We start from the raw sequence: 121,896 nt of genomic DNA, 5'->3' as shown, positions 1-121,896 counted from the left end.
AGTAATCCTACTTTCAGCAGGATTTATCTCCCATTATCACTATATATTGTATTCCTTTAAACTGATAATGAAAAAAGGCAATCTGAAAATTATAGTGAAAAGATAACTCTGTTGCAATAAATTTTTTTGATCTGTCTGTCGTCTTTTTAAAATAGCATCCTTTATGTCATGCAAAAGGGATAATTGCATTGTCATGGGAGAATGTGTAAATGATTTCTGATTCGCTCTGAGAGAAGATCATGAATAAAAGTAGTATAATGGGCACGGTTCTTACAGAAATATCATATCGAAATGAATGTTTTTGCTTTTTATGTTCATATTCACATGTATGTGTAGACAGATATTATAGTCTAAGGGGACATTTTTCTATATACAAATGGTCTGATTCCTAATAAGTGATTTTCTTCTTCGTCGTCACAGTTGAGAACGTTATGTACATTCACGAAAACTGCACAGGATGAGTAATAAAACAATTTAATTACGAACTGTGATAAATAAAAAAAAAACTTTTTAATCCAAAATGGCACAAAGTGGATATCGGAAAACCGCTAAAAATGTACATGACTAACTTTGTACTAATCGTGCCCAATTTCATAAATTGGAATCGGCTTAATTTTAACAATGTAGTCTTCTCCGTACAATTGTAGTGTGCAGTATAGGCCCAGTATCATCATATCCATCAGACTTACCTGGGAGAAAGAGCTCCCAAGGGGGTATCCTCCTACCTCATCATTATTGGTAGGAGGTACTGATACCATCTGATAGATCTGATAAGGGGTAATAAAGAGAAATATGAATATAGGTCCAGGCGGAAGGAAGATGCGTGTGGCTTTACATATCATCGGATCATAGGGATAATTTGAAAGTGATATACATGTACAGAAGTATTAATACGACGGTTAGTAATAATATGAAGAACATTTTAGGATGCTCCTGGTTAAAATATTGCACAGTCATCCAATGCATGCCATGGCTCCATTTCCATTATATGGTGGAATGAATACCTGTAAATTAATACTGAAAAATAATTTGTTTCTACATTTGACGCTGACGCCAAGGCAGAACTCTTTGAATACACATCTTTACAATGAAGTGAACAAATGTTATATTCCTAAATAAATTAAGATTTTTCAATAAATTACAATAGGCATTCCAATAAGTAACATGCATGCTTATGAATTATAATCACCTGGTGTAAACCTTCCCTTGTTTATGATAGACTTTGTTGCTATACTTGAATTTCTGACATTTTAACTTCTATATTTGTTTGTTAAAGCCAATGTAATTTGATCAGGTTAGGGTGGCGAAAAGGATATTCTTCTAATATTGAATTATTGATAAAAATAATATTAACAACCAGGTCGAGCTCCTGAAAAGTGGTGGTGTTGTGGGTAATTGGTTTCGATTCGAATAAATCGCAAACTTTTTTTCCTTGATTTCCTACTTTTAAGCAAAACAACGTTTCTGTTTCTCTTCAATTTGGGGGATTCATTTCTGTAACTATTGCATATTCCACCTTCATGTGATGACATAATTTAAAGCAGTGATTTGAAAAACCAAGTGAAGAAGCAAAACGACGAATCGGACCCTTACTCATGCTTAGTTGGGTTCTATAATGAGATGTATGGATATCACAAGTAGGTCTTTTAAAATATGAATTTAGTCACATTCATTTGGCATAATTACATGTGACTGAACTGACACCCTTTCTCAAAGCTAAGGTTTACTTATTATAAGTACAGATGTCATTCCCGTATTTCCTTGAAATAAATTTATACACGGTCCCTGGCCGATACGTCAAGTTGTCCAAAATAGATATATTGTTGAAGGTGTGCTTAATCATGAACTATTCCGATTTTCTTTTATCTTTCAGATATCCTTTCATCATGTCATCTCTGATAGACTGAAACGGTTTGTGTGAAAAGGTCCATCCCTCAAAGTAACTTAACATCCTTTACATTAAGTGCGTAAGTTGAATCCCTACTTCATCTGGCGGACACGCGTCCGCCCCACCTAATAACATGGGCTGCTGTCATTCTAAGCCCGTGCGCAACGGATCGCATCAATCCCTCCATCAGCAAATACCAGTTCCTCCTGATGTGAATGGAACATCATCCGCATCATTCGCTCCCTCACCGGACGAGGTTAAGTTTCGAGGAGGTGCATCAGATGAGAAACGTAGTGATGGGCTAGTGGTGGAGAATAATAACCTAGCTGCTCCTGGATTAGGTCCATCCGTGGGCGTGGATGCCTTTGACGGAATTAAGCAACCAACTCCAGTATCAACAATTGGTATCCAGACAGAGAATAATTGGTACCCTCCAGATTCATCAGGGGTATGTTGTCTACTTGATTTCTACACCTGTTGTTGCATATCTTTACTTACAAACATGAACGTTCTTGGCATTATCATTCAGAATATTAATGGATTTTTAGGGTGTTGGTATCACACTCCAGTCTACTATGTATCATCAACCAAAGGTTTTGGTAACCCCTCTGACTCTGGACCCCCCCCCCCCCTAGAATAATAAATCACTAGAGTCTGTAAATTGGCGTAGGGGTGGGGGTTGAGGCTAGAGTCACGCTTAAAAATAAACTAGAAAATGTCATCCTTTTAAAAATATCCTATTGTGTTGCACTTTTCAAACGCATCATATTCATTTAGTTTCCCTGAATATCCATCCGATTGACTACTGTTACATGCCAAATGTATTAGATAGAATCAATTTCATTCAGCATATCATGACTCTGTGACTAAAATAAAGAAAATAAACGACTTTGTAGGCATCTTTAGATGCTTAAATATACATAAAACGTCTTTTGGGGCTTCCAATTTGAAATCGTTAGACTAAGATTTTACTCAACATATTTTTTCAATCAACTGCCTTAACTGTGTTTAATATCGTGGTCTCCAAGAATAAAATATTTCAGATTGTTATGAAATGATTAATCAATACTTAAGTGTGCAACTGCCATTCTGAACTGAAATTGGATGAAATTAAAAATAGAAGTATCTTGATGTGAGGTGATCATTTTGCCGATTACAGTATCTATCTCGAATTCCAAACTATCTTATTAACCTTGAGGCTTATATCCAGTATATTAAATTGATCACAAGAAAGAGAGGATCCCTAATAATGTACAGTATTTGACCTAGATCGCCTTTCAGCGTTCAGTTTGTCCTCCTGCCAATCATCAAGGATAGTTTCCTTAATCATGAATATCTTTTTATTTCTCTCTTAATTAATTTTTGGGTTATACTATATTGGTGCTCACGGCAAGAGCTTGCATTATGGAATGAGCTTTTAGCATCCCTGGATTATTCATCCCAGCTTATTTCCCTCCCATTTCCTTTTCGCCTCCCCCTCCCCCTCTCTTGTTTTTCCTCACTTTCTCATCCTGTATCTATTCTCTCTCTCTCCCTCTCTCTCTCTGTCACGCACATTATATCAATCTCCCATGTTCTTGTAAGTGTTCTTCTCTTATCACACTCCCCTTTTCGCTTTTCTATTCATTTTGCTATTAGCATTCACTAATATATTTCGAACATTATGGATCTATTAATAGGTCCTCTCTCTCCTCCATCCTCCGTCGTCCACACTCTCTCCCCTCTCTTGATCCTCCATCTTCCACACATAAAAACACAGTATCCCCCTCTCTCATTCCTATTCTCTCCTCCATCATCCATTCTCGCCTCCACCTTTTGCCTCCACTCCACCCCCCCTCTCTCTCTCTCCTCTCTATCTCATTTTTTTCGTCACATTATAAGCTTGCTTATATCTCATTTTCCCAAAAAGCTTATTGTTGTACTCAATACAACATTACATGTGGTATTATACTTTCTTCATTTTCCTATTCAACAACCCTTGAGCTATTCCAGCCATTCGTCTCTAACAATGTCCTTAAAACGAGAAGGCTCTAAACAGTGTCACGTCCAAGGGAATAGGTGGAAAAGATGATGGTAAATAATAACTCCCATTATGGGTCCTAAATTGATTTGGTTTCCTCTCAACCTTAAGACAGAAACACTCCCCTTAGCCGAGCACGCAAATCATGTTCAACTATTCTCTCTTAAATACCGGAACCTGGCTTCTGAGATTGACCTGCATTTTACAGAAGGGAAGAACAAAAAATCGAACTAAAATGGCGCCAAGCGTGCGAAATGTACTTTCCAAAAATTGTTATGGTTCACTCCGAGGTTCAATTTTCTCCATTTGTATTAATGCATCAGGGTGTTCTTCATGGATGCACTTTTGAAATGTGTTTAACATTTTAAAGTTCGATCATAATATCACTATAGTATCTTTATGAGTTTTCTTGGTAAATGGTTAGCGACTAAAATACTGTGTATGCATTTATGTATGGTTTCTTGGATAATACATGTATAGTAAGCGTGTAATTACTGTTGGCGAATGTAGTGGGACAAACAATTTGGATCCCAAGGCATTCAAAACCTAGGAAAGAGATCTACCTTCATATCGCTTTAGATACGAAGTGGTAGTTTATCCCATTCACTGGTCAAAAGGGTGATTATTTGTTTTATGTTTTTAGACCTAAATTGCACATTAACGCAAAGCTAAGGGGATTGAGCATTCTTTGTTGCGTGTCTTTGATTGTTTTAATTCCTGTCGATGCTTGTTTTATTAAACTTGAGTTTATGTGTGTATAGTACACAGTACAAATGACTTTTTAAGATCCTACACAGTGCAATTGACTTTTAACAAAGATAATATACACAATGTATCCTCCATATAACAATAACGCCCGATATGAGTATAGATAAAAGCTCGAAAGATCAGCGAAACGCAGAAATCCACCTTGTGTATGATGGACAAATACAATTTGTCACGTGATTTTTTTTCACTCGGTACCTGAAATATAACAACAAATGTAATATAACAAATGAAATATAACAACAATTCGCAAGTAGCCTTCATATATGATATCCGCCTGTTTGTGAACGTGCATGATTACAAAAGGCCCCTTTTCTGGTATTCCCTGTTTGCAAAGGGGTGCATATTTGCGGTGATTTGTTGCATTGTGACTGATACTTGAATCTTTATTCATTTGAATCCTTCTTTTTATACAGTTCTATGTCGATTATGTCAAACGACCCATTAGCACGCAATCTAAATAAGACATCGACAACGATAACAGTAACGTCATCATTTTACCCAAATGAGAACGGAAATCCAATGAGAGGCATCTTATAAAGTTGTTCTGATCAAAGATGATTATTTTTTTTGCAGCACATTATTTATTTGCTTTTATTTCCATATAATAAAATACATGAAAATCAATAAATATTTGCATCGGAGGAAAGCCTATTTCAGTGGCATTTACAAAATGACACTGCTCTTCGATGGGATCCTAATCAAAACAAATAATTTGAAATTCAAAATAATTATGACCACCATCGAAGTTTCCTCGTATTAATTTGTCATCTTATTCATGTTATTTTATTTTATTTTTTTGTATTAAGCATTCTCTGAAACGTGAAACGTTCCCGTTTTATATCGTTAGCTCTCTTTTTCCGGTCAATAGAGATTTTTCGCACCGCATCGTTGAACGTCTTCACGAACACAGTAAGTGTATTGTAATAGCAAGTCAAATCACAATGGACGGCTAGTAGGGCTTTGTCGATAATTGGTGAACCGGAAGAACAGTTTTGTTCGAAGATTCGAAGCTGACGAAAAAAAATGTAATATGTCATTTGTCCAGAGTCCAAGACAAAACCGCTGCTTTGATTCACCAATTTTCGACAAAGACTTCTTGGTTGCTCTTTATGATGAAGGGCATTTGACAATTCATTTTCTTTTTTCTTTAAAGTGTTCTGTATGGCGGTGCGCAAACTCCCTATTAACGATACTCGATCACAATTTGAGAGCACCTTAAAGTAAGGGAGGAGCCTTAAAGTGGTAGATCGCGTGACGCCAACACATCAGCATTCATGAAGCACCCGTTCAACCTGTATTGTTATTTTTTTCCTGACACCTATACTATGGTGATCATAAGTCTTGTTGACATAACAGATTAACTCTACATCAATATTTCCAGTGTAAATGGCGGCGAAATGCCCCCTGGAGAATTGTAGAGTAGCTGGCGGAAACAAAATGTATGTTTTGACACTTTACGTGTGGATTTGCAAGTGAATGGAGTCGATTTAAGAAATTCTTGTGATTGTATATCTGTCAATTAGTGGTAAAATATATTAATTCGTAAGTTTACCCATTTTGTGATAAAAGATTTGTAGAGAGGGCATTATACTTTGGGGAAAAAGATTGTAAACTCCAATGACTTTACGACGGGATCACAGAACATTTCAAAAGTAAGACGAACTTTGTATTGAAATTGCGAATTTCAGACACGAGGGGATATATACGTTTTTGAGTAATGGTTAAGAGCACTTTAGTTTTATCTTTATTCTAAGAAATGTGACATTTGATTTATAGACCAAATGTCAGCCAAATGTTGAGATATACCAACTGTATCTAGGAGCATAATTCCTAAGGACCTTTTGAAAGTTTCCGCCCCCATTAATTAACAAATTAAAATATTCGTCCCGTAATAAAGCTACTCGGTTGAATTTCAATTCAATGCCAATATAATGCATCACCGATTCATGCGAAATGTGATTTTGGCTTTTAGGTATAATTGGAAAGACGTAAACAAATCGATGGGAGATTGCCTGTCATTTCAAAAGGTGTTCGAAAGGTCGGAAAAGGTCGTGAACATGAAGAATTACTTTCACAAATTAATGAACTTTCCCAAGTGAGAAATCATCTCAAATAACCAAGAGTTAGTTTAGACAGTAAGGCTGGTCTCCTAAAAAAATCGTCTTAAGATGAATTAACATATATAACGAGAGATGTGAGGAAATTGATATGACTTTATTTATAGAGAAAGTGATTCTTCATCAGATATTAATCTTACATTCAAGGTATCTTCTTGACAATAACAGGAAAACAGAACATTGATGTGAGAGCATTTTAGAGCCTGAAGGGAGGGAAGAAAACGGTAGATTGGGATAAGAATCTGCGCATGCACATTCCTTTGGGCATTTCCTTGGGCATTTTGATTTGATTTTTATTTTATTTTATTCATATATATACATCATTGTCAACATTTGTCATAAGTATAATCACAGGGATAATATACACACATGAAAGGGTCATCATAATCTCTAAGAGCTTGGGAGCGATGTCCAAAATGTATACATAAATTACCAGTATACAATAGCTAAAAGAATACAATCAATGATGCAAGCATCAAATTAAAGAATAGAATAAGAATTACGGGGTGAGGGTGGTGAAAAAACAGAGGGGAGGGAGAGAACTGAATAGAGAGGGCAACATGAAGAGAGGAGTAACACTGCATAGAATATAGAAGACATCCTGCCTGAAAACCCAGTGGCGTAATTACGGGGGGGGGGGGGGGCATGGGGGGCACGTGCCCCCCCAATCGGCTGACCAAAAAAAACAACAACAAAAAACAAAACAAAAAAACGGGGAAAAGGAGGAAACGAGGGAGAAAGGAAGAGAAACGAAGTGGGAAAGAAGAACTTATTATTCATTATAATTTTATATTATAATTATGTTATGTTACATTACATAATAAACATTTTTATCATAACTTTATGAAACATAATTTTCGAGGGCCTATGTCTTCACTGTTCTTGGTGCTTTCATTGTCTGTTTAATGAGATATATAATCCTGTTGTACTAAAACCTCCCGTTTTCAAGTCAATATACACCAAATATATTTCCTCGCACTTCGAGTTATTATTGGTTTATGTAGTGACATATGCTTCTTTTTCATGTCTACTTAAAGTAATTGCCCCATGTTAAGGTCTTAATATAAAACATTTCCTGTCCGTGATTACGTTCGCATTAGTGGATTGGTGAGATATGTCTGCTCTCCATGAATACGGATCAGTCCTTGAAATGTCCCTTTTTTCTGATGTGAATATCAAAAATTTCCAGCTCGCGCTTCGCGCTCGAATCACTTGATTAGTGAAATACGTATGGTCTTCGTGAATTCCTACAAACAAGCCTTAAAATGCCCCTCTTCAGGTCTGAATTATCTAAATTTTCAGCTCGCGCTTCTCGCTCGCAATGTTTGATTAGTAAGATGCGTATGATATTCATGATTACAATGACTACAAGTGCTTCATGTGTTTAGATGTAATTCTAACAAAATCAGCAAGCGCTTGGCACTCGCATTAGATGACTATGGTTAGATATGTATACTCTTAATGGATTCCTAAAATATAGTCCTTAAAATCTCCTTGTTTGGGGTCAATATATATACAAAAATTTCAGCTCGAGCTTCGTGCTCGCATTGTTTAGCGAGACAGGTACGTATCATGATTACAAAAAATTGATTATAATGTCCCTTTTTAAGTCTGTATATCAACATTTTCAGCTCGCGCTTCGCGCTTGCATAATTTGATTAGTGAGGTACATATCCGTTTAATGGCATTGTCTTTAAAATGTCTCTATTAGGTCAGTATACCTGGCAACTGAGCGCGCTTCGTGCGCTCACGAAGTGACTCAACATTTTTGCTGGTGCCCCCCCCCCCCAATGCCGTGACCCACGGTACGCCACTGTGAAAACCTATGACTCGTTGCTTTATATACATATAATATACATATAGGTAGTGTGTTTGCATAATAATACTCACAAACAAAAGATACATTATTTGTGGCGGTACATTATGGAACCATGCAATGAAAAAATAGAACATAATTATATGATACATATCAACCTTTCGTTTCATATTTAGTAGAAAAAATGGATTTTCGTTGGTTGGGCACGTTCGAATATAAGGAGAAAGATAGTTCCTCATGTCGGGGTCTGTATGTCTAATAGATCTTCGGGCAAGAGCTGTTCTTGGATTCTCTAAAAAGGATATTTGAAGAGGTTCGGGTTGGGTAACTATAAATAGATGTATTGAAACGGAACATTTTTACGGAGCCTTTAAATTGCCATCGACTTGACGACTTGGCGAGATATTTTATCTTGTCATGTTGACATAATAACCTTATTATGTCGACATGGCGAGATACGTTATCTCGGCAAGTCGACGAATAAAAAGTTATATGTCGACATGGCGAGATACGTTTTCTCGCCGATTCGACTTATAAGAAGTTATATGTCGACATGGCGAGATACGGTATATTGCCAAGTTGACTTATAAAACGTTATATGTCAACATAGCGAGATATTTTATCTTGCCAAGTCGACTTAAAAACATTAATTGTTTTTAAGTCAAGATATGAAGTGTCCAAGGCCCGGCGAGAGTCCAAATATCTCGCCATGTTGATGTAATAACATATCCTCGTTGAATATGATTTCCCTCATGGGTTAATGATATTAAGATTTCACAATATTTCGGAAAACAGTAGGTATATATCAATTTCAGTTGATTTGCGTCACTATTAGGCACCAGTTATTAAAGGTCAAGTCCACCCCAGCAAAATGTTGATTTGAATAAATAGAGAAAAATCAAACTAGTATTACACCGAAAATTTCATCAAAATCGGATGTAAAATAAGAAAGTAATGGCATTTTAAAGTTTCGCTTATTTTTCACAAAACAGTGATATGCACAACTCAGTGACATGCAAATGAGTCAGTCGATGATGTCCATCACTCACTATTTCTTTTGTTTTTTATTGTTTGAATTATACAATATTTCAATTTTTACAGATTTGACCATAGGGACCGACTTGACTGAACCATATAGTATTAAACAATGCTCATTGCACATGTACAGAGAGGAATTAATCACTGTTTTACTTGACAATAAGGAGAAAATTTGAATATTTCATATGTCATATAATAAAATACAAAAGAAATAGTGAGTGGATGAAGTCATCAGTCTCCTCATTTGCATACCGACCAGGGTGTGCATATAACTGTTTTGTGAAATTAAGCGAATCTTCAAAATGTCATAACTTTCTTATTTTACATCCGATTTTGATGAAATTTTCAGTGTTATTCTTGTTGGATTTTTCTCTTTTTATTCAAATAATTTGTTTGTTGGGGTGGACTTGTCCTTTAAACTAATAAATGTACACCAAACAAGGCTGAAAAATGCGTTTGCATAATTTATGTCTTTCTTTTACAGAGAGAAAGAATAGATCGTTAATTTTTCACAAGAAAATTTCAAAAATGTTTAACATTGGCCTTCAGCAATGCCACATTGCGATCACTTTTATACAGGTTCAGTGTTTCCACCTTTATGGTCTCAAATGGGTTCCATGACACTTGCTCCAGCGATAATTGCTCCTCTGCAAATTCCACATATTAATGGAATGACTACCTTCAATGCAGAATTGATGAATGATGATGAAAAATAATATGAAATCAAATTTAGTTGAAGGGATTCATTCTCAAAAGCTAAAACCTTTCATTATACTTCAATTTGAATAGAATAAAAAAACAGATAAAGGGTGGTTGTTTGCAGGATTGTTTTCTTCTCCTCTGACAGACCGGTCCTATCAATATTCCATATCATGTGTATTGCCTTCTGGGGCCTGTTGCATAAATCTTTTACTGTAAAAAAACCTGTGGCAAATAAACAAAAACTCTGTCAAACGAAATCATGCCATTGACAATAACACATTGAAAAAACTCTGGCCAAAAAATTCCAGAGATTTCTTTTATGCAACGTTTTCTGATGCATTGATATAATGAAATGATCCTAACTGCGTACCAATATTCATCGATGGATTTTTTTTTTTCGCATTTACGATTTAACATAAACAACAATGAATAAGGTACTTCAAATATAATCTAATGATAATTCATCGATATGAATTTATCACAGATTTCCGCTGAAGCAAAGATTGCATTGGTCCTGGTTGCCCGTCTAGGTTGAGATATATGTAATGAATCTGCCTAGACTGCCTTCGAATTATATTCAATTAAATTCAATTCAAATTCAATTTATTCTTGATAACAATTAAAATATCATCGAATTGTACATTCGTAAATGGAAATATCATTACAAGAAAAGGAGGGCAAAAAAATTTACACTTGAAAATAAGAACCCTCCAAAAATACAGTAATTATTATATGTACACTTTAATATAGACAACACAGTTTCGTATGTTTTTTACAGAAATCTTGACAGGAACCTACTAATGTTTTTTCTCCATACCACAATGCTCACTCTCACCCCTTTTCTAGCCTTCTCTTTTTCGTTGCCCTCGATTCCTGAATTATTCTCACTAAATTTTCAATATTAATGTTAATATTCAATTTAAAAAATATGATATTAAAAATACACTCACTAATTGTAACAAAAAATTATGAAGTTGCGATTGCTCATGTGTTGTGTTTCCCCCTCTTAATGGAAAGTGGGGTTCAAAGGTGTTTTCTTTACCATGTTTAGTATCCTCAGAAATAATACGCTGGATGCTACACACTGATTTTGCGGGCCGGACTTTTAACATCAAATGTAATATGTAGACGCTGTTGTTGACAAACCACGCTAATGAAGTGTTGTTGGTGATTTCAATATGGAAAATCGCTGCTAGGGTTTACTTGTCTTTTTTGCGAATGTATTGGCGAGAAAGGAAATAGTTGTAGGTTCGGTGAATGAGAAAGAAGATAATTAGGAATAAGATGGAGTTGAAGGGATTCACCCTAGAATGCCAGACAGAACCTTTATTTTTACTCTTTGAATAGAAATGATAGATAATGCATGGTTGACTGCAGGACATTTATTTGCTTTCCCTTATTGTTATATAACTTGTATATAACCCCTGTATTAACGGAATAATATACATACTTCATCGGGGAATGGAAAGGAGTGTGATATCTTCATGTTTCATTTCAACCTTTAGTTTTACGTTTTAGGGCAGACTGACCCTTATTTAAAACTAGAGTTGATTTTGAACGGGTTATCTGACCATTTTACTTTCTCATCAACCGGCTAATTATTTTGTCGTCGATCATGCAGGTAGGAGTTTCCATGGAACAAAAGACAGATAGCATTTGCATAATCACACACATGGTAGCAACGATTTTCTTAGATTAACACGAATCGTAATCATATAGGTACGAGGTTGAAAATGTTTATGATGGTCTTCTTTTTGGAATAATAATGAGAATATAGGGTAATTGTATAGCGCATATATCCAACCTCTTAGGTGCTCTAGATGCTTTTATATTACCCCGGCTAAGTTAGGCTACGGATTCCGGAGCTCACAGCTTTGTGAGGAATGACTTCATGCCGGTACCCATTTACCTCACCTGTGTTGAGTGCAACATATTGTGGATCAATTTCTTGACAAAGGCAATCAAGCCATGGCTAGGATTCGAGTCCCTCTGTTTTAAGGTCCGGAGACTAATCCACTGGGCCACACTGCTCCACGAGTATCGTTAACATGGAATATTAAAACAGTGAAGTTTAGCATTGATGTGAGTTTATTTAGTCTCTACTTCTTTTCTATATCATGGAATATACATGTAGAACGGACTCACCGGCTTTATCAATAAGTTTTAACCTTTTGTTCTTTAGAAAATGCCCCTCCTGAACAGCTCTTCTCGACCAGCGGTGGTTGGAATGGAGGATGATAGGGGGTTGGAGAACCTTGGATTCCAGGGTTCTAGCACCTCCTTGATTCATGAACCAATCACATCTAGCCTGGATGAGAGACAAAAGACCCTGGTGAGGAATACATGGAAGACACTGGAAAAGAAGGCAGAACTACATGGTTCCATGATGTTTGCTAAGTAAGTTATTATGGAAAGGACCCCCTCCTCTCTCTCTCTCTCTCTCTCTCTATATATATATATATATACACGCACTCACACACCCTCACACACACATACACAGAGTGGTGCTAAAAAATCAGTGAAACAGTGAACCAATCTTATCATGACTATAGAAAAAATAAGTGAACCACATAGTTAAATAAATATATATATATATATCTGTATATTAAGAACCCAATTTAAGTTTCTAGGAGAATGGACAATGATCTGAGCATTGCGTTGATCTCTTTTTACGATGAATTTTATAGCTAATGGCGCAGTCACATTTCACCTACGGCGGCCATTCGGCGAGTCAAAACAAGCCGTTTTAACATTTATTGTACCAGATACATGTAGGAGGTTCGAATAAATATGAATAAAATTGCTGTTTTCGACTCGCCATACGGCCGTCGTAGGGACAATGTGACTGCACCATTCAGCACCATAAAACCCATTTGAATATCTGCATCTCAAGTAATAATAATGGTATACAATGTAATATATTTTCGTTTCGACATGAATAACAAGAGAAATGAACAGCAAATAGAGTAAAAAAAAGAAGATTTATTGAGTCGTATTCTTTCTGACTAACTAAGTAGGAATTTATTTCAGTTGACCAGATCTAGGATTAAGAATTGAGAGGGGCACAAACAATATTAAAGAAAAAAGGATCATCACTCCATATTCCAAAAGATAAAAAAAGATAAACTAAAAAAGCTTGCCATTAAAAAAAACTTTTCTATCGAAAGAAAGAAAGAATGGTCTCTTCATTTATCAAAGGCATAACATATATCACAAACTATTTTTTGTAAAGATTTGGGTGGTAGGAGGCATGTGTCCCTGGACCCATGCCTGCTTTTGCGAAATCGAAGTTCCTTCTTGATTTACACTTCTTCTCCGCTCTTTGTAACACTGAACAAAATGAAAGATACTCTTTATTTTCAACGAAGTACCGCGTAATTTTTACACGATGTGTTTCAGTTGAAAGAATGATTTAATGTATCTTATTAGAATTGCAAGTCCAATTCTTTTATATTCATTATATTTAATTTCTAGTTGAAACGCAACTTAGTTTGACGATCCTAAATCGCCAATATAAGCAACAGGAAATGTCAGTAGAGTTCATACGATCACATGATTAAACATTTATTGTTAGATTATGAATACCATTATTAGACTAAATAACTTAAAAATGATTATAATCAATATTTATTTTCCGACGGCCACACATTATTCTTCATTATTTGTAGTAAAAATATATTCATCTTCGATTGAATCGAAACTCAGTCAAAAGGAAGAGAGATATTCGTCTTACATTGACAATGAGCTGAGTGAACTGAAGTGGAATAGATGCCTGAATAAGGGAAAAACGCACTAAAAATAATCATGCTCAGTGAAAGGAATGACCATGGAATTAAAAGGGGCAATTCTAAATGTATACCCATAATAATCAAATTTTGTACTCATGAAAGCAAAGCTTCATTTAAATTTTCAAATATAACCTTTCCCCCATTTGAGACGGGTGGTTCCTCCTCTTCCGAAATCTTAAAACAAACAAGAAAGGAGAAAAAAACCATTAAAAAGAAGTCATCAAAGAAGAAAGTCAGAATCACTACACACACGAAGAAGCAAGTTGTAGAATTCCGCTTTTTCGAAATACCAACAATACATCTTTACAAAAATAATAAAATAGATAAACTGAAAACATACGAAATTAAAATGATTGTGCATGTCTACCTTGAAATATGGCAATAATGACCAAAAGACATTGTTAAAAAGCGTCGACTTGACCTGTAATTGTAGAGTGCCGGGAGTATTAAGTCTATTGGATTATATCATCAGAACTCCACGACAATTCCATGGTCTTGCGACCTTCAAAATCGATGTTGCGGTAATTCTCTTGATATGCGAGGTGGTAATCGTGTTTCACGCAATTAAGGAGGCGGTAATGGCCAAGACTCAGTGATGGAATGGACCGAATGCACTTTGATTCATTTATCCATTTTCAACCACTATTCACGATTATATTTTGCGTGATATATTACACAATGAAGGACATGGCTCGTGATATAGAGAGGAACATAATGAGGGGCAGATTTGTTTTCGTAAAATATCTTCTAAATCCTCCGCGCCCTGGTTCTAACATTTTTTGAAGAGCTTGTTTTCGATTTTGGTATTCGGGTCAATGAAAGAAAAAGAAAAAATATATATATTTTGGCTAAAGATTATCCCTTCTCTTTAGTTGGATAGTTTGAACTTATTGTTATTGATATTTATGAAGAAATTTTTAAGCAATTATAACAATATGAAATAGTTACTAATTATTCTTGTTCTATTTTCTTGGATAAATGCATCCCGTAAAAATAGATTTCCATTTTGAAGTATTTTTGTGTATTACCTGATACAAATTGGGAGAAAACTCGTTTGACCAACTTCAAATGTACAATAAATCCTCGTCTGCGGGAGTTTTATTTCAAAATTTTTCATAGGACAATCAACTTCGATGACTTCTTCTTCAAAATTAAAAGAACTGATTCTCCTCTTTGCTCCTTTTGTAACAAAGACCCCGAAACGCTTATTATAATCTATGTATATAACAAAGTCTTGCCCACTTAGAATGATGTTATTAGGATAATTAACACAAAAGATAAAAAAGAAATTCAACCCTCAGTTTTTCAGAAAATATTTGGTATGCAGGAAGATAAATTTTTCTAACATATCCTTCTTTTGTTGAAATACTATACTTCACCTGTATCCGAAGGTTTCTTGACTTTACTAAATTGTGATAAGAATTTAGAATATTTCATACCCATGTTTAAAATACCCTTGTTTTCTCTCTCTCTCTCTTCAAAATGTTTAATGCTGCTTTGTGTAAATGGTGTAAATACATCGTAATTTTTGTCTTGATTCTTGAATATATTTGTAAATGATCAATAGAAATTAAAAGAAAAAAAAAGAAGTTTGTATGGCACAATTTTTCAACGAAATGTATGAGGATAATTTCTACACAGTATGTGCAGTATGTATATGTAATAATACCCAGGGAATGTTTATCCATGGTAAATCACGACAAATCTCGATAATATCGTATCTGGTTTTCTTCAAAGAGGAAGTAAACATTATCACTGAGATAGACGAACGAAACTTGATATTGTTGTTGTTCCTTCTTGTGGGTCATAAATTTAGTTCTTTTTTGACACAGAATCCTGGCTGAAATATCAAAATCATGAGGGTAGTTTTGTGCGTTCCTTGACATATTTCATTCTCGAAAAAATGGGCGACGAGGAATTTTTAATTGACACTTTGATTAAACGGGGTGGGTTCTTGTTAAACACAATTTTACACAACCATACGCACATTCTTTTCTACAGCTGGCATTTATATGAATGTCTAATGAAATTGTTATAAACCGACTAACTTATTCAAATTGGAACCCGTTAACAATAATTGCAAGTTTTTAAATTTACATCATCTGATCGGATATTTACAGTTCTACAAACTACTCCATGAACTTTAATGGCGCCCATTCGCTATTTGGAAGGCATCCAAAAATGTAGAAAATTGGTCCGAAATAATTAAATATTTCTAGATTTGTTTATTTCATTCTCATTTTAGTTTTTTTGTTTCAAGTTAATAAAACAATCAAGATGGACATAAGCGGACAAATCATACAATATAATATATAAAACCATATACGTTAGAAATGAAAAAGAAAAAGGCTTGAGCTTGACTCCTCAGATTATATGGATTCGCAAACTATCTCGGAGACCTTGGGAAAAGTAATACAGGCCTTACCAAACCGTTTTATTATTTTAGCCTTGAACAATTATCTTTATATATATATTTTGCCTCGAATTGCCTTCGTTTTAAAAATGTTTCATAGATTGACGTCCGATCACCCGGATATTGGAAAGTTGTTTTCTTTCGGTGGAAAGAATCTGTCGTATGGAGAACTCCTTGTTGATCCCGATGTCAGAGCTCATGGTATGAGGGTCATTGATACATTAGGATCGGTGGTCGAAGACCTTGACGACATGGAACTCGTCGTCCAAATACTCGAAGACCTCGGCCAGAGGCATAATTCTTACAATGCTAAGAAGACACATATCAAGGTTAGTGAATCCACAGATTCAGATCTATACATGAATGTAGTTGCAAATTGTGCTAGACCAGTTATAATATGTCAGAGAGATAAAGCAATTGGAAAGTTTTGAAATAGTCCTCTGCATAGGTCGACATGACCCAGTTTATAAAGTCCGATCAAGTTACGTTTTATTTTTGCATTTAGGAAGTTTCCGCAAGAATTAACCAAATATAAAAAGCCTCTAATTCTCTCTCTTAAAACAATTATTTAGGCGGTTGGTGAAGCTCTTCTATTCACCCTAGAACAGGCCATAGGAGCAGGTTTCACATCTGATGTGAAAGCAGCATGGACCGCCGTCTTCAACATCGTGGCTGATACGATGTCAACGAAGCTTTCCGATGGACCGCTTACGACCAGAGAACAGGATATTGTAAGGAAGACCTGGGGAGTGCTATCTCTAGACATGGAGCAACACGGAGCAGCCATGTTCGCAAAGTACGTCAAAATAGCTTCAAGAAGAGACTAGGATTTATATATCGGGAAGTATACCGATTTGCTTCCAAGTAATCTACACTGTTAGAAAATTTATCCTTAAAATAAAAGAAGTTCCTGCAGCAGAGTCTCGAGAACACCTGTAATCTTACCAGATTGCGTAAACTACAGGAAATTGGTATTTGGTGTATGGAATCTGACAAATTTCCTTAAATAAAACACCCTTTTCCCCTTTTTGAACAGACCTGTTCTGTTAAATTGCAGAAAAATTCCTGTTTTATGAATTTACAGAATGATTCTGTTATTGCTTTCTGCAGAATCTTCTTTTTTCTTTCTGTAAAATCGCATTTTTTAAAACAGTGTACCCTATTAATATTCTTAAGAACCCACGAAATTATAGTAATAATTAAGGTCACCAAGAAGCCATAAAATGTGAAAACTCGTTAAGATAAACCTGCAAACATGTTGAAGATCTAAGTCTACCGAAATTAAGAAATTGAACAGAACGACTATTATTATGATGACCCTGTCTGGAGAAGCAGTAGTGTCCACCCAAAAAGTTAAAAGTAATACTACATCTTAACGATTGGTCTATTTGCATTTATGTTGTATATTTCAGACTCATATCTGTTCACCCAGTAGTTGCTCACCTGTTTCCGTTCGGTGAGAATCTTTCCTACAGTCAGCTCGTTGAGAACCAGACTCTGAGAGCTCATGGGAGGAAGGTGATGGAGACCATCGGCCAGGCAGTCGGGGCCCTCGATGATCTTGACATCCTGGTGCCCATTCTTCGTGATTTGGCCAGAAGACACATCGGGTACAGTGTCACCAGACAGCATTTCCAGGTAAGAGTATTAGATTCTAAATATTAATGACAAACGTTTTTTTTAATGATGACAAAGTAGTTTTAGATAGTACGAAAGAGAATTTGAAGTAGTCTACAGTTTAAGTGATGACAGAGGGTCATTTATCTGCATGTGGGCATTTATCTAAAATTTCATTTAGTAAATTAGAAGTAAAATTTAGAATGAAATCGTTTCCTTCTTTCGTCATGATAATTTTATTTCCAAACCAATCAACTTAATTTCACTAATTGCACCCGTTTAGCCAGTCGGTGAAGCATTAATGCATGCCATCCGTGAGGGACTTGGTAGGTCTTTCAGCGAAGAAGTGAAAGGGGCATGGCTGGCCGTGTTCCAACTCGTAGTTGATACAATGTCCGACATGCTTCCGGAGGGCTCAAAGGAGATCGTTTCCCCGACACAAAAGCGCCTGATACAGGAGTCATGGAAGAAGTTGTCCAGGGATCCAGAGAGACATGGGTCGGTTATGTTTGCCAAGTAAGGATAATTTCCTTTTAAACTTTTTTCATTTTAATTTCATGTTTTTCATACCTGGTCCAGAAGATAATTGTTCAATTTTAAAGGTTACGGATAATCATTATATCAGTAAATAATACATTTGTTGATTTTTTTATCGTCTTGTCATGGGGGGGGGGGGAGGGGGCGTTGTCTTTCCCTCCATGTCTTGATGCAAAACTTATTCTTCAGCAAAAAGCTATTCCCATTTGATAATGATGACATCTTATTCATTGACGTCAATGCATCTTCCGAATAGATTAGCAACTTCTTATCCTGAGGTTGGCAAAGTCTTTTCGTTTGGCGGGAAAGGGTTGACTTATGAGCAGCTGCTACAAAATCAGGACGTCAAAGCACATGGAAGACGCGTCTTCGAAACTGTTGGTCATGCAGTCAATGGCCTTGATGATTTAGACCTGCTTCTCCCAACCCTCAGAGACCTGGCGCAGAGACACATTGGATACAATGTCCAGAAGCGTTACTTCGCGGTAAGTGACATCCAATCTCTTTTACTGTAAATGAATAAAGATTTGAATGATTTGAAAACATGAACAGATGAGCGAAGGACGGGACAAGTTTTCCTTTCAACGCTTTTTCGTTGTGATGATCTTACGGTTTCATCATTCTTATTTATTAAGTGGGGGAAGGGGTATTTCCTCCATATAAAGGAGTTGAGAATATCAGTTACCCTCCAATGATCATCTTTCTTATTTTGCTCCATAAAAATACGTTTTATCTCATTTTGTTGTTCACTGGTAAGATTATATGATACCCCCTCTTATTATTCAGCCAACTGGAGATGCATTTCTACACGCGGTAAGACTTGGCGTCGGCCCGTCGTCATTTACCTCAGATGTCCGCAATGCATGGGCCGAATTATTCAAGGTTGTAACCGACACTATGGCTGAAGTAGTCCCTGATGGACCCATCACTGCAACACAGAAAAGCCTCGTGCAGACGTCTTGGAAGACAATCGGTCAAGATCCTACAAGACACGGATCGGTACTCTTTGCCAAGTAAGAGACATCTACATACTGAAAATGGCTGTAGACATTTACTGTTCTTCAAAACAAAAGTAGACTGATGATCGCTGGGATTATTTATCTGTCAATTAGTTTTGTTCTATCTTTTTTAAGTTCTCTGAGGAAGAATTATTAGGTTGCTCCTTTTTCATGTCTTTTCATTTATAACTATACGCCAAACATGGAAGGCTTTCACTTCCCATCCCGTTGTTGGTTCACTTAAAATTCGAGAGATCAATAAAACCAAGAAAGGGATGATACATAGAAATAAAAATACAAATTTAAAAAGCTTAAACTGCTATAATTGTATTCGTTGTCGGCAGAGGAAATATATTTTTGTACACCTCAAAAACACTATAACGTTGTTGCCATTGTGGTTTTTTTTTCAGATTGATTACAGACAACCCAAATGTGGGCAAACTATTTCCCTTCGGGAGCATGAACCTTAGCTATGATCAGCTACTCGCCAACAAGGATCTCAGGGCCCACGGTAAACGTATAATGGATACCGTAGGAGTGGCAGTATCTGGATTGGACGACTTGGAATTGTTAATCCCGATACTGCAAGATCTCGCCAAGCGTCACGTAGGATACAATGTGACCAAACAACATTTCAAGGTATGACAATTTTGTTTCTTTAACTTCTCAATTAATTCTTGTGTTCTTTCTTCAATTGTTTAACAATATTTTGAGTTTATGAAAAAAAAGGGAAACGTACAACTGTATACTCCCTTGCATATAATTTTTCCTCTGCTTAATGAAAATTTCCATATTTCATTGCCTTGTACCAAATTATTTTAAAACTTTTTTTCTCAAGGAAAATTTCCGCTACATCAATCATCCAATACGCTCTCTAAAATATTTAAACAATCGGAAATAGGAAATTTATGCCCTTCGAACAACGTCAAATTCATGAACAAGTATAAGGAAATTCTTACTACTTTATTATGAAAACTAGCAATATACAATATATCTCAGATTATGATTGATTTCTCAATTTAGCAGAGATGGCCTCGAGAAGAATAATGTCAAGAAATGGCTACCGGTGAAAAGTTGATATTCATGAAGCATGTCTGGGTCACAATTCGCGTTATAAACGAACGCATTTAATTCGATCGTAGACAATAATAATGGTATACTGCCATGCAGGTATAGGGTTATCGTTACTTGAGCCACCGCTCCCCCCCCCCCCCCCGCCTCTCCCCGTATCCTACCCCTGTTACCACAGGAAAGTTACATAGTACTTAAATCATTGCCTTGCATTTTCTTTACCATCACAATTTTCACCCAATTGAATTGAATATGTGGTCGATTTGACTTTAATTACTTGAAAACCATGTGGTATTTAGCTTGAAAAGTGGTTATTGTTCATGATTTAATTCAATTTAGCTCAGCACCCTCAATATTTTTCCTAATTCACCTCTGATAAGACATACTTCCTTCAAAGATATTGTGGTGACATTCAGTTAAAAAATACTTGTATGTGCGTCATACAACTTCGGAGAATTCTTTCTGATAATTCACTGAAGCTCTTTTCTTATTGGACGATCATAGTTCCAGTATTGTTTGTCAACAACGCCCACGCTGGGAATTCAGTGCGTATTAGGGATGAAAACACAAACTCTTGACAATGAAACAATAATATTTGTTATCATTCAACAACAAACCGGAGAAAGAATATAGATCTTTACAATACAATGGTGTTGTGATCGATGAATTTTAGACAAGGTACTTATTTCTTCGCATTCTTTTAATTCATAATACAAAATATTGTTCAATGCATTGAACTTTCGACATTCGATCTCCTGTCTGTTATGTCCGCGCATATATCAAGGTTAGTGACCAAACGGATCTGGTGTTGAAGTGTGAATGGCAGTACTATCTAGGCACAATTACGTTATATATTTATATAATCCAGACATATGAATTGAACGTTTCATACCCGTGTTACAGCTTCTTGGTAGCGCATTCTACTAGATTTAACTTGGGATATTTTAGGGTTGTTTTTCAATTTGAAGAAAATAAAGTTTGGGTAGTTCTCATTGATTTCAACTGGATTTTCCTTCACCTACCTTCATCAGCCTGTAGGTGAGTCTCTGATACATGCACTACGCGTGGGTCTGGGAAGCAGGTTCACATCGGAGCTGGAGGCTGCATGGTCAATTGTCTTCTCAGTTATAGCTGAGACCATGGCACCATTGCTACCAGCAGGTGGATTGACCACCGAACAGAAGAACCTCATCAAAGGTTCCTGGAGGATAGTGGCACCGGAGAAAGCCAAGTGTGGCGCCATCCTGTTTGCAAAGTGAGTACCAAAAAATTGTTTATTTGCTGTGTCGACAGTTGTTTACTGTTTGCATCGCTAATTTGTTTCTTCCTTCCATATAATTTTAAAAGAATTATCTCGTCTTTTGTCGAGAATAGACAAGTGAGATAGAGGAGGAGTGATAGAGAATTGTGCGATGGAAATCAAAGAAAACTACAATACGAACATAAAGAGACAAGAGGCAGAGGGGCAGCTAAAATTACCCAAATTAATGATCCTTGTAACAATTACGAATGAATTACGCTCTGCCTCATTTGCTCTGTGTACAACTGTTTAACGAGAAGTAAATGAGGCAGTGCCCTATTCTCTAGGAATGTAAGTGTGGATCGGTTCATAATGTTACATATTGTTAGGTATTATTATCAGGTCTATTCTTTATTAATATGTGTATTTAAATTTATATAAAACAAAATGCAAGGTGAATAAAACAACCGGAGAGAGAAAAAATAGATCAAATTTTTGCCCATAGGGCTTCATCAGGAAATGATGAATTTATTAATATTAAATATATGTATATGTATAAATGTTATTTACATATATATACATGTATAGTACAGGGTCTCTGTGTTAGTCTCAAATATGTCACTTTTAAAGTGTAATGTGTGGGGGTAAAATTGAAGGGGCGGTATAATAAAATGGCAAGAATTTCATTTTGTAATCGTTTAAGCGCATCATATGAATTGAATAATAATACGGTCAATCAACCTCTTACACGTTTGTAAATAAATAAGTTGATTTTCAGTACTTTTATACTGACTAACAGTATGAACATAACGTTGCCAGAATGTACGATGCAATGGTCTGATCATCTCTGTTCACACATGGGTGTTGATTTCATTAAACAAACTTGGGAGAGGAATTTCCCTGTTTAAGAATACTGCAAAAACGTATCCTTATCTTCACCTCATCCGAACTACGCAAACTCGTGATGGGTAAAATGGGTCCAAAGGGCATTCTGACTAAGAATGATACATCAGCTGTTGCAAGGAACTTTGACTTGATGGCGATCTCTTTCTCTAAGCCTCCACTCGCTTACATCATGGAGATATGAATACATTCAAATACAATTAAGGAATAATACTGTTAGACCATGTAGGTCCATGGTTAGACAAAACATGTGTTTAAGTTCCGCTTCATTATTTTTTTTAATAACTTATTCGACACTCTTGTGTATAAGGTCCTTAAAAATACGCGTACACGTCGATATCAATCATGCCTGCAGCACTTTCATTTAACTAATGTAATATATAATGAATATAAAATACATTCCTCAAGGGCTGTGACAGGATAATTTAACCCTGGACTTTTCGTATGTTTATAGTCAGGTGTTTGAGAACACGCGGCCAATTAAAGCTTCTCTACTTATACTTTGTATATATTTTCTAAAGATTCCTTTCTGATATTTGGCAATATTGAAACGGGAACCTTAAGATAAATATCAGATACAAAATACATAACAAATTTTGCATTTTGCAAATAGAGGTTTTCTTTAAAAATATCTTTTCTTCACTTCACATTCGTAAGCTTTGTAATCTAACAGTATATTTATGGGGGTAATGATGCTCCCCCCCCCCCCACAAAAAGGGAGATAGAGAGAGAGAGAATAGGCAAATTATTAATATCTTAATCATCCAATAACAAAGTAAACACATATCATTTCAATGCAACGAAGTTGCCGATCGGCTGATTCAATATTGATTTACTGTATTTTTCAAAACAGCCTTATGTCAACATTCAAACTGACCTTGAAAAACAGTTTCAAAATGAGGAGAAGTTGTAACTATCATTTATATCATGATAATGAACTATTTATTTTATAATGGTATAATGGTACTGATATATTATTTCTATTCTTGCTAAGTGCAAAATGCTCAAGAAGATATTCAAATCATGAATTGGAAACAAAGACAATCCAGTAAAATCTTGCTCTTCGTTGTCGTGATCATTTAGAAAAATGACACTGACATGGGGTGTGAAATTAGGAAAGAAAGCGACAGTTCTCATAAATCAAAATATGACTTTCACAAGGTAACTCTCTCGTTCCCTTTCTTTACATTAATGTAAAACATTGATATGCAGTGTATGTCGGTGCAGTGAAATCTCAATTTTATCCACCTTAGTTGACCCTTGACTTCAATGATGCTTTCAAATCATCTCAAAATCACAAACCCATGTAGTAATAATGAATAGCGCGGATTTGATATTGCCCTGTCCATATTATATATCAGCTTTATTGTTTATTTTCACTCGCCGGTCAGCACTAATGTGATATACATTCTGGCGCCTTTTTCTACATCGATCAGAGTAATATTCTTCATTATTTTAGTATTTTGATATATCATGTTAAGTATTTAGCAGATGCAAGTAAAAAATGAAACCTCTGTGTTGATTCCAGGTTAGTTACTGATCATCCAAATATAGGAAGGCTCTTCCCGTTTGGTGGTCGGAACCAGTCATACCAGAGTCTTCTCATGGACGACAAGCTCAAGGCACAAGGTCTTCTGGTTATGCAGACAATAGGTGATGCCATCCGAGTGTTAGATAACCCTGACAAACTACTTCCGGTTCTCAGTGAACTTGGGAAAAGGCACGTCTCATATGGAGTGACTAAAAGCGATTTTGCTGTAAGTTCCCAACAACCAACTTTTTATTTGTGAATTTCCTACAGTATTTGTAACTTTTGCAACACTGCCTCTCTTTGTGTTTTTTTCAAAATGTGTATTCATATCAGACCCTAAATATTACTAAAATATAAAGAGGATATGTTAAATGTTATCTAGGCTTTGTAGTTTTACAATGAACGGAAGATGATATTGGGTGTGAAAATATAAATCATTTGACTATTTACACCGGCAAGACACGTTTATTTCCACTTCCATAATTGTTTACTATCACAGCCAATAGGAACCGCTTTGATGAACACTCTCAAGGAAACACTTGGGAATTCCTTCAACGACAACACCAAGAATGCTTGGCTCATCTTCTGGCAGCTCATTGAAGAAACCATATCAGAGCAGCTCGTCGGTGCCCCTGATGATGGCATGATAACAAGCAACCAAAAAGAAATTGTGCAGAGAACGTGGAAGACGCTCGGAAAAGATCCGGGAAGACACGGCGCCGTCATGTTCGCAAGGTTCGTGAGAGTTAGAACGTCTTAGTGACAATTCTATGGTGATTGTTATGACTGAGTTAAAGGTTTGATTTTCTAATAATATTTTTTTTCGCTGTAAAATCTCAGCAGTTAGTTGTTGTATTGTTAACATCATCATCATCATCGTCATCATCATTATTAATATTATTATTATTTCTAGACTGGTCACAGATCACCCTGAAGTAGGTCGTCTCTTCCCGTTTGGAGATCGGGGTATGACCTACCACCAGTTGCTCTGGGACGACTCAGTCAAAGCACATGGTAAGAAGGTGATGCAAACCATCGGGCATGTAGTAGATGGCTTGAACAACCTGGATCTCCTTGTACCAATTCTCCAAGACCTCGCAAAGAGACACATCGAGTACAATGTGAACAAGAAACACTTGGAGGTTTGTGTGCTGTTACTGACTTGCTTCAATTTCATTGGTGATGCGCATACAAGATCACTCACTGTGCATGATTAGAACTATTATAATAGATTCTGAAGATGTTCTCTGGTTACATTTTTCTAAAACGTGATAGTTTTACAGCCTAATGTAATCTGTGCGGAATAGACGGAATGTTGAAATTAAACATGTTAAACATCTTGAAATTACATAAACAAAGTGGCTTGCAGTAAAACGTGTCGCCAACTTATTTTCATTTTTGTCTGTTAACAGGCTGTTGGTAAAGCACTGTTCTACGCAATAGAGAAGGGGTTAGGAAATGCATTTGACAGTGAGACTAAAGGTGCCTGGATGGCCGTATTCACTCTTGTTGCAAACATCATGTCTGAAATACTTCCCGATTCTGAGGATGAACAAGGACCCCTGACACGCGAACAAAGAAAACTGGTCCAAACCACTTGGAAGAAACTTGCCACGAACCACACTAAACACGGAGCCGTCATGTTTGCAAAGTAAGTGTCCATTTTCAGCAAAAAGAAGCTTTCTATATCACGCTCTGTATCCATGCAAATGCAAAAATACTTTGAATTAAACACAAATCTTGCCGAATATACATGTAAATTTAATTGATTGTTGTTTTGTTCTTCATTTCCTTCATAAAAATACACAACAATATATACATGTAAAGAGACTCAAAGAGTAACATATACCTACATAATGAAATAAATTCTAAACGTTGATAAAAAACATTATTGCTTTAAACATGCTAAGGAAGTTTAAAGATAAATGACAAAAGACCATGTACTTAAGACAAAATACGGTTGGATAACCCATATTTAGCTGCACCAATTACAATTATGTACAGCTGGTCTTTCATGGGGACCAAATAAAAGAGAGAGGGAGAGAGAGAGAGAGAGAGAGAGAGAAAGAGAGAGAGTCATAGGGAGAGGAACATGAGAACAGAAAAGAAAAGACAAAAAAGAAAGCTCATGGATATTGTATAGCAATTTTATATACCGTTTATCGAGATCGAAATAAAATAAAACGGTCTAATGAAAATCGTTGAAAAAGGAACTAATACAATTACGGTTTGAAATAGATAGGAGGAGCCGTGGTGTAGTGGTTCTGACTCTCGCCTTGTAAACAGGGAGTCGTGTGTTCGAATCCCACCTCGGTCTGGCGTTCTTCGGCAAGACCATTCCACACTTTGCCACTCTCGACCCAGGTGCTAAATGGGTACCCGGTAGGATGTAAAAGTCATTGTAGTTTGTCCAGTACTGTGTGCGCCTCACCGGCGACTGACTGGAATACTCCCCAGGGAGTGGAGGATTTGCACACATTGTGTGCGGGAATAACTGATTGAATCCGATGACCGGGGTTATAATATAATTATTTTTAAAGCGCTTAGACACGTCGTCCCGATGTATTAAGCGCTATATAAAAGCGTATTATTATTATTATTATTATTATTATTATAGGATGAAATATGTTAATGAAATGAGTTAACAAGTCTATTTTGCTATCTTACATGAATATACTCCTGTACGTTGGCATTATTACGATTACACGTTGGCAATGAATTGAATATTCTTTTGTTTAACAGTGCTATAAATCAAAAGGCTAAAGTATTGAATTTAATTTTTAGAATAGTAATTGCTGATACATAAGGAGTAAGCATTTACGCTTCAATATAGACAAATTTACTTTGGAAAATGTAAGAATATAATGTAAAATATAAAAGTAAAGACATCAACCTTGAGCCTATATGGCATTATTCAAATTTAGAGGACGAAGGTCTACATGATATTGCCTTTGTATGGTCAACAAAGGTTTAATGAACGATCGCCCAGTAAGATAATTTCCAGTCTTTATGGAAAATCTGAAAATATTGGTCTACTCTGAAGTCTATTTACCCATCAGTGTATTTTTAGGATGTTAGACATTGTGTTAAATTGCGGATCCGCTTACAGACAGAATCAACTATATATAAGGAAGATTATGACCATTGTGTGTTCTAATAAGTTACCATAACATCTATTGAATTATGTTGTTATTATCACGACTTATGTGATCGAAAATCATAATAGTCAGTGCAACTATAGAAATGTCTCCCAAATGTAAGCAAAATAAGGAAAATGGTATACAAAAGTCATGATAGACAGGGTTTTTCGGAAAAGGAACATATTGTGGAATGCAATTAATCGCTAAACGAATTTCATTCCACTATGGCTCTATGTAAATTGAAATTAGTGACAGACCAAATGTTATTCAATAACGTCTACTTTTACTAAACTACTGCTTCTCGTGTGCACAGCTATAGCCGGACACCCAAACTTCTGGCCAATCACATGTGGATATTAGTGCATACACGGAACTCCATTCTTAAATAGTCTATAACTTCAGACGGTTTGCTATATACTTTGCACTTTGAATTGGGCAAAATACGTTCTAAAAACCTTGAATATTTTTTTCCAAATAATTCCATGAGTATTTTTTGTATACCATATGAGTCCATGTCACAAAAGTAGTATCGTCATGCTTAAAACTTATTTGGAAAAAAAATAGGAGTGTACATTGAGATTTGCCTCACTTCATCATATACATTTCCTTTTCGTAAATATTACATATAAACTCAGAACTCCAAGATTTATAGCAACGGTCTTTTTGGCACGTCAATCTAAAATTCAAATAGGCTAATACCAGGTTTTATTCTGCCTAATTCGTACTCATAACGGATTATCTTATAAATTACAGACTTGTAACGGACAATCCTGATGTAGGTCATCTATTCCCATTCGGAAACAAGAATCTTTCATATCAGCAGCTACTGAGGAATCCACAAGCTCAATCACACGGTAAACGTGTTATGGAGACAGTTGGAACGGCTGTAGCAGGCTTGGACGATCTGAATCTCCTTGTTCCCATTTTGAAAGAATTGGCGACGAGACATATTGGCTACAAAGTCACAAAGCAACACTTCAAGGTACAATGGTAACCAAATTACATTTACAAGAAAACATTTCTAACCGCTCATATTTTTTAAAATCCAGATACCAATAGTTCTTGAAACATTACAATAATTCGCGCTGATATTGTAACATGCTGAATAATAATTGACGGTATATTATGGTGAATTAATAATTTGCTCACGCTGTTGCTTATTTCAACCAGTGTGTAGGAGCAGCCCTGATTCATGCCATCAAAGAAGGACTAGGTTCATCCTTCTCTCCAAGTATTCAGAGTGCCTGGGTCGCTACCTTCGACCTCATTACAAACACGATGTCTGAAATCCTCCCAGACATTGCACCCCCGACATCAGCGCAAAAGGAGATTGTGAAACGAACATGGCGAAAACTCGCTCCAAATCTAGCAAGGCATGGCGCCGTGATGTTTGCCAAGTAAGTTGAGTCACACTCACACATCTCTGTTGATGCATGATACCGTCTTCAAAGATATACTCATTATAATGGTCTTCTTTAACCCAACCTGCCTAAACACCTCCAAATTAAGTAATCCGAGGAAAAATAATGAAAAATCTTTTATACGAAAACTATATCAATTCAGCTTATTATTGCTAACGTCCTGTTCAGCATTTACATGTAGAAGTACTTGATCTGCAATCGTCAATTTATCTCTATTTTTCTACAGACTTGTAACGGACAATCCTGATGTAGGTCATCTGTTCCCATTCGGCAGCAAAAATCTTTCATATCAAGAGCTGCTGAGGGATCCACAAACTCTAGCACATGGTAAACGTGTCATGGAGACAGTTGGAACGGCTGTTGATGGTTTAGACGATTTCGACATCCTTGTACCAATTCTACGTGAGCTAGCAACTAGACATATCGGCTACAATGTCACCAAACAACACTTTAGCGTTAGTATATAAAGGCCATGATTGAGGACCTCATCTTACACTATTTCTAGATATCCCCAAAGTACATTTTAAACCAAAATTCGGAGAATTCCTCTAATCAGATTGGATAAAGCACATTAAACGGTGTGTTGTGACAGATGGTGATTTCGAAATCTAGAATTGTAATACATATCTAATAAATAATAATAATAATAATAATTATGATAATAATAATAATAATAATGAACTAATAATAATAACGGTATATTTACCCAGGGTAGCCACTTCAGTTCCGAAAACTGTTCTCCCAGTGAGCCCTGCTATTATAATTACCCGGCTAAGCTAGGCTACCTATTCAGGTGCACACAGCTTTTTGAGGAATTACTTCCTGCCGGTACCCATTTACCTCACCTGGGTCGAGTGCAGCACACTGTGGATGACTTCCTTGCTGAAGGAATATTTAGTCTTACCCAATGTAGTCACATGTAGTAATAAATATTTTAAAAAGTAATGGATAACAAGGGGACCTTGTCTACAAGCGTTCTGCTTCTAGGGTTTCATCCAAATTTCCGTTATGCACTTCATTCATGGATCGTATAGAATGGTTGCTAATTACATTTTATATTCATCATAATTTATTTAAAGGTTGTTCAGCATATTTATCTCATATCAAAGTTTTGTAACATTTCGAATCTGTGGAAATAATTTCAAAATGAAATGAAGGCGAACTACAGTATTTTAAAGTGTTCAGTTTCATCTAACCAGAAATATTGGATACTAATACCTTTTTTTTGTTCAAACAGTCTGTAGGGGCAGCCCTGATTCATGCCATCAAAGAAGGACTAGGTAAAACCTTCTCTCCAGATATCCTGAGTGCCTGGATGGCAGTCTTCCAGCTCATCACAAACACAATGTCTGAAATTCTTCCCAGTGTTGGTCCTCCAACATCAGCACAGAAAGAGCTCGTGAAACGAACATGGCGAACTCTAGCACCGAGCCCTGCACAGCATGGTTCCGTGATGTTCGCTAAGTAAGTTGTATGCTAAAAAAACTCCTCACTTGTTTTTATTTTAAATTGTGTGAGTCAACACAAACTTGTCACCTCACAAATCCCCAATCAAGGAAAAAATATTCTATGAACAAATAATTATTATATATAGCCTGAAAGAGTATCTTTTGCCAAATAATTTGATACCATGTTCAGGTGGTATGTGTTAACGCTTCGATAATCAGGATGTATTTCTTACTGTGATGTAAAGTTCGAGTTGTACCAAAGTATAGGCATGACTGCAATGAATGAATCCAGATGCCAATGATGTCATAATCCTACACGAGTTAGTGAACATATTTGCAAACCCCTTTTAAATAAAATGAACTTGAGAATTAATATCTAAAAAGTGTTCATTATAAATCATTCTAATGTTAAATAGAACTATCACTGAAGGTGATTAACACCCGCGCCCTACTCCGTTATCATGGCAACAGTTTCCAACACATGGGGAAAAAATATTGATCTTTCCCATTTTTACCCCAAGAACTATGTGTTAGCAAAATATGAGATTTGGTAACATGTAGATACTGATGAAGTTGTTCGAACCGCAAGATTTTTCGATAATTTTTTACATATTATATATCGTTACCATGGCACAAGATTTCCGACACATGCAAAAACATGCCCTAAACATCTTTACCTCGAGACCAATGTGTGAGCCAAATTTCATCAGAATTGGTTGAAAACTAATCATATAGTTCGAACCAATGGATTTTTACCTAATCTGGGGCCTATGATATTGTTACCGTGGCAATACGATTTCCGACACACACAAAAGATGTGTCTCGCACACATTTACCTCGTTTCCAAAGTGTGAGCCGAATTTCATGAGATTGGTTGAAAATTGATGAAGTAATTAAGACAAAGTTTATTACCCAATTTTTGTCATACAATATGTCGTTACCATGGCAACATGAATTCTGACACACAAAATATGTCTTGCACACCTTCACATCAATACCAATGTGTGTACAAAATTTCGTGAGAATTGGTTAAAAACTGAGGAATTAGTTTGAATTGCAGGATTTTAACCTTATTTTAGCCAAAATATTATGTTACCATGGCAACATAATTTCCGACATATGCGAAAAGTCTGTCTTGTACATCTTCACCCAAACACCAATATGTGTTCCAAGTTTCATGAAAATTGGTCAAAAACTGAGGAAGAAGTTCGATGCGCACGATTTGCAACGGACCGACTGATTCCTATATTCCTTCAAACTTCGTTTGGCGGGGGTATCATTATTATTGAAAAGATATTTTGCAATGGATTTTAATGCAACCCTTGTAGGATTATGACATCATTGAGATCTGGATTCATTCAGTGCAGTCATGCCTTACTTTGGCACATATCAAAATTTACATCACTGTAAAGAACACCTCCTGATCATCCACATACACCACATAAATATGGTACTAAATTATTTGGGAGAATATACTTTTTTCAGGCCATGTATAATAAGTATGTGTTCAAGATATATTTTCCTCTTAAATTGGGATTCGTGAGGTGCAATTTTTTTTTACTCACACTATGTTTTTTAAATGGGAGCTTCAAAATTAACTAGCTAAAGAGGGTTCTTTAAGAATGACAAGACAAGGTCAAATCTTTCTTGTAACGTCAACAGAGAATCAAGGAAATACCATTGGGAAAGGTTGGGCCTCCGGGGTCACTTAATTACGAGATTCTTTTGCCAATCACTTTTATGTAAAGAGTTCTGGATAGGCCTATGATTAACATCTTGCATTCTTTGACTGGTTTGACAGACTCATAACGGACAATCCTGATGTAGGTCATTTGTTCCCATTTGGAAACAAGAATCTTTCATATCAGCAGCTACTGAGAGATCCACAAGCTCAAGCACATGGTAAACGTGTCATGGAGACAGTTGGAACGGCTGTAGATGGTTTAGACGATCTCGACATCCTTGTACCTATTCTACGTGAGCTGGCAACTAGACACATTGGATACAATGTCGCCAAACAACACTTTAGTGTAAGTTTTATAAAACTATATCTCATGCTGTTTTTACAAGAGCATGCAAGTTAATTCTTAACCGCACCGGGGAATCCTTCTGACCCGATTGGATAATGAGCGTTGAATGACGACGGAAAAATATCTAATGTAATATATATTTGTAATCGTATGGTTCCTCTCTTATAATTGTTCAGATTCTTCATACCAGGGATCTTGGATATAATTTCGTTATTTTCAATCCATGTAGCTCGTAGGTGAAGCCCTGATTCATGCCATTAAAGAAGGACTAGGTTCATCCTTCTCTCCAGATATCCAGGGTGCCTGGATGGCCGTCTTCCAACTCATCACAAACACAATGTCTGAAATCCTTCCAAGTGCTGGTCCTCCGACATCAGCGCAGAAGGAGATTGTGAAAAGAACATGGCGAAGTCTTGCTTCGAACCCAGCAAAACATGGCGCCGTCATGTTTGCGAAGTAAGTGGAATCACCCAACTATGTCGGTGGGGATTTGTAAAGAATTGTTCGTTCATAAGTGCATGGTTAACATGGACTAAACTGCTTAAAACCATTCCCAATTCCACTCCCAGAACAACAGATTGAAAGGATAGGCGTATCTTAATCAACTGATACTCAACAAAATGATTTCTTTCAATATAGTACATGTCATCTTCAGCATATACCCTGAAGACAGCTTGACCAACAAATCTGAAAAATTACCCTTTAATTCACAGATTTTTCCTCTCTCTAAACCTACAGACTTGTAACGGATAATCCTGATGTAGGTCATCTATTCCCATTCGGGAGCAAGAATCTATCATACCAACAGTTACTGAGAGATCCACAAGCTCAAGCACACGGTAAACGTGTCATGGAGACAGTTGGAACAGCTGTTGATGGCTTAGACGATCTCGACATCCTTGTACCTATTCTACGTGAGCTGGCAACTAGACACATTGGATACAATGTCACCAAACAACACTTTAGTGTAAGTTTTATAAAACTATATCTCATGCTGTTTTTACAAGAGCATGTAAGTTAATTCGTAACCGCACCGGGGAATCCTTCTGACCCGATTGGATAATGAGCATTGAATGACGAAGAAAAAAGTATATGATGTAATATATATTTGTAATCGTATGGTTCCTCTCTTACAATAATATTGTTCAGATTCTTAATACCAGGGATCTTGGATATAATTTCGTTATTTTCAATCCATGTAGCTCGTAGGTGCAGCCCTGATTCATGCCATTAAAGAAGGACTAGGTTCATCCTTCTCTCCAGATATCCAGGGTGCCTGGATGGCCGTCTTCCAGCTCATCACAAACACAATGTCTGAAATCCTTCCAAGTGTTGGTCCTCCGACATCAGCGCAAAAAGACATCGTGAAAAGAACATGGCGAAAACTGGCTTCGAACCCAGCACAGCACGGTGCCGTGATGTTTGCAAAGTAAGGAGGGCAAGGTATACTTTTGTAGAGAGATAAATATACCGTTATTCCAAAGAAGAGAAAAGTTTTAGAAAAATGTGATACTTCATCACTAATTGCTATAAGACTGTAAATCGCAACATTTCTATTTGTTGGGCTATGTCCCTGTATATTATAGTCATGTATGTGTTTCAATTAGTTTTATGTTGAGTTGCCTTCATCGAGTTACCACACAACTGACGATCTAGTTGTGACAATTAGTGATGATGTCTAATTAGTGAAATGTGATGTAATTAATTTACCCAACCTATTTCTGTTCATTAAATAATTTATTTATGTAGTACATATTGAATTTTGTTGTAGCGGCACGATTATTTCATTGAATCACTGATATCACAGACTTGTAACGGACAATCCAGATGTAGGTCATCTCTTCCCATTCGGAAACAAGAATCTTTCATATCAGCAGCTACTGGGAGATCCACAAGCTCTAGCACATGGTAAACGTGTCATGGAGACAGTTGGAACGGCTGTAGATGGTTTAGATGATCTAGACATTCTCGTACCAATTCTACGGGAACTAGCAACTAGACATATTGGCTACAATGTTACCAAGAAACATTTCAAGGTATAATGGCATAAACAAAATCTGAACTGAAAGTGTACTAGTATTTTATATCAACTATTCAGTTGTGTAAAAATAAACAGTAGTAACTGCACAGTATCAAGTAGGAGTACACTAATATTTACCTGTCTATATCCTATGATTGCAGTATATGAGTTGGTATTTGATTCGTAAACGAAGAGGGTTAACTATTAGTACTTCTCAATTGGTGTTATTCATTCATACAGTCTGTCGGAGCAGCACTAATTCATGCCATCAAAGAAGGTCTAGGTTCAAAGTTCTCTCCAGATATCCAGAGTGCCTGGGTGGCTGTCTTCCAGCTCATCACAAACACAATGTCTGAAATCCTTCCAAGTGTTGGTCCTCCGACATCAGCGCAGAAGGAGATTGTGAAAAGAACATGGCGAAGTCTTGCTTCGAACCCAGCAAAACATGGCGCTGTCATGTTTGCGAAGTAAGTGGAGTCACCCAACTATGTTGGTGGGGATTTGTAAAGATATTTTCATTTATAAGTGCATGGTTAACATGGACTAAACTGCTTAAAACCATTCCCAATTCCACCCCCAGAGCAACAGATTGAAGTAGTAGATGTAGGGGGGGGGGGGGTGAGGAAGAGAGAGGATGACAGAGAAAAAGTCTTGACGCCATAATACTATGTGAACTCTTGCGGCTCCAGAGTTATATGGCACAAACGTCTCGTAATTATTTGCGTCCTCCCCTTTCATTTATAAGTGCATGGTTAACATGGACTAAACTGCTCAAAACAACTCCCAATTCCACTCCCAGAGCAACAGATTGAAAAATAGGCCTATCTTAATCAACTTATACTTAACAAAATGATTTCTTTCAATATACTACATGCCATCTTCAGCATATACCTTGAAGACAGCTTGACCAACAGGTCTGAAAAATTACCATTTAATTCAATGATTTTCCTCTCTCTAAACCTACAGACTTGTAACTGATAATCCTGATGTAGGTCATCTATTCCCATTCGGTAGCAAGAATCTATCATACCAACAGCTACTGAGAGATCCACAAGCTCTAGCACATGGTAAACGTGTCATGGAGACAGTTGGAACAGCTGTAGATGGTTTAGATGATCTAGGCTTTCTCGTACCAATTCTACGTGAGCTGGCAACACGGCACATTGGCTACAATGTCACCAAGAAACATTTCAAGGTATAATGGCAACGGCATAAACCCTTGACCGAATGATTTGTCTTATATCCACCCATTTCGATTCAGTATTTTGAAGATATAACCGTATATCAACAGTACAGAATCTAGTAGGCCTAACTAATATTTATCTATCTACATCATTTGCAATAATCCGAGTTGATATTCGCTTCTTAATCTAAGGGGGTAAAATATTATTTCTGTCGTTTCTGTTGTTAATTCAACCAGTCTGTAGGGGCAGCCCTGATTCATGCCATCAAAGAAGGACTAGGTTCATCCTTCTCTCCAGATATCCAGAGTGCCTGGATGGCCGTCTTCCAACTCATCACAAACACAATGTCTGAAATCCTACAAGACGCTGCTCCACCAACATCAGAGCAGAAGGAGTTAGTTAAAAGAACATGGCAAATACTCGCTCCGAATCCAGCAAAACACGGAGCAGTGATGTTTGCAAAGTAAGTTTTCACTACATGGTAAAGTAGTATCATAATCATCGATTGATATTTTACTATCGATTAGTAGTTTTGGACAATATTTATGGGATCACTTGTAAATCTACTAGGAAACAATTATGAGCCTCTCCTCTGACATGGATTGATTTATTTATTAAGGTCATTGATAGTTCAATATTTGTATACAAAATAGTTCTTACTATAATTTCCTTCCAAAGATGTAAAAACAAAAGCAATCAAAAGAAAAAGACAACTGAAAATTGTAATCCTACAACAAAATGAATACAAATGGATTAGCATTCAACTTATCTTTTCAAGCCTTGATCAATGTGTTACACGCAAGTTTTGTGAATATAATCACGATAGAACAATGTGTAAGTAAAAGCTGGTTGTTGACGAGTGATAATCATATTTCTTGTAAAAAGCCTAATCGTAATTGAATTCTTGAATGTAAATTCTCAATTTTCAACTCATACAAATCTCTTAAAACATGTTCACAGGCTACTCACCCGACATCCTACCGTTGGCAAGCTCTTTCCATTTGGTAAAGAGAACCTGTCTTACGCCCAGCTTTTGAAACACTCCAAGGTTCTGGCCCATGGTAAGAAAGTGATGGAGACCGTAGGTGTTGCAGTAGATGGACTAAATGACCTGGATCTCTTGGTTCCAATCTTGAGGGATCTTGGAGGGAGACATGTGGGGTACGGTGTTAACAAGGAACTTTTTGAGGTATTATTAGGATTAGCTGACCTTACTAACCCGTTAAAGCAATGATAGCATGATGAATAATTCATTACGTTTGTCATTGTATAGAAGTTTTGCCCGAATAAGGAACAGTTAGAGATATACTATCAAATACCAATTCTTAATGGTCTCTCCATTAGGGCAAGGGTAGCAACTAGAAAACCGTTCTCATTACAGTCCTTAAACTAGTTTATTGGAAATCAGTTTAATGTGCAATGGGACGCTAAAAGCGATCTTGGAAGCGAATTCAAATGTCAAGTTCACCCCAGATTGCCCAGAACAATGTTCATTTGAATCAATCGAGAAAAATCAAACAAGCCCAATGCTGAAAATTTCATCGAAATCGGATGTAAAATAAGAAAGCTATGACATTTGAAAGTTTTGCTTATTTTTCACACAACAGTTATATGCAAAACTAAATGATCTGTAAATGTGAGAGTCGATGATATCACTCATTTACTTTTTTTTTTCAATGTCTGAAGAATATAATATTTCAGCTTTTATATACAGAATCGACATGAATGACCAACGTGACTGAACCATAAACTCTCTAAACGTTGGTCATTCCACATATTTATGAAGAAATAAAACTTTGTTTCGCGAGACAATGAGAAAATTAGAATATTTCATATAATAAAGTTCAAGTCCCTTTTTGAACTTTTGCAGTGACCCATTTCCATTTGATTTTTTTCTATATATGTGAAATCAATACCATTTCTGTGTTTGTATAAATTGTATTGTATCCAAATGTAAATCTTGTAAATTTGTATGTAAATCTTGTAAATTTGTAAATTTGTATGTATGAATTGTATCTTTTTATCGAATGGAATGAATAAATCTTGAATCTTGAATCTTGAATCTTAAAGTCCAAAACGAATAGAGAGTGGGTGATGTCATCGGTCTCCTCATTTGCATACCGACCAGGATGTGCATATAACTGTTTGTGAAGTTGAGCAAAACCTTAAAATTTCATAATTCCTTATTTTACATCCTATTTTGAGGACATATTCAGTGTTATTTTTCTCTTTTTATTCAAATCATTTTTTTTTTGGGGGGGGGGTTGGACTTGTCCTTTAAGTGGTCTTCCAAACTGGTTCAGAAAACCACCTCGCAATGTTGTTTTCAAAATCGCTTAGCCCCGTCAAAGTAGCTTAAGCGTAGGTGAGCACACGACCATTCTTCAGGAAGTGATATTCGCACATGTTGGGCGCGCTACTCCACACACTGTAGAATGCCAACACTGCGAATTCATATTTCATGCGAAACACTGACCCAAATGAGAGTGCTCCTGTAGGACACTAGCAAAGCGATCTTCTAAACTAATTAAAGGGAAATAAGCTCAAGAAAGTATACTAAGAACGTGGTCTAAAACGACCATTAAAGCGTTAACAAGGAACACTTTACACATTGCCACATATGTCTGATGGTTTCTCCATTAATACAAAGGTTGCAGGATCAATAATTCACTATGCATATAAATGAACTGACGCCTTTCTAGCCTTGACAATGTGTGCACAAGGTATTGTTGAGTTATGACCCAACTACCTAACCTTGTTTGTCCCTCCATTAATTTAAGGGTTCTGCATGGCAGAAGATCATAATCCACATTATATGTAACTTTAATGAAGAATTATAGGTTTGAGCACGTGAATGTCAAGGAAATGTTTGAGGTATTGCTAATATTTCCTGAATTTCTTGGTCTCTCCATTCATGTACGGGTACATTAACCATTTAGCATTGTCCTATATTCTTTTTATTGAATTGAACACTTTGCAGTTTTTAATTAGGTGTGAACAAGGAACTGTTTAGAAAATACCACCAATACCAACCATTAATGGTCTCTCTATTAGTGCAAGGTAATACAGTAAAATAATCATGGTGTTTTCAGTAGTATTATAGTTTTGAATGACATATGAGCAAGGTATTGTTTGAGGCATTATCTCCACAACCTAACCTTGTCTAATAATATTTGACAAGTATTGCCATCAGCAGTAATATAGAGAGGAAAGGTTCATACATAGGGTTAATGGTTTTTGTCTATGGCACGATAGAAGATCGTTTCCTTTGCTTATTGAAATATACAATTACAAATCATATTTATTCCAGCCTGTTGGAGAAGTGCTTCTTGAAACTATCAAAGAAGCACTAGGAAGTGATTTCACTGATGAAGTGAGACAGGCTTGGGTTGCCGTTTTCAAGATTGTATCCGATACAATGTCTGAGGCCTTGAGTAAAGGATCTATCACTACTGAAAACAAACGGCTGGTACAGGAGACTTGGAGAAAACTAGCAACTGATCCAGCTAAACATGGAGCAACAATGTTTGCCAAGTAAGTATTTTACAGTGATTGCAAATTAAATATACATCTTATCTTAAGGAATTCAATTATATATTGTGCATTGAGTAATTAATTTGGAAATTGAAAGAAACAAAATGAAATGAAATGAGATGGAAGTAGCATAAACCTTCTCAACACAATGTAATGATATAATGACCATCTTTAACCACCCCCTCGCCAACTTAGCTTGGTTATTAATTCAGAGATACTTGCACACCATTTATATCGATTTGATGCTTTATTTTTGCATTTCATTTTTTTTTTATCTTGTGGTTTTGTTATTATATCTTGAAACACTTCATTGTAGCATTTGATCACAACAAGCACGGGCAATGACAACTTATCCCGTAGGCTATCTTGCACAATGCCAGCCTAATACCTGAAAATAACTAGCAAATTATTGCATTGGTGAAAGTGATGAGACAAATAAACTTTGGATCTTTCCAAAGTGAAGCTGAGGATACAAAGCATCAACATTTTTATTTCGAAGGAAGTGGTAGATTTTATCAACAATTAAATAAAAAGTGTGATTATTGCTTTATATTCCCCATCGGCAATGTTTGCCAAGTAAGTATTTTACAGTGATTGCACATTAAATATACATCTTATCTTAAGGAATTCAATTATATATTGTGCATTGAGTAATTAATTTGGAAATGGAAAGAAACAAAATTAAATGAATTGAGATGGAAGTAGCATAAACCTTCTCAACACAATGTAATGATATAATGACCATCTTTAACCACCCCCTCGCCCACTTAGCTTGGTTATTAATTCAGAGATACTTGCACACCATTTATATCGATTTGATGTTTTGTTTTTGCATTTCATTTTTCTTTTATCTTGTGGTTTTGTTATTATATCTTAAAACACTTCATTGTAGCATTTGATCACAACAAGCACGGGCAATGACAACTTATTCCGTAGGCTATCTTGCACAATGTCAGCCTAATACCTGAAAATAACTAGCAAATTATTGCATTGGTGAAAGTGATGAGACAAATAAACTTTGGATCTTTCCAAAGTGAAGCTGAGGATACAAAGCATCTACATTTTTATTTCGAAGGAAGTGGTAGATTGTATCAACAATTAAATAAAAAGTGTGATTATTACTTTATATTCCCCATCGGCAGCGATTGAATTACAAAAAGGACCACATAAAAATTATACCTACACTGAAAATGATATAATTGAATGCAGGCAAAGCTGAAAAATTGTTTCTTTCGCGGAGGATGTGCGTCAATGTCTACTTCCGAAACGTGTCTGTGTTTGCTTTAATTACACGCATGGGTAATGGGCTTCTGATGACATAGTACACAGTGCATCGCACTGATATCAAAGATAGTATTTTGTGCAATGCACCATCATTTTACGAATACTTCAAAATAATTATCATCTTCATTGAGGGTGTAAAGATCAAAGCTTAATACCTTGGGAGTTCATCGAAAAGCAGAACACCATAGGCCTTTTGTGATTGATTAATTTTTTTTATAACTTTCACCAATTGATATGCAATATTACATGTCTGTGGAGTATAATACAACACATCATGATTGTTCATTGCTATTTGTGGTGGTATATAAACAATAGGTTACCATCTTTGTTTCCAGACTTGTTACAGATTATCCTGCAGTAGGCCCTCTGCTACCATTTGGTGATGAAGGCCTTTCATATGATCAACTCCTAGTTGATCCAAGGGTCCGAGCCCATGGCACCAGAGTCATGCAGACGGTTGGAGGCGCAGTCGATGGACTCAATGATATAAGCTCGGTGGTGCTGATGTTACAAGAACTTGCAACAAGACATATAGCCTATGGCGTCACCAAGCAACACTTTTCGGTAGGTATGGCAAAGACTAATGAGTTCTTGTCCCTTTAATTATGTTACAAATTTATTTCAAACTGCAAGGTCTCTATTTTGACGAATAGATCCCTTACTCATTTTCCAAATTAACAAAATACAGACGATCATTAGTCATGTAACATGCATATGTGCATCAACCTTAGACTACAATCACAATTCTAATTACTATCAAGAAAAGCAATGGGAAATAATGATAAGAACATTTTCCAAGCAATCCTTTTCTATATTATCATAATTTAAAAACCCTGTCATTGCATACATCGGTTACCTTTTAATAAACAACTCTTTTTTTTAATTTCTTCCTTTTCTATGAACTATGAAATTAATCTATCTACTTTTATCTCATTTGCATCTATTATGTCTACTCATTGACTTCTGTGACTGTTTTTGTTTCACTACAAATCTAAGCCCCAATCATTTTACTGTTTTAAAATATGTCAGATGCCTCTTTACTAAGAGGAGATTAAATTTCAAATCAAGCTTTTCAAAAAGTATCATCTTTTTCATGGGTCACATAGCTTTGCTTTCAGTTCATAATTCAATGTTTCAGAGGATGAATTCTTAAAATTTTAATTGATTTACACCAGTATTTTCATTTCTTATAGTACCTTCTGTTCTTTATATTAATAATTTTTTTTTCTGTTCAATGTATTCCACATGTAGCATACATGGATTTACATTAATTCAAACTCAAGTAAAATTCATTTCACAATAAATGTAATTTCTGGCGATACATTCAAGTAAATTGTCAGTAAATCATTTTCATTGCTTTGACGATTCCCACTTGTATAATAGCCGGCAGTGTCATCATTGATGTACGCCATCCGACAGGGGCTTGGGCGCGACTACAACAGTGATGTCGAAAAGGCTTGGCTTGCAGTTCTCCAGATTGTTGTCGATACGATGTCCGCTGAACTACCGGATGGTACCCTCGACGATGCAAAGAAGGATCTTGTTCGAGCGACCTGGACGATCTTGTCTAGAAATCCAGAACAACATGGGGCTGTAATGTTTGCGAAGTATGTACTTACTCACATGTCCTGTACTTTGTTCATACAAGAATAATATTAGTTTTGATTGGGCTTTTCTCATATTTCCTGTTTCATTTAATCATTCCAATAAAAACCAATTGAGCATGTTTTTATATTTTTATGAAACCATTATTAGGTTATTTTCATAGTAACTGAACGCTCAACTCCATTTTGTTATCACAATAGGCTTGTAACAGACAACCCTGCGATTGGCAGGCTGTTTCCTTTTGGAAAGAAGAATCTTTCTTATGACCAACTTCTTGCCGACTCCCAGGCGAAATCACATGGGAGGAAAGTGATGGAGACTGTGGGTCATGCTGTGTCGGGTTTGGATGATCTTGATCTTTTGGTTCCAGTCCTAGAGGAATTGGCACAGAGACACCATCAGTATGGCGTAACCAAGAAGTACTTCAAAGTGAGTCAGGGGTGATTGTGTATTGATTAATTGATGTCTGCTTTAAAGATCAGTTTTCAAATTCATAATCAAGGTATCAAGAGTCAATACATCCTACAGTTGATATGAGGTATTTGGTGTCTGGCTTGCACTATATTTAACGTTCATGTAGTACTCTAGATAGAATTGTTTCATTTAAGCCAAATTAAGGATTTCAAGATAATTGAAAAAAACCAACACTCGTTTAAAGTGCAATTATCCAAACATTTATTTCAAAATTGTATTTAAAAAAGTCAGTTTTAATACTAATTGCACACTTAATGTATATATATATCTATATCAATCTTCCTGGTATGCAATAAGTCTGTAACATATACTGATATTGTTACCTATGGCTGTACAGAATTTTATTTCATTTGTCAAAAACTTACTCTCTTAAATTTTCACTAAATATCTTGACAACTTTGGTGTAGAGTTCAATTTATATGCGACAAACTCATCTTAATGGCAGTAGAAATACGAAGAAGATGATTTCAATTATATAAAAATTTACTAAACAGAGATTTTCACATCAGTCCTTAAGGCTTTTTTGGTGATTTGGTTATTCTCATTCTTGTCGATGTTTGAAATCCTCTTTTGTACAGCCTGTTGGAAAAGCATTAATGCACGCCATCGAGGAGGGATTGGGTCAGCAATTTTCTTCAGAAGTTGGAGAAGCCTGGAGGGCTGTATTCACAGTGATCACCAATACCATGTCAAGAATCTTGCCAGACCATATCATACTAACAGATGAGACCAAAAGGCTTGTGAAAGAATCATGGAGGATTCTATCTACAGATCCCGGTAAACACGGTGCTGTCATGTTTGCAAGGTAAATGCATCCATTGCAATCGTCTCAGGACGACTTATGATGCATCTTTTGGTCACTAGGTATGAAGGATGACATTATTTAGGAAGTAAATCAGTGCTAAGTATTCAGGGAGCTAAACGAAGACAAGATGACTACCAGTATGGATTAAGTGATCAAATGAAAAGGAGAAAAAAGGAAGAAGAGGGTATAGTAGAGCGGATAAGCTCAAAAAACACAACAATTGTGCAAATTTTGACTAAAGCATGAAACTTTCACAAGTATAAGTATATGCCGTATGATTTATTTTAAAGATGGGAGGTAAATTTTTAAATGCCATTTTCGGCCGTTGCCATGGCAACGGATTAATTTCTCCAACGGCTTGTTTTTCCCCAGAAAAATAAAAATTTTGATTAAAAAAACGTTGTAGAATATGATTTATCTTTAATTTCCCCTAATTTTACAGTGCTAAACAAAGATATTTTGGTTGCTAAATGTGTAAATTACATCTCAAGCCATTGCCATGGCAACCAAATAACATCTAATTTACAAAAATAACATGGTTGACAAGACAATGGACAGGTGGAAAATACAATTAGAATCGACTTAATCTGTATGCTTAAGTTTTGACCCCCTCATTTGAACGAAAAATACAGAAAGTGTTCTGCAGGAGTTCTTTATAAAGATGAAAAATTATGTTGCCTTGGTAATGCTTGAATTAAGTTTTAAAAGAAACGATTTTTCACAAGGCCTGTTGCCATGGCAACAGCTTATTTCCCTCTAGAAAGGTGAAAATATTGATAAAAATGTATAATACATGTATGATCATCATTCCATTTTCCTCAATTTTAAGGTACTAATCGAGATATGTTTGTGACTAAATTTATAAATATAACATCTTAAGCCATTGCCATGGCAACCAGATAACATCTAATTTTAAAAAACAACAACATGGATGACAAGGTTATGGACAGGTGAAAAATACAATGAAAATGAACTTAATGTACATGCCTAAGGTTTGACCTACTCAATTAATTTAGGGGAAAATAATATAGTGAGTGTTCTGCATGAGCTAATTAGAATGATAAACATTGATGTTGCCTTGGTAATACTTGAATTCAACGATAAATATTTCAATGTTCCAAATGGCATGTTGTCATAGCAACGGATCATTTAGTACCAGTTTTGATTAAAAAGGGGACTATAGAATCTGATTTTTCTTGCATTTCCCCTAATCTTAGTGTGCTAAACATAGATATGTTAGATGCAAAATGTATAAATAATATCTGAAGCTATTGCCATGGCAACCAAATAATATCTTATTTACAAAAAAAATAATAATTTGGATAACAAGATTATGGACAGGTGGAAAATACAATTATAAATAACTCAATATGCGAAAGGTTTGGCCAGTCATTTAATTTTGAACAAAAATTTAAGTAAGTGTTCTGCATGAGTTCATTAGAATAATAAAATTATGTTGCCTTGGTAATACTTGAATTTAATGAAAAATATTACTAAAAATATAATACAAGTTACAACGACAGTCAGGTATGTCCGAAAATCCAATATGGCTTCCAAAAATGATTCTAAAATGGCTGCTGATACTTAAAAGTGGAATAGCTCATTTTATATTCACCTTTGAAATATGATTTTGGTGTCTAAACTACGATTTCAAAGGCCAATAATACATTAGGACAAGCTACACGGAAGTCAGTGGTCTAGTATGTCCAAAATTCCAAGATGGCTTCAAAAAAGGTGTAAAACAATGTCTAATGTTGCTTACAAATAAACATAGTTTGTTCAATATCTGTCTGGGGAATATGATTTGGTGTCTAAACCATAGTTTAAATGGTCAAGTGATGCATTAGGACAAGTAACAAGGACAGTCAGTGGTCTGGTATGTTAAAAAAGGCAAGATGGCTTACAAAAATGGGGTCTAAAATTGACTGTTGTTACTTAAAAATTGACATAGCTCATTCTATATCCGCCTGTGAGATGTGATTCTGGTGTCTAAACCATCGTTTCAAGAGTCAAGTAATAAACTAGGACATAGTTTGTTCAATATCTGTCTGGAGAATATGATTTTAATGTCTAAACCATAATCATAAAACCATGCTTTAATGCATTAGAACAAGTTACAATCAGTGGTCTGGTATGTTAAAAAATCCAAGATGGCCTCCAAAATGGGGTCTAAATTGACTGTTGTTACTTCAATATGGACATATACTTCATTAATGATATACACTGGGGATATGGTTTTGGTGTCTACACTAGTATTTAAAGGGTCAAGTAATACTGTACATTTCGTTAAGTTGAAAGGACAGTCAGGTGTCATTATTGTGTCCAAAAATTCAAAGATGGCTTGAAAAATGGGGGTTTTAATGTTACTTAAAAGTGGACATAGTACATTAAAAATACACCTGGGGATGTTATTTTTGTGTCTACACTAGGGTTTTAAGGATCAAATGATACGTTGGGACTGGTTACAATTGTCCATTTTGCCTGAGAATCCAAGATTGCTTCCATAAATGGGTTCTAAAATGACGATTGTTTCTTTGAAGTGGATGTAATATCCAGTTGTGAGAAGTAATTTTGGTGCCTACATTCAAAATGCAAGCAGATAAGAGTTGGTAACAGCACCCATTCTTATGTAATTTTAGAATCTACCTTGGATTTTGGACAAAATTGAAAACTAACCATCCTTGTTACTTGTCCTAATGTAATAATGGACCCTTCATACCACAGTGTAGACACCAAAAATGTTTCTCAAAGGTGGATGTTGTATGAACTCTGATAATTTTTGAGTGATAGAAGTCATTTTAGATGCCATTTTGAAAACCCTCTTGATTTTTTTAGGTAAAATGGGACAACTGGATATAATTGTAACCAGTCTAAAGGTATTTTTTAAACCTTGAAACCAAAGTGTGAACACCAAAATAATTTTTCCTTGGTGGATTTTAAATGAACTATGTCAATTTTTAAGTAACAGACTGCGATTAGACTCCAATTGTTGGAAGCCATCTTGGATGTTTAGACATACTGGATTACTGACTGTCCTTGTAACTTGTTCCAATGTACATGGTGTATTTACTTACTTTTAAAACCATGGTTTATTACACGAAATATGTCCATTTGTTAGTAACAAAGACTATTTTATATTCCATATGTGGAAGCCACCTTGGATTTTTGGACATACTTGACCACTGACTGTCCTTGTATATTGTCCTAATGTATTATTTGACCCATTTAACCATGGCATAAACATATTCCAGGATATTAAACAAACTACGTTTTTTAATGCAGCAACAACAATTTTAGACCCCATTTTTGGAAGCCATCTTGGATTTTTTGATATACTGGACAACTGACTGTCCGTTTAACTTGTCATAGTGTATTATTTGACCATTGAAACCATGGTCTAGACACCAAAATCATATATCCCAGACGGATATGAAATGAGCTATGTCCATTTATATATCAACAGCCATTTCAAACTCCATTTTTGGAAGCCGTCTTAGGGTTTTGGACACATCAGACCACTGGCTGTCCTTGTAACTAGTCCCAATGTACTACTTCACCCTTAAAACCATTGCATAGAAACCAAATTAAGCCACTGAAATTAGATGTTATTTGGTAGTCATGACAATGGTTTAAGTTATTTGTCTATCAACAGCAAACATAATTATCCATGCTTTGCACCCTAAAATTAGGGGAAATTTTATATGACAAAATGCAGTTTCTACACTGTTTTTCGATCAATTTTTGTACTTTTGTTGTGGGAAAAAAGGAGTCGTTGCCATGGCAACGGGCCATATGCAGCATTGATATTTATAATTAAATCCAAGCATTACCAAGGCAACCTCAAATTTCATCATTCTAATGAACTTATGCGAAACACTGTAATCTTTGTTCTAAATTAAATGACTGGGTCAAACCTTGAGTTAATTGTTATAAATTGCATTTGCCATCTGTCCATTATCATGTCAACCATGTTATTTTTTTCAAATCAGATGTTATTTGGTTGCCATGACAATGGCTTTAGATGTAATTTACACATTTAACAACCAAAATATCTTTGTTTAGCACTGTAAAATTAGGGGAAATTAAAGATAAATCATGTTATACAGTCCTTTTTTAAATCAAAACTGGTACTTTTCTTGGGTAAATGATCCGTTGCTATGGCAACAGGCCATTTGGAACATTGATATTTATCGTTAAATTCAAGTATTACCAAGGCAACATCAATGTTTATCATATCAGTTTCATGCTTTAGTCATAATTTGCACAATTGTTTGGCTTATCCGCTTTACTATATAGTAGGGAAGTGTGTGGCGAAAAATGAAAAGAAATGGCTCAGCCTTACAATCATCAAAATATGGAATACCCATTTCTTATTTCAACTTTCAAAATGCCATGATGGCGAATTTAGATATGATTGAAACATAAACATGTATATTAAGTTAATAATAAATGTAGTGTATATTATCAAATTTACTTCAATAATGTTAATAAATTTGCCCAAATACATTTTGAAGGGTCACAACTGGCAAAATTTCTATCGAATTCATTCCTTATTCATAATATCTAAGGACCAAAATAAGTTGTTTGAAATTGTACTCAATTTATTTGTTCTCAGGCAGGTATGATACTTTAAGATTTCTATGTGGTAGCTATAATTGTTCTTTCTGCTCCCATTGGTAATATTGTTGAATTATTTTTAAAATTCATAATGCTAAATGCAAAGATCTATATTTTTCCAAATTAACCACAGACTAACAACACAAAATCCAATCGTTGGTCGATTGTTTCCATACGGAGATCAAAACTTGAGCTATAGTCAGCTGCTGTCCAACAAGAAAGTCCGAGCTCATGGGACGAAGGTAATGGAAACCATCGGCCTCGCCGTAGAAAATCTTGACAACGTAGACGATCTTGCAACAGTCTTGAAGGAACTAGCACTCAGACATATTCAGTACAACGTCACCAAAATGCATTTTGAGGTTTGTTTCTTTTTCACACTCTCAAGTGAACAATCTTGCATGAATTCAAAATCAATAGGGTGATAAGTACGTAGATTAGCTATTTTAGTGTTAGACGTGTCATATGGTTCAGACTCATTACTTATGTTTATCAAAGATTTGCTAGTTGTAATGAAAACTAATATGATCCTACTACCCTATCACATAATACATTAAAAACATTAATAATATTTTAGGTTGAGTTTTGACCATTCCCGAATCATCGATCTTGTATATAACCGTAGCTATTGAAAAAAAAACAGCCACTACACTGCTCTTCTCCACCTTTCTCCTCTTCTATCATTTTCCATACAGAGAGAATTTTGCTTCCTTTCCCCTTTTCTAAATATTATGAACTACGTGCCTCAGCAAACATTAACAAAATGTTATCATTTTCTGTGAGTTTACTCTGAAAACTATTTTCTTTTCTTTTTTGGTAAATTACAGCCGGCCGGACAAGCTTTGATGTACGCCATTAAAGAAGGTCTCGGAAGTTCGTTCACCAGTAAAGTGAAAGATGCTTGGTCGGTGGTCTTCCAACTCATTTCTGACATGATGTCAGAAGTTCTTCCTGAAGGACCCATATCGTTTGACCATATTGAAGTCCTGAAACGAACATGGAAGGTGTTAGGTCAGAATCCTGAACAACACGGCACTGTCGTCTTTGCCAAGTAATGGAAAAGAATATTTGTCTCATTAAAATGGATCCAAGTTGCTAGATCATTAAAGTTGTAAGCACTGATCACAGGTTGTCCTTATCGGACAGTTACCATAGTAACAGTCAGACACCTGCACTTCTCAGCCAATGAAAACTGAAGAAAGTAGTCCAACACCAATTGTTGATTAACGAATCATTTATATTGGTTAAAATTATAAATTGGATGAAATTTTGATAGTATTTTGTAGAATTGATTCTAATTTGAATTTTATTGATATACACCGTAACTCTTGTCCACAAGGTTGAAAATTGACCTACAATTTCTAAAGCAATCCAAATACTGTCCTCAGGATATAGTTAAGTGAAAACTAGTTCTAAATCTTTTTTCAAAATGTTTTGAATACAGGCTAGCATCAGATCACTCTCTGGTCAGCTCCCTCTTTCCATTTGGAGGGAAAGGCCTAACCTATGAGCAACTCCTGGAAAACGATGATGTCAGGAAACATGGCCGTCAGTTCATGGCTACGGTTGGCAGTGCCATCGATAATCTTGAGAATCATGAGATTCTCATTCCGCTGTTGGACGAACTTGCTAAGAGGCATAATGGATTAGGTGTCACAAGGCAACATCTACCGGTGAGTGGATGCTTATATCTAGTGGTTGACCAATGAGGTTCTGGATTGCACCCCACCTTTCCTTAGCACCTTTCATACAAGACTTTGTCCCTCCTCCGCTCCTCAAATTATTTATTTCCATCTTTTTGAATGAGTGAATTGCATCTGAAAACAACTGTATTGGAGAGGAATGTTTTCTATCTTTTTATTTGTTTCTTTTCTTTCTTGCTTCTTTTCTTTACTTTTCCTATCAAATTATCATACTGCATGTATTCTGATTCTTTCAAAACTATGCAGTCTGTAAATACCAACAACAGATTTGGGCAAGAATAAGAATTATACTCATTAATTGTGCTTTTGTTTTGTTTTGTGTTAACCAGTATGCGGGAGAAGCGCTGTTATTCGCTATCAGCGATGCACTTGGCCATGGTTTCACGGAAGAAGTTCGTCAGGCTTGGGAGGTCCTTTTCCAGTTGATAGTGGATGTCATGTCTTTAAAGCTACTAGATGGAAGAAAGACAACGGGCACAGAGATGATGAAAAGTAAACAGCGAGAACTTGTTAGGAGTACATGGGAGTTAATGGCTTCTGCTCCTGACAAGCATGGTGCGGTCATGTTCGCAAAGTAAGTCCTTATAAATGACAAATTGAAAAGGTAGCGCCCTTTCCTATATGATGGGGTGTAACAGTAGGATATTACAGGATAGATAGTGCAATGGAATCTCAGGTATTTTTGTTTCAGTTTCTTTTTCTTGCTATCTGTTATAAACATACCCCCTCACTCCTACCATAAATACACTCATCCACGCAATCTAAAAACACACCAACACATATCCTCCAAACACAATCTAAATTTCTATTCTCAAGCTAAGCATGATTGGATGTAGAATAGAAACAGAAATGAGAGTTTTGTATATCAATTAGAATCATAGTAAAGGCTATATAATTATGTAAATGTAATCATCAATATCACAAATAAGTTAGATTGCTGGAGATCTTGTTTAGATATGAAACAACTGCTTGATGACAATGTTATGATGATAAGAATGTGATTTCTGAGGGCCAAATGCATAAGGATAAGAAATTTTCGTTTTAAAATGGCAAACCAGATGATGTAATTCTATCAATTTGTTCTATATTATTTTTGTCGTTGAATTTGTGGGAAAGATATACCCTGAACCAATTCCATGTTCATTGATTTAAGATTGGTCAGCGACAATCCTAAAGCTGGAAAGCTCTTCTCTTTTGGCAAGAAGAAGTATCCCTACAACAAGCTCTTAAATGAAAATGAAGTGATCAGTCATGGTGAGAGATTTATGAGCACCATGGGTCAAGTGGTTGGTGGCCTAGAGGATCCAGAGTTCTTGGTTCCGATGCTTCATCAGCTCGCAACAAGACACTCAGGCTACGGGGTCACGAAAGACCTTTTTGTGGTGAGTTAACTTGACAAATTTCATAAGATCGTTCTTGAGTTTAATTGGTTTACACTTTAAAATGAGTGAAGAAACATCAATAATAGTAAGATATTGAAAATTATCATGGTAAGATAATAATAATTCATACATTACTGACAAGGCATCTGACCCCATAAAACTTAATGTTGCACTGATTATATTACTTTTGAAGTTTCTACTGATTTGCCTAAGTCTTGACTGCATATTTGATATTATCAAAGCCTCAATGAAAGTAAAAACAAATCGAAATTTGAATCATATCAAAAGGGCATATGTTAACAGTAAAATCAATGTTGCAATGAGAATATTGCTTTTGGTAAAGTTAAGTTGTCTTGACAGCAAGTGACTAGGGTGACAAATCAATATTTGCATCAATTTTAAAAAAGAGCAGGAAGATCATAGTCAATATACATGAATTTTAAACAACATGAAATATTTCCCCATGTGGATGAATACCTAAACATATCAACATTAATTTGGTTTCTTGGGGTTAATTGTATCCCTCAACGGAGTCTAAAATTTCTGTCATTTATATTTTCAACAGCACAAATACAGTTTGCCGTGTGTATGGATACAATTAACTTTCATTTTCAATTGGTATTCTAAGTATAATAAATTCCTTCTTCCATATACCTTTTTTGCCAGGCTGCCAAGAGTGCCCTGATGTTCACGCTGAAGCAAGGCCTTGGGAAGTCAGTCTTTAGCAGTGAGGTCCAGGATGCATGGACTGCAGCATATCAGTACATTGAAGACACCATGTTTGAGAAGCTTTAGAACAAACATCTTAATTCATTGGGAGCTACAACCAGGTAGCAAATACTACATCAGAGAGTAAAAAGGAAAACAATATGTCATATCCTGAAGAAATTTACAGTAACTGAAGAAGTTTCAAACCGCTTTCCAATTTACAGGAAATAATAACTATGACATGGAGATCAGTGTCCATCATGCAAACAATTTTTAGTTGCTTTTTATTTTAATGAGAAGAATCTCCAAAAACAAAAATGAACATCTGTAGAGAACAAACCAGCTGCTGGGAAGTGAAAGAAATTCATCAAAGCAGCAACATATTTGATGTAGGTATGCATATTTTCAATATTGCTAGTTTCTTCCACATTTTCACCATTTTTCTTTACTTGATTTAATGTGCATCGTTCAGTAAACAAGTAGGCACATTATGTGAACATAAAAATAACATGAAGCTAAGTTGGCCAATTTGTGTTCATTTATTGAAGTGCCAGTGAGATTAACTAGCGTTATAAAATAGGTGTATTATTTCAAGCATCGCGATTGGCCAATACGCGTCACATGACATCCAACTTTTTTTGTGCGTGCACGGCAGTGCAAAAGGTGCGCAACGAAAATTGACATTGCATGCTCAAGCAGACAGTGCGGTAGAAGTCCAACAAAAGTGTACTTTAACTTTTTAAGAATGTGTTTCTGTGTTGCTATTTTATAAAACAAATAATGCACTTGCTCTGTCGTGTGTAAAAGTAAATGCAGAGAAAGCTTGGTTTCTTCAGATGGTGCACACTGGGCACTCGCCGCCAGCGGCTCATGCACAGTGCGGCACCTATCTAAAGAAACGTCGCGTGCTCTGCATTTTCACTTACGCACTCGGCTGCATGCATTATTTGTATATTATTAAATGTCACCTCAAATAGTAAACCTCCCCCTTCTGTCTCTCTCTCTCCCTGTTCCTTTCTTTCTTTCTCTGATTGACCATTACTCCTCCTTAAGGTTAATCACATCCTGATTACATATTGTACATAAACATTATATTAAATTAGAGATGAATAGATTTTATATATGGGAGAAAATTTTGGCTGTTGATAATAGTGCGCCTTGGAATGGATTTTTAGCTAGACAGATGACACTTCATATCTATATAAATTCCTTATTTTTATCATCATTAATATTGTTGTGTACATGCTCTGACATTCATGGAGTACAAAGAAGTATTTTTTATTGTGTAGTTCAGTTAAATATCATGTCATGATATATGTCAATGTGTGTATATTGAAAAGAAGTGTACTTTTTCTTATAGCACCTATTATTTAAACAGTTCCGTATTCTCGTATTATTTTGTTCTTTAGTTGATCAGTAATATTAATTAATATGGGCCAAAGTATTTCCACTCTATGAATACAATGTAAAACACAGAAAGCATATCTTTGACATGTCTGTGTTTATCTTCATGTTTGTAAATAGAAATTTAAGAAATATTTTACGTGCAAAAAAAAATAGATATTAGCCTATACATAGATGCATATTTGTATTATATACAACTCGGGAGTCGAATGGTAATCTACTTTATTTCTTTCTTTTGGTATTGTGGTCATTGTTCTTGCCTTTTTATATACTTGTCTTTGCTGCCTATAAGTTTATATTTTACTTTCATTCTACAGGTAAAGGTTATATATATGATTACATCATAGATCTCTCTAGTTTTCTAATTTTACACTTGTTAACTATCTAAAAAAGAAAAGGGTATTTCTTGTAAATATGATAAATATTAGCATGGTTATACATGTATGTATTTTAAGAATTTCCAGGACATGTATCTCAATAGTTTTTATTGTAGGAAGATGAGTTATTTCCAAATATCATAGTAAACATTGAGAAAACTCCAATAATTTCAGCTATTCCAGGGATAGATGAAGCTGTGTTATATGAAAGTAAAGCATGAAATATTGCATAATCATTATGTCAAAATAAGAAATAGAAAATGCTCACTCAAATAAAAAATTCCCAGAACTAACAAGGCATTCATTCTCAATCATTTGAACATGATTTACTTCACTCCTGTAATCGTACGTACACTCTTAAATAAAATGGTCCAGGTCACACCTTTTTTCCTCTCTCAAAGGCTACTTTAATGAGTTCTAGTACTTTTTAAATGAAATATTCACAAAAACAAGCTAGGCAAGATTGTAAATATTCTCAAACAAAGTTTGAATGATATTTCAAACTATTTAACTGCAATTGATACATTGTAAATGACTAAATGTTAATAAACATAAGCCTTAGAAGACGATCCATTTTCAATACTTTAGCAATAATCCTTTGAAATCTAGGAATGCATAGTCATGTACGTTTTTAGCATATATACTTGAAACAATATAACAATTTAATTTGATTCTGACCAAATTGAAATTATCGAACCTGATGAGGGAAAAAAAATTGCTATTGGATGTGCCAAACAATTGTCATATTCATTAGAATGAATGTACAGTAAGGAGTATGTTACAAATTAAACTTTATTTTTCAATTCATATTTCTAGTTTTCTGTATATTTGGTCCATGAGACATATTTTATTCATTGCCATTATCCGATTTAAAAAGAAGCTATACTGAAATATTTTTATTTCTGTTTGATGTGCCATTAACAATCAGATCTTGAACCCATCATAAACAAATATTAGAAAAAATATGAATTAAAAACTAGATTCCTTCTATTCTATACATGCAAAAATGAAATATAATACTGCTTGCTCTAATAAATACAACTCTCATTTTTAGCCTTGATTTAAAGAAGCATTAAATCAATATCCATATTTGTTGAGCTTTTAAATCTTAACTGATATTTTCACAAGAAAATGTAATTTCTTTTATAATTAAACAACTGGAATGGTTACTTGATATTATATTACATACACTGTACACTAGTATTATAATGACTTATTGAGTTAAAAAAAGGCTAATAATATTTTTTTGTAAACTTGCTTTGTTCATACAACAAGTTAAGCAAGATTATAAAGAAAAGTTAATGTCTAATAATGTACATTTTATGTATCTGATAAATATAAATTGTACAATTCGACCATTTACAAATATGAAGGCAAACTGGCACAGATCAATGTGAGAAACATTATTACATTATAAAAAAATATAAATTTTCTACAAAATGTATTATGTTGTACAGCCAACAATTACCTCATCTTAAGAAATGAAATCCTATAGCTTCATGAACTTAACATCCTTACATTTAATGGTTGTAGAAAATTAGATACTATATATTTTTGGCTATTGTAAGGTTGAATTCAGATTTTATATTGTAAACTTTTAACTGATATATTGAAGTATTTTGAATGGTGTAAACTACACATTGGTAATTGCAATGTACTCTTATACATGAAATTAGTTGGAAATAAATTATTGTGGTGAAAAGGGTAAATAATTTGAGAATGTTGTTTTCTTGTCTTCAAACATCTCATTACTCTTTTTAAGCCCCCCCCCCCTTCCCCACCGCCATGATATTCTGGTGCCAAACAAATCGTAATGGAAGAATTTCAGAAAGCTTTATAGAATACTTTTTCACATTTATTGTCATCATATATTAATTCCTATATCTTCATTATCATTATTTCAAACATTGATATAATCATTATCATCATAATCATTAGTATATTTTCACTGGTAAACTATCATTTCGCCAATACCCTAGATGATGTCCATTGTGACCTTATATTAACTTAATTTAAAGATCAGTTAACAAGCAGAACATCCCCTTTGCTTTTGATGGGCAAACCATTCACCTCAACCAATAGGACAGCAACATATTAAGCATGTGGAAAACATTCTTATGTATACTGACAGAATTGATTGACATTACATGTATAATAAATAGTTCACAGTAGCAAATCACGGCACATGATTCTTATGACATCTGAACCTGAATCATTTGTTTATGACTAACTTTACTCATATATTGAAAATACATTCTTCAATAACATGGTCAAAATCACACTAAGGGGGTGTTGCAAGAAAATATTTAACGTGCAGAAGGTTTACGGTTCACCATGTGTAATGTGAAGAAGGGAAAGGAAATACAGGCAGAAAGATTGAAATGGAAAGATAAGAAAGGATGAAAAGAGGAAATGAGTGGTACTCTTTTCTTGAAAGTGGGTGAAGTCCTGAAAAGGACTGTAAACCAGATGAGATGAGCTGAATATGGCTTGAGTAGATATGGTTTGAGTAGTAGCAGGTTGAAGTGAAGAGAGGTTACTCGGCGTTTCGGGCAGGTTGACTGTCTTCAGGATACATCATATAGCTTATGGTGATACCCACTCCTGAAGACGGACAATCAACCTGCCCGAAGCGTCGAGTAACCTCTCTTCATTTCAACCTGCTACTACTCAAACCATCGCTACTCAAGCCATATTCAGCTCATCTCATCTGGTTTACAGTCCTTCAGGACTTCACTCACTATCAAGAAAAGAATACCTCTAATTTCCTCTTCATCCTTTCTAGTCTTTCCATTTCAATTTTCTGCCTGTAATTCCTTTCCCCTCTTCACATTACACATAGTGAAACGTGAACGTTCTCCATGTTTTAAAATCCACCATGCAAACCTACAAAGATCACAAGAAAATGTTTGTAATCAATTGAAAATTTATGCTGCTAATCCATAATTAATATATCAATTGTAACTACATCAAAGTCATTTTTACAACTAGTGGTGGAGAAGCAGACCAGTAATCAAGTGTGGATTTGCAATTAATTGCCAGATTTGTGACTGATTTTGTGACCTGAACTTCACTTGCAATTGATTGCAACTTTCTTGCAATTCCCCATTAGTCTGTCTCAAGGCTACTTTGAGTTTTAAGCCAAACATTTTTGTTTAATAAATAATTAACATAAGTCAAGGAGCTAGGCATGATCATGAATTGTCTATAATGAATAAATACTAAATGAACTGAATACATACTATTATTCGACAAACTGTCATTTCCAACAAAAATATATACATATTCCATTCTCCCTAATGAATAATCACAATTGTTTACATACTCCATGAGTTGCTGCTATCATTAATTTATTACAGGCTGTAGAAAACTCACGCTGCTCCATTTCAGTACCGAGACAATACAAATCACTAAATTATTAAATAGATGAAATGACAAGAGACTAGAAAGACGCAGACAAATGGACTGAATTATACTTAAAATACAAACCATAATGGAAGCTGAGAGCATTGGCAAATACATAGAACTAGCACCAATTAACTATGCAATGATCTAACCAAAGAGCATCATTAAATACTTCCTTCATGATATAATGTAGGCCTACAAAGTTATTGGTTGTGTTTTCAAGACAATCACTGTGCATTATTTCTATTACATGTACTTTATCTCCAACTCGGTAACTCATCTTTGTATATTGCATCCGAGGTGCATTCCACAAAGCATCTTACAATATCAGTTACTTTTCCCTGACAAATCTGCTCTCAGTCAATCAAATGCAAGGATTTCAGTAGTTTTTAACAGTGAAAATCACTGACCATGCCCTTCATGAAATACCCCACCCTCTCCGTCATGCGATGAAAAAGACTAGTTCAATATACCCATTTTGTATTAAAATCCTTGTAGAAAGACTATAAAAATTACAGAATTTTGGAGTCAATATTTCAACCTATTTATAGAGACTTGCTGATTATGCTATAACATGCATTTTCCATAGACCCCAGCCCAAGTATGCAGGCTGGTGCGATAAAACTTGGACGTTGATGGTAAATTGGTATTTGACTAATCTAAAAGTAGAGAAGCCCTTCCCCCACCAAATGTGGAATTATGCCTATCCTTTTTTAAGCTTCAATTTATCAAATGGTTAACTTTTTTTTATTTGTGGCATGTTTAGATATTTTTTTTGGCGGGGGGTGTTAGCAAATGCTTCCTCTTTTAAGCAAGTTGTTTTACTTGTAAAACCATCCCACTCAGTCCCATCATGATGAAATCCAGGATACGTCCAACCTGATACAATGGAATACTGTATGAAAGAGGATTTCCATAAATAACAAAGCAAGCTGTATAAAGGGCACTGAAACTTGAATACATGCACCCCTTTTAAAAAGAAACACACACAAAACGAAAAGATTATCCCCAGGAGTAAAAACGCTGCATTGAAGGTCAACAAATAAAACAATCTTTTAAACAGACTTAAAGTCTGGTACAAACATGAGATACATATAGACTGTTACAGCAAAGCAAAAAAAAAAATAAATATAAAAACAAGAATCAAAGCAGGCCAAAAAAGAACACCCATAAGCACCGGTAAAATAAACTGTTTTAACTAAAAAGAATAGCAATATAATAGCATTGAAAAAAATGTAATTCAAAGACTTCAACACTGGAGATGCATAAGGACACACCCATACCCAGTCACCCACACACCCTTATGTGCAAACACATCCTTACACATACACCCACTCACACACAAATCTACTTCATGTAATGTAATGCATACAAATGAATGTGTCAATAAATATATGAAAGACTCAGAGTTGTACCCAAATGAGCTTCAATACAGGCTTCCGTACCTAACTAATAAATAAGATTCTCTTGAAAATTTACCCCCTTCTTGCTAATAAACATATACTGTTAAATATAAACTTTAGTGGCTATCTGTTTTGTAGAAAATTCAATAATAACCTGTCCAAACTTACTAATCTCTGTCAACCACACTTCTTCCATGTATCAATCACACTTCATTTGTCAACAACAGAGGCAAGCAATAATGTATTCATTTTACATCTACTCCTAAAATTATATCAATTATAAGTAAAAAAAAAAACCCTCTCTAAACAAAAACAAAGGGGAAAAGGAAAATGCACACAGATGCACACATTTGCATAAAATTGGCATAAGTAAATTAGCACAATAAACATTAGGGCCACAACACATTAACTGAAAGTTCAAAAATCTACCAAGTCTACCAAAGTAAATAAATCCTTGTTGATAAAAGCAGTCTTGATTTACAATCAAATAATAGATTATGATGGCAAAGTATCACATCTAAAACACAGATTTGTTATCATTAACATGATCAAATAACATCACAATCATCTAGCACCACCCCCGACCATCTCCCTCTCAGAGTGTTTTTCCAAGTACATCATTTGCATATTCCTTCCAGTTAGTATTTGTATCAATACATGCCTTGAGTAAGACACAATAAAGATTTACTCTAAATGATGCAAGCTTGGCACTACTCCATAAATATTCAACAAGAATTGCGTAATAACAAAAATATGCAGCATCATATCTTTTAGGTTACACTCTTGAACATTCTGAATCCAGTTTCACAAAACTTGGCATTTGTGTTCATGATCGATTTTAAATACACGAAATTCACTCAAAATGATTCAAGATTCACAAATATTGAAAATAAATTAATTTGAATCTGAACTAGATTTTGTTTTTACCAGCAGCAGTGTTGATTGGCTTGCATATGTTTTCTATATCAGAGTAGTGATCAGTAATAACAAATCTAGTGAAACCGGGTCCATATTCACGATACAAGAGGTCAATAGTACTGATCGAATGAAGATGAAGTAGTCACATCACAAGGCCATACCACAAAGATTCACAATCAATTGCAAATTTCAATCAATGGTTCTCATTGCAATGATCATAATCATTCACTACCATTTTGCAATTGATTGCAGATCTTTGTGTTACAGAACCCTATATTAGAACTCCCATGAAGAGAGCCAGAGGAGTCCAGACATTGGGCTTCCTGGTTTGTCTGCCACTGGTCCAATCATTCCATAGGAGAGAGGATGGAACAGGTAGAAACTGCAATGGTAAGATGGACACAAAAAACCAGTCAACCCAAAGAAAGGGATTACCGGTAAATAAAGAATTTTAATGTACTTCTTCCTAAAATGTCAAGATAGCCCTTGTATATCACAAAAGAGCTAATCATCCAATGCCCAATCTTTCTCTGGAGCAACCAATCTTCATGATATATTTAGACATAAATCTTGGAGATCTTACAATTCTTTGCTTAAACATCATGCATTGATATTTTTCAGTTTAGTACCAATGGGACAGTGTATTTCATAATAGCAGTATTCAATTTAATTTGATCCACACAGATTTGTGGATCACATTAAATTTTGTTCACAAAATTCAAAAGATAGTGTGCTAGCTTCCATTTTCATTTCATTAGAGAGAGCATTCATGTTATTTACCTGTGAATGATTATAGCCAGGATTATGACTACACCACTCTGATGAATGTGAGGAAAACGACCTCCTAGCTTCAGTTCTAGAACCTTCAGCACATGATCCACAAAGATCCCTGTACAAAAAATATCAATGATAAGTCCAAAAGTAAAGACTTAGTCCAGTGCTCAGTAACATTTTATTTTGTTCAGACATGGTAAGACCAAACATCTTACTAAATGCACACTAAATACTTCAGGGTTTAAAGAAAAACAGTCTGAAGATTCACATTAAATCATAATGATGTCATGACTCGTGTAATACGATGTTAATATGATTTTATTATTTTGTCATGATTCACGTTGAACAATGTTCATTTAGAAATTTGCAGTCATAAATTTTTATTTAAAAGAATTTGATATGGGTGCAACTTATGTCACCCTGCATTTTCAACATTCTCTTTCATCCCCTAATCCCATTTACTTAGTACCAAAAAATGGTGCCAAGCTCTTTGGTGCCATTTCTCAACAAACTTTGAATTCTTCATGGTTTTCATTTATTGTTCGCCTAGATGAATCAAAATTTACATCAAATGATTAATACTGCAAATGAAAAAAAATAATCAGAGGCTGCTACTTTAAAGTTCTGTAAGAAAGAACAATGACTTACCAGTGATCATACTACTGAAAAGCATCGCAGGGAAGTAATGATGAAAGTAAAGGACTCTACCCATTAAGTAGAATGGTAAGTAGTGAAGTGCCCAGCCAAGAAACAGCCAACCACATGATGGATAGACATTAGATGCAGAGTCTGAAAGAGAGAAAAAGGTTTGATGGAAATACAGTTAAGCCTGTACATGAAGACCACACAAGGGAGGCAAAAAAGGTGACACTTTATAAGCAGGTGGTTTTATGGACAAGTTTCTGTAATGGAAATTATATTGTAATATTGAGTTATATTATTTAAAAAAATTAGATATGAATCACTTTGGCAATAAGACGCACACACAAAATGGGAAAAATAGAACAATCTTCTGCACTCCATAACAGAAAGCATATTGATTTATTGCATGCCTTACAATTGACCAAAGTGATCACAACATATAATCAATCCCATCCAACTGTACGATAAATTGATGAGCTTTGTATTATAGTAGAGCGGATTAGCTCCAAAAATCACAACAATTGTGCAAATTTTGACTAAAGCATGAAACTTTCACAAGTATTAGTATATGCCATAAGATTTATTTTAAAGATGGGAGGTAAATTTATAAATGCCATTTTCGGCCGTTGCCATGGCAACGGATTAATTTCTCCAAAACAACATACATTCCCATATAAATGGTAAATAAACATGATATAGATGACCAAAATGATAATTTTCAGGCTCCCAATTGAATGCATATGAAATTTAGAAATATTCAAGATCATCAAGATAGTTCCAATTGGTCCGTTGCCATGGCAACGGCTTGTTTTTCCCCAGAAAAATAAACATTTTGGTTAAAAAAAAGTTGTAGAATATGATATATCTTTATTTTCCCCTAATTTTACAGTGCTTAACAAAGATATTTTGGTTGCTAAATGTGTAAATTACATCTCAAGCCATTGCCATGGCAACCAAATAACATCTAATTTACAAAAATACCATGGTTGTCAAGACAATGGATAGGTGGAAAATACAATTGGAATTGACTTAATCTGTATGCTTAAGTTTTGACCCCCTCATTTGAACAAAAAATACAAAATTGTTCTGCAGGAGTTCTTTATAAAGATAAAATATTATGTTGCTTTGGAAATGCTTGAATTGAATTTAAAAAGGAACAATTTTACAAAGGGCCCGTTGCCATGGAAACAGCTTATTTCCCTCTAGAAAGGTAAAAATATTGATAAAAATGTAGAATACATGTACGGTATGATCATCATTCCATTTTCCCCAATTTCAAGGTACTAATCGAGATATGTTTGTGACTTAATTTATAAATATAACATCTTAAGCCATTGCCATGGCAACCAAATAACATCTAATTTTTTTAAAAAGTGGATGATAAGGTTAAAAACAGGTGAAAGATACAATGAATATTAACTTAATGTGCATTCGTAAGGTCTGACCTACTCAACTAATTTAGGGGAAATAATACAGTCAGTGTTCTGCATGAACTAATTAAAATAATAAACATTGATGTTGCCTTGGTAATACTTGAATTTAACGATAAATATCAATGTTCCAAATGGCCTGTTGCCATAGCAACGGATCATTTACCCAAGAACAGTAGCAGTTTTGATTTTTTAAAAGGACTGTATAATCTGATTTTTCTTTCATTTCCCTTAACTTTAGGGTAAGAATAGATATGTTTGCTGTTAACATGCAAATAACATATAAATCCATTGTCATGGCAACCAAGTAACATCTAATTTGAAAAAAAAATTAACATGGTTGACATGATAATGGACAGGTGGAAACTGCAATTTATAACAATTAACTCAAGGTTTGACCCAGTCATTTAATTTTGAACAAAGATTACAATGTTTCGCATTAGTTCATTAGAATGGTGAAATTTGAGGTTGCCTTGGTAATGCTTGAAGTTAATGATAAATATCAATGTTGCAAATGGGCCGTTGCCATGGCAACAACTCTTTTTTCCCAAGAAAAGCACCAAATTTGATCGAAAAACAGTTTAAAATCTGCATTTTGTCATAAATTTCCCCTAATTTTAAGATGCAAAGCATAGATATGTTTGCTGTTGATGTACAAATAACTTCAGTCATTGCCATGACAACCAAATAACATCTAATTTCAGTGGCTTAATTTGGTTTCTATGTTTTAAGGGTGAAGTAGTACATTGGGACTAGTTACAAGGACAGCCAGTGGTCTGACGTGTCCAAAACCCTAAGACGGCTTCCAAAAATGGAGTTTGAAATGGCTGTTGATATATAAATGGACATATAGGTCATTTCCTATCAATCTGAGATATATGATTTTGGTGTCTAGACCATGGTTTCAATGGTCAAATAATACACTATCACAAGTTGAATGGACAGTCAGTTGTCCATTATATAAAAAAATCCAAGATGGCTTCCAAAAATGGAGTCTAAAATTGCTGTTGCTGCATTAAAAAAGTAGTTTGTTTGATATCCTGGAATATGTTTATGTCATGGTTAAATGGGTCAAATAATACATTAGGACAAGTAACAAGGACAGTCAGTGGTCAAGTTTGTCCAAAAATCCAAGGTGGCTTCCAAAAATGGAATAGCTCCTGTTACTAACAAATTGACATATTTCGTGTAATATATGTCAGTAAATACATCATGTACATTTGAACAAGTTACAAGGACAGTCCGTAATCTAGTGTGTCTAAACATCCAAGATGGCTTCCGACAATTGGAGTCTAATCGGAGTCTGTTACTTAAAATTTGACATAGTTCATTTAAAATCCACCAAGAAAAAAAATTGTTGATGTTCACACTTTGGTTTCAAGGTTTTAAAAATATGTTTAGACTGGTTACAATGATATCCAGTTGTCCATTTTTTCCTTAAAGGAGAATGAAACTCTTGGAGCAAGTTAGCTTTTGTGAAAGCAGAAAAATCAATGAATAAGATCAACAAAAATTTGAGTAAAATAGGACTAGCAATAGAAGAGTTATGAGCATTTGAATGTCGAGATCACTAATGCTATGGAGATCCTCCCATTGGCAATGCGACCAAGATCTATGATGTCACAGATGAACAACTCTCCCCTTTTGGACACTGAAAATATACCCCAAAACATATCTTTTTACTCATTCTAATCATATGACAAATGATTCATCAATGATATAATGTTGTGAAACCTCTGTACTTGTCCTCTCATAAAGAGAACACCTCACCTTGTGATAGACTTTATAAAAGTGAAAATATAAGTGAAATAAGTACTAAAGTAATGAGGGAGTTGTACGTGTGTGACATCACAGATCTTGGTCGCATTGCCAATGGGAGGATCTACATGGCATTAGTGATCTCAATATTCAAATGCTCATAACTTTCTTATTATCATTCAATCTTCCTCAAACTTTCAACAATATGTTTCTTTGATTTTTCTCTTTGATATGGATTCAGCTGGTTTCAAGGGTTTCATTCTCCTTTAAAATCCAAGAGGATTTTCAAAATGGCATCTAAAATGACTTATATCACTCAGAAATTATCTGAGTTCATACAACATCAACATGTGAGAAACATTTTTGGTGTCTACACTGTGGTATGAAGGGTCCACTATTACATTAGGACAAGTAACAAGGATGGTTAGTTATCAATTTTGTCCAAAGTCCAAGGTAGATTCTAAAATTACATCAATGGGTGCTGTTGCCAACTCTTACCTGCTTGCATTTTGAATGTAGGCACCAAAATTATTTCTCACAAGTGGATATTACATCCACTTCAAAGTAACAGTTGTCATTTTAGAACCAATTTATGGAAGCCATCTTGGATTTTCAGGCAAAATGGACAATTGTAACCAGTCCCAAAGTATAATTTGATCCTTGAAACCCTAGTGTAGACACCAAAATAATATCACCAGGTGTATTTTTGATGTACTATGTCCATTTTTTAGTAACATTATAACCCCCATTTTTCAAGCCATCTTTGAATTTTTTGACATAATAATGACACCCGACTGTCCTTTCAACTTGACCAAATGTACAGTATTACTTGACCCTTTAAATACTAGTGTAGACATCAAAATCATATCCCCATATTATATTATTAATGAACTATATTATGTCCATATTGAAGTACCAACAGTCAATTTAGACCCCATTTTGGAGGCCATCTTGGATTTGTTAACATACCAGTCCACTGACTGTCCTCGTAACTTGTTCTAATGCATTAAACCATGGTTTTATGATTATGGTTTAGACATCAAAATCATATTCCCCAGACAGATATTGAACAAACTATGTCCTAATGTATTATTTGACTCTTGAAAATATGGTTTAGACACCAGAATCACATCTCACAGGCGGATATAGAATGAGCTCTGCCAATTTTTAAGTAACAACAGTCAATTTTAGACCCCATTTTGTAAGCCATCTTGCGTTTTTTAACATACCAAACCACCGACTGTCCTTGTAACTTGTCCTAATGCATTACTTGACCCTTTAAAATATGGTTTAGACACCAAAATCATATTCCCCAGACAGATATTGAACAAACTATGTTTATTTGTCAGCAACATTAGACATTGTTTTATATCTTTTTTGGAAGCCATCTTGGAATTTTGGACATACAAGACCACCGACTGTCCGTGTAGCTTGTCCTTATGTATTATTCGCCTTTGAAATCATAGTTTAGACACCAAAATCATATCTCACAGGTGAATATAAAATGAGCTATTCCACTTTTAAGTATCAGCAGCCATTTTATAATTATTTTCGGAAGCCATATTGGATTTTCGGATATACTTGACTGTCGTTGTAACTTTTCCTAATATTATTAGACTCTTGAAACCAATGATTTAAAGTCAAAATCACTTCCCCTAGGCCAATATGAAATGAGCTACGTCCGCTTTAGGTATCAGCAACTATTTTAGATTCAATTTTTTGAAGCCAACTTATGTTTTTGGACATTCCAGACCACTGGCTGTCCCTGTAACTTGGCCCTATGTACTATTGATCCTTAATAACCAATGAATAAAAAACAAATTAAAGCCATTTTATCAAGTAATGGATGAGTTGTGGATTTTTAGCCTACGGCAGCCAGTGAGGGCACCATCTTGGATTTTCCTGTTACCCTGGAGTACTTAATTTTTCTTTTCAACCTTTCAACCAGTAAGGGTATTTTTAAAAATTTAAATATTTTAATAAGTCTACTTATCATGTAAAATTAGCAGTGAATAGATTATACTTCATGTTGATTAGATTCATAATTATGTTAATTTAAAAATTATCACAGTATTTCAAAATCTTCTTCGTCAAAATATGTGATGTAATTTTGAGGGGTCCAGATATGATGTATTGAGTAAAATTAATTTTTAAAAGTTGTCAGCTAGCCCAGCGAAAGAGTAAAACTTTCGAAATTTTTCATTTTTTTGTACAAAAATAAAATTTTGTAAAAGATTTTGGGTATAGTATTCGTAAAATAATCATATTTTATCCATCTCTCTTTCAGGTTCTCTTTATTTTTTTCTTGGTAATAATTTTTTTTGGGGGGAGTAGGGTTGCAGAATTTCCGGGAATTTTCTTGATGGAATCTTTTCATGGGAATAAACGAGAATTTGGTGGGAATTTTAGGAATTTTCGGCAATTTTCAAGAAATGATGGGAATTTTCAAAAAGTAAAAATTTTCTGATATATGCAGAAATTAAAATGCGTACTAGCAGATGATACTTGATAATTCTTTGTCATCAAATTTCGAGCCAAGTATTATGCTAAAACAGTCAGACAAAGCAAAATTTTAATGATTTCCATGTAAAAGTTGATTTACTGTATTTACATTGATTAGGAGCTCAAGACCATGTCAACTCCTCAGATAGACTTTTGATTTTGATTTATCAACGCCTATTATCCCCTTATATATTGATATGATGAACGGCCTTAAAGCACAAATCACACCAAGACGCTTTCTTCAAAATGGCAGCCTGCGAATACTTTGAACGAAATTGACCAGCCTCGAAATTTGAGTTTCGGGAATTTATTTGAGCCCAAAAAAGTCTGATAAGATTTTTGTAGGTCTTATTTCGATGCCATGTATAACGAAATAAGATGGTGCTTATCATTTAGCATATTTATGTTCAGCACCCTCAAATAAGGGACCAGGAAATAAAATAAACATATTATTTTTATCAAAATTTGTACTTTTAAGGGACCATTGGCAACATTGATATTTATCATTATGTTCAAGCATTACCAAATCAACATATCGTAAAAAATCATGCATAACACTTAATGTGATTTTAAAATTAAAAGAGTAGGTCAAACCTTACGCATATTAAGTTAATTTTATTGTATTTTCCACCTGTCCATTATCTTGTCAGCCATGTTATTTTTTGGTAAATTAAATGTTATTTTATTGCCATGGTAATGCCTTAAGATGTTATTTATACATTAAACAACAGAGATGTACGTGTATGTTTGGCACCCTAAATTTAGTAGAATTGAATGAAAAATAAGATTCTACAAGGTATTTTTTATCAAAGATGGTATTTTAGGGGGAATAAAATGACCCGTTGCCATGGGAACAGAACACACATTTGTAAACATTGATATCAATAAATTCAAGCATATTAAGTTAATTTTATTGTATTTTCCACCTGTCCATTATCTTGTCAGCCATGTTATTTTTGGGGTAAATTATATGTTATTTTATTGCCATGGTAATGCCTTAAGATGTTATTTATACATTAACCAACAGAGATGTACGTGTATGTTTGGCACCCTCAACTTAGTAGAATTGAATGAAAAATAAGATTCTACAAGGTATTTTTTATCAAAGATGGTATTTTAGGGGGAATAAAATGACCCGTTGCCATGGGAACAGAAAACACATTTGTAAACATTGATATCAATAAATTCAAGCATTACCAAGGCAACATCAGTTTTTATCATGCTAATGAACTCATGCGGAACACTTACTGTATTTTTTGTTCAAAACTTAATGACTGGTCAAAGTCAAACCTTATGTAGATTAAGTAAATCTTTACTTTACATTCCACCTGTCCATTATCATTACAACTGTGTTAGTTTGTATTAAAAATTATATCTTAATTGGTTGCCATGACAATGGCTGAAGATGTTATTTATTTATTAACAGCAAGCATATATATGCTTAGCTCCCTAAAATTGGGGCAAATGAAATAAAAATCAGATTTTACAATTTTTTTGTTTATCAAACATGATACTTTTCTGGGGGGAATGAGCTGTTGCCATGGCAACGGGACATTTGAAACACTGATATTTATCATTAAATTCAAGTATTACCAAGGCAACATAATTTTATTATTCTGATGAACTCATACAGAACTCTAACTGAAATTTTTGTTCGAAATTAAATGACCGGCCAAACCTTTCGTATATTGAGTTATTTGTATTTGTATTTTCCACCTGTCCAAAATCTTGTCATCCAAATCATTATTTTTTAGTATTAGATATTATCTGGTTGCCATGGCAATAGCTTCAGATGTTATTTATACATTTTGCATCAAACATATCGATGTTTAGCACACAAAGATTAGGGGAAATGCAAGAAAAATCAGATTCTACAGTCCCTTTTTTAATCAAAACTGATACTAAATGATCTGTTGCTATGGCAACAGGCCATTTTGAATATTGATATTTATTGTTGAATTCAAGTATTACCAAGGCAACATCAATGTTTATCATTCTAATTTAGTTCATGCAGAACACTGACTGTATTATTTTCCCCTAAATTAATTGAGTAGGTCAGACCTTACGAATGCACATTAAGTTAATATTCATTGTATCTTTCACCTGTTTTTAACCTTATCATCCACTTTTTTTTTAAATTTGATGTTATTTGGTTGCCATGGCAATGGCATAAGATGTTATATTTATAAAATTTAGTCACAAACATATCTCGATTAGTACCTTGAAATTAGGGAAAATGGAATGATGATCTTACTGTACATGTATTTTACATTTTTATCAATATTTTTACCTTTCTAGAGGGAAATAAGATGTTGCCATGGCAACGGGTCCTTTGCAAAATTGTTTATTTTTAAATTTAATTCAAGCTTTACCAAGGCAACATTAATTTTTATCTTTATAAAGAACTCCTGCAGAACACTTCCTGTATTTTTTGTTCAAATGAGGGGGTCAAATCTTAAGCATACAGATTAAGTCAATTCCAATCGTATTTTCCACCTGTCCATTGTCTTGTCAAACATGTTATTTTTGTAAATTAGATGTTATTTGGTTGCCATGGCAATGGCTTGAGATGTAATTTACACATTTAGCAACCAAAATATCTTCGATAAGCACTGTAAAGTTAGGGGAAATTAAAGATAAATCATATTCTACAACGTTTTTTAATCAAAATTTTTACTTTTTTGGGGAAAAACAAGCCGTTGCCATGGCAACGGACCAATTGGAACTATCTTGATGATCTTGAATATTTCTAAATTTCATATGCATTCAATTGGGAGCCTGAAAATTATCATTTTGGTCATCTATATCATGTTTAATTACCATTTACATGGGAATGCGTGTTATTTTGGAGAAATTAATCCGTTGCCATGGCAACGGTCGAAAATGGCATTTATAAATTTACCTCCCATCTTTAAAATAAATCTTACGGCATATACTAATACTTGTGAAAGTTTCATGCTTTAGTCAAAATTTGCACAATTGTTCGGCTAATCCGCTCTACTATTATTGGCCTGGGTGGTTTAAATAATAAACATTAAATAAATTACTTTTGGAATTCAATCATATAGTTTGGGAAATAGTTATTAGACCACACTAAATGGGAGCTTAGTAGAAAAGTGGTCTTATTATTATTTCCAAAACTATACATTTTTAAAGAATGCAGTTTCAAGGGGGCTGGGTCTTTTTTCATAATGAATGCTTTCTTTCTGGTTTTTTTTTTCAATAAAATATACAAGATATTATCTCTTAATACACTATTAACCATACCTTGCATCTGTTTAGAGAGCTCAAATCCCCTCTGCATCAAGAAGAGCCAAACCAATGCTGCCAGACAGAAGAGGGCTAGTACAACTAAGTTCCCCCACCAAATAATGGGATTGCCAAGGAGATACACTCTGTACTCAGTATCATTAGCACCAGAAAAACGCTGCCCCTGAAATTTTTGGGGAAAAAAAATAGTTGTGCCAAAAGTGACTTATGGGAGTTATCTCGTGGAAGAACACGAGCCTATGGTAAGTTTTAAATGGTTTATTTTATTATTATCAAAGCTGGTCTTATTTATTTACCCATGGCTTTAAGGTGATCAGAGTATAGGAAGTAAGCTACATTGTAGTCCAATGAACTATAAGGAACATCTGCATATTGTACTTTTTGCAGTTTCAATAATTCAGGCACACATTTGGCTTCCTTATTCCATTCATTTGAAACTTAAGGCAGGGTATAAAAACATTATGATGAAGCAAAACTTAATATGAGCACCACAAAAGAGATCGAAACACCATTCAAAGAACTTCTGTTCACTGGGTACCAATTCAACTTTATGTTTAATAATCAAATAGTAATTAAGATATTGGTAATGTGGACACTGATATACTTACATATTTTCAAATATTAACATTCAGTCTACATCCTGAGCTCTAAATCTGATGTTTCCTTGACCTTTTATTTATATGTTTGCACCTGTTCTATTATACCCACTTAAGCACATTTTATTTTAAATTGCTAGCCTGTAAATTTAACAAATAAAATCAAATCATTGTCTGTTTATTTGATATCTTTATACTAACTTTATAGATCAACATCATCATCATCATGATCATCATGATCATGATGATGATGATGATGTTCATCATCATCATCAGCAGCAGCAGCAGCAGCAGCAGCAGCAGCAGCATTATCATGATCATGATCATGATGATGATCATGATGATGATCATGATGATGATGATCATCATCATCATCATCATAGTCATCACCACCGATTTAACTTACCCTATAGTTAATGGGCCATTGCCAGGGTTGTGATGTCAGCTCACCCTCTTTAGGTTTGAGGTTGTTGTTACCCTGAAAAAAAAGGTCTAAAGTCATCACATTGAGCAATATTTCTGAGAGAAAGTCTTCAATGCAAGGTGAAGTGAAACAACAATACCATAGGATAAGGTAAGTCTGACAACAGGAATCCAAATGTTGTAAATTACAAAACAAGCTGAAAAATTATTATGCTAACCCCCCCCCCCCCAAAAAAAAAAAAAAACCCACTATATACGAATATCAGCTGCTTAGAAAAAAACCCTCTACTGGTAGAATGGCATGGTTACTTCCTCAATACTGAGTAATAACTCATTTACTCCAAGAATTATTTGGCCCATATACAAGCATCAGATACATGGTAAGGTGTATAAAAATAAATATATATTATATTTCTATACCGAAGGGACTACATCTTCCAGATGGGGGGGGGGGGGGATAATTTAATACATTTGCATGCCAATGACATATACTATAATGATACAAATAAATATTTCATGACACAAGTCAAAGACAACTTTATCAATCTATTTCTGCTCCCCCCCCCAAAAAAAAAAAAAAAATTATATAAAACTTACAGAGGCCATGACCAAGTGAGCTTCAATGAAAGTTTCCAGAAATGATGGCACAAACAGGCTTATATTCACATTGGGAACTGAAAAGAAAGAATGACACAAGTGTTGTATTTATTAGAAATTAAATTGAAAAGGTTAAATGCAGTAACTCCATTTTGTAAATAACGTAATCATTAGTCAATATGCAAAATATGCAAAACATGCTTTGCATCTGTTCAGAAGCTCCAGGTCCATTGACAAAGATGTTCCACAAAATAAATATGTCTAGTCATCTTTTATTTCTGGCAGAAAATGAACCACCATGAATGGTGTATAAAACACATATTTTGCAGTCATTGTCATGTGCTTGATTATAGAATAATTACCAAGATAATGGACATAAACAAACAGTACCTGAGGTGGTAATGTGAAACAGCTAGTGAAATGGGGGGGGGGGGGTGCAATGGTTTTTTTGGGGTGTGGCTTAGGGGGTTTAATATTTTCACCTAATAAGCTTTCTCAATTCCCATACTTTTTTTACCTTCCTTTTTTTTTGGGGGGGGGGTGAAGGGGGAGGGGGGAGGTAAGTCAGGGAGAGCAACCATTCACGACTACATATAAACAGATATCATTGGGATATTACAATTCAGTACATCTCTATTGAGAACAGAATGAATACTCTTACAGTAAACTCACGTTTCGTATTGGTGTGATCTTCTACATTCCATAAAGTTCTCACATCTCTTGTGTAAGGGTTGCATGTGACTTCCAGCTGTTCCCAACCCCTATAACATAGGTAGAAAGATGAAAAGCCTAATTATGATCAAATGACAGCAAACTTCCTATGATCAACTCTCTAACTTCAATGTATTAAATTCATTTCATAAAATGCACAAATAAGGTACCAACAAACTAGGCATAAAAATCACAATACTCACATTTGTACAAGAAAACATATATGGTAACATATAGAACTAATTTAGTACTAAGTAGGCCTGAGTCAAAGTTTTTCATTTTTCATTTGCATCATGCTTTGGAATATTGAAGCAATCATCCAATCAGGTAGATGTAAGATGTGGTCATCTCCTTAACTTTACACTCTATAACCTCGCAAAAAAATAATACAGTTTAATAGCAACAATCTGAAAGCAAGGACTCACCTGGCTCCACGGCATGAAAGAGGTAACTAGTAAGAGTCACACAGATCGAGGCTGGACACGCCGCGCTCATGCACTACTAGATCGACTTCACTACAACCAATCAGTACAGCCCGGTGGCCATTTCAGTACATCTCGCTGCCCGCATAGCCACAAAATAAAGCCACAAATTTTTTTCTTTGAATTCCTCAGTTGACCACAGAGTATTAATTTTTTTAGTCATGATACATGTAACTTAAGATTTGAACATATTAGGCCCAATTCCAGTATAGAGGAAAAGAGTAATTTTTTTTCTTCATATTGTCAAAATTTCAAGGAGAGATTTTAAGATGCCAGAGTTTCTTTGACACCATTTCTTCCAGACTGATTGAAAGTTTCCCTGAGATTGCAGTTTGCACCTCTCATGCCTGAATGAACCCCAAACTTCAAACATTGTTTTCTTCTTATTTTTGTAAACTCTTGCTGAATTTCTTATGCATTCAATCAAGTACTTGTGAGGGATATTGTTGATCCGCACTTTGACAAATTATTTATCAAGCTGAGGATATAGTTTTTCAAGCTCAATGAAAAATGGCAAATTCATTTTTGGTGACTTATTGTTGGTTTTCTGGTAGCAGTTCACAAATGCACACAACTTTTAAAATTTATATCTTTTCTGAATCATATCTTGCTCTCCGACATCTTCACCTCCGCACGTGCTGCACTAGCGTTAATGCCTGTGGAGTGAATTTAGCACTACTAGAATTTTCAGGTACCAGATTTCTGCCCATTTCCCCACCACTCAATCCCAGTTCGAGTAAAACCAGTGATGACTCAGGCCTACTACTAAGAAATGAAATAATTCGAAAATACAATGTAATGTAATCTTAAAATGATAATGAGTACAGAATACTAATGCTTTTTGTAGTTTGCAGAGCAAATCCCCATTCTATGAGGAGAGAAAAGAGAGACTGAGAAAGACCATGTAGGAAGTTCTTTGAGTGAGAGTGTGAGAATAAGGCAATTCTAATGAGAGGGAGAGAGAAAGAGACAGGAAGGAGAGAGAGTATGAGAGAGGGAGTGACAATCACGTTACTAACCATTTGGGAAGTGTCTTTGAGTGTGAAAATAAGGCACATCCAATGAGTTGATGAATCAGTTTGAGTTTGGTTTTGACAACTTTAACAAGGTCTCCTTCTTTACCTCCTACAATCTCGACTCTCCATACATCATTCACATCGCCTGTACCATTCTGTGGGATGATGACAATATTCAATGTATGTGATATATATTTGTCTTCTGAGTATAATCTTTAAAAAAAAATGATTATGATTATTCTAACATTTATATTTTCTCTTAATTTTATTCTTCCATTTGATACTGGCAGTTATTAAGCTCATCACTTTAAGAAATTACTTTTTTTCTTTATAAAATATCTCAGGGACCAGAGATGGTATCAAAAAAGGAGGAAATGAAATTCTTTTCCAATGGAACTTAACTCCTTATCAACTAAAAAGGAATGACCTTCTTAAGTGACTAGGAGAAGATCTGCATTGCTTTATCAACACAAAGTCTTTTGGCAATAACGCTGATCTTCCAACTAACTACTTGTACTTTAAACTACATGTACCTAATTTTCAACATGATTTTGATGTTTTGTGTGTAACAGTAACATGGGTATCCAATGGAGAAAAACATGGTTAAGTCATAGCTGATCTTATATTTTACAGACACAAGTTTTGGCACTCTCCGCATCTTAACTGTACTTGAGGAGACATTCTCTTAACCTTATAACATCCTCAATCATACTTCCACCAGTAAAAATGTATTAAATGTATTTGCTGAAATGTCTTGCCAGACGATGGCTCATCAGTCTCTGATAAGGTGGAAGTGATCTTCAGGCCACCATAGATTCAAAGGGATAGCACAACAACATTGATGTTTCTTCAGGACTTTGCTGTACCAGAAACTGAAGGCAATAACTCATGCCTTGGGCTCATAAGACCTCTTTCTGGGTAATTGAGAGCTTGTTTGGACTGTACAGATTGGGACGTTCTTTTGGATCCAACATCCCTGGATGAGGCGGCAGAAGTGGTAACTAGATATATAAAATTCTGTGAGGACATGATTGTTCCGGAAAAAACTTTCAAACAATATCCAAATAACAAACCTTGAGTAGATAAAAGTTGTAGGAAGTTTATACACGAGAAGACTGTAGAATTTCATAGTAATAACTTTGAAGCTGTTAAAATAATTCAAAGGGACTTTAAGAGACGCATTAATTCTAGGAAACAAAAGTTTGGTAAAAAGATGGAAAATAAATTCCGGGAAGGTAACCCCAAAGAAGCCTGGAGAGGTCTAAAATTGATAACAGGGTTTGATATTCCTAAGAGGAAAGGTAACATATTTGGTGAAGATGTACCAAAGTTTGTTTCTGACTTTAACAAGTTTTACTGTAGATTTGATAAAGATAAATGTGATCAAAGATTCTTTGATTTGTATGATTCTTATGCTCGAGAAATACAGGAATATATACCAAATAGCGACAGAATACTGGTTGATGTCACTAAGGTGAGGAAGGTAATGGAATCCATCAAAACAAGCAAATCAATGGGACCAGATGGCCTGTCAGGTAAACTTCTTAAGTTGTGTGCACAGCAGTTATGCCACATATTTTGTAGGTTATTCCAATGGTCTTTTGATGTTTCTCATGTACCCAATATTTGGAAATGTTCAAAAATCATTCCAATTCCAAAGGTTCCTAAGCCTACTATACTTAATGATTTCAGACCAGTTGCTCTTACGCCTGTTATAATGAAGTGTTTCGAAAAACTAGTTAAGGAAACTCTGGTTAAGCAGACTAGGGACTACCATGACCCACTTCAGTTTGCATATAGGAATAACAGATCTGTTGATGATGCTATTACCTACTTGTTACATACAATAATCAAACATCTAGAGTAGAGTAAGTCATATGTCAGAGTCTTGTACATGTATATCGATTTCTCTTCAGCCTTTAATACCATTGTACCACAGGTTTTAATAGAGAAGCTACACTCTGTAATGAAAGTTAACCCATATCTGTCATTGTGGATAGGTGATTTTATGACTAATCGGGTACAACTAGTTCAGCATGGAGAAGTAACCTCCGACAGTAACACTGAATGTAGGTGCATCGCAGGGTTGTGTTCTAAGTCCCATTCTATTTTCACTATTAACCAGTGATAGTCCAGTTAGCCCATCTTGCCATGTTTTGAAATATGCTGATGACACATGTATAGTAGGATTAATTCAGAATAATGAAGAAACAGCATACAGGAAGTGTGTTGATGATTTTGTCGAATGGTGTCAACAGACATCACTGATTCTGAATACCCAGAAAACCAAAGAGATGGTATTGGACTTTCGTAAAACTGGCTGAAGGGACAATGAGATTATCACCATAGGGGGAAGTGCAATAGAACAGGTGTCAGAGTACAAATATCTCGGTACATTGGTACAGGATACTCTGAGCTGGGATGAAAACACCAGAAAAATTCAGTCAAAAGGAAATCAAAGATTGTATTTTTTAAGGTTACTCAGGTCATTTAATGTAGGAGAACAGACACTTACTCTCTTTTATCAGAGTGTCATCCAGTCTGTCTTATCTTTCTCTTCAGTTGCATGGTTTAGTGGTTTGACAGAAAAGAATAGGGTTAAACTAACCAAGATTGTGTCCCAAGCTAGCAAAGTTATTGGTATACCCATGCAAGAGCTAGAAGATATTGTTGAATCAGCTCTCCAGTCTAGGCTTAATATCATAATGCATGACAAATCACATCCACTTCATGAAGTTATTCTAAACAGGTCTGGTAGAATTAGATTGCCAAAGGTGAAAACTGAGAGATACAGGCGGTCCTTTTTTATCACAGCAAGTAGAGCTTTCAATAGCAAATTGGTCAGATGATGAAGTAGGGTGTATTTTTTCCTTGTACAATGTACTTGCATCTCATTCTATCACTAGCAAACTAAATGTTTGGTGTGTATCAGATAGTATGTGCACATGCATGCACAACACATATCTTAAACTTAATAAAACTGGCAAAATATATGTAACTACATGTAAGCATTTCATTAAATGTTCTATATATTTAAATATTATGTGCACAGGCACGCATATGTATTCGAGACATACATGTGACCTACATGTACTACTTGATACATGAGCGTGTCTGTCTACGGTATGTTTTTGAGCGTTCAATTCCTCAAATTTGCAATATGATCTATTAGGGCGCTGCATGAGACTCACAATCGATTGCATGTCAATTTTAGGTCTTAACGTCAATTATTCATAAATCTTTTATTAATTGTAGGTTTGCGATTGATTGACTGTTGGCCTGCTTCTTGTGTTGACGGAAATAAATGGACTCGCCTTGGTTGAGGTTAATCTGTCACTTGTGAATTTTACAACTGAAATGTGCTTTTGGTTGCAGATATTTTCTTGCAACGCCCCCCCCCCCCCCTCCCCGGCACATAAATCAAAGTGCATTTGTGTAACTTGTACCCTTTGACATGGATCTGAATTACCTCAGTATGTTCAACCTTTAATAGATTTCATGATATTAACATAATTTCCTCTTTTTTTTTAAAACTATTTTTCAGGCATTATGCTTCTGCGGTTCCTGGCATGTACGTATGCGCCATGGGACGGAGTTCATGTGCGGGTAGGCTCGGCCGCTGAAGTGCTGTGTTTTGCTGTCTCGCTGGGCACTGTCTTAAATCGGTTCGGTGTCACCTTCCCGTCCGGCTTTGCGGGGTTCCCCATGGCAATAATTCTTTTTTGGAGTCCCGATGCTTGCCGAGGGCTGTGGGCGATGTATACCTATGGTTGTCGGTGGGGTCTGGGGTCCGGGAGTGTGTCGTTGCTTGGGGGTTCTGTACAGTCGGTTGGGGGTGCGGTGTTGGTCTGGTGGAGGCGGTGGTTGGGGTGGGCTGTTGGACGTGGTGCTTTGCAGGCCGGGGTTGCCTTAGCGCTCTGGTCTCCGTCCGGTGGTACATCGGGGCCGTGAACCGTGGAGGAATGTACTGCCCCCTGGTCTAGATTATTGCACAGTACACTGTACGTATGGCTTGGTCCACCATACTTAATCATTACCACTCTCTATATATACTTTAATGTAGATTTATTTGTATGCATGCACACTATTTATTTATTTACCTATTTATATATGTTATTTATTAGTTATTATAAAGTATAGGAAGTTACAGTGCCATAAATACCCTTTCTCTCTCTCTCACTTCCTTGCTCTCCTACCTTAGCCACGCAGCTTTTCAAATTTTTACTATTACATAGGTGTTTTTATTGCTAAACAATGGATGATTTATTGTCTCCATGTCTCCATCTAAGCATCCTCACACCAGGGTGCCCTTCATATTGACTTATGTTTGAGTTGGATGTACGGTGTGAGCCACGGTCTGAGCTGTCTGAGCGTATGATTGACATATATGTAGAGGAGCGTACATGGGGGGGGGGAGTTTGTGTGTAGAATGTGAGGAAATGTGTGTGGTTCTTTTGAACACTGGGTAGTTGTTGCATGGTGATTGCGGTCACAACGGAAGGGTACTCTTGTGTGGGGGTTGCGGGGTGGAGGTACAGTGCCAGTCATACATCTTTGATACCCGTTTGCCTGTTTCGGCCAGAGAGCAATAGATAATGTATCATTCTCTGGTAGGGACGGGTGGACGGGTGTTAGAGATATGTGACTGGTACTGTACAAGTAGGTTGCACAATTGCATTGTCCTATTTCTCTCTGACTTCTCTTCTTTTCTTATCTTCTATTTTTTCTCTTCTATCCTCTATGATCTCATTCTCCCCCTTTCCTTCTCTCTCTTTTCTTCTCGTACAGTTGTGCAATACATATTTTAACAGTTATGATTGTTTGTCAAATGTATTATTTATGCCATTGTTTATTGTATTCATGTTTGTAACTTTATGCCCGAAAGCGAATTTTTTGTATTTTTATGCATGACAATAAATTATCTTGAATCTTCTGGAAACTAACATCACCAAGTTGATTGATCAATATTAAAGAATTTTTTCAGACATTCTTGACAAGCAAACCCCTGTTAAGTGTTGTTGTATGTTGCCCCACAACCATCAAATCATTGGTATTCAGAAGAGATCACAAAGGCAAAGAAGATGGGGAAGAGGTTAGAAAGGAAGTGACAAACGATCTGACTTAAAGTGAAAGACAATTTTAGACAGTGCATCCAATTCTATGCCAGATTGTCTGGAAAATGTTAAAAGATGCACAGGCCTCTTGTTACAAGAAGCAGATCTCTTGAGTGCTGTGGTCAAATAAAAGAGTCATACACAAAATGCTTCACAATCAGGTCAAATCTTTTTGTCCGTCGCATCGCAATAACCAAGAACTTACAGATAAAGTTTGCCTATACCTTTCCAATTCCTTGTGTTATTCCTTGAAATTCTTAAACACTTTATTGGCAGATATATAAAAGAGGAGTAATAATATTCAATGCTTAACAATATTTTTATAAGCACTTTAACAATGCTGCATTTTAGTATCATTATCATCATAATTATACACAATCAATCAACATTTGTATGATCAATTGGTAGAGCCAGAATCATTTCTGAATTTGTAATGAATCTTACCTCTCCATAGCAAGTAACCTGATGGTGCCGACTGGACAATGGAGCCGGTAGCGGATGACTATGAAGATTTCTTTTAGTTCTTTGGAAAGAATTCAACAAAAACTGAAATGTAAGTTTATCTTCAAGGGTATACTTTTCATGGCATAAAATCACAATTTTCTGAGCACATTATGCATCAATGCTGCAAAAAATTTATTTTGAGCAGCAGGTTTTTCCATAGGAATGTGCATAACTATGTTGAAGAGTTTCCCCAACAAAATAAAAGTGCTAATTAAATTTGATAAGTAAACTTATTTGCTGGTGTGGGTGTCACTGAAAAAAATGACTTGGAGATCACAGCAAACAAAAAATCAGTTCAGACAATTAATACAAATGCTCTCATCATACTTCATATCTGGATCCAATCTAGGCCTTATTGCGTTAAAATTAATAAATTTGTCATCCAATGATAAATACCGTGCTAAAATACTCAACAGCCAATCTAATTTGAGGATTCTAATTAGTATACCGTTAGATGGCAGTTTTTGTAACAGACCCTGAACTCATCCTTTTCTCAATTCAGGCAGAGACATCTACAAAGGTTCCATACAGTCTCCGTCTGAGTCAAGTCCATAGTTGATCCCCTTCAACCCATCAATATGAAAGGAGTACATAGATTACTTACGCAGTATGCTCCAGTCTTACGAGATCGCCATGTTTGACATACTGTACTGATGTATCATTTGGGTCAGGGTTGACATTAAACTTTTTCACCAGCCATTCATTGTTCATATCCTTGTGAGTATATGCAGTTACCTGAGAGACAAAAGCAATGCATCAATCATATAGATAATAGTACATGTACAATAAGATAAGTGTAACCCATCTGATACAAGCTGATAACGCTATATCAAATATGTTGCATAGAACCAAGGATGCATTAGAGCAGAATCAGTATCCATTGGGTTAAAGATTGTCAAGCATTGGAGAGAATCTGATACTATTAGGATATTAACACAGTAACTGGTTTTTGTCCATTCAAAGTGGAATAGATTTTTATTACAGAGAGATTCTAAGAGACGGCTTTGCATTTTCCTGGCATTAAAGAACTCCAAAAAAAGTCCTGCACTGACTTAAGACTTTTGTTCAAGTGTAGTACAAGTAACAACAGTATTCTTATGTATCATTTACGTGGATGTTTAACACAGAGCACTGCACTACAAACATCCATTTTGTGGTCCCCTTTTACCAAAGATATCATTTGCTTACTTGTACACCAATAAAACTGTCTTATGTATGAAATAAAATACATTTCAAATTTAACTACAACATGACAAAATTATTATTTACTATCATCATAGAGTATCTACATGTATGTACTGAAAGTGGAAGCAAACCAGAGATGAGAGACAGTATGAAAAAAGTTTAACTACCTGTTGTTGCACAGCACCAAAGCCTTCAGGATAGAGATGATGATGAGAGTGAAGTAGTCCTCCTCCTGATCGATGATTCTTCAATGTGATCAAAGATCCATAGGCAATGGCTAAAGGAGAGAATCCATAGAAGGATTTTCATAGTAGATGATGTAAACCATGGCACTTTTAAAATATCAGCAGTAAATTTATTCTCAACTACTTAAAACTATGTATGTGATCTGCCACCTGAAATCCCACAATGAATTTTTACCCGAAATGAATTTTGAAATTTTCATTTCATCTCTTTTTTTTTTGCTTGAAAAAGCACACCCTAGGCTTTAAAATGACATATAACTTGTCAAGATTGGTCAACTATTACCAGTGCAACTATTTGATTGCATTTGAAAGAAATAAGGATAAAACAAGGTCAGGGTCCACTCAAGCACAGGATGCGCACGATGTGTAATCTGGGTGAAAGTTCCAAGTAGTCTAGAAAAAATGGTGCAAAAAAAACTCTTGTAACTCCCCTTTTAAATCAATAGAAGGCATTTGAAGGCCATGGCTATGGCCATGGAGATATGCTGTGCACTTTTTTAATTTTCCAATTTGTGCTGTCTTATAGAAATGTGTTTTATGGCTAAATGGCCTTGCCCTAAAAATATAGAACTTAAGGACGTTCCACAGTTAAAATGAAGTCCATGTCATTTTCACCAAATTTTGCAGAGAGTTACTTTGGTATCTATGCATTATGAAAATGCAAAAAATAATATAGGTTCATGTGCTTGTTTTTTTTCTATGGGACTTCAAAGTTGCCGTATTTGAATGATATGAAATGTTGCGCAATCATGAGAATTATGCCTCTCTTAGACCTCACGAATTCACCAAATGAGTTTAAATCATCTTTACTATCTCAATATCGCATCAAACTTCATAAAACTTTCAGGATGTGTAACTTAGTATATACCAAAGTAGGAGAAAGTATTTTAATTGGTAAAACTATGTCTATTTGGAGTCAGCAGCGCCCTCATTTGGCAAGAATGGTGCAAAAATTCGGAAAAAACAAATCTTCAAAGACGTGAATCTACTCAAAAATTTAAAAAGCATTTCATAAGCTGCACTTTTTTCAAAATCCATGTCATTTTTATCAAATTCGGCTAAACTGTAGAGGAATGTATATGGAAGATGTTGGGAAGTTAAAAATATGGGGTCCATGTGCTCGTTTTTCAACTAAAAGTGTCCAAATTGTTGCGAGTTGGCTTGAAAATCGCCTAAAATGCGCCGAAAACGTGCAAAAGTCTAATAATACCGTCTAAAATGCGAATGGTTCCCGTATTTTTGCTCCCAAACATTCAAAATCCATGTCATTTTCGTCATAATCTCTAAATTTGTAGAGGAATATATTCTAAAGCCGTTAAAATATCAAAAATATGGGGTCCATGTGCTCGTTTTTTAACTATCAGTGTTCGAAATGATGCGAGTTGGCTTGAAAATCGCCTAAATGCGCCGAAAACGTGCAAAAGTCTAATAATACCGTCTATAAGGCGAATCGTTCCCGTATTTCGCTCCCAAACATTCAAAATCCATGTCATCTTCATCATAATCTCTAGATTTGTAGAGGAATGTATTCTAAAGCCGTTAAACTATTAAAAATATGGGGTCCATGTGGTCCTTTTTTAACTATAAGTGTCCAAAGTGTTGCGAGACGGCTTGAAATCCTCCTAAATGCGACTTAAACATGCAAAAGTCTAATAATACCGTCTAAAATGCGAATGGTTCCCGTATTTTCGCTCCCAAACATTCAAAATCCATGTCATCTTCATCATTATCTCTAAATTTGTAGAGGAATATATTCTGATGACGTTAAAATATTGAAAACATGGGGTCCATGTGCTCGTTTTTAAGCTATCAGTGTCTAAACTGTTGCGAGTTGGCTTGAAACAGCCCAAAATGCGCCGAAAACAAGTAAAAGTCTGATAATACCGTCCTTTGTCTAAAAATATGAATGGTTCCGTAGTTCTGCTCCCAAACATTCAAAATCCATGTCATTTTCATCATACTCTCTAGATTTGTAAAATAATATATTCTGAAAACATTGAAATATTGAAAATATGGGGTCCATGTGCTCGTTTTTAAACTATTGGTGTCCCAAGTGTTGCAAGTTGGCTTGAAAATCGCCTAAAAAGCGCCGAAAACATGCAAAAGTCTCTTAATACCCTATAAAATGCAAATGGTTCGATAATTTGCTCCCAAACATTAAAAATCCATGTCATTTTCATCATACTCTCTAGATTTGTAGAGGAATATATTCTAAAGACATTAAAATATTAAAAATATAGGGTCCATGTGCTTGCTTTTAAACTATCAGTGTCCAAAGTGTTGCGAGTTGGCTTGAAAATATTGAAATGCACCTTATACATGTTATATGCGCCGAAAACGTGCAAAAGTCTAATAATACCGTCTAAAATTCTAATAGTTCCGTAGTTTTGCTCCTAAACATTCAAAATCCATGTCATTTTCATCATACTCTCTAGATTTACAGAGGAATATATTCTGATGACGTTAAAATATTGAAAACATGGGGTCCATGTGCTCGTTTTTAAGCTATCAGTGTCTAAGCTGTTGCGAGTTGGCTTGAAACAGCCCAAAATGCGCCGAAAACAAGTAAAAGTCTGATAATACCGTCCTTTGTCTAAAAATATGAATGGTTCCGTAGTTCTGCTCCCAAACATTCAAAATCCATGTCATTTTCATCATACTCTCTAGATTTGTAAAATAATATATTCTGAAAACATTGAAATATTAGAAATATGGGGTCCATGTGCTGGTTTTTCAACTATCAGTGTCCAAAGTGTTGCGAGTTTGCTTGAAACAGTCTATATGCGCCGGGATAATGCGCCTAAAACGGGAAAAAGTCTAATACCGTCCAAAATGTCTAAAATACGAATGGTTCCTTAGTCCTGCTCCCAAACATTCAAAATCCATGTCATTTTCTTCATACTCTCTAGATTTGTAGAGGAATATATTCTGAAGAAGTTAAGACATTTAAACTATGGGGTCCATGTGCTCATTTTCACATTATCATTGTCCAAAGTATTGCGAGTTGGCTTGAAACAGCCCAAAATGCGCCGAAAACAAGCAAAATACCGTCTAAAATGCGAATGGTTCCGTAGTCTTGCTCCCAAACATTGAAAATCTATGTCGTTTTCATCATACTTTGCACATAGATACTTTAGCACCTAAATATTCCAAATATGCAAAAATTAACATGGGTCCATGTGCGTGATTTTTTTGCTATAGAGCTTAAAAGTTGACCAAAAATGGATGATGTTCTTAAAAAGTGCGCATCCAAAAGAATTTGGCATTTTTAGACCTCACGAGATCACAACATTGAGTTTAAAGCCCTGTTATTCAGTCAAAATCCATGAAAATTTCATCAAATTTTGCAATATGATTAATAATTGTATCCGTAAGATGGGTAATCTATCTATACTGCTGTCAATTGTTCGCTCATTTAAGTCTAACAACACTCTCAGTTCTTAGAAATTGCGGGAAAGATACTCAACCTCAAAAATTTCAAATTTCAATAACAAACTTGAGAAGTAAAATAAATGCTGCACTTTATTCAAAACCCATGTCAGGTTCACCAAACTTTGCAAAGTTGTAGAGGAAGGTATACCTAAGAGGTTCAATCATTAAAAAATGTGGGTTTATGTGCTTGTTTTCAAACTGTCAGCACTCTTATTAGAGCAAATTTGCTTCTCAAAACACCCGAAAACGCGCCAAAAGCATTATCTATGAGAGGAAAAATTCCGAACCACTTTTCCATTTATTCATACTCGGGGCCATATTCATCATACTTTGCAGCACTACAGAGAAACAATTTTGAAATTGTAGAGGAATACAAAAAATGGTCCCTGGAATAATTCCAGTTTATTATAGCTTCATAAAATAACACATCAGATCTGCAGTAAGTTTAGATAAGGAGAAAAATCAGCTCACATAATTATACCTACAGCTGATTAAATCACAAGTTCATCCATTGTGACGTCAGCGCGCACAGTGTAAAATATGCGCAGATCATGATGCGCACAAACATAACTGTGGAACGTCCTTAAGGCATGAATTCCCAGACATCAAGAAGATTTGATTGATACAAATCTGGAAAATCACAATTTGAAACGCCAGCTTCTCCAGGATTGGTTATACTAGACTTAAAATGTGATGTAAAGTATATTTGAATCCATAATTTCATGAGTCTTTTGGTATTTGGTTATGCCCTTAATAGTTGTTTTCTTAGGCTTTATTTTTCTGATTGACAGATGACAAACATTAAGACTTTCTTACCTTCCGGCAAAGCTGCATTATGAAGTTTGTTTCCTATGAGCTTGGCTTGGAATGCTGAGCTGTAGAAACCATCTCCATTCCCACTGCAATTGAAACAATAGTTGGATCAAATGTTTAGCCCATCCTTAAATATGCATGCAGAACCAACATGGGGACAAATGATATCCTACATTCAATATTTCACTTGAAACCTTCTGTTTTCTGCAGCCTTTTATTCTTATATCAATTAATATTTTAGTTCTGAGCTAGCGACCAATTAATATCGCTTTATTTAAGTAGATTTGGAATAATTAAAAATTTAAATTGCATTGATCTGCACAAGTTTCTATATGGCAATATGTTACATTACTGTACCATCTTAAAAGATCTTCATTTTTTTAAATTGCATCATATTCCTGGAATGTCATCACATTCTGTGTCATATCTCACCTTTGATTTAAGACTTTGAAGTGGATTGCAAAGAACGCTGAGTAGACGATGGCTGGCAAACATATCAAACACAATACTCTCGCCAAGAGATGGTAAAACAGTGTCATCTGTGTGCATGGAAAATACCCAAATCGAACATATCTGATTTGTACACATACTGAGATTCTTGTTATTTTGTCATAAAGTCAGAGACTCATCGATTAGGCAAGAAGAGACATCTGTGGCCCGTTTCATAAAACTTGTTACAATAACAAAGTTGCAATAACAGTTAAAAGCTAGCAAAATCCTTCCATTTGATTGGCTAATGGTACATTTGTTATACATCTTTTGTATTTGTTATTATAACAAGTCTTTATGAAACGGAACCCTGGTCCAGAATACCGTTTATCTTGCTTTGTATAGTTTTGTATTAAAGAGCATTTCACTGTACTGCAAACTATTTGAAGGAGGTAAAATGACAAAACATTAATCAACGTATCTCATGATATCATTATGATGTTACGAGTTAGTCCATACAACGTAATTATTGAGGCCTGGGTCCAATCTTACAAAGAGTTACGATTGATCCAATCAACCACAACTATGGAAAGCCACCAATGTTAACATCTTAAACACATGTTTGTTCAAAATATTTTCTAGATATGATGTATATTGATACATTCATACTTTTCTTGAAAATTAAGTGTGCTTTTCTTTGTTTACAAAAAACATTGTGCAAATTTCCTGAAGAAAAATTATGACATTGATGGATTTCCATATACTTGTGGTTGATCGGATCAATCGTAACTCTTTGTAAGACGGGGCCCTGAAGCATTTAATGTGTTTTTAATAGCATACATGGGAGGATTTCCTACACCATGTCAAAAGTTCAGAACGCCATAAAAAACATTTTGCTGGACTTAGTCACACTATACAGGATTTAGGAAAAAATTCCTTTTAAATTCTATTTACCTTTGTAAGACTCAAGTCACCAAGAAGATTCCAAAGGTCCTGAGCTGTAGACACACCAGCAAGGAGGATCACAAACAATCCAACCCATTTTACACTGTCAAAAAATAAATCATTCATTTATTTCTAATTACTTCTCAATAAGTTTTCCATACATAAATGCCTGTCCCTGGCAAGAATTTTCATTCCTTGAAATACTGATACACATAGGCAACAGTTGAGCTCCAGCCAGGCTTATTAGGACAATTAACGTCTTGAGCACTCTGAAGAGTGGACATGAGAATGTTACAAATTACATTGTTATCTATCATCTGGTAGATTGGTTTAAAGCAAAATATATTTAAAATGTCTTTGTGAGGGTTATTCAAATTCACTAAGCTATTCTCATGTTTTATTTTAATAGTTGGAACATGTAAAAGTACCAACAACTTTCAGCTTATTTACAGAGCTCACAATAAACCTCCTTGATTAAACAACTTATTAGGGGCATAATTTACAATAAACAGGCAGAAAAAAATATATGTATCATGGCCAAAAAGTTGCTGCACGACAAATGTAATTCCATACCTGAAAGTACATGCCAGGAACACTCCTGTCACAGACATCCAAGCCCACCAGCTTGGGCTGAAAGGACTGGAGTGACAGGATCTGAACTTGACAAGAGAGAAGACTGAAGCACTGATAAACACCATTAAGATTGGATCCAGGAGGATGTACTGAGACAGGGTCAGGCATCCACAGTCTAGGAAACAATATTGACCAAGAAAAAAATTCTGTAAAAGTGTAAAAGACCATTCTCCACATGCATGTGTATTGATTAATCAGCCTTTATTGTTCAAACTGACAGCATCAATTAGCTGTCTTTCAATGCAATAGTTTTCCTTTAAAATTTTATGCATTACTAGAGAGATAAACTGTGGATGGCTTTAGGAATTAGAAAAAAGAGGTAGTGAGTGATTTTAGGGACCTGCATTTCTTGTCTTTACACGAAAAAACAGAGAATACAGGGAATACAGTCAATTTACATTTACTCATATTTCATCTTTAATACCGGTAGTTAACACTAAATTTCTTTTTTTTATTACTATTTTTCTTTTTTATGTCAATCTCAACTCATCTCTGTTGTAAATATAAACAGAAATACAAGTAAGATTGGCCAAAAATTACATACCTTTTATTCAATCTAGACAAGTTCATCATTCTGAACAAGCTTACCAAAAAGAATGAGTGAGGATGCAACTACTGCTGCAGGAATTGACTTGGTCATTTCTTCCACTGTGAGGTAGGTCAGAGGGATGATCAGTGATCCCAAGGTGGTACAAAACTAAATAAAGTAAAGATCAAAAGTAATTATATGTAACTGGTGCCTGTTCCATAAAGAGTTACAACTACTGCTACTTTGCCATTAAGGCAACTACCATGGTAACAGCCCTCATTAGCCGAAGACAATCAAGGTTTCCAATGCCATGAAAGTTACAATAGTTGGAACTCTTTATGAAATGGGCCTCCAATTGTACTTATATACAATAAAAATTTTGATTAAATTCAAATGATCCAAAAGCAAATGAAAGCAATCTCAACTTTGAATAACTTTATTTAATCTTAAAGTGAATTTACACTACAAGCCTAACTGAGATTTAATTCATTATTTCATCTCTGTAGATTACAACCCATTGGCTTTGCTTAACTTCCAAGATACATTATATAAAGTATAATTACTATTACCACCATACATGTATTTTCAGGCAAACACTGTAGCAGCAATATAATAACCTTTGGAAAACTATTTTTAAAAAAAATTGTGCCTTGCAGTTTTTATAGTGGATATGAAGACTTTATAAGTTGCACTATTATATGTTTATTATTATCATTCAATAAAAATAATGGTTGGAAAACTTACAGCTCTCATGCCATAGTATTCAGTGTCACCATACTTGTCTCCAGGTTTATCAAATGGGAAGGAGCCATTGTATCCAGACACATAGCCAGCAAGGCCTATCAACATCTTACCCAGCGGTGGATGCACATCAAAGAAGAATGTGCGATTGATGTAGTAGCTCCCCATCTTGCCAAAATGAGTTTCATCCCAGCTGGAATTAGATTAAACACCTACATTACTTATCTCATAGATTATTTAGTCTTTGACCACACTACGTGACATGTTGTATTGTGATAGTAGTAACACATTTTCATTGTGAGCAGCCAAGATTTCTATCACCATTGTAATACACGTAGTTGAATTCATTTGTTAGTTATAATTTGTGACATTGAATTGTTGTAAAGCACAAGATGCATGGCAGATGGAAAATGAAAGGAAATCATATGTTTTGCCATGGTTTATTCTTAAAATTATCTCTCTCTGCTCGAATACCTGATTTTAATAGGATGATTTCAGATTCACAATGGACAATAGGCTAAAATATTTCCAATACAAATTTTTCAATAGAATTGTGGTTTTTAATATACTATTTAAACTGAAGATCACCAGTACTGAGTGCTGTACATTTTGTAATACTGTAAAGGAAAAACAATTGAACACTTTCTTCGCTTTTGTATTTTCAGTAGAAATATTTGGAGTAAAGTACAGTAGAGTCATGGATATCATCTCCTATGTTTACTATCAAGTTTACTCCACAAAATATATTGTTTGAATACAAAGAAAAGCGAAATGATGCTGTTTTGAATTCTATTATTATTATTTTAGAAAACAAATTGTTTTTTTCGATGCTGAACAAGACTGTGCCCGATTTTAAACTAGCACATCAATGATGTGGAGCTCATCCGGCATCTCGCAACGAAATTTAACACAATTTTAATTTCAGCCCAGTTGACACTGTAGTGAATTATAGTGGTGACATTAATTGAGGATATAGAATTGAAATTGATGAAGAAATTACATACAAGCATTTTTTGTGATCTATGAATAAATTTCATATAAATTAAGCATAAATAATTTTCTAGTCAAAATTTCTAAACTCTGTGTAGAACCTTGGTGAACCTCATGTAGCTCTCAGATAGAACAAAAATAATCAAAATCAATCAACAAATAAATAAGTATTTTTTGTGAGTTTTGAAAATATATGAATAAATTAGCATATTTAAAGGGATGGTCCGGGCTGAAAGTATTTATAGCTTAATAAATAGAGTAGAATTCACTGAGCACAATGCTGAAAATTTCATCAAAATTGGATAACAAATAACAAAGTTATTGAATTTCAAAGTTTAGCAATATTTTGTGAAAACAGTCGCCATGAATATTCATTAGGTGAGCTGATGATGTCACATCCCCTCTTGTTCTTTTGTATTTTATTTTATGAAATTAGGTTTATTCAATTTTTTCCTCCAAGAACTAGAAAAATTGGATTGACAACTGATTTAGTGCATTAGATATCTATTGCTGCACCTTATTTCATTATAAGGGTACATATTATTCACACAACTATGAAATAATGAAAAAAATATGATTTTATGTAATAACATAAGAAAACTGAATGTGGAGATGTGACATCATCAGCCCACCTAATGAATATTCATGACGACCGTTTTCAGAAAAATATTGCTTAACTTTAAACTTCAATAACTTTATTATTTCTTATCCGATTTTGATGAAATTTTTGGCATTTTGCTCAGTGAAATCTACTCTATGTATTAAAGTAGAACTATATTGAAAATCGTAAAAATGGAGAATCATATATCAAATTAAAGGAGAAAATAAGGAGAACACGATGATGTAAATCATTTATCATGGAGACCGATGGAACTCAGTTAATTGATAGTTTAAAGTTCTCTCTCTGAATGCTTCAAACACGCAGAATTACGTCCGCGAAATTGGGGATTTTTTATGACGTCACTTTCTGTACGAGAGGCGTGATTGGCTCTCCCACGTGAAGCTCCACTTGCATGCAAAACCTGTTGCGAGGGTACGTTTTCTCTACATTGTCACTGAATACTTCGATCCCGAAATGAAAGAAAACCCAGAAGTTTAGCTAGATTTGGATTTTCAAATTGATGATTATGAAGATGAAGAGAATGATGATGAAGTTTCTAGCTCTAGAAAAAATGCAAAGTGACGTGGATAGAGGTATACATTAGGGGAATTACGCCGGTGATCATGAGTCGGATAATTCAACTTGCATGCCGATTCGCTACCAACACATGCAGCTGATAGCTGCTCCGCGGGTCAAATCCATGAAAATGAATTCCATCACGACCACATCCAGACAGAGTCTCTTTCTTCTATCAACAACATAATGAAAATGAAAATAATGATATAACTGTTCTTACAAACAAGTGAATATATCCGAACCTAGGCTGAAGGTAAATCAACTCAAGGAATAACAGCAGACGGTATGCACCGACGATGAATTTCACGTGGCTGGGAGATTGTCACTCGTTCTGTTAGATAAAATTTCTATCTCATTATTTTGACTAAATTACGAAACTCGGAGAATTAGTATTCTACATAAAAATTAAGTAACACCTGGTACTATATTTTTTGAATTACGATAAAACCTTTTTGAAGCAAAGAAAATGAGGTGAATTAAAATTAGATATAAAAGATCATCCGCCTAGCTCGCATTCGATTGTAAACAATCAGCAAGGCGAGCACATAGAGTTGGATAAAGCTACGCTTTATCCAACTCTATGGGCGAGCAAGCCACTGAACTGAAAATACGTATTTTCAGTCCAGCAAGCTGGCCATGTGCTTTTGATTGTTTGTTTACAATCGCATGCGGCTAAGTGGATGATCCTTTATATCTTATTTTAATTTACCTCAATTTCTTTGCTGCAAAAATATTTTATCGTAATTCAAAAAATAGTACCAGGTGTTACTTAATTTTTATGTAGAATACTAATTCTCCGAGTTTCGTAATTTAGTCAAAATATAATGAGATACATTTTATCTAACAGAACGAGTGACAATCTATTCCAGCCACGTGAAATTCATCGTCGGTGCATATCGTCTGCTGCTATTCCTTGAGTTGATTTACCTTCAGCCTAGGTTCGGATATATTCACTTATTTGTAAGTACAGTTATTTTATTATTTTCCTTCTCATTATGTTGTTGATAGAGGAAAGAGACTCTGTCTGGATGTGGTCATGCTGCATGGAATTCATTTTCATGGATTTGACCCGCGGTGCAGCTAGCAGCTGCATGCGTTGGTAGCGAATCGGCTTGCAAGTTGAATTGTCCTACTCATCATCACCGCCGTAATTCCCTTAATTTACCACCATCCACGTCACTTTGTTTTTCTAGAGTTAGAAACTTTATCATCATTCTCTTCATCTGCATAATCATCAATTTGAAAATCCAAATCTAGATAAACTTCTGGGTTTTCTTTCATTTCATGATCGAAGTATTCAGTGTCAGTGTGGAGAAAACGTACCCTCGCAACAGGTTTTGCATGCAAGTGGAGCTTGACGTGGGAGAGCCAATCACGCCTCTCGTACAGACAGTGACGTCATCAAATTCGAGTCAATTCAGAGACCGATGCGAGACATATTTCGGAGAGGCATTTTAGCGCTTTTTAATTGGCGATTTCCACCTTATGTATTATTTTCGTTATTTTTGAATGACCTAATGGTAATCCTCACATCATTACCTCTCCACTGATATATAATAAGGCCATATTCATAATCAATATATTTCTCCTTTAAGATATAAATATTTTCAGCCCGGACCATCCCTTTAATGAGTTTCAAAATTCTGTGTTGACATTTTGTATCACCACCTAGAGCTATCATATAAAGCAAACAAAATTGAAATTGATTTAACAAACATTTATTTGTGATTTATGAATAAATTTTGCATAAATTAGCATTAATAATTTTTTAGACAAAATTTCAAAATGTTGTGTACAAGTTTGGTTAACCTCATGCAGCTCTACCAGATGGAAGAAAAAAAATCAAAATCATTCAACAAATAAAGAAGAGGCATTTTCTGTGATTTATGAATAAATCTCGCATAAATTAGCACAAATAATTTTCTACTGAAAATTTCAAAATTCTGTGTAGAAGTTTGGTGAATCTCATGAAGTTCTACCAGATGGAAGAAAAAAAAATCAAAATCGGTCAACAATTAAAGAAGAAGCATTTTATGTGAATTCTTAAAAATACACATGTATGTAAATTAGCATAATTAATTAGTTTCAAAATTCTGTGGAGAAGTTTTGAATCCCCCACCTAATGCTATCATATAAAGCAAACAGAATTGAAATCAGACTTGAAATGATGAAGAAGAAGCATTTTTAAATTCAGTCAACAAATAAAGAAGAGGCATTTTCTGTGATTTATGAATTTCGCATAAATTAGCATAAATAATTTTCTACTCCAAATTTCAAAATTCTGTATAGAAGTTTGGTGAACCTTATAAGCTCTACCAGATGGAAGAAAAAAAATCGAAATCGGTCAAAAAATAAAGAAGCATTTTATGTGAATATTTAAAATATGCATAAATTAGCATAAAAATTGTTCTAGTCAAAATTTCAAAATTCTGTGAAGAAGTTTGGTGAATCTCGTAAAGCTCTACCAGATGGAAGTAAAAAATTCAAAATCGGTCAACAAATAAAGAAGAAGCATTTTTTGTGAATTTTGAAAAATGCGCATAAATTAGCATATTTAATGAGTTTCAAAATTCTGTGTAGAAGTTTTGAATCCCATACCTAGTGCTATCATATAAAGTAAACAGAATTGAAATCAGACTTGAAATGGCGAAGAAGAAGCATTTTGAAATTGTGGACGGACGACAGACGACGGACGCCACGCCACGGCATAAGCTCATCTGGCCCTTCAGGCCGGATGAGCTAACATACAAAAGTCAATTAAAACATATTATTTAGATGAATGTTACATTTATGATTTGAAAGGGAAGAGAAGAAATTTAAATGTGAAATGGAGTATGCTGAAGTATTTGCTTGTCTAATTCATTATCATTTTACTTCTGTAAACATGCAAGTTTTCTTTTTAATGTAAATAAAATTGCCCATTTGTTCAAAACTACAGGGAGAAAAGAAGAGAAAAATCAAACAAGCATATACACACTGAAAATTTCATTGAAATCAGATGTAAGATAAGAACTTTAACATTCAAAATTAAAATTTTGCTTATTTTCAAAAAATAGTTACATGTATATGCACCAGCACCACACAGTGATATGCAAATGAGAGTGTTGATGATGTCACTCACTCACTCACTCACTTTTTCTTTAGCAATGTATTGTTTGAATTCGGATTTGACAAAAAGACTAGCTTCATCTAGTCACAACACGTTAAAACAATGTCAATTTTACATGTTGAATGAGGAACCAAAATATGTTTCAAATTAAAATGAGGAGAAAACAAAAAAATTTCATAGAATAAAATACAAAAGAAATGGATGAGTGACGTCAACGTTCCTTCATACCAATTTCCTCGATTAGTCTTAAAGGGGAAGTTTACCCTGAAGAAAAGTTTGTAGTAAAAATAGCAGAAGAAATGATGAAAAATATTGGTGAAGGTTTGAAGAAAATCCATTAAAGATTTAGAAAGTTGTTAGAATTTAAAATTTGGATTTGTGACGTCATAAACGAGCTGCTGCCCCACATGCTATGTAATATAAAATGCATAAATTTCAATCTTTGAATCGTTCCTGAATTATGCCTTTTTTTTTTTTTCTTTTTATGATTGGTTGTGAAATGATTTGCCTATTGATATACTGAAGGTAAAGTTGAAACCATTTTCAATTTTCTGAAAAGATTTTTCATTGATTTTTTTTTACCATACGCTATGTAGGAAAGCTGCTTGCATATGACGTCACAAATCAAATAATTAAAATTCTTAGAACTTTTTTATAAAATTTTATAATATATAAAATATAATATATTATTTTTTCTGATATTTTTACAATAAGGTTTTGTCAGGGTGAACTTCCCCTTTAACCGGGTTCAGGATCTTGAGCCGAACCTACATGTAGCTCATCAAGTTACCATGGAGGGTCCTCTCAGCTCTGTGATCTCAAAGCTGAATGTCACATCATGATCAAATGCATACTGTACAAATATCGCCCCACTTCAGCTAAAAAGCTATTCATGCGAGACAATTGAGACACAATAATATTTTGTGTTGCATAGACTCATCACAGGCAAGGTGGTTGCAGACTACCACATACGGTAATACAGATTAACCCCTGACCTTATATCATTTGGCTTACCTTTAGAATCCAATGTCATGAATGGATTACAGATGTGATATACGTGTGATGCCTCGTTTTAAAACTACAGTTAGTATCTAGTGCTAGTTTTCAAATTCTTGCGCAAACATTTAAATTAAAAACAATTGTAGCTGATGGGATGAGAATCTGAATTTGCAGTGCATAATAAATACAGTTCAAAAGTTAGGCCTAATTATCGACCAGTTCATGAATTAATCTTAAAGGAGAATGAAACCCTTGAAACCAGCTGAATCCATATCAAAGAGAAAAATCCAAGAAACATATTGTTGAAAGTTTTAGGAAGATTGAATGAATAATAAGAAAGTTATGAGCATTTGAATATTGAGATCACTAATGCCATGTAGATCCTCCCATTGGCAATGCGACCAAGATCTGTGATGTCACACACGTACAACTCCCTCATTACTTTAGTACTTATTTCACTTATATTCTCACTTTTATAGAGTCTATCACAAGGTGAGGTGTTCTCTTTATGAGAGGACAAGTACAGAGGTTTCACAACATTATATCATTGATGAATCGTTTGTCATATGATTAGAATGAGCAAAAAGAGATGTTTTGGGGTATATTTTCAGTGTCCAAAAGGGGAGAGTTGTTCATCTGTGACATCATAGATCTTGGTCGCATTGCCAATAGGAGGATCTCCATAGCATTAGTGATCTTGACATTCAAATGCTCATAACTCTTCTATTGCTAGTCCTATTTTACTCAAACTTTTGTTGATCTTATTCTTTGATTTTTCTGCTTTCACAAAAGCTAACTTGCTCCAAGAGTTTCATTCTCCTTTAAATTAACTTGTGCATTGCTAGTTTTGTTCTAGCAGTCTGCTGATTTGGTTTGATTTTGAGATCTTTGTTTTTTCAATCTCAAAAGCTGATTGGAATATATTGCTTTGTTTTATTTATTATCAATAATGAATTTAAAAAGGGAGTAGCCTATAAAGGCCCACTCACACAGAGTGCGAGGTTAGCTATACTAACCTTGCACACCCGTGTTTGGGTGTTGATTTTAAAGTCAGCAAACATCGTTTCATTGCCGATACAATAGTATAACCACTCAACGGGAAGAGCCCCGTTGAGTGGCTATACTAATATTGTATTTTGTTTACAATTCTTAAAAATTAAAGTCACACAAAAAAGCAAAATTGCTTACCTCTGCCTGGAAAGTGGTTGCGCAAGTCTCTTCTACGGAAATAAAAGGAAGCTCGATGGTGGCGCTCATAAAATTCACAACCTTACTTCAGCTCGTCGGTAGTTTTATATCTGTGTCTAAATTCATTATATGCCAATTTCCTATGATTGTTTCTTAAAATATGGGCACCAATAAATGCATTACCTTAGAAAAAATACTTAATTATTGCTGATGACAACACTTTTTGCAAATCATTTAAAGCGACGACAAATGAAAAAAAAAATCTACATGCCTTAAACGAAACCAGCAGTGCAAGCCTATGTTTGTTTGTCAACAATCAGTCCTCCAAAGTCTATACAATGAAAAGACTGGACTCTTTGCGTATGGTAACGCTTTGCATCAATTTGCGAGTGAAATAGTTTTAGTGCCTAGTCTTGCCCTTGTAGTGTCTTTGATATGAATATAAATCACGCGCCCTCTTTAGACAACAAGTGGAATGCCTCTGGCCGTCTCACCTGCATCACGCGATTCAATATAGCAGCAGTGCTGATTTTGAAAACTACTATAACTCGCACAAGATGTTCAGTGATACTTGGTTACTCTTATTTCCACGTTTTATGAACTAGACCAATACACTTATAGAGATATGATGGCAATTCAACAAATACCCCCAACGTGGCCAAAGTTCTTTGACCTTACATGACCTTTGACCTTGATCATGTGACCTGAAACTCGCACAGGATGTTCAGTGATACTTGATTACTATTATGTCCAAGTTTTATGAACTAGACCAACACACTTTCAAATTTATGGCTGTAATTCAACAAATACCCCAATTTGGCCAAAGTTCATTGACCCGAAATGACCTTTGACCTTGATCATGTGACCTGAAACTTGCACAGGATGTTCAGTAATACTTGATTACTATTATGTCCAAGTTTCATGAATCAGATCCATAAACTTTCAAAGTTATGATGGTAATTAAACAGATACCCCCAATTTGGCCAAAGTTCATTGACCCGAAATGACCTTTGACCTTGATCATGTGACCTGAAACTTGCACAGGATGTTCAGTAATACTTGATTACTATTATGTCCAAGTTTCATGAATCAGATCCATAAACTTTCAAAGTTATGATGGTAATTCAACAGATACCCCCAATTTGGCCAAAGTTCATTGACCCTAAATGACCTTTGACCTTGGTCATGTGATGTGAAACTAATGCAGGATGTTCAGTGATACTTGATTAACCTTATGTATAAGTTTCATGAACTAGGTCCATATATTTTCTAAGTTATGATGACATTTCAAAAACTTAACCTTAGGTTAAGATTTTGATGTTGATTCCCCCAACATGGTCTAAGTTCATTGACCCTAAATGACCTTTGACCTTGGTCATGTGACATGAAACTCAGGCAGGATGTTCAGTAATACTTGATTAACCTTATGGCCAAGTTTCATGAACTAGGTCCATATACTTTCTAAGTTATGCTGTCATTTCAAAAACTTAACCTCAGGTTAAGATTTGGTGTTGACGCCGCCGCCGCCGTCGCCGTCGGAAAAGCGGCGCCTATAGTCTCACTCTGCTATGCAGGTGAGACAAAAATTGCTGTTCTGGAAGTCGAATAGCATCGACGTCAACATCAAGAAAAAATATTATGTATTTGGTCACTCACACGTATTGCGAGGTTAGTATGCTATACTAACCTCGCACCACGTACATGCTTACGCTACAGATTTTAGAGTTGTCGGTTAACATCCCTTCATAACACGAATAATGTTAGCCGAAACTCATTCCTCTACTCACCAGGGCTTTTTCTGGTGAAAAGCGTTCCACTTTCAATTTTACAAATATTTTTTGAGTAAAAAGCATATAAAAAAAGAGCAAAATCGCTTACCTCGGCCTGGAAAGATGCTTCGCGTGGCTCTTTGACGGAAATAAAAGGAAGGTCGTTGGTGGCGCTAATACAATTCACAACCTTAATTCAGCTTGTCTGTATTTTTAAAACTAGATTCTTGATTCATTGCATGCACAATTCCAATGATTGTTTGATAAAATAGAGACACCAATAAATGCTATAACTTAAAAAACATACTTTTTATATTATTTTTGCTGACGATAATACTTTTTGGAAAATATTCAAAGCGATGACAAATTTAAAAAAAAACATAGAAAATTCTACGTACCTTGAACGAAGCCCCGCAAGTGCAACCGTTCGTTTTTCAATTAACATTCCACCAAAGTCTTTACAGTAAAAAGATTGCATCGATTTACGTGTAAAATAGTTTTTGTGCCTAGTCTTTCCCTTGTAGTGTCTTTGATATGAAGATAAATCGCGCGCCCTCTTTAGCTCATTAGACAAAAAAAATTTGGGAAATCATAAGCTCGCTCCGTATTTTGTCAACGAGAAGAAAAATTAACGCTTAAATGACGCTTTTTGAGGGATATTCATCATATTAGGGGGAATTGACTTCACATCGTTCGGTAAGTTTTTTAGAAGTACTTGGTTTTACAAAATTTCTTGTGAAATTCGCCGGAATTTGTTGCAATTTTGCATGCGCCATGCCTTCAATTTTCCTGTACACGGCGGCAGTAATGCACCCATGGGTGGTATTTGTACATAACATGTACAAATGTACATACATGTAAGGCCAAAGAAGTCACCAAAGCAAAGGGACTTAAGAATCTATATTTTTTAAGTGGTCAAAACAAATCCCATGAAACAGTTTCATGTATTGTGCCTTTGATTTTAATGTGCACGGCGCATGTAACGTTCGTATGGTTGAGACAGGCCAATGGCTTTTTCTTACTCCCTTACAAGTTACATGTACACCCAATCATTCATAATAGTGTTTCTTGTTATTTTTTGTCTAAATTGTACAACTGTCATTGTTGTTTTATTTATGGCATTAATACACGTACATGTATCTTATCCTGCACTTTATCTTTAAGAGATGTGAAATAAATGAATTTAAATTTTAGAAAAAAATATACAAATCTTTACTTTGTCTTTAGTTTGGATTTTCACTAACAACAGTAACAAGCACTCTAGGCGACACCCCAATACTTACCGTGTTAATAAACTGGGACTCCACTCATGCACATTTGGGCCGCCCTAGCTTAGAACTAAGCATCAATATCACTTTAAAACATATATCTACAAGTTATGTATAACCTTTTTACTACTTTGATAATGTTTAATCGGTACTCACCAGTTCTTTTGATGTATTTTCTGCAGAATTCCCATGGATTTGTCCCAAATCTTGCGACAAACCACGCCGCGGTAGACAGCTGCATTCTTTTTTATTTATAAATAGAGCGCCCCTTACGATAGTTGTTAATAACGCGGCCAAATCGTTAGGTTTTTTGCACTGTGTCCAAGGCATTTTTTTTTGTTTGATTTTTTATTTTTTAATAAATATTCTGTTAAATAGCGATTTTTACGTCAACTATAAAATTTATATCACAAAATATTTTTTAATTGTAGAGATATACATAATATCATACAATAATTTATTCTATATATATTTTATAATAAAATTTATAATTGTTGCGGTCTTTAAAAAATGATAGTCGATCGATCAGGTGACGACTACTCGTATCACGTGATCTGAAAATCAGCTTCGTACCGCTTTGATCGCACTCGACGGGACTGGACTGACTGCCAAGAACAGATCGAAAAAGGACTCAAATGTAAGTTTCCCTTTATTTTATAACATTTAAAGTAGGAGTAGGATTATATTTAATGGGCAATTTTTTAATAAAAAATGATAAACAAATGAGGACAAAGCTCGCATTTTTCGAGTAATAATCACTAATATCATAAAAATACTTGGGTGCAGGACTTCTAACCTGTTTTTAATGCATTGTCGCCTATGAGGTCCATACATGTTAATGTTTGGACCTCATTGGTACTAGGAGTGGTAACACTAACAAGAAGTTAATTTGTCATTAAAATAAAACTAAAAGTGTCACCAAGATCCGACTCCAAGCCTGGCCCTGGATTTATTTTATGCTTAATGTTCTAAAGTTAGACAGTAGCTACTTACCAGATGTGATCAGGCTCTCCAAGTTTGTAGAATCTTGTAGCCAGAGCCAGGATCGATATAATACTTATTGGTAAAACATAAATGATCCTGTTTTCCACCAAATTCTCAGGGCAAATTCCTTTTTTGCTTGAAGATTTGCTACACGAAATACCGCATGTGGGACCAGAGTGAGAGTCTGCTCTTTCTCTTCCGCGACCAGGAGCGTTAAATTGATCGTGCATTTTAACTTCCCGCTTCTCATCAAAAGTGTCTTTTTGATCATATTTTTGGGAGCATTTAATGCCTTGTTTTTCTTGTTTCCGATCTCCCGTAGACTTCTTGAAAATATCAGAAGACATGATTCGGATTCCAGATTGCGAGATGTAGAAAAGTACCGTAGTTAATGCATGTATGAATCCTATTAACAGAGGGCTCACTCGATCCTGTTGCATGAAAGGGTCTTTCGTAGAACCATTCTACGTACGTAAGAACGAGATATCGCTCAACTGTTTCACAAAGCCGATTTGGGCGATACGAAGAATGGTCTTGGAAAGACACCTCCAGACGTGTCCTACGTAGGCATGATCTTATTTGCACACCGCCCATATCCACCGTCGGCATTGAGAGAAAATGCATTTACGGCAAGCCACACTGACATATCACCTTTAAACATTTTTGGGGTCATTCGATTGCGCTCCGATGCATTTTATCTGGGATGGCGCCAAGTTATTTTTATATTGGGACTGTCATCAATTTCACGACAAAACAGGTGTCTTTTTAACTTCTCCGGGGTAATCTATGGGCCCATATAATTTGTTTAAAATATGTTTTCTTTTATTTTCTCACATTTGTTCCCCTCTTTTCCCCACCCTTTTCTAGTTGTTTTTTCTACCAAACTTGAAATATCGAAATGGGCGGCAATCTCTCTGACCCCTCATGCTTTATCATTAGATAAACAACATGAAAACAAAATTTTCAAAAAGAAAATATGTATAGTAAGAAAACATGTTTATAACGTTCAGCAAAAAAAAAAATAATAAACACGCGATATCGATACAAAACTAATATGTTACTAAACATGCTAAATCATTTATCTATTTTTATTTCATTTTCGTTATTATTATTCTTTTGCTGAGATTAATTTCAATCAATGAAAATTGTTGGATTTGTGCTAACTTAATTGAGATGATGAATGAAACAAAAAAACAAATCTGCGGTAACAAAATAGCTAGTTAAAATATACATTAGGTCTATATAGCTTACGAATCCATCACAATCATAACAAATGAAAATAAGTTGTACTTAGAAAAGAAAAGGTTGGAATCGCATGTTAAATATCTGGATAGGCCCTATGTCATGTCAAAGCAATAAATATACGTCTCTCGACTCCTTTGAAATGTTGAACATATATAGCTTATATTCTTACATATAAACTTCCATAAAGTTATGAATAAAAGTTTATGATCATTGTCATTTTTAGCATTGTTTCTGTAAATAGTATTTTCTTTTTCATTTGCAGATTTATTTCACACATTTGTCTATGTTTTATTATTGCAAAGCACTACTTTACCCACTTGACATGTTTGTTGCAGCAATTTTCATATTTTGCTTGTCTTCGGATAATTTTTATGCAAAGTTATACTCTAAACACTCACATTTGTATTTCTTGCATTATATCTGACAAATAAAATAAATAAATTCAATTTTTCACACGCAGCCTCTCATATTTTCCTTTTTAGTCTCATACAATCAGACACGTTGATTTTGTTAACTCCATTCAAACCATATTCTTACCTCAACAAATAACATTTAAAGCATAATTTGCAAATTTATCACTATAAATAATATTCTATAAAAAAAATCAGAATATTGAACAAATACAATGTAGAATTTACGTATTTACATCAATTTTTATGTCGGACAGGGGTCTCTTTCGTTAAAATATCAATGAAAGGTGTCTGTAAAAGGGCCGTGTTCTAGATGAGGGAAATAACGAAAATTTCGATTTTATCCAGTTATGTTTGTGAATCTTTGATTGTATTTTTTTTTGCCTCATAAAGTAAGCTCCATTCATCAATTCTACAATCAGTAATACATAAAAAATTATTTGATCTCCATTTATTGAAATATATGATTTTATGAAAAGTCGTCATTCCGAAATAAAAGGTTCAGGTGATGATGAAGACTAAATATTTTTCCGATACTATCGATATCAAACGATGTCGCGGACTTGGAAGACAAAATTGCCTTCGTGAAACGGAAAGCGCTGATTTGTCGCCAATCTCGTAAGAATGGTCCTAGGACGTTCCTACGTACATGACGTATCGCTCATCTCGTCATGCAACAGGCCCCAGGGAGCATGTATAGGGTCAAAGCGTATATCTCTATGGTCAAGGTTCATCGATAGGAGAGATGTAGGCTAAATTATGGTTGGGCCTGGGAGGGAGGGGTCGGATTTTTTTTTCTTTTTATGATAGGTTTTTCTCTTCCCATTTCGTCTAAATTTCATCCAATTTTATGAAGTAATCATTCAATTTGGAACAAATTTGCTGACCTATGAGTTAAGACAATTTAGTCATTCGATTAAATTTCATGGGCATGTAATGAGATATTTCATGGTTTTTCTCACTTGAGCATTCAATATGAGAGATCAAATTAAAGAAATTTGTCTGCGAAAATAGTTCCACCAAAAAGCATTGTTTGTATCAGTGAACGAGTGAGGACAAAATGTATATTTTAAAAATGTGAATTTTTTTAGTACTTGACGACCTTAATAGTATATATGCTAATTTTCTACGTTCCAGTCATTTATTTCCTGCGGAATGTTTCACCAGGAAAATTTTCAGGGAACGTGCCCCCTCCATCTCCAAAGTGCACCAATAGAAATAAAATAATTAAAAAAATAGAAACTTTGAGAAAAAATGGCAATGAAATGCTTGTCTATGTCGAATTATTTTGTCAACGTTAATATCATCATGGCATAGTGATCCTCACGTGCATGGCTGCTCACGTGTATGGCCCAACCTCATTAAAGCTACAGTCATGTAAAACAGAATGGGTTGATTTAAAAAGCAACACCGAGTTGGTAAGTTTAATCAGATTCATATTTTAACCAGCTTTTTAACCAGCTACCGTGTACAAAAACGTAAAAATGACCATATGATTGTGATTTTTTGCATGGTCAGCCCCCCCCCCCCCACTTTTGGCTCAGCCCCCCACTTTGAAAACCGTTCCGCGGCCCCTGCTTGACTATAAAGTAAAATTTTGAACGTGCGAAAAATAGTTCTCGAATCGAAGTTCAACGGCCCTTACTTCTTTCCGGTACTCCGTGCTAATCGATGACCATCAGTATTAAAGAAACATTCTTGTCAAATAGTTCATGACACTTAGCACTGAACATTTTCCGGTATGAACCAAAAAAGATCACAGTATGACATCAATACAGATCAACCGATGCGCAGGATTAGTGCAGTGGTATACACAGGCCTTTCAATAAGTGAGGAGGGGGTCCAAATACTTATGGATGATAAAGATGCTGCCGCTGATGATTGTGGTGGTGGTATACTGATAAAATGATAATAATAATGATAAAAATAATGATGATGATAAAAATAAGAAGAGCAATAATAATAATAGATTTATTGTAATAACATCGTCATATAGCAAAAAACATCGATAAAGAGCAAATAAAATATTGACTGTATCCACATTACGATGAGGGGAGAAGTTGCATGGGAAAAATTATACGTGGAAGTGATGTGTGGAGATATCTTGGGGGTTCGATGTAGCCCACTTGGCCCTTTTGAATTCGTGAAAGAACAAAATCTATTAAAAATCATTCCATCAATTGCAATTCATTTATCATCAATTTTCAAGATCGATTTTATACAAACTTATGCTATTCACAGGACGGCTTTAGCTCTTTGTGGAAATAATTTTAGGATTTTTCCCCTCCCTCCCTCCCTCCCTTTTTTTGATCTTCCTTGCATTGCCGCGGTATATCATGCAAGGTTATCTACCATTGTATTTTTAAGTTCAATATCATGACCATATTCTGGGTTGTGAACTGTGATATTTTTCAAGTATATAGGCCTATTACATATCCGCTGAATTCCTATCTATAGTGAAATGCAATTGTTATTGAGTACATGGATCTTGGTTTGGACGTATTTTGACGTGAATATTTGAACAGTCTGAATGAAAACGTCCCTTCCGTCCATGTAAGTATTACTACATCTTAAGTTTCTTTCATGTAATTGAATATGATTCATCGGCTATTATTTATCTTAGGAGATAATATTTTGATGAAAGCAATCGACAATACTTGAAAATTTGTAAAAACCTGTATAAACAGAAAGCTTTAATAAAAAATTAATACTGCAAACAAAGACATACTGGACAAAAAAATCGAGTAAAATTTCAAAATAAGTAATAATCGGGGGCCGCGGAACCCCCCCTCCACTTTTTTTCAAAGCCGTGTCAAAAACGTAAAGTGACCATCTGACTGTGATTTTTGCATGGTCAGCCCCCCCCCCCTTCAAAACCGTTCTGCAGCCCCTGATAATGCAATTAAAATTTAGATTAAAAAAAATATGAGAATGATTTTCGTCCATTATTTAGAATATGTGATTTGGGCAATAAAAGTATCGATTTAGCAGAATCCATAGGCGGATCCAGGGGGGCGAGGGGCCCGCCCCCACCTATTGGCGGAGCAAGAAAAAAAGAAAAAAAGGAGGAAAAAGAAAAAGAAGGGGAAAGAAAGGAGGAAAAAAGAAGAGCAAAATAAGAGGAGGGAGACGAGTGAATAGAATAAGGTAAGGGGAAGACTTGGAAAAGGATTTAGAAATATATATTTCATGTCACTTTATCAAATTTTCGCTCGCGCTTCGCGCTCGCATAGCCTGTTCGATGAGATACATATCTTGTTCAATAGGCTGATATTTAGCTTAAGATATCAAGTTTTGAAGTCAATATACAAAACATATTTCAGCTCCGGCGGAAATCGAGCTTTTATTATTTTGTTTGATTTACGATTTTTTTTTAAGTGCTCTGTCATGTCCGTTTTATGGTGTGAATATCATTTGCAGCTTTTTGCGCTGTGCGCTCGCATTAGTTGATTTGCCAAGTAGGCCTACATATTGTCTTTGTTTATTCCATAAGAGTTTTTACATATTAATTCTATAACAAACTGCTTAAAATTCCCCTTTTATGAATTCAATTTTTTGGCAAAATTACATGAAATTACAAAAATTTTCATGAGATTATTACATTTTTAATGTTTTTTTAGATAAGAATAAAGCTGAGAAACTTTAAGTTGGTATTAATTTTACGCGATATGCCGTATCCCCGGGGGGGGGGGCCACTTACATTGACGAGTGGATACCATGCGCGACCAAAAAAACACGTAAAAAGGATGTCTTTTTAAAGATAGGGCACGTTACGTACGTAACGTGATAAGGGTGTCAAAAACACCAAAATATTGAAAAAAGGGTATCTATTTCGCTCGGAAAAATATACGTGTTTAGGGTCAAATATGCGGGGATGATAAAACAAAATCAAAATGTTTTATAAAGGATGTCCTTTTTGCCCCAACACTACGTGTTTAGAGTCCGATTTGCGCGAGGTGTGGAAGGTGGGGCCGTACTAAAATGTAAAACCGACGACCGACGGACGTGTGACATAACAATAAAATATCTCTGTATTGTTTAGGGGTTCATTTCAGGGAATACTTGCTAAGACTATCGTTTTGTTTCCAATACTTGTTAAGGGGTGCATTTTCAGAATATGGAAAATACATCGCTGTACTTGTTTAGGGGCTCAGTTCTGGGAATACTTGCCAATCGTATTTGTTTCCAATACTTGTTATGGGTAGGGTTTCACACGCCAATACTTGTTAAGGGGTGCATTTTCAGAATATGGAAAATACGTGTTTAGGGTGCTTTTCAAGACCCCGTGGTCGCGCATGGTATCCACTCGTCAATGGAAGTGGCCCCCCGGGGCCGTGTCAAGCCCCTCAAAGCTTTGGGCTCATTACTCCACAGAGACAGCCCCTTCAAAGAAACAAACAAAAATCAACTTTGAGCGGCCGATCGGGGAAAATATGGGTGAAAAAAAATTCGCCCCCCCCCCCCCCCATTGGCGGGAGCTGGATCCACCCCTGGAATCTGTGTTCATATAAATCTTGTAGAAGGCTCTATATTTTCGAAAAAAATATATGTATATTTCTAAAGATCTTTATTGATTGTTTTTATGTTTGCATTCAATGCATCAAATATGGTTTTACAAAGTAATATGTACAAATGTAGTATAACAAAGAAATTAATAATATTGTTGAAGTATAAGCATTGGATCAATAATGATTACTATTACCCTTTTTCATTATGATTTTTTGGGGGCGGGCTTGAAAATGAAGTTCCATTGAAGACCGGAAACGAACGAATGACCTTTTAACAATCAGAGCATGATATATTTCCGGAGGAATGACATTCATGACGGTTTTAAAGGGAATCGAAAATTGGCCAAACATTCACACACACACATATAACTTTGAATTGGCAAAGGTTTTGATCACTAAATCTGTGGCGATTTTTGTAGTTGTGGAATATGGAAAATATTTGCTCCAATATACAGTATGGGAACTGTACTTGACTTATTCATGATAATTTACTATCGAAATTGTCATTTTGAGAGTAATCTCATTATACAAAGAGCCTGAAGTCCCTGAACTTTCTTATTCCTCATTCCTTTTCCGCCTTCTTTCAAGCTTCCCCCTTTCTATATCCTTGAGCACAAATCGTTTTGAATTACCATGATGAATGAAATAAATTTGATTCTGTTAGAGCAAGGTTTGATGTCCTTTAAGAAATATAAATAATCTTTAAAAAAAAAAGGGATTTCCAAGCAGGCAAGAGATTCAGAGGCGCTGTTTAAGGTCCACAAGATGGGCAATGGAATGTCATCCGGGTCCGCCAAGACCTATTATGAGTGAGCTATCATTGAAATCTATGGCTAATCTATCTAATATATCTCTCTACATTTTTAATTAATTTCTTAATTATGTTTACTGACGTTTGCATCCTACGAGGGTTATTAATATTGTTTTTATCACTTGCAAATTGACCTTTAAAGATACAGAATTCAGAAAACAAGTGTTGGTACAGATTTAAGTATTGGAAGTAGAATACATTGTTTATAACCCTTTTAAAAGTCAAGAAGCATATATATATATATATATATATATATATATATATATATATATATATATATATATATATATATATATATATATATACATATATATATATATATATATATATATATATATATATATATATATATATATATATATATACATATATATATATATATATATATATATATATATATATATATATATATATATATATATATATATGTATATGTATTTGTACTATGTACCCTTTTACTAAGATAATTTTAATACCTGAACAGTAAAGTAGCATTTCTTTCAATGTCTTTTTTTTTCGGCAAATAAGCATATCAGAAAAGTGCTAAAACATTTTTTTTTTGTATTTCAAGCGATAGAGAATGTCATCATTCTTGCAGAACAGAGCTCGTTCCCATGGTTTGATACCATATTATTTTGCATGGGGTCAAAAGCAAGTGTATCGCCAGTAATAATTATATGTCTGATTCTTATTGTAAAAGAAGCAAGGTAATTTTCATTTATTTTTGTTTGAGATATATATTTTCGTAATCGGGTTAGGTAAAATAATTAGACATTTAGACGTTTGTGTTGAGTTTATATAGCATGGTAGCTTAATGTATGTCAATATATGTATATAATCACATATTTGCCTCTTATTAAACTTTGAACCTTATCCGAATTTCTGTGTGAAAATTGGTCTTTATATGATTATGTACTTATGAGAAATAGCAGAAACCTTTACTGATATGCCTATTCAGACATTGACAGTTTAGTATTGGAATAAAATAAAGAAAACACAGACAAAAGAAAATATTAAATATATGAAATTACTGCATAGAAATCAATTCTTCATCCACTATAAAAGGCTTATCATTTAAGCATCTTTTAATTTAATTCCTTTAGATTTTGACATATTATGGCTTAGCAATCTGTTTGGCAATTTGAACTGGACCATCATAATTAATATTCTAATTATGGTTTTAATAGAATACTATTAAACGCACGACACATGGACATGCAGGGTGTAACTACTGGACTTTGATTCCTCCAACGTTATAGGTAGCGATTCTAGTGAATTAAAGGAGGCAATAATTACAGGGTTTACACAAAACCCCTTCTTCTAAACATTATCATAATCACCGAAGAGCATTTTTTGTAGTATCGGTTCCGGTTTATTGTGCTTTGAATGTTATGTTTATGTTTTTTATTACTTTCACCAAATAAGTAATGGTTTTCTTCATAGTTTTTGTAAATCGGAATTCTGAATCATCAATGTCTAAGCCTAATGTAATAGGTGTCCTTTTCATTATTTCGTTTTCTAGAAATCAAAAACGTGCATTTTTTATGATTGTGGTGGGGGAGGGGGGGGTGGGCATTCGTTGCAGGCTGTCAAGAAAGTTCCGTTGACGGCCTTGACAGTCCATTACTCAATCACAGCCTTTTCCAAATTCTTACTAAAGAAGTTAATTAATCACTTTTTTTTAAAGAGATATAATAGAAGATGAAAGTTAGTACGTTAAAGATTGGCCAAAATGATTTCATACGCGTTTTCAGGATAATTCAGAACCGGGATTTAGAATAAGAAAACGACATGATTTGCCCTGTCACTCACCGATGCTCTTTTTCAGCAAAAAATATGCAACATTTTCCATTATATTTTCCCGTCTATGCGTGGTTTAGTAAAACGTAGTAATAACGTGTATAGTGTACACCATGATACAAGTATTCAATCATTAATCTTTATATAAGCTACCTTTAATATTTCTTTACACCCGCTGCTTACAATCAAAAGTTCCAAGGTCCAATTTGAATTTATTAATATAACAACAAGCCATTTTATTAACTACTGTAAATATACGTCTCTGTCAATCTATACAAACCGTTAAGACGACAGTTGTCACTCTCAGCACTGTGAGAATGGACGTTGCACTTTTGTAAAATTAAGTCACTCTGAAACAGTGCAAATGATTTTGACAAGAAAGGCAAGACGTATAGGCCTATATAGATTAGGCTTTTCTCAAGTCGGACAACACTTTGTGATTTTGTTTACAAATCTATCATCTTTCCAAGGTAAACTTTTGCAGGCTGTATGAGCAAAGCGCACTTGAAAGCTTTCACATTATTCTCAACTATTGACACACATTCGGCGTTCTTTTGTTGGAAGAAGACATGGCAAACAACCGGAGGATCACTCTGCCCGTTACTGGAAGTCTTAATACCATTCACTCAAGCAAGAACTTCGTAGCTAAATCTTTCTCTTGTTTTTGAATAATGAATTGTGCGAAAGTTGAGACAGACTATTGTGAGTTACTAAAAAGACACTTGCAAATTCTATGAAGACGTTCCTTTTTTTTCAAGAGAGATTAATCCATACATCGTGCAACGAAAGGGATTAGTGCAGATTTAGAAGTTGTGCCTATATATGATCTCTTATTTTGTTCAGGGTGGAATTTAGAACTTGGATCAAGCACCTCTCCTGGAATACACCCGAGGACTGTTTTCGGGATGATTATTACCTTTCGAAAATCTCAAATTTATTGAAATGGTGTAATGAGTCCGTAAAAAACGGTCGTTACGAAGGAGTGCACAAAGTGAGTTAGATCATCAGTAGCACAGGGATTCTCCGTTTTTAAACGTGACTATTATTTTGTTTAAGATGGCGTTGGATGATAAAAGATAGCGGTCTATGCAGGAAATAGATGAGTACACCCTTTCTCTAGAGAAGGGTCGAGGACATACTCCACAAGGATCACCTGTTAGATTAAAAAGTGACGGAACAGATAAAAGTGAAAACGGTAATGTATAACATTCATTTTGATTATCAACTTAAAATTTAAGATTATATACATATATACGGTTATTTTCATTAACAAACGATTCTCATATACATAGGCGTTTTCTTTTTCATATTCGAAATGTTGGTGCCGACAAGGCAAGACTACATGTCCCTTCCACTAAACTTGAAAAGAAAAAAAACATTGGAAAATATTATTTTAGTCATATATATATATCTAAAAAATATCTTAAACATTTAGCATGAAATATTTGGATACATAAAAAAATTTGGTTTATTTCCGTCAGATTACCGAGTGTTTGAAATTCCAAATGGTAGGCCTATCATTTTTTTAAGTCATGATGAAACAAGATTTTGCTTCACAAATAGGCAAATAATTTAATTATTGTCTTTTTGAAGTTATTGTGGAGATAATATGGAACAACCAATTGTTTTATCGGTGTATTTTGCGAATTTATATAAACATTTACTTTGGTTATTTTGATTAGATGATATACTTCAATTTCATGATTCACATTATTGAACCTTCGTCGAAGCTTATGCAGGATTTACCGAATAAACATTACATTACATTTTATCTCCAGATGAAATTGAGATACAACATCACCCATTCTTCAATCCCTGGGTCTACGTGACCATGACATGCATTGCTAATGTAATGTATATCTCATCCATTGGTGGGTATGTGAGCGCATCTCTCAGTACAATTGAGCAACGATTTCAACTAAAGAGTTCCGAGTCTGGGGCGATTACCATCATCAACGATGTCGCCGGCATGCTTTCGATCCTCTTCGTCACGCACTTTGGTCATTCACGGCATCGCCCGAGGATCGTTGGTAAGAAGTCCGCGATTGAAAAAACACTAGGATTAAGTATGGATTAAATACAAGACAAATTAAACCATCATGAGAGAAAAAGAAAATTCCTGCCCAGTGATAACCCTAACATGTTAAACCGTACCCAATGTCACACTGAGCGGGGTTTCTATAAAATAAAATCAATTATTTTTCTTATACAGTGCGTATCAAAAAAAATTTACACTTAGAAAAAAATCCTGTAAAATTATACATTTGTAATATCCTGAAGATTTTTCCACATTCTAACATTGGTACAGATCTATTTAAGCAAATGACGATGTAACTGTCGAAAAATATTCCCGTTTGAGTGAGCACCACTTACTTTTGAAAAGTTAGTGAAAATGATTTGCGCAGAACTTTGAAATAGTTATGTGAATAAAAGTAGACCTTAATCATGAAGAACACGTTAAATTTAGCTAGTAAAGTTGATTTGAAGATATATTTTACCTTTTTAACTTGTTTCCTTGCCCAAAACACTTCGAAGAGTGCATTGCGCCCCAACCCACTCCCCCACACACCGAGGCCATCGTGACGATATTTGCTTTACACTGAGCTGTGATTTACATGAAATGACTTAGGCTTGATTTTCATTTTGTTAATCATTGTCAAGCTTGGAAAAAGTATGGAGAAACAAGTATTTAATGAAAAATGAAATGTAAACCCACTTTAAATGATAAAAACTTAGTGAAAAAATGCTGGAGATGTCTGATAAAAACTTTTGTTCAGACTTAGTTATGTCCTCAGATCCAGCTGGCACAAAAGGGTAAAGGTTGTGCTTACTAAGTGTTGAAATATCAATTTGGGTGGCAAAATTGTTACAAAATGCTTGAATGTATCCATTTATTACAAAATTGACAAAAAGTGCAATGGGAAATGTATGAGAAATGTCTCGCAGGGTAACTTTGATTTCGCCTTTTCCCCTTGACACAGCGTGAAAACGAGCGTTTCTGCGCAAACAGATTTCTGCGAGCTTTACAAAAAGGGACAGTGCTCACTCAAGTGTCAAAACTTGTATTTTCATTGGATAGATGAGATCCAAACCCAAGATTGTATGTGAACAAATTACCTACATGTTGTATATTTTAATTCCCAGGGCTTTTTCAAAGTGTAAACTTTTTTTGATGCGCACTGTAGAGCCTATTTTTCCCTACCAAAATACGATTATAAATCGAATTGTCAATCAAACCTATATATGAAAAAGTTTTTCAGTTATTAAAGTGTATCAGTAAGGTTTTGTTCTCTCGAAATCTTCTATTAGCACAATTTGTCAATGGCTGTTACATGTAAACCTTTGTAAATTTATCAATAAACTATACAATTGTACATGTACATCTTCTTCATCAAAAACCATGTGCAATGCTCTGCGTCTCAATTTCAGTATTCACAAATTCCACCCTCGATCACATATTTCAGGTATTTGGTAGGCGGAAAAAGGGTAGACATGAAAACCAAATAGAAGTGCCATATAAATGTTTACTGTTATTTAGTTATTATCATTATCATCATGGCCGTTTCATCATTATTTACAATATCATCCTTATTCATAGTATTAGTATTATCATCTAATATTGATATAACAACCAATATTTCATCTATATACTATTACTGAAATCATTACTATTATCATTGAAAATATTATCATTACAATTATCCTATATAATTGATATAGTGCTTTATGATACAATTACTGTTATTATCATCATCTTCATTACTATCAATATGATTATAATCATTGTTATTATATTTCATTCTTATTATTGCATCATCATTATTGCTATTAAAATCACCATTCTGATAATTATCACAGGTACGGCGTTCGCTCTGTCAGGTCTCGGAACCATTCTGTGTGCTTTACCTCATTTCTGCTACAACCCACCGGTTGCCATGATGCAGAAGATGTCTGGTTCATGGGGTTCGAATGAAACCACTTCACACGGGGGTGATGGATTGGCTTACCAGGATATGTGCAGTCCGGGAGATCCTTCTCAACCCTCACAACCACGTAAGACAATAGTGACTTCATATAAATTTTTGTCTCGCCTGCAAGATTATAGGCGCCGCTTTTCCAACGGCGGTGGCGGCGTGAACATTGAAATCTTAACCGAAGGTTAAGTTTTTGAAATGACATCATAACTTAGTAAGTTTTTCTGGGGGGGGGGGGAAGGGTAGATATTTTTAGGACGGGTTGTTTTGTCCTTCACCAAACTGTATATTTTTTTATTTTTTATTACTTTGTATTTATTTTGTGAGTATTTCCCTCTCATTTATTCATTCTTTTCTCATTTGATTATCTGTATTTATACTTTGTTATTTTGTTATTTGTTGTGTTATCTATTTCTTGAGGGGCCCACATTGTACAAGCATTGCTTTTTAGTGGGTCCCTCCATTTCCATCTTAATTTAATTTCTATTGAAAAATAGTATATATATTTAAAACCTACAATGTGTTGCCCAAATCGTCTAAGTGTTTTTTTTTTTCACTACATATGTATAATTAATTTTGTTTGCAACGGATACAAATATTTATGTTTTATATATGGTATACAATTTGTTTTTGTTTGATGGAAGTGAAATAAATGAATTTGAATTGAATTTGAATTTAAGTATATAGACCTAGTTCGTGAAACTTGGACATAAAAGTAATCAAGTATTACTGAACATCCCATGCTAGTTTCAAGTAACATGACCAAGGTCAAATGTCAATTAAGGTCAATGACTTTTGGCCATGTTAGGGGTAATTGTTGAATTGCCATAACTTTTAAAGTATATGGATATATAGTTTATGAAATATGGACATAGGGATAATCAAGAATCACTGACATGTCTTAGGTCACATGATCAAGGTCATATGTCATTTAGCGTAAATGAACGTGTATCATCATATGAATGGTTACTGTTTATCGTGAATGATTATTTTATAGTAGTTTTTTAAAGTGAGCACTGCTGCTATACTGAATCGCGTAATGCAGGCGAGACTACCAGAGGCGCTCCATGCATTTGTTAAACATGTTTCCCCAGGTGCAACCTCAAGGAATTTTAATATTAGATGTGGGATTAAAAATTCTAAAATAAAAATATAACAACTTAACTCTCTTCTTCCTTATTTTTTTTTTTTTTTGGGGGGGGGGCCTATTTTTATATTTCTTGTGGTTTACGGATTGCTGTAAGTTGTTATTCCATTATTGTACTTTTATAATTTAGTTACCTGTCTGCAAAAGATTTCTTATCTTTGTTTTGCATAATACATCTTCGTCGAATAACTGTTTCCCAATAACATTTTTTTATTTTACCACTTACCATTATCTCACTATCGTGATCTTCAAAATGATTTTCAGGGAAGTTTGTATATAAATCAATTTGCATTCTTGCATGAGACGACTGTGAAAATTTTACAAAGAAGAAAACAAAATCTAAATAACACTATATTTTTACATTCTTACTGAATAATCCTACCATTTATAACTTTGAAATATTTTAACGAAAATGGTAGCATCTCGCATATTATTATAATAATGATAGGCCTAATAGTAATAATAAACGATATGATATATCATTCTACTCTGCAGAGCGCCCAAGTCGCATTGAATCAAAGAATAGAGAGATAAGTGAAATTTAAAAGGAAGGGGCGCAATGATAATTAAGGAATATGAAGCATTAAATATAGGCGTGTCTTGAAGTTGAGTGTTAGAAGAGAAAGAATAAATGTCTCAAATATTTTTTTCGGTTTATAAAAATGATTATCACCCCTGACTGCACGGATACTAATTAAAATATTTGTAATAATGTATTTTTCTAGCAGGTGATAACATCTTGTAACAATTTGAAATCTTGTTTACATATTCTTCACATGGTCCATGGTTCAATAAGGTGCATATGATTATAGAACCTTAAATTAATATTTAAAACAAATCCATGTACTTATGTAGTGCACTGTGTGACTCAATAGAAATGAGAACAATGCGATCTCAACATTATGTCCACCTCAGTTAAAAAATTCCCGCCATTCTATATAGAAACGCTAAACATAGCTTATTCAGCACTCATATGAGTTTACTGTTGTCATTATAGATATAGTCAGATGGCAATAGAACACTTACACATAGGCTTCCCAAATATATGAAAATATTTATTGAAAGACTTGGCACAAATTGCTAGCCTTCCTTTGAAATTTTTCTTTGGTCGACGGCATGCCTCAAGAATGGGTTAAACAAGAGAAAGAATGAAGAAAGGAAGGCAAAACGAAAACTGAGTCGGAATGTTTGCTATTGAGGAACTATTTTGGCCAATATGAAATGTCTGTCACCACGTATATATATATAAATTGCGGTGATGGTAAATAGCACGATGTACACTGTCTTGATCAGTGCTAATGTCATGATTGACCGGGGGGGGGGGTGGAATATCCGTTATTGTTTCTCAACCTACTTATTGATGTCTTGCAAGAAGTAAAATGAAATTGGAAACAAGTGGAACGCCTCTGGCAGTCTCGCCTGCATTACGCAATTCGATATAGCAGCAGTGCTGCCTTTGAAAACAGCTAATGAATAATCATTCACAGAAGAAAACACTAATATGATAATAAAACATTATGTCCATTGACCCAAAATGACCTTAGACCATGATCATGTGACCTAAGGCATGTGCAAAACTATCATTCATACTTGATTACCCGTATGTCAATGTTTCATGAGCTAGATCTATAAACTTTCTAAGTAAGTTCATTTAAGTTCAAGTTCATTTAAGTTCATTTTATTTGTCTTCCAACTTTGAGTTTGAATACATGACAAACATATAAGTGTGTATGAAACAATGAGCAGAGTACATGATAAAACATACAGGTATATATAAAACAAAGTATGCAGAAAACATTGTTTTTAAATACATTATACAGCTTAAGACAGAAAAGAAATAATTTTAAAGGAAGACGAGGAGACCTAAGTGAAGCAATGCTTGTAAATTAAGGTTCCTCATTACGAATTCAAAGAAAATTGGATAAACAACAAAGAAATGGCAATATAATATAATATGATAACTAAAGAGAGAGGCGGGGAGAGAAGAGGGACACATTTATGTACAAAAGGGACAAAAAAGGGGACATGAGGACAGAGACCAGTCAGGCCCGGAAAAGGGGGATGTTAAGTATTGATAATTCAGCATTAACTGATAAATAACACACGAAAAATAGACTTTACGAATCACTTCCATGGTTACTCAGTAAATAAGATTTCAATTTTCGTTTAAACACTGTAGAACTGACAGCATGTGTAATGTCAGGGTCAAGTGCATTCCAAAACCTGGGTCCAGTGCAAACTAGAGTGCCCAAAGTGAACTTTGTTCTTGCACGAGATATATTGAGAGTGGAAGATTGTCTAGTATTGTAATTGTGTACTTGACTATTTTTCTTGAATATCAGTGCCAGGGCTGAAGGGAGACTTCCTGAATCAAAATCATACATAAGAGATCCTAGCTGCATAAAGTAAATATCTTCCACTTTCAATAAGTGATTGTCATGAAATAAAACGAGTTGAATCACTGTATTTGTCATTTGTATGGGCACGATAACTGACATTACATATACTTCTAATAGCTCTCTTCTGAACAATGTATAATTTTTGCAATTGCATTTTAAGGACGTTCCACAGTTATGTTTGTGCGCATTATGATCTGCGCATAGTTTACACTCTGCGCGCTGACGTCACAATGGATGAACAGGTGATTAATTAGCTGCGGGTATGTGCTGATTTTTCTCATCTTCTGCACTTTAACTGCAGATCTGATGCGTTATTTCATGAAGCTAAAAAATGGAATTATTCCATGGACCATTCAAAAAAAGATTCTCTACAATTTCAAAATACTTTCCTCTGCAGTGCTGCCAAGAATCACGAAAATTACCCCGAGTATGAATAAATGGTAGAGTGGTTTTGATTTTTTCTTCACATAGATACAAAGCATTCGGCGCATTTTTGGTGTTTTAAAAAGCACATTTGCTCTAATAAAAATACTGATAGTTTAAAAACAAGCACATGAACCCCTATTGTTTAATGTTTGTTCCTCTTAGGTATACCTTCCTCTACAACTCTACAAATTTTGGTGAAAATGACATGGATTTTGAATAAAGTGCAGCATTTATTGTACTTTTGTAGTTTGTTACTGAAATTTCACATTTTTTAGATTGGGATTTTGTTATCTTTTACGCCATTTTTAAGAACTGACAGTGCTGTTAAACTTAAAATTGCAAACAAATATCACTATAAATATATTCTCCATTCTAACGATACAATTATTAACTCTCTTGCGAAATCTGATGACTTTTCCATGTATTTTGACTGAGTAATACAGGTTTAAACTCATTGTAGTAATCTTGGGCGGTCTAAAAATGCCAAATTCTTTTGAATGCGCAATTCTTAAGAACATCAATTTGGGTGAACTTTGAAGTTCTATAGCAAAAAATCAAGCACATGGACCTATGTTAATTTTTGCATATTTCGAATATTAAGGTTCTAAAGTATCTATGTGCAAAGTTTGGTGAAAATGACATGGATTTCACTTTAACTGTGGAACGTCCTTAAGTGAGTTGCCCCAGGCAAGCACACCGTAGTTTAAGTAAGGAACAATTAATGAGGAATATAATATAAATAAAATTTCTTTAGGGAAAACTGATCTCAACTTGTATATAACACCGGTATTTTTTTACAACAGTTTGCAGAGATGATTTACATGAAGTTTCCAGTTCAATTTCTCATCAATAAATAACCCAAGAAATTTAGTTGAGGTTACTCTTTCAAGACAGACATTATTAAGCATTACATTGCCAGGCAGCATTTTTAAGGAATTGCTAAAAAGCATATAATTTGTCTTTTGAAAATTCAGTGATAATTTATTGGCTTGAACCCAGAAGATAACATTCTTCAATTCACAATTCACTGTTTCTATCAGGGTTAGAGGATTCCTATGTGAAAAAAATACACTAGAATCATCAGCAAAAAAAATAAAGGATAATTTGTTTAATGAATTTTGAAAATCATTTATATACAGTATGAATAAGAGAGGTCCTAGAAGAGACCCCTGAGGTACACCACATGTAACAGTTTGCAAGCTGGAATTAATTCTATTCAAAGATACAAATTGTCTTCTGTCAGTGAGATAACTCCTAAACCACTCAAGGGCAACACCTCTCACTCCATAATGGGATAACTTATGTAGCAACATTTTATGATCAACTGTATCAAAAGCCTTGGAAAAATCCAATAATATACCAATTGTGCTCAAGTAATTATCCAAGGCAGTGGTAACCTTATCAACAAAGTGCAAAATGGCATGTGTAGTTGTATGCTTCTCGCGAAACCCAAATTGAAAATTCGAAAAGATATTTGACTTTTTTAAGAATTGTATGACACTTGCATATATGAGTTTTTCAAGGATTTTTGAAAAAGATGTCAACAAAAAAATTGGACGATAATTGGTCAACAATTCAGGGTTGCCTTTCTTAAAAATTGGCACAACTTTTGCAATTTTCATGCTTCTAGGCACAATGCCATTTGACATTGAAAGATTAAAGATGTGAGTAAGAGGTGTCAAGATTCATTTTTAATATTATCACAGCCTGGGCTCTTTTTACTTTTGAGAGATCTAACCACATCAGTCAACTCTTCCTCACTTGTAGGCAAAAAAAATAGACTTTTCAAAGTAGGCTCAGACAAGAAGTCAGCACAGGTTTTTTGACAGGGTGGAATAGCCGCCTGTAAATTTGGACCATTATTAAAACAAGGCAAACGCCAAGCGTTGTCTCGCCTGCATATTGCAGTCATGAAGAGACTGCATGTCAAATCTGAAGGGTAACATTTTAGAAACTTTGACAGATTTTCTATTGTACCATTGGCAAATTTGTGTGAATATTATAAATGGTGCCAAGAACTATAGCTCATTAAATAAATAACAACAGTTTTTAAAGAATAAACAAGTAAAATAAAAAATCTGATTCAGGTATAGAGAGTACTGAGTTCTGAAGTAAAATGTTAGTGTTAAAAAGTATAAAATTATAAAGTTTATGTCACTAGAGGAACAAAGTAGTGTGAAAGTTCATTGACCTTTGACCTTAATCAAATTCAACTCACATTCGAACCTGAACTGCACCTTCAAGAGATGGACCTCTGTTACGAGTTTGGCGATCCCACCTCGAAGCTATAGAAAGTTATTGTGTGTACAAAATAGCACAGTGCCAGTCATAGAAAGTTCATTGACCTTTGACCTTAATCAAATTCAACTCACATTCGAACCTGAACTGCACCTTCAAGAGATGGACCTCTGTTACGAGTTTGGCGATCCCACCTCGAAGCTATAGAAAGTTATTGTGTGTACAAAATAGCACAGTGCCAGTCATAGAAAGTTCATTGACCTTTGACCTTAATCAAATTCAACTCACATTTGAACTTGACCTGCACCTTCAAGAGATGGACCTCTTGTATGAATTTGGCAATCCTACCTCGAATATATAAAAAGTAATCATGTGTACAACACAGCACAGTGCCAGTCATGGAAAGTTCATTGACCTTTGACCTTAATCAAATTCAACTCACATTCGAACTTGACCTGCACCTTCAAAAGATGGACCTCTTGTATGAATTTGGCAATCCTACCTCGAAGATATAGAAAGTTATTGTGTGTACAGCACAGCACAGTGCCAGTCATGGAAAGTTCATTGACCTTTGACCTTATTCTAATTCGGCTCACATTTGAACTTGACCTGCACCTTCAAGAGATGGACCTCGGTTATAAATATATATCGATCTCACCTCGAAGCTATAGAAAGTTATTGTGTGTACAACACAGCACAGTGCCAGTCATGGAAAGTTCATTGACCTTTGACCTTATTCACATTCGACTAATATTCGAACTTGACCTGTGCCTTCAGGAGATGGACCTCTGGTATGAATTTGGCGATCCCAACTCGAAGCTATAGAAAGTTATTGTGTGTACAACACAGCACAGTGCCAGTCATGGAAATTTCATTGACCTTTGACCTTATTCACATTCGACTAATATTCGAACTTGACCTGTGCCTTCAGGAGATGGACCTCTGGTATGAATTTGGCGATCCCAACTCGAAGCTATCGAAAGTTATTGTGTGTACAACACAGCACAGTGCCAGTCATGGAAAGTTCATTGACCTTTGACCTTTGACCTTATTCACATTTCGACTCATATTCGAACTTGACCTGTGCCTTCAGGAGATGGACCTCTGGTATGAATTTGGTGATCCCACCTCGAAGAAATAGAAAGTTATTATGTGTACAACATAGCACAGTGCCAGTCATGGAAAGTTCATTGACCTTTGACCTTATTCAAATTCGACTCATATTCGAACTTGACCTGTGCTTTCAGGAGATGGACATCTGGTATGAATTTGGTGATCCCACCTTGAAGCTATAGAAAGTTATTAGGTGTACAACACAATTGTTGACGACGACGACGCCGACGCCGACGCCGGAAATAGTGATACCTATGTCTCGCTCCGCTACGCAGGCGAGACAATAATTGTTGAACTCTTCTACAATAACACTGTTATCATCCACAACTTGATCATTTATGATTACCTGTTTTATCTTTGAAACCTTAAGTGGCGCTTTAAAAACATTTTTGATCACTTTCCAGGTATCCTTAATATTATTAAAAGTCGCTTGGAATTGAGCACAGTGATATTGCTTTTTTGCATTACGCAATGTAGCAGTTAACGTATTTCTATATGCTGAATATTTCCTATACAAAAATGCTGACTTTGTTTTTTTATATTGGTAATACATCTTATTTTTCTTATTAATTGAGTTTAACAAAGATTTGGTAATCCACGGCATACGTGGAACTCTATATCGACTCTTATTTGTACAATTAATCACAGGTACGTTCTCGTCATATAGAACCATTAATTTTTTCATGAAATTATCAAAGGCACTCTCAACACTTTGGTCTGAGGGTATGTCACTCCAATCAGCCGAAGTTAACGCTTCTCTGAGCCGAGCGATATTTTCAGAATTGCTTTGGCGAGTATGGGTGTTGTAAATATTTGGATCCTTATATTGTCCTAAAGCTAGTTTAGTAAAAACAGGAAAGTGGTCAGATAAGTCAGAAATTACTACTCCAGAAGACGGAGCTGGTTGCGAATTACTAAAAATATTATCAATAAGTGTGGAAGATGTATCAGTCAGTCTGGTAGGCTTTGTGATTAAGGGTAACAATGAAAAAGACATTAACAGATTCAAGAAGTCATCAACGTGAACATTATCATTGCAGTGTAATAGATTTATGTTAAAATCCCCCATCAAAAATAATGATTTATGAGAAAGCAAAGCTTTTTCCAATATATTTTGCATGTCATCTATAAAACTTGTGAAATTACCATGGGGAGGTCTGTAGATTTCTCCAAGAACAACATTTCTTTTACCAGGAAGCAAAATTTCTATAAATACAGCTTCCAAATGATTAAATTAAGATCATGACAAACCTGATAATCTAACTGAGAATGGACATATATTGCAACACCACCACCTCTTTTATTTTTCCTATTATTACAAATTATATCATAACCTGGAATAGAAAAGAGATTCATATCATTTTCACTAGAAAACCAAGTCTCAGAGACGCCAATAGGGACAAGCCCTGGGTTGATATTACTACTGAATGCTAATACATTATCAAAGTTCTTACACAAGCTGCGAATATACATATGAAGGAGAGTTAGGTCAGTGCTCATTCTGGTATTACAAAATAATTCAAAAAACTGTTTTTCTGTGCAATAGTTACAATCAGGGACAGCATTATGCATGTTACCATTTATACTACAGTGATTATCTTAAAAAAAATTACAAATATCTTCTTCAAACTGAGCCATTGTAAAACAAAAAAGGAAGTTGAATTAGCATGAGATGTGCAACATGATACAGGTAGGACTGGCTGGCTAGCACATAAACATACAGGAAAAGTGTAAATGCATGCATGTGCTCGATGTACAGGTAGAGGGTGAGAAATAAAGGAAGGAGGAAGAAGAGATGCCAATTCAACATATTCCCAACAGGGCCACAGTTCATTGACCTTTAAATGACCTTTGACCTTTGTTATGCGACCTGAAACTCGCACAAGATGTTCAAGGATACATGGTTGCTCTTATGTCCAGGTTTCATGAACTAGATCCATAAACTTTTAAAGTTATGATGACAATTCCTCAAATAACCCCAACATGGCCAAAGTTCGTTGACCGTTAGTGACCTTTAACCTTGGTCATGTGATCTGAAACTCGCACATGATATTCAGGGATACATTGTTGCTCTTATGTCTAAGTTTCATGAACTAGATTTGTAGAATTTTAAAGTTATGATGACAAATCCTCAAATAACCCCAACATGGCCAAAGTTTGTTGACCTTAATTGACCTTTGTCCTCAATTATGTGACCTGAAACTCAGGCAGGATCTTCAGTAATACACTATTACCCTTATGTATAAGTTTTATGAACTAGG

At 34.9% G+C, this 121,896-nt stretch overlaps 3 protein-coding genes across 3 annotated transcripts; 2 read left to right on the top strand and 1 right to left on the bottom strand.

Moving 5' to 3' along the window:
* The first annotated feature begins 12,536 nt into the window (after window positions 1–12,536).
* On the top strand, window positions 12,537–55,289 carry LOC129264905 (uncharacterized). The gene is made up of 37 exons (XM_054902867.2): window positions 12,537–12,746; window positions 16,651–16,879; window positions 17,123–17,346; window positions 17,963–18,188; window positions 18,451–18,683; window positions 18,961–19,189; window positions 19,491–19,717; window positions 20,113–20,341; window positions 21,805–22,028; window positions 24,445–24,673; window positions 24,947–25,182; window positions 25,361–25,589; window positions 25,860–26,098; window positions 28,341–28,569; window positions 28,758–28,984; window positions 29,235–29,463; window positions 30,246–30,472; window positions 32,258–32,486; window positions 32,716–32,942; window positions 33,225–33,453; window positions 33,689–33,915; window positions 34,294–34,522; window positions 34,747–34,973; window positions 35,473–35,701; window positions 35,927–36,153; window positions 36,651–36,879; window positions 39,001–39,224; window positions 40,844–41,072; window positions 41,892–42,115; window positions 42,314–42,542; window positions 43,166–43,392; window positions 48,143–48,371; window positions 48,837–49,060; window positions 49,454–49,682; window positions 50,042–50,286; window positions 50,866–51,094; window positions 51,761–55,289. Exons 1-37 carry the CDS (start codon window positions 12,577–12,579, stop codon window positions 51,887–51,889), a joined length of 8,307 nt encoding a protein of 2,768 aa, XP_054758842.2. The 5' UTR covers window positions 12,537–12,576; the 3' UTR covers window positions 51,890–55,289.
* Window positions 53,967–89,916, bottom strand: LOC129264907 (protein O-mannosyl-transferase 2-like). Its single transcript, XM_064101997.1, has 18 exons — window positions 88,084–89,916; window positions 87,399–87,507; window positions 86,751–86,925; window positions 86,187–86,280; window positions 85,236–85,342; window positions 84,807–84,889; window positions 80,481–80,590; window positions 79,733–79,863; window positions 79,069–79,147; window positions 73,514–73,665; window positions 71,974–72,062; window positions 71,302–71,378; window positions 70,688–70,759; window positions 69,683–69,848; window positions 60,732–60,872; window positions 60,090–60,198; window positions 56,474–59,691; window positions 53,967–56,072 (listed from the first exon to the last, which is right to left on the bottom strand). Exons 1-17 carry the CDS (start codon window positions 88,246–88,248, stop codon window positions 59,586–59,588), a joined length of 1,965 nt encoding a protein of 654 aa, XP_063958067.1. The 5' UTR covers window positions 88,249–89,916; the 3' UTR covers window positions 53,967–56,072; window positions 56,474–59,585.
* Window positions 89,917–108,611: 18,695 nt separating this feature from the next.
* On the top strand, window positions 108,612–114,533 carry LOC135154622 (solute carrier organic anion transporter family member 2A1-like). Its single transcript, XM_064101414.1, has 3 exons — window positions 108,612–109,533; window positions 110,117–110,368; window positions 112,197–114,533. The coding sequence occupies exons 1-3, from the start codon at window positions 109,425–109,427 to the stop codon at window positions 112,499–112,501; spliced, it is 666 nt and encodes a 221-aa protein (XP_063957484.1). The 5' UTR covers window positions 108,612–109,424; the 3' UTR covers window positions 112,502–114,533.
* Window positions 114,534–121,896: the final 7,363 nt, after the last annotated feature.

The sequence above is a fragment of the Lytechinus pictus genome, chromosome 7, assembly GCF_037042905.1.
Source record: "Lytechinus pictus isolate F3 Inbred chromosome 7, Lp3.0, whole genome shotgun sequence".
Taxonomy (NCBI): domain Eukaryota; kingdom Metazoa; phylum Echinodermata; class Echinoidea; order Temnopleuroida; family Toxopneustidae; genus Lytechinus; species Lytechinus pictus.
This window is presented reverse-complemented; position numbering and strand designations above follow the sequence as displayed.

Coding starts and splice junctions, on each gene's coding strand:
- LOC135154622 (XM_064101414.1), top strand. CDS start 109,425: ATGCAGGAAATAGATGAGTACACCCTTTCTCTAGAGAAGGGTCGAGGA. Junction 109,534..110,116: donor AACAGATAAAAGTGAAAACG/GTAATGTATAAC, acceptor TTTTATCTCCAG/ATGAAATTGAGATACAACAT. Junction 110,369..112,196: donor GCATCGCCCGAGGATCGTTG/GTAAGAAGTCCG, acceptor TAATTATCACAG/GTACGGCGTTCGCTCTGTCA.
- LOC129264905 (XM_054902867.2), top strand. CDS start 12,577: ATGGAGGATGATAGGGGGTTGGAGAACCTTGGATTCCAGGGTTCTAGC. Junction 33,454..33,688: donor TCACCAAACAACACTTTAGT/GTAAGTTTTATA, acceptor CAATCCATGTAG/CTCGTAGGTGCAGCCCTGAT. Junction 42,543..43,165: donor TAACCAAGAAGTACTTCAAA/GTGAGTCAGGGG, acceptor TCTTTTGTACAG/CCTGTTGGAAAAGCATTAAT.
- LOC129264907 (XM_064101997.1), bottom strand. CDS start 88,248: ATGGGGAGCTACTACATCAATCGCACATTCTTCTTTGATGTGCATCCA. Junction 86,926..87,398: donor ATCCTCACTCATTCTTTTTG/GTAAGCTTGTTC, acceptor ATTGTTTCCTAG/ACTGTGGATGCCTGACCCTG. Junction 79,148..79,732: donor GTAAGACTGGAGCATACTGC/GTAAGTAATCTA, acceptor TTCTTTCCAAAG/AACTAAAAGAAATCTTCATA.